Source organism: Ixodes scapularis, unplaced genomic scaffold (assembly GCF_016920785.2).
Source record: "Ixodes scapularis isolate PalLabHiFi unplaced genomic scaffold, ASM1692078v2 PGA_scaffold2__306_contigs__length_199485367, whole genome shotgun sequence".
Lineage (NCBI taxonomy): Eukaryota > Metazoa > Arthropoda > Arachnida > Ixodida > Ixodidae > Ixodes > Ixodes scapularis.
In genome coordinates this window covers 57,424,329-57,568,507 of record NW_024609857.1, presented here as the reverse complement: position 1 = coordinate 57,568,507, position 144,179 = coordinate 57,424,329, and the positions used below count along the sequence as shown (strand labels likewise).

At 44.9% G+C, this 144,179-nt stretch overlaps 3 protein-coding genes across 3 annotated transcripts; all 3 read right to left on the bottom strand.

Moving 5' to 3' along the window:
* Positions 1-644: 644 nt before the first annotated feature.
* LOC120849834 (FLYWCH-type zinc finger-containing protein 1-like) lies at positions 645-1,097 on the bottom strand. Its single transcript, XM_040222090.1, has one exon. The coding sequence runs from the start codon at positions 1,095-1,097 to the stop codon at positions 645-647; it is 453 nt and encodes a 150-aa protein (XP_040078024.1).
* An 11,520-nt stretch (positions 1,098-12,617) lies between these two features.
* On the bottom strand, positions 12,618-49,260 carry LOC8038542 (medium-chain acyl-CoA ligase ACSF2, mitochondrial). The gene is made up of 17 exons (XM_029987456.3): positions 49,099-49,260; positions 48,927-49,026; positions 40,772-40,937; positions 40,278-40,406; positions 40,134-40,187; positions 36,144-36,262; positions 36,001-36,048; positions 35,341-35,458; positions 34,661-34,756; positions 31,808-31,956; positions 30,246-30,337; positions 24,102-24,178; positions 22,992-23,099; positions 20,578-20,723; positions 18,532-18,673; positions 12,889-12,999; positions 12,618-12,791 (listed from the first exon to the last, which is right to left on the bottom strand). Exons 2-17 carry the CDS (start codon positions 49,016-49,018, stop codon positions 12,672-12,674), a joined length of 1,767 nt encoding a protein of 588 aa, XP_029843316.2. The 5' UTR covers positions 49,019-49,026; positions 49,099-49,260; the 3' UTR covers positions 12,618-12,671.
* A 26,732-nt stretch (positions 49,261-75,992) lies between these two features.
* LOC8038541 (medium-chain acyl-CoA ligase ACSF2, mitochondrial) lies at positions 75,993-129,152 on the bottom strand. Its single transcript, XM_042291400.1, has 16 exons — positions 129,067-129,152; positions 125,624-125,789; positions 120,633-120,761; positions 119,986-120,039; positions 119,099-119,217; positions 118,952-118,999; positions 117,126-117,243; positions 116,149-116,244; positions 112,035-112,183; positions 93,988-94,079; positions 92,358-92,434; positions 92,167-92,274; positions 91,031-91,176; positions 77,999-78,140; positions 76,720-76,830; positions 75,993-76,173 (listed from the first exon to the last, which is right to left on the bottom strand). Exons 1-16 carry the CDS (start codon positions 129,150-129,152, stop codon positions 76,042-76,044), a joined length of 1,773 nt encoding a protein of 590 aa, XP_042147334.1. The 3' UTR covers positions 75,993-76,041.
* Between the last annotated feature and the right edge of the window lie 15,027 nt (positions 129,153-144,179).

Sequence of the window (144,179 nt, the reverse complement as noted above, 5' to 3'; positions counted from 1 at the left end):
AAAGTAGTCTAGGAACTCTTGGTTCTGTTCCGTGCGCCCAAACAAGCCCAGCAGCTGTCTTTGCTAGCATGCGATATCTGTCGCAGACGTCGAAAACATCGCAGAAGCACAGTGTGATGAATTTCTTCAGGATGAGGTGGTAGCTGGAATCATCAATGAATCGCGTGTGCATGCCGAGCTCTTGAATTCGGCGCCAGATGCTTTGCGCGAAATGAAATAAACATCCATGCACATTGACGTCAGGAATGCATTCCCGGAAAGCATTCTCTTCAGCCTTTTCAAAGTCCATCACTATAGTGTGCACCTGTCGTGGGCTTGAAGTGGCACCGTCAATAGCCTCAAGTAACATGCGCGTTGCTCTTTTGTACGTCGCTTCGCGCTTGTTCGGCAAGAGACAGTATACAGAGGGAAGCACCCTGCCTTTGTAGAGGCCATGAACAACCCAAAGCTGGTGAAAGGGAAGCACCCTGCCTTTGTAGAGGCCATGAACAACCCAAAGCTGGTAAAACATATCTGGTGCTACTTTAAATGTGCCGTCACACAACCAGGTTTCGCAGGTGTTTCAACGGCCCAGGTCCGTGTTACAGGCGAAAATTATTATTCTTTCCGAGTCAATACAGCCTGTGTCCCCTGCGAGAAATACTTCAGGTGACGCTGTTCTTGTCATGTTCAGGTACAATTATGTCCTGGATTCGGTAGGGAACTTGAGCTGCGCCATGGGCTTCGCGTCGAGCTCTGTTCACCTTCCTTTCCAGTGATGACAGCTTGGGGGGGAGCTTCGCGATAGTCGCTGGTCTTGCCCCTTGTAGGCAGGCGGTCACGACGTTCCGAGGGGTGTCGTGGGAACGCTTGGCTACAGTTTTGATCTCCTCTTGTAAACGCGCCGCAGCGACATTTTCCGGACTCGGTAGATGGCAAGTATGGCCTTGTGTAATAGTGGTCGTCTCATCTGCAGTAACAGCTCGTCCCCGGCAACCCTCCTGGAATTTCTCGCATCTCCATACCGCCTTCTCGTCGGTGGTCCCGCGCTTGGTGTACACGTAACCTTCGAAGCAGAGCTTCGGCGATCCTCGAGGAGAAGCCACAAAGGTGGCCATGTTCTATAAACAAACTCGATGACAATTAATGAGTCGGGCCGGCTGGACTATTCGACTGATGGAAGCTCGATGCCAAGTGCAGGACGGTCTTACGTGGCACGGGTGACAATAGAAGAAAGACGAAGTGCATGTGTCGGCTCCGCGCGTGCGAAACCGATTTTATAACTTCTTCTTCTCGGCAGAACACTTTGTGGTATAAAATATCCAGGTACGAAATGTCCTTGGTATGAAGAGTCTTGGGATGAGACGTCTCGGGATAGAACGTTTCTGGTATGAAGTGTCCGGGATAAACAGTCCTGGGATGAACTCACCTGGGATGAAGTGAGTAGCCCCTGAATCGGCTGGACGGTATGGACTATTCTGGCATCAAATGTCGCGGTATGAATTGTCTATGGGATGAACTGTCTTGGGGTGAAACATCCTGGAATTAAATGACTTTGGTATGATGTGTCTGGGATGAACTGTCCTGGGATGACGTGACTTGGGATGAAGTGTGGTAGAGCCGATTCCAGAGCGTAGAAAATGGCGGCGATGCTTGTTGCGCAACGATGGCTCGATTAACGCGTAGAATGACGGGTTTTCCGCGAGCGCCCGGTAGCCTTCGCGATGCACGACGACTGTTTCTGACGACAATACCGCTTGTCGAAAAGCACCGTGTGATCGCAGTGTGACCAGCTGCGCGACGAGAGACGGCGACGATGAGAGATGATGATCGTCGAGCAGCAGCAGACTAATTGAATCGCACTGAGATTTTTCGCAGCGGGGAACTACAAGAGCGCGGTTGCCACCGATGATCACATAGCTAATGCCCAGTGGATGGTGATCAGAGCCGTGACGGCCGTCGCGAGTGTCGCTGTCAACCGGCTGGGAAGAGACGGTTAGGTTGACGAAACCCCGAACCAAGGCAGCTGAGGCATGTGCGAAAGAAGGCTTTTGTCGCCACCACGACAAGCACTCGACGTCGTGGGGTGCGTTGACGGAACCTAGAATCTAACAGAACCTTCCTCACCATCATCATCGGTCTGAAGGAGATCGTCACCGTTCTGAAGGACTCCAACACATTTCCGCAAACACCACTCTGTCATTAACAACTTGGTGGTAAGTTTACGTTAAAATTTCAGGGTTTCTACCGCTTCGAAGTTAGTGCACGCTTAGTACCTATGTCTTCAGTTGACCATTTGTTTCGGTTTGTAGCTACTGTCAATCACGCAATAAAATCTGAATTGGTTGCTGATGGCATTTTATTGTATCAACTAGATATTTTACCTTTTCACGCCAAGCTTCTGGAATTGCATGTCAGTCATCGGACAGTCCTAAGAAACACTTTTCGACGCCCTGCAATGAGCTACGAACAGTGTGTCCTAAAATGAATCGTTAGTTGTTTAGACAGCAGGAGTTTAGTCTGACGGAGCATGGTAACATTGTTACCCACTGTAGGCGAGAAATTTAGCCAGTGCAATCTTGTGGATGGTCGTCATCTCCATAACCAAGAAAAATAATAAAGATACGATTGTCCTCCATTCAACACCCGTGTGTTTAATGTAAAGGTTATCATAGAAATTAAAAAGATTGTCGTTTCAAAAGTGACAGTAACTCGTTGAAATTATAGAGTATTGCGAGCTGGATTTTGTTTTAAATTTGCCTGTAATGCAGAGCAAATACGCGCTGTTGAAGCAAAGTAGATGTGTGAAGGAAAAGTGAGCATATCTACTAAAGAAAGAACCGCTACGTAACGTGAAAAATGTCACCAACTATCTTGTGGTGGTACGAGTTGAGTGGCTCTGCACATGCTTATGGCAGCCTGTGAATGTAGGGTGCTCTCCTTATGGTATCATCCAGTGGCAAAGCCAGGGGGGGGGGGGGGGCTTATCTTCGCCCCCCCTCCCCAAATCCGGCGGGCTCTAGAATATACACACAAATTTCGACAACACCCCCCCCCCCCCCGCTCCCCCAGTCATAAGCATCCCAGCCACCTCAAACGCCCTCCACCCTCACCCCCTTAAAAGTTGCTGGCTACGCCACTACTATCAACAACTAGCACTCAATTGATAGTCAACATTATCAAGATAAGCGAAATTTTCTTTATTTTATGCACCACATAGGCAGTGTTTCTGTTTTTATATGCGTGCAGGCAAAGCACACACTGTAGAAAACACTTGTGTGAAGCCTGCGTTCACTATGCAGTCCCCGTCAAACGTTCAAGGCGTTAACGAATTCCACAAATTAAAAATTTCAACGAAACGCATTAGTTTTGCGAAACGCTGGCAAACTTACGTTGCGTTTTACATCATTCACCTTTGTCGTCCGATGAATCAGCAGTCAGCACTACACAAACCTCAATGAGCTTGTGGTTTGTTTTCTTGCCATTGGGGCGATCGCTGGCGGTCGTGGCGGCGGCACAATTCTTTCTCAGACCGTTGGCTGCTTCCTCCGTGCTCGCGGAAACGTGGTTTCCTTTGTGTAAAAGGGAGGTTTTGAATCTTGATGCATGGCAACGCTGAATGAAGGTGTTTTACTGTCTTCATAATCTCAGCAAGGCTACCGTACGAGCCACAGCACCACCACCACTTTCAGGCTTCATAACACCGGCACAAATAGAAGCCAAGTCTTGCATCTCGCCAAGTGTTATATTGGAGACGTTAAACGCCAGCTCACTGTGCTCTTCGACCCGGTCCTGCCGCCGAATGGGCTCATCCAACAGCACGAAAGCATTCGTGTGCGCGTTGACCGAGTGACCGATCGCTTGTCAAACCGCAGCCGCGGTCGATCCGACGAGCATCGCGGCCATGTTCTTTCGAGTTTAACTCGCCAAGGGTACGGTTGTCGAGTTAAAACAATGCAAATAATCCCGTGCATTCTTGTTCTTACGTCATTTTGTCGTCACAACCCGAACTCGAAAAATGACTGTTAGCGGCAAACAGAGGCTTTCTAGTTTCACGAACGTTTCCATGGCAAAGAGCGTTGAATCGTCACGCGCAATGAAGCCAATGGGATAGCGAGGTACCGATGTAGGGATGTGTAAAAACGTGGAAGCCGTTTTCCTTTCTTTTTTCTTTTTTTGCACGAGCTTTTCTGCAAATATAAAAATAAGTAAAAAAGGACTGCCCGAGATTATGCAGTCGCGTCCATTTCTTCAGCGCCGAAAGAGAAGAGCATGGCTTATGAGGACTACCGTCGTAATCACTGCGGTGAGCAAAGCGAGCAAAGCATTATTAAAACTGCACGAAGAAACTTTCCTGCATCATCCACAGCATGTTCACAACCGGTGCACTCTGCGTCGATCTCATGACTAGTCATATATTACCACAGAGTTGTCGTCAGCTCTGTACCCATTTGGAGTCTCCTTCACAGGCGAACAGGAAATTTCATTTGCAGCTTATGTTCACGGTGGCTTCACAAAGGATGGTCGGTGTCGCAGCGTACCTTCACATAATATTTTCTTCTCGTAATGCCATCCGTATCGTGCAGAAACAGGGAAAGCAACCACGCAAGCGAGACACAAACACCACAAGGTCGTTACCGCGGTTTTCGCCATGTTTGTTTTCAAAGACCGTAGCGAAAGACTTCGAGAAACAAAGCTGAAATATCTTAGTTAAATTTACTTTATGTCATAATTATTGAAATAATCTTTCGTATTTTATAAAAGAATAATATTATTTTTCTCTGTTTCCTTCCATTTTCCGGAAGGTAGCCTTTTCTCCGTTATTCGCTTGTTCTAAGTCCCGGAGGAAAGGAAGAAGATAACAAAAAGAACAGAGGGAAATGCAGGGATTTCTTCGCCCCAACTGGATGGACACGTCACCGCGACGTAGGGCATCGTCAGATTCTAGCTGACCGCGTGCGTGAACCCGAACGTTGGGGTGGAGCCTCAAACAAGAATCATTCTAGTTTGAGGCTCCGCCCCTTCTTTCTCGATACGTCACAACTCGAAAGGTACCCGTTTGCGACCAGAATAGCACCCCAGTAAATGATGCTTTTGCTATGAGTGACCATGTGTGTGGCAATGCGGCTTGGCTTGGAGCACGTGTAGCAAACGCTCGCATTGCAGAGCCCAGGGAAACTGTGCTCTGGCCCCGCTCCTACCCTTTATAATCTGGTTGAGCATTGCGGCATGCGTTTGTGTGCGAATACTGCGTGGTGCACGCTATGACTCCAGGCGCAGTCACAGTCGCAGTGTAGTGTCTAAACTTCTCATCTGCAGCGCTAACCAGTTTCTCCCCACCCAGACAGACCAACCTTACGTACAATTCCAACAATATGAGCTGGAACACCTGATCTCTTCGTTTTCTGCGCCAACAACTTCCAGAAGCACCATCATCTCCGGAATTGTCAAAGCGTTCAAAGATTAAGACCTAAGCTTCGCGTTCCAAATATAAACCAAAACATCTTAAAAAAAAGAAGAAAAAAGGTTAGACAATGTTAAGAAGCATGGAGCGTTGTTTTATATCATATTGTCAGCGGTAGCACATGTCTAAACACCCGGATTATATTTTGCTTCGATATTATTGTTCTGCGACTTGACTTTTTCTCCAAGTCTTTTCTGACCTTTTCTTCAATTTTTACTGCGACGGCTAGTGTAGGAAAGAAGTAACACGTGTTTACTAACTGCATGACGATGGAAAGTGAGAGGGATGATCTTTATAGGTTAATCAAGACAATAAGCAGTGAACATTTTTTGTTTCTTTCTTAAAATATTTCCGCCATTATTGTTATCCGTCGAAATTCAAGGAACTCCGCTGGTGTCACGACCGTATGTATCTCAGCGATCGAACACGAACTAGCTCACCGGACGGCTTGTGCCCGGTAACAATAAATCCGTCGCCGTATACTATTCGACTTCGCGTTCGTGGCCAATTAGATGGATGACAGAACACGCCGAACTCTTAACATTATGCGAAGCAAAGCAACGTCTATGAACATTTCCAACACATTAAGTACAAGTATGATGAATACTGGTGGGGCGAGCCGCCAAACGAACATTTCAGGGCTTGTTCTGGCGACGGGCTCAGACGGTCGTTCAATTTTCTGCGACGTTATCCATGACAGTTGGCGCAAGATGTTAAAGACAGGCGTAGCTTTAGCTGAATTAACCAAGGGAAGGCGAGCGCGTGCAGCGCGCGTGCACCTACGTTTTCAGCGTTCTCCTTGATGCTTGGGTAATTTAGTAAAAGGTGCATCACATCTGTGCAGTAGTGGAAACAAATTCATGATCCATTTAAGTTATGCTACTTTCAGCGTGTGAATAACATTCTGGTGTTAGGACAGCTTTTTTTTTTTTATTCCTGCATACTGCTGGCTCACATTTGAGAGCTGTAGCAGGTGTGGGTGTTACAAAGACTGGTAAGAACAAAAACACCTTTTGAAATCGATTGTACAGAATGCAAATAAAACAGCAATGTACACTTTTCGAATAAAAAGTATAAAGATGACATTTCAAGTGAAAGCGCACACGGTTGGGTAAATACTATGATAAATGAAATCTGTGACGGTCGTAACAAAACCGAAGTTTAGTACTTAAGAGTTCTAAATAGTGTTCCGTAAATCATTTAAAAAGAATCTACGCTATCAAATTACGTGACCTCAATTAAGAATTGTTCCCCTTCTCAATTAAACTCGTAAAAAAAAAAAGAATTGTTTGAAACATTCTGTAGCAGAGAAAAAGGCCTCAGTGACCTACTGTAGAAATCTCTAACTGCGCGGGTAAATCTTGGGTGTAGGTTTTTAGCTATATCAATATTAAAAATGTTGTTTCATAAAGAAAACACAAAAACCATCCGAGCGTGATAGAGCCGTTCCTTGGGTTTGTCCAACTTGGCCCGACCGGACATTGGGAGGCCCAGAGTTCAAATCCTGGCTCCGCCAATTTTTGGCTTTCGGCGGGTTCCTGAAAACTTGGATTCTTTAATTCATTGGATTAAGTACGGTTCATTCATCTGCACATATGCGTTCATATCCTCCTCGGAGACCACGTACGATGACGTGATGTGCCCGTGTTGTATATTCAATAACGTGGCTCTTGATTCTCGCAGATGATGATGATACCGTGTCTCTAAAGCTCATAAACAAAGAATACTACTACATGTACACGGGGCGAGACAAACAGTGGGAGGATTTCTGGAGCACAAACGAGCACGTACCACGTGACTCTAAGCGTCGTACCGCGTTCCACGCGGCGGCGTGTGTTTCCAGAACACCTCCGATTGGATACATTTCGTTTCTTGTGCATTAATAAGACAGGTAGGAAACGCCAGAAAGCCAAGGTGGAGTGGTGTAGTGGTTAGCACACCCGACCGGACATTGGGAGGCCCAGAGTTCAAATCCTGGCTCCGCCAATTTTTGGCTTTCGGCGGGTTCCTGAAAACTTGGATTCTTTAATTCATTGGATTAAGTACGGTTCATTCATCTGCACATATGCGTTCATATCCTCCTCGGAGACCACGTACGATGACGTGATGTGCCCGTGTTGTATAGACGCTTTCAGCGAGCGCCGGACTTAGCCTCCATAGCCGACCTTCTCTTGCCTTACCAAGATGCCGAGCCACTGAAGCGGGCGTTGACGAGTCTCCACAAAGGCCTATGCCGGGGAGAAGGACGCAGTTGCACTTAAAATGACAATAACCTGTCCTGCTGTGGTAATGATGAATTGGAGCGAACGGAATAAGAGGAAACAAAAACTGAAGGTCGGTTATGGCGGCGCCCATGCACAGCGGCCTGAAAGCGTCTATATTCAATAACGTGGCTCTTGATTCTCGCAGATGATGATGATACCGTGTCTCTAAAGCTCATAAACAAAGAATACTACTACATGTACACGGGGCGAGACAAACAGTGGGAGGATTTCTGGAGCGCAAACGAGCACGTACCACGTGACACTAAGCGTCGTACCGCGTTCCACGCGGCGGCGTGTGTTTCCAGAACACCTCCGATTGGATACATTTCGTTTCTTGTGCATTAATAAGACAGGTAGGAAACGCCAGAAAGCCAAGGTGGAGTGGTGTAGTGGTTAGCACACCCGACCGGACATTGGGAGGCCCAGAGTTCAAATCCTGGCTCCGCCAATTTTTGGCTTTCGGCGGGTTCCTGAAAACTTGGATTCTTTAATTCATTGGATTAAGTACGGTTCATTCATCTGCACATATGCAGAGCCGTAAATGTAGAGAGTTTGGCCATTCGTTGGGAAGTATAGGAGACGAATGAGGAGGCGCCATTGGCCAAAAGCGGGCTGGGCGTGTTCCAGGGCGTCTTCAGAAATTCGAATGTAACCAACCAGAAGCCGGAAATAATACCCTGGCGGTGGTCGCGAGAAACAAACCTGATAACTGCATTAGAGTAACTCTCAATGGCTGAAAATATGGTACACGTGATGTTTCAATCACGTTAATCCAAAATGATGGTGGAAGGGTGCGACTAGCGGAACGATCGACATGATCCGTACGCCAAGCTCCCAGGGCCGGGAATCTGCCGTCCGAACGGTCACACTCTGTCCGCGCAAAACAGAGTTGCGCGGCGCATTCGTTTCTTACATCTTTCTGCATGATCATGATCAAAACAACACGTGAACCCTATTTTCAACCAAAAAGAGTTACTACACTTCACTCTTACGCGTTTATTAAAACCATATACGAACATAGACTTTTGATCAGAACTGTTTGCCGCTACCACCGCTAGGGGATTATTTTCGGCTTCTGGTTGGTCAAAAGAGCATGCCAAGCCCTCTTTCCGACTCTGCCGCACGCCCTGACTCTGCCCGCACCTCCCATTGACCAAACTCTCTCAATACACGGCTCTGCACATATGCGTTCATATATATATATATATATATATATATATATATATATATATATATATATATATATATATATATAGTGGTAACTTTGGTGCGCCTTCGCAAGTTTTCCAAGAGCTTCAAGTCGTTCTAAAATTGAGTGATATAGTGGTTTTCGATTGTGCTCAGCATGTTCCTAACTGAAACCATATGATTATTTTACTAATAAAGAAGTAAATTGAGGAGGTTTAGTTAATTATCCGACTTATCGCAAAGATTAGCCACCTATATGATGTTCCCCTGACCGTATAACACACCTGCTCAAACTGTATTAGTGCATCTTTTTCGGATCTTTCGTGATAAATCTCTTCGAATTAAAATTTGAACACCCGGTATATATATGCATAATTAAATATATAAAAAATCAGAAAGGAGCAGTGCGCATGCGCGGAATTCGAAACTCTCCTGGGAATGAGAGTGCGTGCTTATAAAACATTAATAATTTTGTATACGTCGTGTGCGCGCGAGCCAAGACGACACAGTTGAAGCTACAAGCACGAAACCTATTGTTGCGAAATATGCTAGCGCCGCACGAGAGAGTAAGGTCTGTTCCGTACTTTTAAACTACACACACACACACACACGCACACGCACACCAACGAAGTTAGACATATTCAAACACTCAGTATTAGCAACTTTCAGCTATGATGGAATAGGGGTGTGAGAATCCCGCCCCTTTGCTCCTGGAAGATTGCCTTCAGAATGAAGGTGCTTCTTACACCTTCCTGACGTGAAAGTATAAGGATATGGCTCTTATATTTCTCGTATTTGGCGAAATTAAAATTACTTGAGCGTCGCAGACACAATTTCGTACTGCTGTTTCACGACGATCATCTAGATGACAGTCATTTTGATAGGCACCAGTGCGCTTCCTGTTGGTCGCGGAAGTTGTGAATCGTGCGAATGGTTGAGCACAAGCTGGGGCAGCGCACTTTCGTTTCAGTTCATTATACTTAGGTTTTATCTTGAGTTTGAGCGCAGCCAACGCTTCGAGCTGAAGGGACCAATCAAAGAGCGCCAAATGCGCGACGTCATATCCTTCGTCATCTCTCTCTACATGTTCTATTATCTGTTAAATCCTATCAAGCGCAGCGAATGTTCGGTAACCTGCGCTTTTTAGTAGGTGCGTCGGTGTTTGTATGCGTTCGAGTCTTCGACTGCCGTCTGACGTACGATGAATCGAAGAGCAGGAATATCATTCGAAGAAACGATGCTGCTCCGTGGGCACTCTTCGAAGCACACTTTACTGCGGCTGCGCTGGCCCTCGACATCAATATCGTTCGACGAAAACCCTATTTGCCAGGTCTTTCCTATAAGTTATTCAGCTGACGACAATGACTCCATGGAAATACCTTTTGATGTTTTTATTCGCCCGTGGCTTTAGCGACATACGAAGTCAAAATCACAAACCGTTACCTCCAGAGACTCCCCGCACAACTTGTTTGTCCAGCTGCCGCTGACACGCAAACCCCAACCGGCTTATAGCTCTGGCATTTCATTTGTTCGCTTTTTGCGTGACGGCCAACTATTATGATTTAATGGTTTATCTAAACTCGTCTGTTTCTATCCACTAGAATGATATTATGAAGCAAGGAAGCCACACTGGCGGGTTCAAATGAAATGCGAACACTGGAGCGCATGGCTGTCAACAAATGCTGCGCCTCCTGGAGGCCTCTGGAAACTGATAAAACTGCGGGGTGGAGAGTAGGGCGCTGCAAGGCTGTGCATTCTACTCCGATGCGTTTGAACATAGCCCAGCATAACCGAAGCTTCGATGCTGCGCCGGTAGTACACTCGAAGTTCCGTCACTGTTCGGATTTCACTCAAACCCGATGGTGCTTAAAAAAAAAAAGAAAAAAAAATAGGTGTTTAAAGGCAAGAAAAAGTGCCCTTCGAAATTCTGTACGAAAGCTGTAAGAAACAAAAGTAAGAATGTCAATCGACGGACTTGCAGCCGTCCAAGGTGAACCACTCCTTTGCGGTGTCAAGAAAATAAATGAAAGATGTTTAGCAACCAACTCCGAGCGGGATAATGCGGTGGTGGGTGACTTTAAAGATCCGGAGACGTCACGCGACACATGTACGAGACTCCGGTCTATGAACTAACGCAATAACTTTGTCACGGGAAAGCGCACGAGTCGGGTCGCTTGAAAGCACACCGTCGTTGTCGGAATCGTAAGTCAGTTGGCAATGAGCCATCCGAGGTCTCGTACACGCGCCAAGAATGAATGCCGCCCTTTCAGTTTGTTGGTGCCGTAATCGCGAAGAAGCCTTCGACCTGCTTCGTTCCATTCGACATTCCACAGAACCTGCTCACGTACAAGGGACGAGGTGTGTGCGAGGCAAAACGCATGCCTATGCTTATCCTCGTACGCCGGGGAAGCGAGCACCTGTTCCAGAGTGCGACGAAAGAAGACACCTAGTTTCTACCAACAATAATCTTAGGTCTTATACTTTGTTTCAGAGTAAGTTCAGACGAAGCATACGCTACGAGCTAATGGGACGAATGAAGCAGCGTCAAAAGCGCTAGTCATTGAGACTTTTTTTGTTGATTATTAGTTCACTGATAGAACACGTACGAAAACATGACGAACACCATCATGTTGCGATTTTAACTCAGTCTGATTGGTCTTATCTGCTCGTACCGTCGGCTGCGTCTGGACGTAAAGTGATACGAAGTATAGGTATTCTTTTTAAAGGCATTAGACCTAAGACCTTACCTTTTCTTAGGTCCGAGCGGGGTGCAAGAAATAATTGCAACACGAACACAAACGCATAGACTGAAAACGCGATGTCTGGACGCATTCTTCGCGGTTCAATGATTCAGTCCCTTACAGAAATTATCAATGAGTTTCTATTGAGTTTGTAATGTATTCTTATGGAATACGTTTGAAACTGAATAGAAACTCATTGATCATTTTTTGTAAGGGGTTGGCGGTAACCAGAAACACACATACACAAAAAAATTTGCAACGTAACGTTTTTTTAAAAGATGAATTCGGCGCCATTCGTATTGCGTTCGGACTTAAAGGGCAACTCCGGTCGAAAGCGAAATCAGAATAAACTACTGGTATAGCTTCATTGGCGCGAAATATGATCAGAGCCGAAATATTACGCCAACGTGAAGCCGCGTACTCCGCTAAAACCGAAAACCGATTTTAAACTTACTACCAGGTGCTCTTTAGAGGGACAGCTTTTAGTCAAGGAACACTGGCGCAGCACTCATGTGACTGTTGCAGGAGAAGCGCTAAAGTAGACTCACTCACCCTCACATTCACACTCACACCAGAAAAACGGTCACTCACGTCAGCGCGACGTGAGTGACCGTTGTTCTGGTGTGAGTGTGAGTGTGAATGTGAGGGTGAGTGAGTCTACTTTAGCGCTTCTCCTGCAACATGTATATCCAACTCGCCCAAGCATCCATTCTAAGAACTCTTGTGACGTCACGTCACGGCCGTACGGCTGATGATCATTGTTGCCGTCCCTCTAGCAGATAGTTTCGGTTTTGCCGTAGACGCCCGGAACCAACTTTGAGTCGGTGGAATTTATAAAACTACACACAATACAAAAAAAAAAAAAAGTATACCTTGTAATTCAGGGACACTGCTTTAGCTGAAACCAGCTGTAATCTCAAATTCAAAAATCTTGATCGGGAATATTGTTGTCTTTGTAGCACAAGAAAAAGGGAAAGATATGTTTGCACTCCTAAGCCATTGATTGATTTATTGACACTAGAATACAGCGAGTCGTCACAGGTTGAGGATCTTTTTGCTTTCGTCCCGCATCTTGTGTTTCTGTATCTTTCCGGATACCGTCTTGGGGAACGTTTCCACGAACAGCACGTATTTTGGAATCTTGAAATGACTGAGCTGCAAAGAAAAGAAACAAAAGAAATAGATTTGTGTTCGATTTTTACCGTTGAGTGTCAGGCGGTGCGTTCGTTAAAAATATATGCGTGTCATGTACCTTGCCCTTGCAGAAGTTCTTCACATCCTCTTCATTTAAGGTTCTCCCGGGCTTCAATTTTATCCACGCGCAGCTCTCTTCTCCGAGCCTCTTGTCGGGAACTCCAACCACCTGCGAGAAGTTCCGGACGCCATACGTAAACCGCTCTCTGCACACTCTCAGAAAAAAGGGTGTATTATTACACCCTTTGTCCCATATAATACACCCCAAAACTTCAATTCGACGTACTGCGCCCTATAATCGAACAAACGGCCCCAAATTTTACGAGGGGCTTGATAGCCGCGTGGTACAACTTGCTAAGATAGCTAATGTATGTATTATTGAATACAAAAAAGATTATCGGAGTTTTCTTGGCCCTACTGCAAAAACTCCATGTTTTCTTTCTTTGGTCTTTGATACATAGTTTAGCAATTTAATAAGTTATATCGCACCGTTATCAAGCCCCTCGTAAAGTTTAGGGCCGTTTGTTCGATTATAGGGCGCTGTACGTCCAATTGAAGTTTTGGGGTGTATTATATGGGACAAAAGGGTGTATGGTGATACCCTTTTTTTTTAGAGTGTGGTGTACAGTACATAATCGAACAGGTGTCTATGCTGTTGACGCTTAACTTTCGCGCGCATTAATGTAAGTGTATAATACAAGTCAAAGAAGAAAAATATAACCTAGGCGGTTAGTAGATGGGCACTCCTTTACAAGAGGTCGATTCCAGTTCCCCAGCTTTTTATAAACCGCGTACTCGCAACAGGAGTCATCTTCTACTTTGGAGTTCTAGCAACTCGTCATTGTAGGACCGATAACGCTCTGGCTAAACTAATGCCTTTTAGATAACAAGGCCTATTTACTACGTCACCTATCGAAGACCAAGGCGAGGCATGGATTGCACATGGGCTCTGCGTCAGCGTTCAACTGGAACACGTATCCACTCAGCGAGAACCCGAGTGACCATTCGCTCCGCTGTGCGAGAATCTCGTTAGGGCATCACTGGATTCATTGGTGTGGTGACATGTCGGGGGTCCAAGGTGCCAATTGGCCGTAATTTTAAAGTCGTATTTGGCGAATTTTCGAGACAATTACTTCCCTTCGTATTTAACCTCCAGCAATCCAATCTAAGCAAATTATTCGGAACAAAGAAACCGTGTCCGTTTTACGTTAATGGAGAGGCACCAGAGAATAAGAACAAAACGGATATCCTGAGAAGGAAAAAGTAATCTGACCCTCACAATGCCGCCATTGACGAAAGCCGGACAAAATGTTTTATGCCGTGGTTCGGAAATTGGGACCTGTTTATCCCGGGCTCAAGTTAATCAAAGTACGTAATTGATGAGACACTAAAATGAATTTTATTTTTGAGGGCATAGATGGCACACGTACTTATTTTTAGTACATTTTCACGACATACAAGTTGTTCTTGCAATATTTACACCGTTAGACGCAATTTAGGTGGAAATCAGCCTCGGCCAAAGATAATTGGCCTTGCCTATTACTACTGGATTGGATTGGCTTGGCTGCTCGGCCGAACATGCTAACAAGCCTAGTGTCTCCCTTTCGCTACACTCGGTGTGCCTAGTCTGGTGTGTGACACCGCCTGCTAGTTGTGCTAGCAGACAGCAGACGATAGACGGCGGCTATTTCACCGCCGTCTATCGTCGCCTGCAATGCACGTGAGACGCGGACAGGAAAGCCGCGCATCGGCGTCCATTTTCTCCTTCGTCCATCTGCTATTCAGCCCTCGCCTAAAAACTACTGGAAAGATGGCAAGGCACGACCACGAAAGCGGCGTTCTAGCGTTCCATTATGCACGAGCCACGGCCAAATACAAGCGTCTGCCAGCGCCTGTCGATTTGCGGTAAAAAGCGACCGAGAGGACTACAAAAAAGCAACAATATAAAGATGCAGTCATTCCAGCTTTTTTGTTTTTGTGATTTTTGTTTTCGCATGGCTTCCACGAGCAAGGTAATGGAGCGTCACGACGGACTATTAAAGCGCCACCTAAAATGTTCGCTTTGACAGGCCAGGTGCACCGAAAAACTTGAGTAATTGACTTTCGAAGCGAAACGATTGGAACATACCTGGACACTCTGGATGCGTGCCGATTGCCTGATTGCCTCCAGTCAAATGGCTCGCAAATTCTTACCTGTGTAGGTATCTTCTCGGGTATTGAAACCATGGTCGCAATCACGACGGTTGCACAATTCACGAAGCAGCGGGGACGCTTTTACGGAAACCAACATTTGTATTCAGCATCAACACGCGCAAACAAACAAATCAAGCCAGATCAAGCAACATCGCTGACGTGGCACGCTAGCCTTAGGCCAGCCCCGCTACGAAAACAAGCACCCCCACAGCGCTTCCGAAGGCAACAAACTACATGCGACAGTTGTTTGTTTCCAACTATGTCGGTTGAGGAGATCTTCCTGTAAACACCCCAGTCACGCTCGTCTATGAAAATAGACGAGCTTAACGAGCTGAGCTCGTTGAGCACTCCGCACATCATGGAGGGTTCCTGGAGGCGACACGACGCCAGCAGAGGGGACGCCGGGGAGACTTCCGGGTTGGAGAGACACGCCCCCAACCATGACCAAAGGCAAAAAAATAGGGTATTGGACGGACTTTGGCACCCCTGGGGTCGTTCCCACTGACCACGACTTCTACTTCCGGCTTCACTTGGGATCTCCTCGTTTGGTTGGCCTCAAGCCGGTTTGTCGCCTCCTCATAACCCTACCTCCATGCCGCAGACGCCGGGAGCAATGTTTGATGTCGTTGCCCACCGATGCGAAAGAGGCAATCTTGAGATAGTTTTGAAAACAATAATCAGTCTTTCTAGATGATTCGTTTTTCAAACATAAATATATTGTCGATAAAAATTCTATTGCGCGATATTTACGCCTAACAGCGTAAATATTGCGCAAATTTATCTTTCGTGGAAAAAAAAGTAAAACATACTTTTTTTTTTTAAAGAAAAATATTTTAAAAAGAAAATAATATTTTTCATTTCAGTGACACTTTATTTGAATTGAATTATAGTCGAGTAAAAAGTACAAGATGTCTTACGCTAAAAAAAAAAGTTTAAAAATCCCGAAGAAAAAAAAAGTTTCGAAATATTTGACGCAACCGAAACGTTTTGCAAGCAGCTGAACGAAAAACTCGTGTTAACCTCATAAATACCACTAGTGGTATTTATGAGGTTATCTCGAGCGTGCATGGATGGCCATCTGCGCACGGGGTCGCGCCCTTCTTAAAGGGGTTATGAAATGATATATCGGGTTGGAATGCTCATGACTTGGCAAAGGCGCACTGGGGGGGGGGGGGGGGGTTGAAATTGCGAGGATGAAAGGGGTCTATTTATTTCACTCTTGCCTTTGCAAGGCTTGTTGACGTAATTGTGGGATCGACACCACCCACCTGACGACAGTCGAGCGCAGCTCATGGATTGGACGCAAGAGCTGCATGAGCACTCGACTTCGGCTCGTAACAATCATTGCCTCGGCGGACACTCGGGTAGGGGCTCGTGTCCAACCACTGCGGTGATGAGAATAGCCGAACTCTAGCAATGCCTAGAGCTCAGAACATGTTTTCTGCTTTGCCAACCGCAGCCCGTGGTTATGATTAACGTTGGCGGCTTGGGATAGGCACCAGGCCACGTGGCCGCTTCTTCTGGCTCCGAGTTAAAAGAATAAACAATGCTCATATATTTTTGTTTTTGCGACTGCCATCGTTTTAAAGGTAAAACTTGGGCAAGTTTATTCAGTTATTAACGTTAGGCAGTGATTCTAAATGAATGAAAGGAAAACTCTAACCGAAAATTGATACGGAGCCCGACGTTTCAAGGCCAGTTCGGCCCCTTGATTACAGGTCACTGTTTTTGTCCTTGTCGTCTTGTCGTCTTGCAAATTGCCCGGTGTTGTTGGCTTATGGTTCCTAGCACCTCGCGTGACGCACCGCAAATCGGACACTTAGGCGCTTGGCAGTGTCCCAGCTGACCGGTTGACGTTATTTTTGGTGTTCTGGATGTACCAGGACTCTAATAAAAGGCGTCTTCGCCAGTTTCTTTCCGTGCCAAGAATAGAGCAATTATTGAATCCAATCGTGTGACCCTCTCTTTGGACGTGTTCTGCCAGCGCACTGCCCTGCACGTTATTCTTTCTAACGTCATACTGATGCTGGCGTAGACGTTCCGGGAAGTTTTTAGTTTCCCCAAAGTAGGAGGCGGCGCAGTCACCACACGGGATCCTGTAGACGAGTCCCTGAGCCTTCTCTTTAGGGGGACGATCCTTTTGAAGGGAGAAGAGGCGTCCAATGGTGGACACCGGTTTATGTGTCACACTGATGCCGTATTTTTGTTAAAGGCGCGCGAGAGTCTCGCTTGGGCCCTTGATGTACGGGACGCATACGCGGTTGAGTGGAGGAGGGGTGTCTTCTGCTTCATTCCGTCTAAGTTTTTTTTACACGTTGTTCAAAAACCTGGGAGGATAGCCATTCTGTTTTAAGTCGTGTTCGATCGTTGTAACCTCTTTCTTAAGAGCCTCTTCAGTGGAGAAGACAGTAATTGCTCGCCCGAAGAGTGCGGAAGCCACAGAAGATTTGTGCGTTGCAGGAAGAGAAGTTCAGGTATCGGCCGGTGTGTGTCGGTTTTCTGTAAACTTCGAATGTCAAACGGTTGGACTTTCTCTTAGTGAGCACGTTCAAGAATGGAAGAGAACCGTCAGACTCCAGCTCAATCGTGAATTGTATCGCCGGTTCGGGAGTGATTCTAAGCAGTTTTTAGCGAAAGTGGAAAAATCGCTTTAGAGTGCTGCTTTGACGCTGTGTTTTGTTTCCGCTACGCTGGTTTTGCACTTCTCCCTTCTGTCGTACTTATTCGTGGCCGCAAGGATTTGTCGTGTGTGATTTTCATTGGCAGTGCCCCGTCTCAATTAGCCGACTACGATGATTTTTCAACGTTTTCTCGTTGGTGTTTGTAGACGTGTGAACCGAGACGAACGACTTTTTAAATGTTATGTTGTTACAGAAATTGAATGTGCGTTGAAAATCATTACTTGACGTCTGACCACGGAATGCTTTCTTTATATCTTAAATAAAGTGACCGTGATATTGTACCGTGATGTCCAAAGGATGTGAAAAAAACAAAAGAAAAATGGTCTATAGAAATTCCTGGCTGATGTTCATTTTAGCCGTAGTCACACTGCTCAGACATCACACAAAATACATGGCGTTCAATGCAGACATGACTTGCGTTCGCAGACAATTCTGTCCGCAGACAGAATTGTCTGCGGATAAACCTCGGGCATTTTCGGAGCATGCTTGTGTCATTCATATACGTATGCTCAGAACATGTCTGCACACATGTCTTTTATGACTTCTTTGACATGACCGCCACACAAGACAGGCGCCCCAGACAGTGCTGCAGGCTGCCCTTTGTAAAATGCATTGGCAGTGCGACCACGGCTTAAAGTTTCAAGTTCCCTCACGCGCTTACGAGCAGAGATACGTATTTGGCATGTAAGATCGATTACCTTCCTGTATACCGTGGGTATTTTTTGATGACAGTTTTCCATGGCCTCGTCTTGTAAGTCAACGAGCGTGTAACGTTGCGCAATGCGTGCGTGCGTCCTATCATTTGAGCCGGCTGCCGTCATCCTTACCTGGACTTCGAGCACGTCGGGGTGCCTGTAGAGGAAGTCCTCGATCTCCACGGGGTAGACGTTCTCACCGCCCCGGATGATCATGTCCTTGATGCGACCCGAGATGGTCAGGCGACCGTCCTCGCTCATCCTCGCCTCGTCCCTACAGAGAGAGATAGACAAGATGGATTACCCGGCTGTGAAACGTGCGCGGGCTATTAAAGTTACTCCTGTTTCACAAAATACACCATAGGCCATCAGAACGAACTCCTTCAAAGAATCAACGGATCGGCTTGCGATCTCGACTGCATGTGAGCGCCAACCGGCGTGCGCTAAATTGCCGACTAAAAAAAACAAAAAAAACAAACAAACAAACAAACAAACAAAGGTTGTTTTGAAGGATTTAACACGCTCCTAAAACAGGGATATCATACTCCCGTTTTGTGGGCACTTAAATAGCCTTCAGAACGAACACCTTTAAATATTTGTCGAATCAGGCAGCCATCTTTACATTGCGCGTACCGATCGGCGCGCGCTAGTTCGACAATTTGCTTAAGAGAGAGAGAGAGAAAAAATATTTATTTTAGCACGCCTAGTCCGGCGCTCCAATATAGCTTTACCACACTTCCCCAAGTACGTTGTGGACGTGCTGGATCAGAAGTGGCAGTAGGAGGTGTTGGTGATCTTTAGGTGGAGTGATCCAGCTCTCCCAAGAGGTTAGGTGTAGGTCGGGGTGCAGTTGGTGTAGAGTGGCAGATATGAGGGGTTTCGCGTGTGGACAATCCCACATCATCTGTATGTTGGGAGGGTGGCTTCCGCAATGGGGACAGTAGGGGCGTCCAGGGAGTCATTGTATGTAGTGTTTGTAATGAGGGGTCATTAGAGTGTGAGTTTGAGCACGGCGTAAGATGGCACCCTCCTCGCGGGTGAAATGTGGAGGCGGATGGGGGAGAGGCGAAGCGGTCATGCGCAGTTCTTTGAGGATAGCCGTTCGAGCTTTGTGGAGTTGCTTGCGGTGTTCACGTGGGTCGTAGGACTCAGGCCAGAGGGTAGGAGGCCCCGGATTTCCTTCAGCGCGCGAGAGCGCGTGCGCTCTTGAATTTCCTCCCATGCCCTGATGGCCTGGTATCCATTGGATAGTGACGTTCAGATGAGGGGATAGTTTTGAAGGCCATCCAATTCCCCTAAAACAGGAAGTAACCTTGAAATCGGTGCAACCCAGTGACAGTGAGTGCGGCCATTTCCGCCTCCGTGGGTCGCCCAGTGACAGTCAAATAACACACTTATTTGCGAGTAGATATCTGTTCGTTTCTGCAGCGTTATGGCTAAGCGAGTTCGGTATTTAACATCTTGCGTTTCAGGATTATTCACTCGATTCTATAACACAACACAGCTCGCTTGGAGAAAGAAAAAAATTAATCGCCTTGATTCTGCGTATAGAGTTCGAGTAACGCAGAATTCGGACCGAGGGGCTGTTACAGGGCAATATGTAATATTTTTCCTCTAAGTTTAGCGGGTAGTGGTCAAGTGACGCCATCAGTATGAGGTAGTCATGTGACACCAATCCCGTGACCTGACGTCACGTGATGTGACCAGCTACTGACACCGCGATATAGCAGTGATATCCCACGACACCGTGACGTAACGTGATCTCACGTCACGTCACGTCACGTGGTTACGGGACCCATGCATAACCACTAGTGACACCAACCACCTGACCCATAGCTACATCAACCACGTGATCATTATACGCCCGTGCTATTGTGCTCTAGTAACAGTATTTCTTCACGCACTAGAAACTAGCCCGGGAAAGCATTCTGCTCAAAAATGGCGACCGGTGCGTTTGTTTTGCAGTACACGCGTAACGAGCTGAAAGCACCCTCTTTTAAAATACGTGCCCTCACCAAACAATACATACTACATACACACATTTTATTGACTCAGTGGGACTATAAAAGAGTGGGACTATTAAAATAAACTATATTTTAAAGATTTTTTTTTTAATTAGTGCAAGTCTCGATCAGCGATGCGTATATATCTCGAGATCACTATCAGTTTGCCACTCACCCCGTGTGATACCAGTTGTAGCGGATGACCTCCCTGGTCTTGCCTTCCTCCTTGAAGTAGCCCATGAAGACGAGGTAGCCTCGGGCGCACAGCTCTCCCCTCTGGTTCACCGGGACGATCCTGTCTTCCGCGTCCACAATCTTCACCTGGAATAACACGAGGCGCGATGCAGAGCGCTCTGTCTTCGACTCGCGGCTGCAGAAAAAGAACTTGCGAAAAATATTTAATAATAATAATAAAAGATGATTAGAAGAAGCCAGTGTGACCATCTTTTATGTGCAATAACAAACGAAGTTCTATAGTTTCAGAGCACATCAAAGTATTTATGAACCTGTCGGTAGGTCAGTATTATATTAATCTTCATGAACACGTTGTTATTACAAAGTAACACTGTCACGGGAATTCGATGAAACGAAATGAGCTACAAGTTTTTAATTGTTTCGAGATAAAAGAGCGTTTAATTTTAATAACTTTGAGCCAGAAGTAAGTTAAAAATATAGTGGCTCTATACATGAATGCCCCCTCAGGTTATAATATACAACACTATATTTATTCACCAACTACAAGCATGGTGGGGGGCTGGGGAAAAAGCTGTCCACGCAGCTTGGCAGGTGCCCAGCTGCCCCTACAGGCACACAGAAGTGGTGAACGAACAAAAACAAATAAGTAAACATACCGTTCATAGGTTATCATACATAAGGCACAATGTTTCCCTCGTTGAAAAGAAAAAAAAAAATATTGGCAATTGTCTACATCGAGCAAAAAATACATAGAATAATTTCGAGATTGAAAAAAGAAATGATACAATACAAAGCATTCCTCCCCCCCCCCCCTCCAAAAAAAAAAAAAAAAAAAATATATATATATATATAAAAAGTAAACACCTTATTGAAGCAATAAATAACTGGCAGTTGTTTAGATCGGAAAAAAGCAATCACGGAGTTCATGCATGCTGCAAGATTCGACAGGGTGTATCAAATGGATCGATGGCTGTTTGAAGGGACCACATAAATCGGTTTCTGAACGTGTCGATCAAATATTTTACATAGAGGTGGCCGAACAAGGTGCATTAAGGTTTATGAAACTTTCATTGAACAAACTTACCTGACTAAAAAGTTTGAAACGAAAAACTTGAAATCTCTCCATTCGGCTGCCGTCTGCTAACTAAAGCGTTGCCTCCGAGATTTTTCGCGCACTGGCGGCGCACCTCAGGCCACTGAATTCGCCGGAAGAGACTGTTGCTGCGGGTACAGTGTTCTAGAGGGGCTTGTAGTGGCAAGAGCGGCGGCCGCTTTGTGAAGAGTTTGCGCGTAGACGACACCATGGCGATGCTGTTCTGTGCCCTAGGAGCGCGCCCCCGTCAGCCCCATCATCAGCGCTGTTAGGCGCTTACTACTGTGGTTTGACTGGAGCTTTTCGCGGTGCGAAACGACTGCTAATGTTGTTCTGTATACTCTGTTTCACCTTATGATGTACCGCAGGAAAGGCTACAAGCGCGAGCTCTTGGCTCTGGGGCACATCTCGGCGGCACACGCTCTCGTGAATTAAGAGCAGCTGCGAACGCTATGATCTCGCGCTTCTAGCCTTCGCTGTGGTACAACATAAGGTGAAACGAAGTATAGTAAGTTGTTGTTCTGCCTTTAGACTAATGCCTCTAGAGTGTGTGCTATCCTCTACTTGAAATATTCCCGTGTTTTGAGGGAGATTATTTAAATAATCTCGACAATTATTTTTTGGTTACGTGTCATCGTCAGCTTTGCACTCGCTGGCTAACATTTCTTCTTTGCAACTTTTGTACGTGCTGTTTCGGGGTACAAGTCATCTTCATGGTGCGCTTAGCTCAAGCAACGAGCGAGTGAAGGTCGCTCTCTGCTACAGGGAGTACCACAAGACGAAAGAAATCCGCCAACGTTTTCGGATGGAGTTTCGGGGGCAACCTCTGGGCTGGGTGACGTGCCTCCAACGAGGAGCGAAACATCCAAAACAAGTCACCGACAAGAGTGGTGCCATCACTGAAGCCGACGCTGAAAAATGCGGCACTCAGGGACTTCACTGCCGACCGACACCGCACAGAAGACGAGGCCGTAGTGCTGACATTTTTGCGTCACCAAGCAAGGCCGACGCTGGACATAGATTGGAAACAAGTGCTGCATCAGCACTCGGCTTAGAGTCAAGTTTGAGCCAAACGTTGACGTAATCGTCGTGTCCAATCTGTGACCAGCGTTGGCCTTCTCTGATGACGACATCTCATTCAGCACTTCGCCCTTGTTATCTAGGTGGTGTTGGATATTCACCGGGTAAGGACTATCTAAATAATCTGTTGTTTTTCAGAAATTTGTTTTTATCAGAACGTACAACTGGTGATTATAGTCCGTAAAATACGGTAATGGCGTGTACTAAAAATTACCACCGACCTCGGTGTGCTCGAAGGGCCTCCCAACGGTTTCAATCCATTCTTCTGTTGGTTCGTCAGGGCACGTGGAGGATATAAGGGGACTGGTTTCTGTCGTGCCGTAGAAAATCTGAAACATAACCACCGTTATTACAACACAACAACAGCAACAACAACAAAGAAACGTTTTTGGAATGAACCCTTTAAAAAAAATGCGCGCCATTATGTCATTGTAGCTTATCGCTGAGTAACAATTTGCTTCATATTTATTTCCCAGCAGTTTGCCAAGCATTAAAAAAAAATTACGTCATCAAACTTTGTCGTGGTTTTCTTATTGAAGTGTGTGTTGCTTTTGTCTTTTTTTTTAAATAAAAAAATAAAGACGTTGACAAATCTTTGTAATGCGAAACTAGAGCGCAGCTCTTGAGGAGGAGCGGAGAGCATAGAAGGAGGACACAAGGAGGGGAGGGTACGGAGGAGGCGGGCCGCGGGAGGACATACCCTCCCCTCCATAGCCTCCCCCTCCCCTCCTTCTCCTCAAGAGCTACGCTCTAGTTTCAAATTACAGATTTGTAAACGTCTTTAATTTTTTTATTAAAAAAGAAAGACAAAAGCAAGGAGGAGAAGGGTATGTCCCTCCGCCTCCTCCGCACCCTCCCTTCCCTCATCCTATCCTCTCCCATTTTCCTCCCCTCCTCCTCTCCTCGTGCCGCTGAATTTGTTCATGGGCGACGTGACACGAAGTCGAGACGTCATTTTACCCACTAAATTTAGCGAGGAAAGTGGATTGGTGTGGAGGTCACGTGACGTCATTTTTCCCGCTAAATCTAGCGGGGAAACTGAATTGGTGTTTAGGTCACGTGACGTCGATTTCCCCGCTAAATTTAGCGTGGAAACTTAACACGCTGAAGTTAGCGGGGAAATGTTCCTCACTAAATTTAACGGGGAAATTCGGGCACGTGCACCCCGAGCATGTGTCGGCACCGAGGGCTGCGTGAGCGTTCGGTGAGGACTCCAAGACAACCGCACGCTCCGTGCCCAAGAAATGGCGACAGCCAATGTTGCACGATGGGGTCTTGAAAAAGGTCCATTTGCGAAGAGAAAGGATTACTTTCTGTCCGGCAGAACGTACGTAAAACTGTCGCGCATTCAGTTTGGTCCTCGCGTTCTTCACCACCTCGGGAGGGCACGGGGCTCCGGCCATCGTTCCTGTGGAGAGAGTCGCGTGTGAGTCAGTTGCGAGTAAAGTCTGCCGGTCTCGTCTCATTCAGGAAGACCTAACCAAGTAACGTGTAGCCACCGCGCGGGCGGTCCTGTGGATCGCGAGGTGTGTGAAGACCGTAGGATTCTATACGCCTTCACAGTCCTCGAACGGGGTTTGTGTGGGAACCCATGGGTTCCACAGAGTACTCTGAGGGGAGGTTCCCAGGGCTCCCGAAATTTCCTCAGCCGTCCCTGCCTAGTGTCCTTCCAGTTTAAGCACTACCTTAAAAAAATCTGAGCCCCGCATAACAATGTTCCAGACATTCTCCATACTCAGTTTCACTTTAAAGGCTGGTTCACACATAGCGCGGAGCGCTCAGTTAGCGCTTCATGAGCGCTGGAAACAGCGATCATGTGGCACCGACTTGCGCCTGACGTAGCGCACGGTTAGGGCTTCAGAAGCGCTTCAGTAGGCGCTCGGCTAGCGCTTCAGCAGAGCAGTGTAAGCGCTTTCAGGCTCCTTGTGCCGCGCTTGCTGCTGCGGAACAGCGCGTGCACGGCGATTCCGTTGTTGTTGTTTCTCCTTTGGTGGTGAAAGAAGAGGAAGTATAAGAGCCACTTTCCAAGCAAGGGGTCCGGCAGACGATCCACAGTCATGGACTCTGAGCGACTGATTGATTGTGTATGACCTCATCGCTTTCTATTCGGTATGCGTGACCCTGGTTTCAAAGACACACAGTTAAAAAATAATGGCCTTCGATAGAGCTCTGTGTCTCGGTCCCTCATCCTGGGAACAATTGGTTCGCTTCGCCGGATACCCGTCGGTATCTCGGTGGCGAAAGATTTCGCGCACTCAGAAGGCTCTTCTGGGCTTTAAGTCGTCCACATACATACGCACTAATTGTGTATGCAAGAGCATTTGTCGCGTTTCTCCTTCAGCGCCCCACATGTCCCCCATGATACCGCTGATGCAAAGCCAACCACAGGAACCGGAACCGCAGTGCCCGCGCCAATCCGCAGAATAACCGCCGTACAAAAAGCGCTAACAAGGCGCTACTGAAGCGCTAACAAGGCGCAACTATACTCCGTTTCAGCTTCGGTCCAGACGCAGCCGATGCTACAAGCGCGAGCATGTAGCCCAGAACAGTGCTTGCACTGCACGAGCGTGCTGCTTGGCAGGGATGCTGAAAGCCCGGAGCTCGCGCTTGTAGCTTTGGCTGCGTCTGGACCGAAGCTGAAACAATGTATAGAGCCACTGTATATGGCAGTGTAGCTGCCAGAGTAGCGCCACGCTTTTCCCTGTGCCACCCCTCACCGCGATTGGTCACACGCGGTGCCATAGCAATGAGCCGAGCTCGCACCGTGCCCACACAACCGAGTGACTACTCGTCACGTGACCTCGCAAGAGCCGTGATGTCAGGAGTAAGATGGCAGCGCCCAGAGCTGGTGGATGCGAGTTTGTTCTGTGTGCGGTAGTCGTAATGTGCCACTGCTTGCCGACGATTTCGGACTTCTTCGTGCTCTCTGAAGCGTGTTTCACATGCAGCGATTTTGGCCCTAGAGCGGCGCGATTTCTGCCGTCGCGGCGCTCGTGCCGCTTAACCGCTGGTGCTGGCCAGACCGCCGCAACGGCAAAAATCGCGCCGCTCTCGGGCCAAAACCGCTGCTTGTGAAACACGCTTGACACAGGTATAACGTGAAGATCCTAAAAAATTAGACTTTATACTTGTTCTGTGCAAGATCGCTCTTGATATTAGCACCTGTGCGACAGCATCAGTCACATCGCCGTAGCGATGCTCGGATTCCCGGATGTGTTCGAGGATCGATAAGACTTTTAGCGTGCAATTTTCGCATATTCTTGGCTTTGTTCCAACGTTGGAGTGTCTGAGAATCGATGCAAAATGTATGCGTCGCATGTTGGGTCTTGGGGAACTTGTTTCAGCCCTAGGTAACCCGTAACCGTATAATCACAGAAACTTTTAGCGAGGCAGCTCCTGCAATTTCACGTTTTGTACTAATCAACGATTTTACGATATAGCTTTTGGGATAAAATTTTTGCATTTTGCTAGCTTTCTTTCAAAGTTTGAATTTCTGAGAACCGAAACGAAAGGCGTACGTCGCGTGTAAGTCCCAGGGGAAGCTCTTTCAGTTCTGGGTCACCGAATGATCACAGCAACGTTTAGCGAGGAAGCGCCTGCGATCTTTAACCCTTTGTTCTAATCGACGATTTTACGAATCAGCAGTTCTGAAGATTTTGATATAACGTGCTTTCGTTGCAATGGATGGCATTTGATCGCAGTGTTTTTTTTTTTTTTTTTTTTTTTTCAAGTGACAAACTGGCGTTTGCTCAAATTGTGAATATGAAATGTCCTTCAATATGACAATGCATCAACACATACTATAAACTTAAGGCCCGTTCACACGATGCATTTTTCTCGCGCATCTAGTGTCGCGAAACGTAGTCTCGCGAAATGGTTGCGCAGTCTGAACGAGTCCGAAAAGGACGCGCGCATCTAAAAAAGTTGCGCGCACACCTCGCTTCTGGAGCGAGCTTTTGCTGAAACTTTGCCGAGTCCTGTCAATCACTCTGAGGGCGCCGCCAATGGCCGCTCAGAAACGCTCTCACGTGGCCTTTGAGGGGGGAGCGAGCTGTTTGAGAAGACCACTTCACTGCCGGTGGTGTAGCCGAGCCAAATCCGAAAAAAAAAAAACACGAAACCACGAACGATGGATACTGCCGGCGCTTCCGCAAGCACGTCAAGCACCACTGAAGGAAAAGTGAGTAGCATATCGGAAAAAAATCCAGCGATGGACGAAGACGTAATTGGTGATGATGATAATTCGCGTCTATTTTTAGCCATAATTAAGAAATAAAACCTTGAGACAAGGAAACAAAAAGGGACGTACACAGATAAAATTAGCGCAAACGCCAGTTTGCGCTAATTTTATCTGATCATGTTTTATCTTATCACGTTTTATCTGATCTAATTTTATCTGATCATGTTTTATCTGATCATGTTTTATCTGATCATGTCTAACCAACTAGCCCAACAGATGATATTGACGTACACAGTACCGTCTCAAAACCAGCACAGCGTACAGCTCTCATTTACTTCCACAACAGTCTTCTTCTTTGTCAACCTCCATCCAAATTATACCTATTCAACAGTAAATAAAGTAAATGGCAGTAAATGACAATTCAACAACTAGTAAATGACAATTTTAAAGTAAATGGAAGTAAATGACAGCTGTATGCTGTGCTGGGTTTAAGACGGTGGTGTGTATGTCCCTTTTTGTTTCCTCTTAAGGTTTTATTTCTTAATTATGATTGTTCACCAGCTCGCCTGCGTTTTGACTCTTAGAATGTGGCGGGAGATGGAGAACACGACGCTGAATGGCTAATGGTGATGATGATGATGTTGGCTTTCAACTGAAGCGCCGCTTTATGGTCAACACCCAAACTATTTTCGCGAGTCTAAACGTCATCGTTGTTGCACGTGAAGCGGTACGTGTGAACGAGCACATTTCGCGAAACTTGAGTGTCGCGAAACTGTTGCGCGCCTAAAAGATGCGTCGTGTGAACAGACCCTTAGATGCTCAGAGGTGTGTTCGTCTTTGTAATTAAAGAGTTACAGACAATTATTTCTTACGAGTGTAATATTTATTTTCTGTAGCTAGGCCCATTTTGTGCTCATTAATGTCAGTGTGCTATGATGTTAACATGTGCTTATGGTTCTAAATATCTTCTTTGCAATGCCTACAAAGGCCGAAATTACGTCAGCCGACCCCAGCTCACGTATTGGACATGAAAACTGCGTCATTAGGACGTATGCGCTCGTCAACAATCAATTCGTCGACGAATATTTGAATTTGCGTTCGTGGCCAATGAGTGCCCTGACGGAAATTATCATCACTTGTGAATGCCAAGTTCTATGGTGTAATTAAAACGCACGGTGGAAGCTTGGGGTCATCGCACCGGTGCCCTGGCATGTCACGACCGCGTGATTTCACAGTTCCCTTATGAGTTGAGAATTATAGCGAAGGAAGAAGAAGTTAAAAAACTATTTCATGGCTCCTTTATTACGGATATGCGTGCTACACCAGATAAAATATTGACTTTTTGCATGCCGGTCAACTTCCGGACGACCACTTGGCCTGTCGGCAAGAACACCTCATATCCGGCGTCCGTCTCTTTTGATGGCGTGAAAAATCCTCTGGAGACCACCATGCTGTTCTCCTTGGTTTAACCCCGTTGACTGTTCATAGCCCAAACGACGGTGAGACCGTCGTCGACGTCGCTCCTCGCCAGTCGGTGAGATAATCTCATCTTGAATGGATGATTGGTCCTTGAAGTAGCATGATGCTAAGCATTTATTCGTTTACTATGAGGCAGTCGAGCAGCAGTCATGTCCCGAGGAAATCGTCCTGTCGTGGCCGGCGTAATCGGAGTTTGTTCCATAAGAGCGAAGTCCGAAAGTAGAAGGACGGTACGTACGTCCCACGGAGCGGCCGCCATCCCGGAGGCGCGGAAAACCATTCGCCTTGTCAGTGCCCCTCTATACGATACTTAGCAGCTCTCGTCGCCCGAGGGTCCCCGGGCAGCAAATCAGTGTTGCGGAATGGGCACCCCCCTATTCCATTCCAATTCCATTCCGGGGAATTAGAGTTTGCGATAATTCAATTCCTTTCAGCTCCTAGGAATGGGGACACTGGGCCCATTCCCACTCCTGGAATGGCTGAATCGTTCCATTCCATTCCTCTAATTCCTAAACGTAGAAATTAGCTCTTGGCAGATACACTGTGTTGCCGGTATAAGCACCATAAAGCTGACATTATCAAACACATAGACAATTAAAACAAAATACAAAATGCCTAAAAAAAAAGTTCTGATTTTACTAAGCGGAGCGCTGGTGGCACAAAGTGTTTGTTAACATTGTACTGCAAACACCGAGAAAGCCCCTTGATATGTCGATGCTTGTTTAAAACATCGGTCTTTCGAACAAATCGTATCACTTCACAGAAGAAACAGGCACCGTTACTCCCGAGGCCCGTGCCGTACCACCATGCCAAGCGTCTTTTATCACTTTTCAATGAACGAATGGAGATATCAAATAGAAAAAAGCGTCGCTAGCAGCACGGTTAACATGGAAACCTACCAGGCCCAAAATGGAGATCACTATCGGTGCATCTAGATAATTTTGCGCCGTGTCGCTACTCTGGCAGCTACGCTGCCATACACAGTGGCTCTAGGCGCTACAAAAGCGCTAATTGCGCGATATATTAGAACGAAGTCACGCGCTAGGAAATGCCACATGAGCACTCTTTGAAGCGCTCACGTACAGCTAACTTAGCGCTCCGCTGTATGCGTGAACAGGCCTTCAGTCAGACCGCGGCCGACTCTACGATCTCAAGGGGCCAATCAAGTCACGTCAAAATTGCATCGTCATCGCGGCCATTTCCTTTTGCAGATTTACTATCACGCACAGAAGAAAGTGCGCGATAGCGGCGTTATCACTTCGCGTGATTGGTATTGCGAGTGATAGAAAACGCACAAAAAATATAAGCGCCATGACGATGCACTTTTGGAGCCGTTTAATTCCATCTTCCCCCTCCCCTAAAAAAAATAAATCTTGGCTACGTTGTTGCTCTGGGCCAGTCCAAAACCGGTTGTCAGGGTTCGTGCATATGACAAACGGTCCGATTGGCCGGCGCCAAGGTCAAGTGCGGCGTTGGCCAATCACGGCCGCAAGATATTTCGCCGAATTTGTCGCCAAGTGTCCAGATTAGGGCCACTGAGCTGCGATATTGTGGACATAAGGCGGCTGCATACTGCCTCTCAGGTTTAGTTTAAAACGTTGTCAAAGCTCTTGATGCAAGCAAGTGGCCGGATTACATTGGCGAGTGCTGGCCGTACCCAGCGAACTCGCGTACGTTGTATTCTCGTCAAGTTGATTGAGCGAGCGTTAAGGTAATTACTACGTAGAACTGTATCGTAGTGATCCGCATAGGCGCAGGTTGTTCACGCGGCGGAGAAGCTAAAAAGATTTCGTGCATGCAAAAGTTGGTTCCTCACCTTTTCGAACGGATGAAACATCGTATTCTCCTTGTTCCAATTGATTTATCATGTCAATATACATGGTGGGTGTCCCGTACAAAAGCGTGCACCTGCGATAAAAATTAAATAAAATTATCCACGCCTCGTTTCACTGCTGGTTCTCGCGCGCTCTAAAAATCGCCTAGTACCCGCAGATCATGTGGAAATCAAATTACTGTAAAACCCTTGATGTTTTAAGGGCACGCGAAAGTTTCTGTCCTGAACAGTGTTTTACATGCAGCGGTTTTGGCCCTAGAAAGGCGCGATTTCTGCCGTCGCGGCGCTCTGGCCAGCACCAGCGGTTAAGCGGCACGAGCGCCGCGACGGCAGAAATCGCGCCGCTCTAGGGCCAAAATCGCTGCATGTGAAACACGATTGAAGGGTTTCAATGCAGGCGTCTGGAATTCGCGAAATATAGTGGCCGCAATTATGTCCTCTGTAACCGATTCGCAAAAAATAGAGGCAGCTAAAAAAAAAAAAAAACGTTTTACAGTGTTATTATTAAAGAGAAACCCAAGAAAATGACGAAACTCAAGAAAGGCATTGGCCAGTGAAATATTCTTCTAGCTTGTGGTAGCGCACGCATACTGAAATTCATCCGGATAAAGTGCGGCATGAACAAACAATCGAGCTGCTTTTAACCGCTATGCAACGATAAAAGTTATCCTCAAAAAGTGTTAGAAAAGATCGTCCGCAAAGCGCGAAACAGAAGGTGGGAAACCACGCTGTCGTTTTCTCTATAACGTTTCTCACGTGACCTTGTAAGTAGAGTTGCCGGCATTGATCGTTCGTTCCGAAAGCCAGGAACAGAGCGACTAAATACGTTCAGAGTAACGACACTCTATTTCCGGGCTGTCTTCTGGGTGCCGCCATTCTGTGTGCAGTTTTGTGGGCAGAGCGGGTGCGATGTCGATGGGGACAATTTTACAAAGGCAATACCGCTGTCAGACGGGCACGTTATAAAGGCCTTCAGAACGAACTCCTTCAAAAGGACGGCAAATCAGTGCTCGCCGCTAAACGCAAGACCGGGAGCTAATTCGCCGATTCTGTAAAGAATTTCGTTCTGGAGGCCTTTAATGTGCCCGTCCGACAGGGGTAGAATCCCTCATCCTTATGGCGCGTTTACCCTTGCGGATTCGCGGGCGAATCCGCGCAGGCGGGAAGTGGATTTTGGAGCCGAGTGGCGAAATCGACTTGTCGCTGGAGGAAAATCTGAAGCAGTCAGAAACCCACAATCAGATTTTCCGCCAGCGACGGGTCAATTCCGCCCACCCGGCTCCAAAATCCACTCTCCACCTGCGCAGATCGTTTCGCGATTCCGCAAGTGTAAATGCGCCATTAGAGACGGTGTCAAGAAGTTCAGGCGGTTTCGGTTTACTTTGTCGCGGACTGCCAGAATATTTATGGAGGATGGAGGCAACACGTTTACATACAATAATGCTGCATGTAACTGTGACAACTATAGAATTAAGGCACATGATAGCTGAAGTCCAGTTACTCCGAAGCTTAACGCATTTAGCGGCTCAAGAGTGTGACCTCACCTGTGCTTTGTGATGGCTTCTAAAGAAGCCTTTGCGTTGAAGCTGGGCGCGGGCATCACCGTGGTGGAGCCAAATCTGACGGCGGCCAACGAGGCTCCCACGCAGCCGTAACAGTGGATCAGGGGTACGTTGAGGCAAAATGATTCATCCTGCAAACAGAGAATAAAGAAAAATCATTAATAACGTTTTTTTTTGTTTTGTTTTTCTTTGTGAGAGCGGTTTTGATCGTGGTTTCGAAGAGTTTCGCGCACCACGATGTTATTAAAGGGGTACGGAAACAAAAAGACGTGACCGCGAGCTTTCCACCTCTCGCTTCAAAATTGGCCATTGAGAAGCGCAACGCGTATCGCGATCGTGACGTCAACGGCTCCTGCGCTGCCAAGGCCTCCGAAATGTTTCGCGCGCCCTGCTCCGGTCTGTCTATACGCTCGGCTGTCCAGCAGAAAAAGCGAGCCGAGTCACTTCTCTAGATCTCCACATGCGGTGCTTAGAACTAAACCAGAAAAACCAGAATCGGAAAGAGAATGACCTCAAAACACGCTGTCTAGTGTGAGCCCGCGGCATGAAGCTTGCATTTTCATTGTTCTCGTCATTAGAATAGAGACAGACAATTCGATCTAAGTTCATTCGTAATTTTTACTAGCTGATCTTGTCTTTGCGCTGTTTTTTTGGATGATGACTCAGAATGCAACACTTAGTGCGAATGCAAATAGGTCCTCCGCGGATACTGTCTGGGCTGGCGGGACAGACATAGAAATATCTTTTTCATCATGCATGAGAGCAGCTTTCTGAACTTCATTTACGTGCACGGACCATGGCCATTGAAGCTTTGAAGAGATGAACATTCAAATTTCGATCAACATCTTCCTTGCCAAAGGTCTGTGTGATGCGCCGAGAGGCGGGGAGCACATTTCGCGCTGTTCCTAAGTTCCGTAGACCGACGAGAATGGTGATGATGATAATTCGCGGCTATTTCTTTGCATTGTTAGATTTGGTTGTGAGCGCTACCAAGCGCTCCGCAGCAAGTCTCTACAGGCGAATGCGACGGCCTGAGGAGCGCTGTCAGCGTGGCAAAGATCTCGGAGGCCATGCCAAGGGTACTGTAGTTGCGAGCGTTGCCGTTTGGTGTCGTCAACGCGTGACAATATCGCTTAGTAGTAATATCCGAGGACTGTTCGCTCTATGACCTATACTGTACATAGATGTTCCGTAACATCATTCGTAGCAATTCCGGTTCTTTACGTGTCACAAGCCTTCAATTCACCGTCTTAGTTCCACAGCGCATAAGTAATAGCTCGAGGGAACCAGTAACTACAAGGAACCATCAGTAACCAGCAATGGCGATACATGCAAGCCATGCATATAAGGTATTTACTAGGGGCCATATTTAAGCGCGCTATTCACAGCGCATTCCGGGGGGTATGGTTGGCATGGCAGAGGTAGAGCTACTAAATGAGCTGCGCTTAGAGTATCGACACTCTATTCCCCGACATTGCTGTGGGCGCCGCCATTTGGGTTCGTATGCAGAGCAGGCGCAACTGCTGACCGTCATGACTCAAAAGTTCGACTTCCTAAGCATTAGATTTGATGTTAGGAAGGTCGTGTAATATATCTTTGCTCTGTCGCGAACTGTTAGAACATTTGTGGAGGGCGGAAAAGCGTTTCCTGTGATTTCAAAAAAAAGCTTCAGATAACTGGCAACCACGATTTAAAGACAATATGGCCAAGTGTCGTTATTCTAAAGCATAGCTTATTTAGTGGCATTAGTCAGAGGTACACGCATTCTCAGATTAAGCTCCTACCTAACGTCTGCAAAGAACGGCGATCTCGATCATGTGGAATGCACGTTGCGGGAGCACTGTGGAAGCTTTAACGTGCGCAGTGTAGAGAACTCGTGAGCGTCCTCCGCCACGTCGCACTCCGGGCTAAGTAACACCAAGAGCGAGTCATTCTGCTGCGAACTATATAGCGCAGTTTCTTAGAGGCCAATGACGAGGCGGCGTTTCAACGGAGCTTCACAGACATACACCAGGCGCAATCTTGAAATCTATTAACTCGTTTTGAAATTAGTTTTTTTCATTTCTGTCGGCAACCCAGAAATACTATACTTCGTTTCAGCTTCGGTCCGAGCGCGGCCGATGTTATCAGTCAAAGGGCCAATCACACAGCGCAAAAAGCGCAGCGTCATGGTGTGATTGGACTAGCCAGCGGAGGAGCGCGCAGAGAGAGACGGCGAATACCGGCTGGTCCTATCAACTGCAGAGAGGACGCCATGACGTTTACCTTCTTCGCTGTTTGATTGGCCCTTCGGCACATAACATCGGCCGCGCTCGGTCCTAAGCTGAAACGAAGTATAGTCTAGACTTGATTCTGGGCTGCTGCCACAACATAGACCATATCCAAACAAAGAAATAGGGGCAAAATTTTAGTTCCATACCCCTTTTACGGTTTGTTTGAAAACAAGGAGCCTAAAAGCGGCCGGAAAAAGAAATTGTACAAAAAAGTGCGGGAAGAAGGAGGAGGAGGAGAAGAGGGGGGGTGGGGGGGGGGGGGGGAGCAGACCCATTGCAATTGCTGTTAATGCACGAGTTTCGATGCGAACGGCAGTTAATTTAAGGTATGTTCACACATATATAGCGCAATGCTTATTTAGGAAACAGCGCAGGCGTAACGCTAACTTGAACGTAACACGGCGCTTTATCAGTGGTGCAACGCGTGGTCAGCGTTGTATCAAAAGGTCAGCGTTATTTCCCGCGCTGAAAATAGCGCTAAGGTAGCGTTGTAGTATATACGTGCGAACAGGACTTTATAGTTATTAAATTCCTACAGAACTCAAAGTGAAAGGCGCAGTACTTGCTCACGGAGTCCAAGTGTGCGGCCGATCAAATCGGCGTTGTTGACGACGTTGAAATGGGAAAGCTGCGCTGCTTTGGGGCGTCCCGTGGTGCCCTGCGTTCAACAAGAAGAAAACCGAAATCATGAGTCTGTTTGGTCATGCATCACCTTCATTGTGGCGTTGTCATCAGCAGGTAAGAAAGAAAATTTATTTGTTCTTTAAACAGAGGCATTTCCGACCTAACCTTTACCCTAGTTACACGAGCCAAGGACAGTTGGTATTTTGGAAGTCCCACTGAGCTCAACTGAGTTGCACGGTGTTACACGGTACATAGGCCTAACAACCCCAACTTTTGATACCTCTTGACACCGAAACGCAACCAAAACTGATGTCACATTAGCTTTTTTTAAGAAGTGATGCAAATGAATTATACGCACACTTTTCATTCATTGTAAACGTTTAAAAAATTAGCTCTTCTATTTTTAGAGTAAAAAAACAACGATAATCAGAATAATTTACATAACGAGAGTTTTATCGGCACCAAAATCGCAATGGCCGCCCACCCCTGATTACGTTTGGCCAGTTAATCGCTTTGTTTCATATTTATGATGCCACATATCTACGATCCGAGCAAATAGTATCGCAAACACTGAGATCGGCATCGGGTTTTGTGTAAAAGTATTCTAGATACGCATACCGATGTAAACTGAATGTTGATCGCTTCGTCGAACTGCAGCTTGGAGGAGATGGCGTGCATGGCGGCGTGGTGCTCAGCCGTCACCGACTGCATGAGGTCGTCATAGGTCACCGTACCGCTGCGGGAGACGCGTGCGTTGGTAAACCGGCCGTTAAGACAAAGGCGAAGTAAGAGCATGACAGAAACAACGAAGTGCCTCCCGAAATGCAGACTGTCTTTCATTCGAATGTTTCACTGGTGATCATATTATACGACACTATATAATGTCTAACAGTCGTGTCTTTTATGCAATCTTTAATCTTTAGCGAATTCTGAGGCGATCTTTGCTGTGACATTAAATGAAGTTTTTCTTTGTCCCTTGGAGCGAGCTAGGGCTTTCCAGACGATATGTGAAATTTTTTAGGATTCGACAACACGGAGTCATATGGTTACGCTCCAGGTATACGTATTCGTATAAGCGGTCACTCCTTATTCGCACCTTCCTACTACTTCTAATTGGTGTCCCTTGAACTATTTATTTTTTAACACTAATTATATGTTTCTGAAGAGATTAACGGCGTTTGGACTCCGTATGATTCCCTTTTGCCCTTAGAGTGTATAGAAAGGTAGGATTGATAAGATCCAAAGAAGCAAACGTATCGCACATATCAATGCACTCACGGCTTCGAGGTTTCGCCGATTAAAATGACGTGTTTCAGAAGCGGCAGCCTAGAAAAAAAGGAAAAAGAAAGAAACATTTTTGATAACGCACGCAGGTGTCGTCGTTCTCTTCCGCTAATGGAGCTGATAACGAGCTATCTCACCTGGCGCTTTTTAGTTGTCCCAGAGCCGACCTTTCCAATTCCGGCGCTATCTGGAGCAGCATTTTGTAAAAATCCTGTCTTGCGAACTTCTCTGCCACAATGAGCGCCGCGCACTCTGTCTGAGGAAAATACATACATCCGGGGATGAAATTACATGTTCGTTCGATTCACTTTATTCACACCAACGTATTCATACGCGTCTTGGTCGCGATCGTTGGTGATTCTACATCAAATCATCGCCGTCGAAAGAAAAAATAAAAAGAAAAGGAGTTTTGGTTGTTTCCTAAATCTTTTCGATCATCAGCATCGCGGTATCAAAAACATATATTCTACGCCGATACCTTGCCGAGGTTTAAAATATTCTGACGTGGTTTTGTTCATATGAACTACATGATGTAATCGCGACATAATGATTATTTTTCTTCATACCTTTCTAAATGGCAGGGAAAATTTTTATTCGAGTTTTAAATAGTCACAGTTCAAAACTCGCAAGCTGAAACTCGCAATTTTCGGGCCAGGTGTCATTCACCCGAAAGCGACAATTTTGCTTTCTGTAAATAACCACAATCTAGATGGAAATGTCGAAATCTAATACGAAACACGGCAATATCCCCCCGTTCCCCCAAAATAAATAAATAAATAAATAAATAAATAAATAAATAAATAAATAAAATAAATAAATAAATAAATAAATAAATAAATAAATAAAGAAAGAAAGAAAGAAAGACACATATTTGTGAATTCAACGTATTCAAGGTGTTTTCTTTTTAGCTTTACACATTAGTTTTAAAAAAGCCATGAGAGCTACATTTACGCGGTTTGTGCAGGTGAGTTATACGGCAAGTGCGACATTGTATATGAGGCTAATCGTAACGATGAGTTGGTTAATTAGTTAAAATTTGTTAACTAACTTTTTATTTAGTGAAAAGAGACGTATAGTTTCAATCAAAACATTTCTAAACGCCATCAAAAACCACTAAATGAACTCTTTTTAAAAAGATATAACACTGGGACAGCATTTTACGGCGTTCCGTACAGGAACGCTCCATTTGGACGTGTTTTCAGGTTTCGGTTTCTTACCGGAGCGCATCTCTGCGCCCGATGTCCTGCTCACCAGTGGCTGAGACGCGCATCACCCGCGTCCGCCCAACTTCCCCTGGACTTGACACTCACGGAGAGGGATGCCATCGATCGCATCATCCGCTGCGTATACAAGAAAGCGCTTCACCTAACACCTTCAACAGAGACCAAGCGACTCGAGAAGCTTGGGCTTCACAACACCCTCTCGGAAATCATTGAGGCACAGAGGATAGCCCACTACGAAAGGCTATCTCTGACTACAGCGGGAAGAACCATCCTCACATCTTTGGGCATCAACTACCACCCAACAGGGCACAGTACGCGAGGCTGGCTTCCAAACGAGCTACGCGAGCAACTAAAGATTTCGCCTCTGCCTCGTCACATGCATCCAGTGCACGACGCAGACAGACGCATGGCCAGAGTGAAGGCTCTGGAGAACACTCTACAGCAAGGCTGCGACGACTCCGAGGTGACCTATGTCGACGCAGCCTCAGCTGACAGGGGTCGAATGACCCTTGCAGTTACGAATCGCTCCGGCCAAATCCTCACGGCAGGCAGCATGTACACCAGCAACAGTGCAGAGGCAGAGGAGGCAGCCATCGCCTTGGCCCTCACCCTCAGCACCACGAAAGTCATCGTCAGTGACTCCCAGATGGCCATCCGCCAGTACATGCGTGGTCACATCTCTGACAAAGCCCTCAAGATCGCCACTGGTCATCGTCTGATTGACCACCCAGTCCGCATACTGTGGTCTCCAGCCCATGCGTCACTCCCAGGCAACGAGAGTGCTCACAGTGCAGCCTGCGCTCTTACCAACCGGGCTAGCACACCAAGTGAGCACTCGACCTCCGCCACGTGGAACCACGACAACCTCTACACCTTTAAGGGGGTGCTGGACCACTACCGAGTAGAACGCCGAACCTACCCAGAGGCTCACAGCACTCTCAACAAGGCAGAATCCACCATCCTCCGTCAAGTCCAGACGGAGACCTTCCTCAACCCGGCGCAGTTGTACTCGTGGTACCCAGATACCTACGACCCGTCTTGCAGGAACTGTGGCGAGATCGCTACACTCCACCATATACTCTGGGGGTGTCCGGAGCTGCTTCTTCATTCGAAGAATAAGGAGTTCATCAAGCAAGCCAGGCAACCAGGCGCCTGGGAATCCTTCCTGCGGGATCCTGACCCCACGACTCAGAAAATTCTAGTCCAGCTGGCCTCGGACGCCGCCGGGAACATCGCGTTTCGTCTGTCGACCGAGGGGATCGCTTCGTCAAGGGTCTCTCTCTAAGAGAGACTCGGTTGACGCGGGGATCTAACAGTCTTGGACCCAATAAAGTTTACCTCACCTCACCTCACCTCACCTCCGTGCGACGAGGGAGGCGAGGGGGTGGCTTCGCGCCGCGACCATTGGGGAGCAGAACCGCGGGCGCAAAGATGCGCTCCGGTATGAAACCGAGCCCTAGAAACGCGTTAAAATTGAGCGTTTTTTAGAACGCCGTAAAATGCTGCCGCTGCGTTATGTCCCTCTAAAAAGTGCAGTACAACAGGCTAGCGGTTGTACAGCACTGTCTAAATTGCTCATCTACAGCTGGGAGACTCGTCGCCCTTGGAGGCAGACCAAGTTCCAGGCTGTATAAACATACACACAACCCATTTTGTTTTCCCTCTAAAAAGAGTTGATTTAGCGGTTTTCGATAACGCTCAGCAATTTTCTAATTAGAATCATATGTCTGCTTTCGCTAAATAAAAAGTTAATGCACAAATTTTAATTAATTAGCCGACTGATCGTTACGAGTAGCCTCATGTACCATGTCCCCCTTGCCGCATAACTCACCTGCACAAACGGCACAAGTGTAGCTCTAAAAGGCGTTGATATAATGGTTTTCGATTTATTTATTTATTTAAAATACCCTCAAGGCCATCGGAATTACAGAGGGGAGGGGGTGGGGGGGGGGGGGGGGTAGTGGCAGTAGTACACTTTGCAGCTCAATCTGAGCAGTATAGAATATTTATGGCAGTTCTAAATAAATGGTCAGGAACAATTGTTGCGATAGATGCGGGAAGGTGGTTCCAATCCACTGAAGTTTTCGGAAATATGCTTAGCAAGTTTCTAATTTGAACTATGTTTTTTTTTCTCCGGTTAAAAAGTTAATCAACAATTTATACCTCATTAGTCGGCTGATCGCTACGATATGCCAAATATACTATGACCCCCTGCAGCCGTATAACTTACTTGCACACTCTGCATAAGTGTAGCTTTCACGGCTTTCCTTAAAGAAATCTGCAAATCTTAAAAAAAAAAACGAAAAAAAAACCGTAGAGTAAAACAACAAACATATTCACCCTACAAAACGAGCTGTGGGTCTTTGTTATGTTCTAAGTAGATCGCCCTTACGAGTGAGATCTTTGTAGCACTACGATGGTCTACTTAAATGTGACAAATATTAATTGCTATCCTTTCTTGAGTCAGCTCCTATATGGAAGATGTTATGATCATTTAAAATAAATCCGTTATGAAATCTTATGACTTTGTCGTCCATCGGAAATAATTGTCGATGCCAAGAGAGCCGATATGAACGTAGTATACACAGTTACAGTTCCTCGCAAGAGCGACAGCTGCCGTAAACATCATTCTGGTGGCCGCCGATCATTGTGTTCCCACTCTCAACGGATTTGTAATAATGGGTCTATATGTGCCACAAAAACAGTGCTCCGATTTTAAATGTTTAGTTGATGAGAATAATAATAAAAAAACATTGTAATTTACAACGTCCTATTTTATTAAAAACCGCACGTATCAGTAACTGAAATCACGGCAGATCGGCGGAGGCCTCATGAATGCGCGCGTTTATATTTCAACAGCCATCGGCGTGAAAAATATGTTCGCACATGACGTGAACGACTCACATGGTTCAAGCAGAACTCAAGTTCTGAGACCTGGTAAGCGGTGTTCACGTTCACCTACAAAAAAAAAAAAAAAATAGAAAGTGGGTAAGGGCTTTTACTCTCCCCTCGGCATCCATCATGCCGAATTGATTCAGAAGCACTCACCAGGACAAGCCCCGCCTTGGCGGCCGCAAACATAGTCACCGCCCATTCATACAGGTTCGGTGCCACAATTCCGATTTTGGATCCAACGGGAAGTTGGAGAGACACCAGACCAGCCGCAAACTGGTGAATCTAAAAGATACAAAAAAAAAACAAAAAAACAAACAAACAGAGAAGCAGTTCTAGAGATGCAAGCAGAACTAAATCGTATTTGGTGCTACCACTCCCCCAAAAAAGCACACTCCTTAAATGTGGGTTGAATTAATATTGTAGTATGTAAACAGACCATACTGTGAGGCATATAGAAAAATTAAAGAGCACATGCCCGACCGGTGATGAAAGCGTAATTTTTAAACATTGTACAACTACGACTAATATTTATCCTGTTCATGTAGGAAGGCAATAAGACCTTGGCTCAAATAAAATAATAATGTGTATAAAAATCTACGGAGATATATATTTTTTTTTAAGAAACTTAGGAGGCTTATTATACTAACGTCGTTTCTGTATTCCGTGAACGTCTTGCTGATATTCTGGTGACAGGACACAACCGCTGTGTTGTCTCCCTTGACGTCTGCCGTCCTGTCCACCACTTCTCCCAAGGTCCATGACAGGAAAGGCTCCGTGCCAGGCTGGTGGTAATAGCTGAGATTCGCTAGTGATCTATATATTGACAGAAAGAACACATAGTCAGAATATTTATCAAAAAATAAACTTCTATCACCTTCACGTTGTGGGGCAGGTGCTGCATTTTGAGTTGCACGCAGATTCCCGACTATTGTACTCTCACTGGAATTCGCATTTCTTCTTGTGCGTTTCTTCCTCACGACTGCCAGGAAGCTTCCGCGTCGGTGAGCCATCCAAGGTAGTCCAATTTAATGTATAGATCACCCTTTTTAAATATTTTTGAACCTAGTGTAATGCCGTGTTCTTTATAAAACCAAGCGGCCGCTATTTCGTTTGCATGATGGGACCACAATTTGGTCTTTTTGTTTTAGGCAAGTTCACTTGGGAGGGTAGAAAAGTCCCGCCCCTTCGGTATCACCATTGTATAATATATCTTCCACTGCTGGATGAGTCAAGTAGCGCTGTCAGAGCCGTCTTTCGAGAGATATATATATATATATTTTTAAATTTATAAGAATTAGGGTTGTTGATAACGTTCCGCATTTTGGTGTACCCCTTCGCTCCACATATTTTAATACCGGAAGGTCGTTAGGGCAGTATACATAAGAGCTTATTTCACCATTGCACTAATTTATTAGACTACGCAACTAACTTTATAACTGCACTGTTCATCGAAACTTGTGATGGATGTTTGACTTAAAAATTTAGCACGCTGTCTGGTTCATGCTTCGTGAACCATTATTCCCATCTACTTCAGCGATTCTTAATGTTGTTGTAGAACACATCAAACCAATTTATGCTTAGTGAAAACAATTTTATTTATATCACTGGGGAAGGCCCGCGCATGTAACAACAAACTACGTATACCTTCTTTTTACTTTTTAGGTGCTCGCGAAATGAGAGCAACACGCGCTTTTTCACTTTCCCAATTTATTGTTCCGAACGGTTTTTGTCGGGTGTGTGAAACCTTGAAGGCCTTTTCACACATACAGCGAAAAGCTAAGTTAGCGCATCATGAGGGCTGGAATCAGCGCTCATGCGGCACCGACTTGCGCGTGACGTAGCGCTCGATTAGCGCTTCAGAAGCGCTCCAGTAGGCAGTCAGTTAGCGCTTCAGAAGCGCTTCAGTAGGCGCTTGGTTAGCGCTTCAAAAGCGCTTCAGTAGGCGCTCGGTTAGCGCTTCAGCAGCGCAGTGTAAGCGCTATCACGCTCCTTGTGACGTGCTTGTTGCTGCGGAACAGTGCGTGCACGGCGATTTCGTTGTGGTTGTTTTTCCTTTGGAATTTAAAGAAGAGGAAGTAAAAGAGCCACTCTCCAAGCAAAGGGTCGGACAGACGACCGTGAGTCATGGACCTTGAGCGACTAATTCATTGGGTACGACTTCATCGCTTTCTATTCGACGTGCGTGACTCTGATTTCAAAGACACGCAGTTAAAAAAATAATCACCTTCGAAAAAACTTTGTGTCTCGGTCCCTCATCCTGGGAACAAGGTTCGCCGGATACCCGTCGGTATCTCGGGGGCGAAAGACCTCGCGCACCCAGAAGGCTCATCTGAATGTTAAGTCGTCCATACACATATGCACTAACTGCGTATGTAAGAGCATTTGTCGCGTTTCCCTTTCAGCGTCCCACATGTGCGCCATGGTACTGCTGATGCATACCCAACCACAGAAACCGGAACCGCAGTGCACCTGCTAATCGTCAGAAGTAACCGCGGTACAAGAAGCGCTAACAGGGCACTACTGAAGTGCTAATCGCGCGCTATATTAGAAATAAGTCGCGCTCTGGGAAGCGACACATGAGCGCTCTTTGGAGCGCTCACGTAGCGCTGACTTGGCGCTCCGCTGTATGTGTGAACAGGCCTAAAGAAAGATCCCGAGAATCAATAAAGCTTTCACGGGTAGTTGGTATTATGAATCGTTGCCGTAATATTTTGCCGCCCAACATTAAGCTAAATATTTATCATACATTATTACGGTCCCGCTTAAATTACTGCCATCTTGTGTGGGCTAAAGTCACTGGATCCTGGGAAAGTAACGCCAAGCTCCCCGTGTGGTCGCCATCTTGGTCCGTGAAATGAGCAATTTCTCTTTGACCACTTCGTTCTTGGTGAGCCGATCTAAATTCGCTGGTGACGGGTAGCTTTATGGAGGCGTTTATTGTATACCGAGAGTTTGCTATCCACACACCGGTGAAACAAGCGCGCATATTTGTACCACCACCACATGCTGCGCCGGTGCTTGGAGGCACTGAAAAATAAGTTTACTGTCTTGAAATACGCAAGATAAACAATACAATAGTAAGAGATCCATGGAGATATGCATGATTAATAAGTTGATCGCATACGAAGTGCCAAAGACTCTTAAATTGGTGGGGAACGCTTCCAGTACGATGATGCTTCATGGTGATCTTGGCGCGACTGGTTTAGAACGACCCCCTGGAAGCTTCGAAGATTTAAATGGACCAAGATGGCGATTTCCATGGCAACCTAGACCAATTAGCCAATCACCTTGCGAGGTTTGGGTAGTGTGTATGTTAGTATCCGTTTGTGCCCGGCTAGCATGTAGGGAAGGCAATGGCGCTACTTTCCCAGGATCCAGTGACTTTAGTGTGGGCCAGCACGACCAAAACAAACGTTGATAACATATTATTGCTCCAAAAGAAACTTGTACATTATATTGGAGATGTTTCTTTTCATGACCCCACAGAACCATTATTTTCCAGATTTCAAATGCTTTATGCGAAATCCATGTACAAGTACCATTCGCTTTATAGAGTTCGTTTTTCCTCTCCAGCTCTTGTAGAATTTTCGGATGCTATTTCAGACCTTAGAAGGCGTGAATGCGTTGTTAGCAGGCGTCTGTTAAAAAGTACTCCATCGGTCTCGTACAAATTATGATTTGCAGTCCTTGCATTAAAAATAATATACCACTTCTGTTAAACAAGTGTATCACAAAAACATAAACACAATAAGTAAGAGAGCCCTTCGTTTGTACTTTTATAGCATTATACAATTTTAATGTGTTCTTGATTTGTTGCTGCTGCCAATTTAAAGGGATCCCATGCCTAGTCAATCTGTTTTTAACAGTTTTTTTTATGAGCTTTCTCACCAGAATTACTGAAAATAAAGTTTACTTGATTGATTGAAAGTTGGGCGGTTTAAAAAATATATTATAATAAAGTTAACGCCTCATCACAATACATATTTATTGCCTGGCACATTTTTGTTTTTGTTATCAGTTCAAATCAAAAGCACCGCGAAAGCAAAATCAATTAATACTAGAAACGTGCTCCAAAGGACATAAAAAAGTGTGGCACTGTTTTAACAAAACTTTTAATAAATTACAACAAAAAAGAAATCGCGAGTTTATCATTTAGGTTTGTGGCTGCTTCTCTAAAATAACGCGACTATACAGGTCGCGATATACTTGATAAAGACGATATAACTGAACCTGAAGGTATCATACCACAACGTAAAGCGGAAAAACAAGGGCAGGGTGATTATCATTATTACCTGGTTAAGAAAACGGTCCCAGGATAGCCAAAGAAACAAGCGTTTCGTGTAAGACTCGCTAAAATATTAGACTCTGGAGACAATCAGCTACCCGCATTACGTTTTTATTTCGGACTTCCTTCGTTCACGTTAATGCCATTTGGTTTGGCGCTATATAGCGACTGAAGCAAGAAACATTGGGCATGCCTTGGTAGTAGCGGCTGCATTGTTCAAACGTGAGCCATGCGCCGAGAAAGTGAGGGAGAAAGGGATATGAGAGCGCACGTAGACGTTAGGACGCCGAACTCTGGTTGGAGCGATTAGTGGGTACTTCATGTGTGCTTTGCTTAGGGTGGTGGCATCTCGCCATTTTATCCCACACCTTTATTTTTATTTTTTGTTCAGAAGCGCGTGAAAGAACGTGTCCCAGCACGCGTTTGTGGCGCTGACTGCGCTATGGCGACATTTTGTTTTTGTCGATTTCTTTCTAGTTTCCCCTTGAACGCGTGCTGTCGGTATCGGGTAGTACAAAGGGTGGAATCACCCTAAACAGAAGGACATTGAGGCACCCTAGGTAGACCTAAAGCTAGCAGCCTTTGTCTCCACATGCAATCGTCGAACGTGTTAAAAAGCGGAACACAGGCGTCTGGCGTTTGGCTCTCGCGTTCGGATGCGTTCGACGAGTTCTGTGGGAAGCTTTAGGTTTTCCGACGAATCCCTCCAATCAGAGCTCGGCGTTCTGACGTCACCGCGAGCTTTCGTTTCCTCCTCTCCCTCACCTTTACGGCGCATTACTTTGGTGGCGTCGCTTAGCCTAGCGTCTGAAGGAAGAAATGCTGGGTAGGCCAGGAAGCTGTGGGCGTATAGCTTGCTCCAGTACGGTGGAAGCTATACGGTCCCTGCGCACCAATCGGAACAACGGAGTGAGGCAGGTGACCACGTATTATCGGAGTGCGCCTTTACTGCCAAGAAAGCTTTTCGCGCTTCGTCAGGCTTCAATATATAGGTGTTGCGCTCGTATACGTAGAGCAGACCGAAGCCGTCGGAACGCAATGTAGGGCGTAGCGTTCACACTTCGCCAAGTTACGACGAGATAAGGTAAAACCGTGGTTGGTTATATGAAATCAGGATCCGAACACGCACCTCATTTCGCCACATCGCGTCTCCTTTTGCGGCAACAAGCAACTAAACTAGCAATGCCTCCTCCCCCTCCTTTTTTTTTTACCACCACACATACATATATAAATATAAAAAAAAAGATTGAGAAAGAATCCTGGTGAAGTGGGCGACACGTTTTGCTCCCAATTAGAAAATAATAATAAAAAAAATGGGATGCAATTATAGACCTATTGCCGAATTACTCCAGCATCAAAGACTACGCAGGGAACGTAGGTACAGTGTACTCAACTGTTAAATATAACGCGGGAGCGGTGGCCAGAGGGAGTCCATGCGTCACCTACCGGCTCACTCTGGCAGCTTATGCCGCTGTTGTTTTCTGGAGTTACACTCCCAGCTCCGAAATGATCACCCATGCATGACTCGGCGATAGAAAAAAAGAAAGAAATTTCGCCGCTCTTTGATTTCGTTTTTTGTTGTTTAAAGAAGGTAGCCTTCATCAGAGAAACTGCAAGATCACCGAGATATGGTAGCCCCGCATGGTAAATGCGTAGAAGTCAAAAACAACTAAACAAACAAGTAAAAATTTAAAGCATGGGTGATAAGGTGATAAAGAAAGAAACAAGGAGGTCATGCGAGAATTGTATCGGGAAGTGGTGACAACCGCAAGAACAGCGGCCTTATTCTCCGCCACATCATTGATTTAATCGCTAGACAGCAGCTCTGATATGAGTTTCGGTCACCGCTACCGCGTTATCTTTAACAGTAGTGCACAGTGTACACACGCTTGCGTCTGCTCCAGTAAAGCCTGAAAGATATTTGAGCCCAAATCGCGTCTCATCGCGTCGCCAAACAGCGTAACCATAGCAACCGTCACACGGGACGGCGCGGCATTGGGCACGTCATAGCGTCGGCGCGACGCGAATGTTGCTCACACGTGTTTCACGCTTAACTATTAAAAAGCAAAGCAAAAAAAGAAAAAAAAAACATAGATAGCACTTTTCGCGGGCGTCTCTCTCAATGCCTTATTTTGATAATTTACTTCGAATCTTTTATACAGGGAAGGCGACCCCAACAGTCTCTTACATTCTCTATGGTGCTTGGGTAATTTAGCAGAAGGTCTATTAGAGAAACCGTCCTTCGGGTGTTGTACCGTACGTGGTTTCGAATAACCGGCAGAACGACTTCACGTGCTGGTTGCTCGGCAGGTCAAGACGTCGAGGAAAACTAGGGCGGCCTTCTGGAAAACACGTTCGCTCTCTCCAATTTGTCATGCACGTCGCCACGATGACAATTTGCTAACACCAAGGTCACTTCTTTTTTCTCTCTTTCTTAGACGTGCGATACCTTGTCTCCAGGGCCCCAAGTTCAAATAGGCGAAGCAAGTTAAATCAGGCTTACACACATAAAGGCGTGCGGCTGTTGGTGATGACTGAGATTGACAAGGGAAATAATTGAGGAAGCCCAGCCTGTTTCCCCGCGATAAGTTCAAACAGCTCTCGATGTTGGACGATGTGGTGTAGCATGTAGACCGTAAACACTCCGCCACCATCGCTGCACAAGGACGACAGAATTCCACACATCAAACGTGAAGCTACCTGGGCTCAATCTTGCAAAGACAGTATGTCCGCCATTTTTTTCACTTACACTTGGTAGTTATTGCGCTACTGGTCAATTTTCACCAAAAACTGTGCAACATAAAAAAAAATCTATCAAGGTGAACGTTTAACACAAGCGTGGTAATTTCTAATCAGATCGTGACTTTCTGACCACCTCGTATATTGTACTGTCACCAGTTTATCCGGAGTGCCGGCGCGTCTACTTGCCATTGCAGCACGGAATGACATCTATACGATTAGAGATCCGCCGATGGAAGGAACCGACAACGTAGGGACCATGCTGCAAGCTCCGGGGGTCACTGGTGTGCCGTTCACGTGCTGAGTAGTACAGCGCAGCTCGTGTTTGGGCATCCAAATGTTAACTGGGACTACGCATTCTTAAGACTTTTCCAACAAAGTTCCAATATCGAATACCGCGCAGGCAACGCGCGGGCTTTTACAAACGGGAATAAGCAGGTGTTTGCTATATGAGCATAAAATTAGACAACACTTAACATTTTTCTTAAACGAGTGCTTACTCTAGGTAGAAAGTATTTTTTTTTAAATTAAATGGAACCCTCACGACGAAATGTAAGGGAGCAAGTGAGCTGATGTATACTGAACATTTTGAAGCGACCCGAGACAGGAACATGAAAAATGACACCAAGAGAAGAGAAGGAGAACGTCTCACACCCTCAAAGTTTTCTCGTACCTCTCACGGTCACATTGATTGTGTCAAGACGGCACTATGTCACACGGAGGCACTGAACACTACGGACAAAGAGTGATCGAGTTTAGCGGTGCCGAAATCTGGAATGATGTATACTTAGTATGTTAAGTGAAATGCAACTTTCTGGCATCTTTGAACACGATTTGCAAGATGCAAGCTAAAATGAGAGACTTAAGGCCTGTTCACACATACAACGGAGCGCTAAGATAGCGCTACGTGAGCGCTCCAAGGAGCGCTCATGTGGCGCTTTCTAGCGCGTGACTTAGTTCTAATACAGCGCGCGATTAGCGCTTCTGTAGCGCCTTGTTAGCGCTCCAGTAGCGCCGTGTTAGCGCTTCAGTAGCGCTTCTTGTACCGCGGTGCTGCGGATTAGCGCCTGCACTGCGGTTCCGGTTCCTGTGGTTGGGTGTGCATCAGCAGTACACGCATGGCGGACATGTGGGATGCTGAAATAGAAATGCGACAAATGCGCTTACATACGCGATTAGTGCATATGTGCGTGGACGGCTTAACGCCCAGAAGAGCTTTCTGGGTGCGTGAAATCTTTCGCCACCGGGATACCGACGGGTACCTGGTGAACCTTGTTCCTAGGCTGAGGGACCGAGACACAGAGCTCTTTCGAAGGCGGTTATTTTCAACTGCGTGTCTTTGAAACCAGGGTCAAGCATATCGAATAGAAAGCGATGAGGTCGTACTCAATCAATTATTCTCTCAGAGTCCATGACTCTGGTTCGCCTGCCCGACCCTTTGCTTGGAGAGCGGCTGCTTTACTTCCTCTTCTTTCAATGCCAAAGGAAAAATAACAACAAAGGAATCGCCGTGCACGCGCTGTTCCGCAGCAGCAAGCACGGCACAAGGAGCGTGAGAGCGATAACAAAGCGCTTCTGAAGCGCTACTGGAGCGCTACTGGAGCGCTAACCGAGCGCTACATCACGCGCTAGGAAGCGCCACATGAGCGCTCACGTAGCGCTGATTTATCGCTTCGCTGTATGTGTGAACCGGCCTTTATCACCCCGTGTTTGGTGTGTTGATGTTTAGAATGAAATATAATGAAGGAATGAATCAATGAATGACCGTCAAAACTCACCGGCATCGCTGGCGACCGTATCCAGTTTTCTCTTGCACGCTCTTGAGTCGACGAAGAGCGCAGGACAACGTGCGGCGGCTAAACGAGATCATCGCTGCAGCTGTTTCGGAGAAGCGGAATCCACGTTACACGCTCGCGTACGGCGGCGGCGGCGGGATTATTGACAACGTACGGAAATAGACGACCAGTCCGTTAATCAAGTCGACGAATCTGGCCGCGTGCGCGCTCTCGCGTCACGGCCTTCCTTTGGCGACCTCCGTCCGTCGTCGGCGGCTGCGGGATTGTGACGGAAGAGTTGTGCGGACTCGGCGATGGAGCGATTGGGCGGCGACTCGGCCAAGTCAGCGGAAACCTAGTGTGCCTAGATTGCGGAGTGTTTCAAACAGCTCGATCGGGGTCAAGTGGTTAATGTGCCGCGTTCGCGATACAAGTTGCGAGGAGGAGGCCGAAAGTGTCTGCTCCCCTTCGCCTGTTCGCTCGCTTTCCTCCTCGCCTCGCGAAACGCAAAGCATGCGCACTTGCGACCCATCTGCGCAGGAGGCGTCCGCCATTATTTCGCGAATGCACTCCATGGTGTCAGTTGCTCCCTCTCTTAAATCTAGGCTGTCTTCGAAAACCGGCATGTGGCTTGGGCAACGCGGTGTGTAAGCGTTGTAAAGCGCAGCGCGGGTTACCGCGTTGTCTGAGCTGCGGTGTGAGAGGAGGAATGCAGTTGGGGAGGAGGGTAACACGGCCGCCCCATTCCACGCTCTCGTCGGTCTTTACCGTAACGCAAACTGAAGGCAGCTGGGCTGCACACGTGCGACGGTCTAAGTCAAATATTGGTCTCGCTTTTTATGTTTTTTCGTGCCTTCATTTATTTTCAGCGCGTAAAAAGGTCGACCCATCATACTAAAAAAAAACAACAACAAAAAAACAAAAAAAAAAACAAAAAAAAAAAACACGTAGCGCGGAAAGTTAATTATTAGGTTAAGTCACTGAAACTTGGGAAAGTAGCGCCAAGATATGGTCGCCATTTTGGTTCATGGAGTGAGCAGTTCCTCCTTGACCTCTCGATTCTCGGGGAGCCGATTCGAATTCCCGGTCACAGGTTGCTTTATCGAGACGAATACCGAGATTCTGTTATCCGCAGACCGGCGAAATTAGCGCACAATCTCTGCACTGCCACGAGATGCGGCGTCGGTGCTTGGCCGTGGCAGCATTGAAAAATAATTTTCTTGTCTCGGAATACGCAAGAACAGCAATACCGCTGTAAGGGATCCCCGGAGATAAGCACGATTGGTAAGTTAATTGCTTGCACAATGTCAAGGAGGCTCATATTGGCGATGAACGCTTTCTTTATCTTTATTCAGGTACCCACTTCGCCATCAGGCATTACAGTGGGGGGGGGGGGGGGGGGGGGAACAAACAATATACAGACAGACAAAAAACTCACACATTCAGCGCGTGAAAAAATGCGTCATTGAAAGTTATTGAGACAGCGCGGAATGGAAGGGAGTTCTAATAGCGCGCGGTCTCTACAAAAAAGGAGTGTCGCAGTACGTCACCCTTAAAAGGAATTTCTCTCATTTTTAAAGCATGGTCGTTCCTATTGAATACGTAAAACGGCGGTTTGATATATTTATCCTTTTCTATACCGGTTTTACCATAATGAATATAGTGAAAAAAAATTTGAGACGGAGGTGGTTTTGCGATCTTTTAATAATTGCAACCTAAGTTTATGTTCCCACTCGGTCGTACTTAGTAGCCAATCGTAATTACTTAAAACAAACCTCAAAGCCAGATTTTGAATTCTTTCACGTTTATGTATAGAAAAGATGATATAAGGGTTCCAGACAAGGCAAGCATATTCCAGGATAGAACGAATGTGTGAAAAGTAAATTGTTTCTCTGAGCGACTGAGGCACAGTTTTGAAATTTCGTCGCAGAAAACCTAGCATCCGTGAGGCCTTCGAGGAAATACAGCCAACATGCGCATTCCAACGCAGATCGGATGTAAAGTATACACCGATATATTTACATTCATTTGGGGTTTCTATAGCTTTTTCATTTAGCTAATAACGAATCGCTGGAGGTAAAGCCTTTCTTATAAAAGTGACATGTACAGTTTTTCTTACGTTCAAAGACATCTGCCATGACTGACACCATGATTCAATGCTGTCCAGGTCCTTTTGCAAAATCACACTATCCTGCGCATTATTAATCTCTCTATAGACAACGCTATCATTCGCAAACATTCGAATGGTAGAACAAACATCAAGAGCAACATCATTTGTTTAAATAAGAAATAAAAACGGTCCTAGAACCGAGCCCTGCGGCACACCTGAAGAGACGTCGGCCATGTGCGATTGGAAGTCATTAAAACCACATACTGTTTTCTGAACGACAAATACCATGAATCCAGTTACACACTTTGTCATCAAGTTTATAAGCGTGTAGTTTAGAAATTAAAAGATCATGAGGAACGACATCAAAAGCCTTACTGAAATCAAGAAATATACAATCAATACTTCGTCGCTTGTCAAGTGCCAAAGAAAGGGAATGAAAAAATTCAACTAATTGCGTTCTACAAGAATATCCCTGCCGGAATCCATGTTGCGACGGATGTAAAAGGTTAGATGCGCTAAGATGAGTCATGATATTACTATATGGGATATGTTCCATTACCTTGCAGGAAACACTTGTTAACGATATCGGTCGGTAGTTTTCGACACTGGCTCTAGGACCACTTTTATGCACTGGCATTACTCGTGCAAGCTTCCAGTCTAAAGGGATCGAAGATTCACACAGCGATTTTTGGAACAGTACGACAAAATATAGGCATAATGAACTTGAACAAGATTTGAGAACACACCCAGGAATATCATCCGGACCAGTCGATTTGGTTGTATCCAAGTTACGCAATTGATTAAGAATTCCAGAAACAGCAAATTCAACTTCAGGCATAACGTTGGTTGCCGCTGGAACGTTAAAATCTACAGTCCTTGTCTGCGAAGGTGTAATAACTGACCGAATATATAAATTAAAATGCTCGACTTTTTCGTTATCACTGTCGACGAGAGCATCGTTATGTTCGAGGGTCGGGACGGAAGAATTATGTTTGCCGTTTCTCGGACATATTTCCAAAATTCTTTTGAGAAACGCCTAAAGTTATCTTCTAATTTAAGGAAAAACGCCGCTCTAGAAATGTTCCAACCTGTCGCGTACTACTCCAGCCAATTCTTTCAGTTAAGCAAGGTCAGTCGAAAGCCGGGTTTTACGGTATTTGACATAAGCTCTTCTTTTCTTGTTGAGTAAGCCACGCAATTCTCGTGTAAACCACGGCTTGTCACGTGCTCGTTTTGGCTTTAGCATGCGCGATGGGACACACTCGTCGCGCAAGTTAAAGATTTTTTGTTTTAGTTTAATCCATAGCTCATTGACATTTAAAAACTCGGACAAAGTTTCGAAAACCGGAAGATAAGATTCGAGTTCGTTTCAATCGCATTTGAAAGACACCTGATGGCATTAGGCGTTGAACATGGTGGCCGATAAAAAGAACCAACGGCTAAGCATTTTCCATTAGTCAATCCTATCTGATAAAGCACAGTTTCGACATTTTGGGTGTTTAACACTATCTCTGTAGAAGAAAAGGCCTTATCAACCAGAACAAACATCTCGCCACCGCGGGTCCCTCGATCACGTCTGTAACACTCGAAACAGTCAGGGAATACTTCTGCGCCACGTACTGAATCGTCTAACCACGACTCTGTGCCTATAACCACGTGGGGCTTAGTCATCAAGATCCAGCTGCCGGATATCATCACATTTATTTTTTAAGCTTCTACAATTGATAATAAGAAGAGAAATCGAGCAAGTTGTTCGCGGAACTTCACGTAGTATGTACCGGTCAATTTGATTCGTGGTAACGTTCCTAGAAAACTTCGCATCGCCCAAAAACAAGGTGTTATATTTTAAAACTGCCTTAGTGTCCCCCTGCCGATGCGCCTTTGCATAATCCCAGAAGAGTTTTCTATTTTCTTGAATAGGTTTCGAGAAATCTTCCCATATGTTATAGGGGGCATTCTTCAGCCTTCGGGCATTTAAGAGAACGTTCTGCTTTTCCTTAAAAGATTTGAAGGTAGCAATAATCGGACGATTCTTACCAACAGAAAACTTTCCCAGTCTATGAGCTCGCTCGATTTCAACAGTGTCGATGACCAAGTTAGTGTTAGAAAGTTGCATTATAGCATTGCATTGCATTGCAGTGGGCAGGACAGCAGCAGCTCGTTCACCATGCTTAAACGAGTCTTCTTCTTTGTCCAGATTTTGCTGCTGCCTTTCGGGAACCTTGACGTGATTTCTGCGGCCTCGGATGAACAGTTTCAAGATCGCATCGTGGTGATTCCAAGCGACGTGACGGGTACCGTGAATTGTGCTGACGCACAATCTTCCCCGATACCCGAGACTGTTCTGTGTGACAACGACAACCGCGGTCACGTGTTTACGGGCTACTCTGTGACGCCCACCGGGATGACTACGGCGCACATCGACGGCATAAAAACCTTCGGACAAGGCTTCGACGCCAGTGGGCAGGACAGCAGCAGCTCGTTCACCATGCTTAAACGAGTCTTCTTCTTTGTCCAGGTATGTGGAAGAAGGAATGATCATTGTTACCGATCCGATAATCGTTTTTTACTGCTGGTGTCTTGCCCACACCAATATGTGCATTTTTTTGAGTGTGTCAGAAACACTGTTCAGTCTTTGCTATGTTGTGGCGACGTTGAGGCCAATCCGGGTCCCATGAGCGATGTTCAGGCTAAGCAGTTTAGCCAAATGTATGATCTTTTACAGAGCTTGAATGCTCGCTCGCTTCAGTTTGAACAGGGACAGGCAAAGCTGCTTACCAGTGTAAATGAGATAAAGGAAAACCAGAAACGTATGCAAGAAGAGGTGGCTGACATTAACAAAAGGTTGCATGTCGTTGAGACTAAAACAATCCTTCTTGAAACAAAACAGCAAGAATACGGTGTCGCCGGTCAAGCAGCTGATCGCTTACGGAGCGAAAACATCGCTCTGCGGGAGCGTCTTGATGATATGGAGGACCGGTCTCGTCGAAACAACGTTATCTTTTACGGTATTCCTGATCTTGCTTCAGAAATGTGGAGTGACGCTGAACAAAAGATAACAAGCCTGCTCACCGAATGCTCCTTGCCTTCCATAAGCGGAACATTTGGTATAGAGCGCTCACATAGGCTAGGGGCATTTGCTGCGAACAAATGTCGCCCCATCATCGTACAGTTTTCTTCTTTCAAAACGAGGGATCTTATCTTATCTTGCAAAATGCAACTAAAAACGGTAGGCGTGACTGTCAGTGAAGATTTTTCTTTTGCTACTCGCCTGGCTAGGAGAAAACTAATAGAATTTGGCAAATCCCCAGGAAGTACTTTCAAACTGCGTTTCAACAAGCTTTATCAAAATAACAACTGCTATACGTACAACCCCCAAGAAGACCGAATATGTGTGTCAACCTCGTTCCAACGCTCTGAAAGAAATGTTAGCGTGCTTCCACTAATTTCAGCCCCCCTTTCTCAACCGTCTGGTTGAGAAAGGGGGGCCTAGCGGTCCGAGAGGGGCGGGGGACCAGTTAATGTGCCAGTTGTTTTTTCTAACATTCGAAGTCTGATTAAAAAACGCGATGACTTATGCTCAATGATTGACTCATGTGATGCTGGTTTGGTTGTGCTCACTGAAACTTGGCTTTCCTCTCAAGTTAAGAATTCTGAAATATTTCATTGTAGTAAAAGTTTCGATGTTTACCGGAATGACCGCAGGGAACGTTCTGGAGGCGGAGTTTTGATAGCAGCTGTGCCTGAACTTAAATCTTTTTTGATAAACATAAAATCTGATCTTGAGATAATATGGGTAGGTCTTTCCATTGGACACAAAAAGCTAGTATTAGGCTGTTGCTATCGTCCTCCAAAAGGATCAAATACTTTTGTTGAGCAACTTCATGATGCAATTAACCTTGTCCGTGTTCGCTTTCCAAACTTACCCATTTTTCTTATGGGCGACTTTAATTATCCCGGCATCATCTGGTCTGATTTAAGTTCTTCATCGAAAAACCCCTCAACTGAATGTAACCAGTTCTTAAATCTATGTTCTGACTTTAATCTTTCGCAAATTGTGAGATTTCCGACAAGGACAACAGACTCCTCGGCGAACGTGCTCGACCTGATACTGACTGATACACCTGATTTAATTTCTGATATTTTATACCTTCCTGGTCTCAGTGATCACTCGTTGCTTAATTTTTCTTTTATAACTCCCGTGTGCCGTAATACAAAACAGATCAAACAAATTCGGGATTACAAGAGGGCCAACTACGCAGCGATTAATAGAGGTCTGAGCTGTTTTTTGGAGGACTTTTTGCCAGAGTTTTGCGAGCGTTCCGTTCAAACCAATTGGGACTTATATAAAAACAAAGCCATTTCTTTATTTAATGAGCACATTCCATTACGCTCAATTATAACAAACACACAGTCTCCATGGTTCACTCCTCAACTCCGAAGGCTCTCAAATAAAAAGAAACGTTTGTTCAGAAACGCAAAGCGCATTGACTCGGAGGAATACTGGCAACGTTATAATCTCGCAGCGAATGAATACAAAAAAGCAGTCGGGGAGGCTAAATATTACTTCGTTAATGAGTGCCTACCATCTATGATAATTAATAATCCTAAACAGTTTTGGAGTGTAATGAATCCCAGTGTTGAGCGTTCCCTTTCACTTAGAAATGAGTCCGGTGAAATGTTTCCCAATTCACTGTGTTCAACTGTTCTCAATGACATGTTTTCTAGTGTATTTAATAATGTTACTGATTCATTTTGTCCATCATATCCTTCATATGACTTTTTTCCCATGAATCCAATTGTCATTGATGAGTATGGCATTTTAAAGATTGTAGACTCAACTAAACAATCATCGTCATCTGGTGTTGACAATATTAACTCAAAGTTTCTAAAGAATACAAAAGAATATACATCAATCATTTTGTCTAAACTATTTGAGCAATCTCTTTCACTAGGTCAGCTTCCAGACGACTGGAAAACTGGAAGGGTGATTCCACTGCACAAGACTGGAGACAAACATTCCCCTTCTAACTTTAGACCCATTTCACTCACAAGTATTTGTTGTAAAACGATGGAACATATAATTTATTCTAATCTGGTTAATTTTCTTGAATCTAATTCATTCTTCAACGTTAACCAACACGGTTTTAGGAAATTTTTTTCATGCGAGACACAACTTGTAAGACTAACAAATGATTTCCATCGCGTTCTAGATCGTGGTTCACGAATTGACAGTGTTTTTCTTGACTTCTCCAAGGCGTTTGACAGGGTCTCTCATAACCTTCTTCTTCTTAAGCTTCACAAACTTAACATTGAACCGCATGTACTTTCGTGGATTCGCGCATTTCTAACTAATCGTTCACAGTTTGTAAGTTGTAATAATACCGACTCGTCCAAAGTTTCAGTAACGTCCGGAGTACCTCAGGGATCTGTGCTTGGCCCTCTTCTCTTTCTCATTTACATTAATGACTTACCATTGAATGTAACATCTTCTATTTGTTTATTTGCAGATGATTGTGTTGTATACCGCGAAATTGTTAACAGTTCCGACATCTTACTTCTTCAAAATGATCTCGATTCCATCTCAAGTTGGTGTGACTCTTGGCACATGTCATTAAATGTCGACAAGTGTAAACACATGATAATTTCAAGGCGAGTTAACGATCCTCCTTCCTATATCCTTAATAATATATGACTTTAGAGCGGGTTGACACTTACAAATATCTGGGCGTTCACATCACATCTAACCTCTCATGGGAATCGCATGTTAACCACGTCATTTCCAATGCCAACCGCATGCTTGGCTATCTAAAACGTAATTTTTTCCAGACTCCTTCGACTTTGAAACTCTTTTTCTATAAAACACTAGTCCGGCCAAAACTTGAGTACGCTTCTGCTGTTTGGGATCCTAACACTGAGAGCCTCGTCGGCGCCTTGGAGGCTGTCCAGAATAGATCTGTGCGTTTCATTCTTTCTAATTACCATCGTACATCAAGCGTAACCTCTATGAAAAAATGCCTATCCTTGCCAGCTCTTTCTTTACGCCGAAAGTTTTATCGATTAAGTTTATTTCAGAAAATATTTTTTCACAACCCTATACTTAAGACTGAACTCCTACTGGAGCCATCCTACATATCATCACGCAATGATCACATACATAAAGTCGAAATTCCACAGTGCCACACTAATACCTACTACAGATCATTCATACCTCGTACGTCTGCTGACTGGAATCACCTTTCCACATCCATCGCCACAATTGTTAATCCTGTTGATTTTAAAAAAGCTGTATCAATACTACTAGAAGTTGATTGTGATTTGAGTGTTCCATTAACTTGTACGTAATAATCCCACCCCCTCTGTAATGCCTTCGGGCCCTGAGGGTACCAATAAATGAAATGAAATGAAATGAAAAAAGTGCCTCAGATGACGCGAGCGTTTTTCGGGAATTGGTGTCTTGAAATAGAAAAGAAGATTACGACGACTTCGGTTTTCTAAGTCATCAAGTTTCGCAGACAGAACGTCTAGGTAATTCTGCTGTTCTTGCCATTTGTTTTTCAAGTCGTTTAAGACTGCGCATGTCTGCTCCAGCCTTCTAAAATTAGTCTCAATTGAATCTACTCGCGTGCGCAAGTCGTGAGGACAGGCATCGGATGACTTTTGGATCTCTTCAAATGAAACAAGCTTATCCATCAAGCTCTTCTGACCTTTTAGAATTTCGTTGACTTGTTTCTCCGTGAGAGGACCAGGATTCAATTCGACATCGCCCCATAGCAGCAAGAGCAGTAAATAAAAGGCTACCTGGCGCATCAACATAAACCGTCGCCTCAAGCGTTCATGATTTTCAGAACACGCTCGTATCGCGTTGTACAATTTTCGGGGTGGAACCGGCAATAAAAAGAAACGGAAATGAGGTCGACAGAGTGTGTCACCAACCTGCGTGAACAGTAGGAAAACAGTAAGCCGTACTGCCAACATGTCGCCGGTTCCACGCCCCAAAGTCAGAATGCCGCCAAGGTATATGTACTTACATGAGTAGCGAAGCTTCCATTGAAGCCCACATGTCGAAAAAATGGCGACCCATTGGGCTGCTTTAGCACCATCTATAAGTCGTGGGGACACTTCCGGTGGAACAAAAAGTGAACAGGAAATGCCGACACTTCCGAAAAAAAAAAAAAAAAGTGACGCCATGCGTACGTGCGGTTTGGCGCGAAAATTAAACAAAAACAATTCCAGAGACTACAGGTAAAATGAACGACATATACACCAAAATGTCTCAAACATAGCTCTGTGTTTGAGCTTTGTTTGATACTTTTTAGTGTGTGTCTCCTTTTTACCTGCAGTCTCGGGTTTTTCTTGGGAGTAGTTTACTCTATACTGGATCGTTTACACCCATATTTGCCCTTGCTCTTATATTTTGTTCGAAATGTTTTTTCTGCAGCCGACTTTGTTATTGTTAGCCGACCTGCTATGAGAGTAGTTTCATTTCGTCACACCATCGTGTCTTTGCGCTGTGGTTAAACTGGAGCCTCAGTGTTTTGCTCTTTGTTCCTTTAGGATCCCTCGGAAATATGTGGAAAACCTTAAAGCGAATGATGTAGTTTCACAAAAAAAAATAAAAAAATAGAGTGAATCAAATTGCTGGAGTGTGTTGCGTATGAAATACACTACAGTAACGCTAATGCAAGTCCAACGTCACAGTAACAGTCGCGTTTTATTTGTTTTATTCACTTACAATCATTCAATCAGATTACTCACTAGTATCATACAATCGGTATTCACTATTTTGAAAGTGTAATTGTGGAATAAAACTAGTAGATCGGTACATAAGGCACATTATAACATACTAAGACAATGTACAATCGGCTGGATGTTCTGAGGACATTGACAGTTTACAGGCAGCCACTAATAACTCCGAGGTTTCACAGTGTTCCGAGGAGAACTGTGGTCACCACAGCAATACACAAAAAAAAACTACAATTGTCTACGCAGCCCTTGGGCATTGTACCATAATCCTGAATATATTTTAACTTGCATCTGCTGGTGCTGCTACACTGCAACGCAACGATTGTTTTGCGCAGGTCAAGGAAGCCAAGTGGAGTAAACCATCTTGGAGCCCTGTGGTATGCTGCACTTCATAAGCCAGTGTTGCTTCACGATATTTGTGAATCAGTTAGAAGACTACATTACTCATCAAGAAACCGAAGAAAACGAAAGGCACGAATAGAACATGCCTACACTGCTTTAAAAAGTACTCTGGGTGGTCTAACGTACGTAGCCTGTGCACTTGCTGCCTAGCTTTACACTTTGCTGCTGTATCCATCTCCGGCCAAACCGGCTCCCATTGCTCATTCTAACCTGTGCTTCAACGAGTTCAGCGACAGCAGGAGACAAAGGAACGCGGACACTCTCAACGATTTGGGCAACTGTCCTCATCTGACGTTGTCGTTGCAACCTTCTTTGCAGCCTCTTGTTACGCTCTTGAAGCTGTCGCACCTTGGTTTTCAGGGCGTTCACCTTCTTCTTGTCGATGCTGCGGCTTTGGCCGGGTGCTGCAATTTGACAAATGAACCAGATCAGGTCTCCAAGAGAAACTTGCATTGGCCATCAATTTATTAAATGTGTAATCTATTCACACTCAAAAATACTCCTCAGTGATTTGAAGTGTCTTCAAACAAGAACAGCAAGTATGACAGACTACACATATGCAATTCAAGTTAAGGAAAGCAGCAGTACACCTTTATGTCGGACTAGGCGCTTCATGTTGGCGAGAGACCTGATAGTCGAAAAAGACAAGGGCGCACACAGAAACATGCAAGTCAGATTAGAAATTCCAAACTGTGAAATGCATTTTTTAAAGCTTGGCCATACCTTACTTATGCCGATGGCACTGTAACAGTGAAGCGCTCGCACAAAAAGAGGCCACTAATGTTTGGCAAATAGGATGGGACCATGACAGGATCAGCATCACACACATATGACCAGGGCAGGTTTTCGATAACAATAAAAAACACTGTCTTACGTGAGGTTTTGTGGGAAGAGTTATGATTCAGTGAAACCGGTTGAGCTGTTTTGATTTTATGATGTTAACAACTGCGTGTGGAACAATTTATTTTGTATTTTTGTGTGCTTGACAATGACGATATACCGTGAAACACAAAAGTTTGGTGAACTCTGAACAAACTTCGATTTGTAGCTGCCAGCTACCCGGTCATGTGTTATGCGACCCCTTGCGCCATCAGCTGTCAAGATAAAGTTTAGTATCTGCGGGTGTTCTTCGAGCCTTGGCTTTCTATTTTTGCGGTCTTACCTTTTATAATTTCACAAAAAAAAAAAAAAAAACTCGCTAAAGAAAAAAGTTCGCATCATAGAAAGCACTCACATTTGTGAGAAGGCCCACCAGCACAGCCAGAGGGAGAGTCTCTCGGCGACGGTGAAGAAACCAGAATCTCCATGTCAGCCACGTCACCGCTGGACTCTTGAGCAGAAGCAGCACCTTGGCGTAAAGCGTAGCTGTGATCAAATGAAAAAAAAAATAAGAAAAGGTTTTTACAAAAACTGTAAGTAAGAAAGCAAGTTCAACAAAGCGGAAAGTTGGGCGAGTTGATTGTTCATCTTAGCTGGCAGAAACAGTGCCTCTCTGCGTACTTTTACAGCGCCTGCTTGAATACTCCTTGTTTCTTGTCCTTCGTAAAGTTGCGCTGTTTCTACCAGTTAAAAAAGCAAGCTCACAAAAAAATGAGAATAAAAGGATACCACAAACAGTATTCGGCCACCACTTATTCTGGGCCCCTAGTGGACTGTTAGCTAATAAGGTGCACGAGCATGTGTGGTCCAATGAAGCCGCAGAAATCCGCTCTGCAAATTTAATGTGAACTTAGCGAAGGACAAGAGGTTAAAGCATAAAAAGGAAATTCAACTTCGTTCCATGACAGGTCTATTTCAGAAGACTGGTGGTCAGGGTTGCCACAGGAACTCCACGAGTCTGAGCGGCCGGAGTACGTGCAGCTCGATGAGGCTGGCGAACTCCTCTCTGCAAACTTAGCGTGAAGTTAGTCATGGAACAGTAGTTGAGTTCCTTCCTGTGTGTCTATTTTAACACACGACAAGGAAAATCACCTTGTTCCCACGAAAGTTCCATTTCGGAAGACTGGTCGTCAGGGTGAGCACAGAAGTTCCGTGAGTGAACTGCCGAAGTATGTGTAGCTCGGTGAGGGTGGCGAACTCACCTCTGCAAATATATGGCGAATTCGCCTATTTTAACACAAAATGTCAATCACTTTCTTTCATAAGCAGTTTTATTTTGCAAGACTGGGTGTCGGCATGGCGAAAGATGCTCTGTGGACCGATACTGACGCTGTTTGTGTCACCTCAAATAAAACATGTCATTATAAACGAGCCTAAAATGAACTTCTATCAGTAAAATGAACTTCTATCAGGAGTCTGCCCCTTAGACTTCGGTTGTTGCAGAACCGAACCCAGCTAGGCTTCGCGCCTGCAGATAAGGCATGGTGCTATGTGGGTGCCGTGAATACCTACGAAAAGAAAATGTAGCCAAAATGTCCACAAATCAAAGCAAATCAGAGCGAGAACATTAACAAATGCATGACATTAACGCTCTGTGTACGTCATGAAGAGTAAAAACACGGGTCTTACGCACAGATGCCCTACTATATATCTGTGTTGTACCACTGATAACCACGCCGATGATCATGACACTAGGCTCCCCAGAGCCAGGCCGGTGCAGGTAAATTTGAATATCGTGGGCAATTTTATAATGACGGCGCACAACGCTGCGAAGTGAACATTCCTAGTATAACATATTACGCCTTCAGGTGTAGTTTCTTGTCGACATCCAGAGAGCCGTAATAGTTTTAGGTAAAGCTAACAAGAGTTAAGAGAAGTCCAAACAAGGGGGCATGGCATCACAAAGCAGGCATGTTACTGGGAGTAGCTAAGTCTCACCTTCGAGAGTCGAAGGGAAACCGGTGCAGCGAGATGCCAGCCGTTCGGGTGTCGCTTTCACACACTTCCACGGAGCACCGTTTCTTTGCGTATCGCGCTGTGCTCATCATCGCACGTTGAGCCTCTTGGACGCAGTAGTGTCCAAGGTCCAAGCGCACGACTCCCAAGTTCCCGCGCAAGTAACTGGGCTAATCACGCCCGAGCAAACAAAACTTCCCAAACGGTGTTAAATGCCGCTAAAACAATTAAAAGCGAAGAGCACGTGGAGGCCCAAACACAAGCAAGCAGACGGACGTCAGCAGCCTGTCCTTCCGCGCGCGCGCCACGATGTCAACAAAGAACTGCAAATATCGCTATTACTAGCCGGCCTTTTTGTTTTGCCAGTGGCGTACAGAGGACGCTAATAAAAAGTGTGCATATTAATAGCAAAAACAAAGACAGTTTTGAACTTCATAGCGCGCCAAATATGATTGATAATATCTAATAATTATATATAGCTTGTTTAAAAATACAAATTATTATTCTTCTAGTCACAAACTAATTAATTTTAATAATGTTTGTCCCCACCTCTCCTAGTCGCGCTTCAATCGCATTCTTCACGTGACCTTCCAGGCAGATGTCACTGGCGATTTGTTTTCAACCGCTTTTTGGCCGAAGCTTCGCTGCCCATGTACTATCGCGGACAATATGAGCTGAAACAGCGCTCCGGCCTGTGCACGGTACTACCTGCGCCGCCTGTCACAGCGCTCCCTAAACGCGGCGCACCCTGAGGCCGAGATAAATTATCCCTTGCGCTCACTGCGCCACTGCGCTCTTCCGGCCGTCTGCTAGCCGAATGTTCACGTTTTCAGCTAACATGCATTTTAGTGGATTTCAAGAAAGCGCCGAAGTGGAAAATGCGCTGTCACGCTCGTATCTTCTCGAGGAGCGCTGCCTGACGAAGCTGCCTTAGCCCCTAAAAGGAGCCGATCTGAATATCATCGAACACATCTGGAGACGCATCAAGGTAGCCATGTCACGGCGTCCCCTCCACCGCGCCACTGCCTACAAATTGTGGAAAGCAATGGGAGGTGAATGGGAGTGGCTTCGCGGCTGAGCCAGACTTCGCGGCCGCGCTCTATGATTCCTTACCAGACAGGATGAGAGCCATGGTCGCGGGTAAGGGGAGAAATACGCGGTATTAAAATATTTTGCAAGTTTTATTGCGCCTCAGGACCCCCTGAACTCGACTTCTGCGGATTGGAACAAAGCTTGATGCTACGTTTGTGACACACTGTTTGACCCCGTTAACCACGCATACTTCCCCCCGAGCGGTGCCTCCTTCATCCCGATCATCTCGTATAGTGCAGTTGAACTTCCACTCTGACTGTTAATCTTTTGTGTCTGACAATGTCCTCTGCAATATTATTTTGGATTAAGTTTCAATCTCTTTCTCTTGAAAAATATATCACTGTTCGTCCCACCTTATTAAGACTAGGAATTCGTAAACAAAAACTGGTGTCTTGTCAGCGACTTGTTTCGCTTGAAACAAACACATGGGCCCAGTAATAAAGAAATACAATTTTTGAACATTTTCATACTAATCAAGGTTAGAAAACCTTCTCAGTAACATGTAAGCTTACCGTTTTTGAACATCTGTGATCAGTAAAACAGAAAAAAAAATACATTGGAGCCGCACTAAATCCGGCATACAGATTTTGGCCATATTTTACGATGTCCCACTTTGTGCATGCACCTATAATCAAACAAAAACAACCTGTAACGTATTTTGATATGACTTTCAAAAACTGTAATCGCTGCAGAAATTTAAGACGCTTCAATATTTTTTCTTCACCAGCAAGCGTTTTTTCTACGGGATTTTGCGCGTTAGAGTAAAGTAAATCGTTACCAAAAGGGGAAAGACAAGTGTAGTCTTTTTTTTTTTCCGCGGCGCCCTACCACACATGCCCGCTGTCGCACCCACCGTCTCGCTTGCAGACAGCCGGAATAGCGCAGTGGCGCAGCGAGCGCAAGTGAGAAAATATCTCGGACTCAGGGTGCGGCATGTGTGCTGAGCTAGGCGACAGGCGGCGCAGGTAGTACCATGCGCCGGTCGGAGCGCTGTTTCAGCTCATATTGTCCGCGATAGTACATATATCTTGGTGCCGCTCGCCAGCTTTTGTAGGCGTTCTTGTTCCAGTGTTGCTTGATTCATGGCCATGGTTCGTTGATTCCATCGATGAGTACGCCGGACTTAGCAGCAAAACAGAGCTGATAATTTCCGTCGCAGATGACGTGGCATAAAGCAGGGACAGCACCGGTCGCGCGGCTCCGATAAAACTGGGTCAATCTGCGTGAACAGTAGGCAAACGGTAAGCCGTACTGCCAACATGTCGCCGGTTTCACGCCGGCGACATGTTGGCAGTGCGATAATGCTTTTGAGCATTATCAGTGCGATAATGCTTTTGAGCATTATCAGTGCGATAATGCTTTTGAGCATTATCAGTGCGATAATGCTCCATAGCGATCTTCGCGCGACTGGTTCAAAACGAGCCTTTCGAAGGTTTGAATGAATCCGAGTCTTTAACATATTCCAGTGAATTTGAATCCGAGACTTTGACATATTTCAGTGAAAAGATAGCCTTGGGCAAGACCAAAAGCACTACATCGGTGCTTCGGTAGTTTTGAAGCTGACCGAAAGCCTGTCTGAAGGAACGTCTTTGTTCTTCGACCGTTACTTCACGAGCATTCCACTTCTTGAATAATTAGCTGAACAGAAAGTGAGAGGCACTGGAACTATCATGAAGTCGAGGCTGCAGAAGTCTCTGAAACATAAAAGTGACCCAAACATGCGTGCCGTAGGACGCGGCGCTCTTTCGCAGTGTGTGGGGACTTCGTGAAATATTGCGATTGCGAAGTGGTATGATAACAAGCCGATAATGTTGGCATCCTCTCATGTTGGCATACAACCCACTGATGAATGAACACGCTTCTCAAACAAAGACAGGAAACAAATCAAAGTCACGAGACTAGAAATTGTTTCTCAGTACAACACTTTCATGGGGGATGTCGACTTGTGCGACAAAATGTTGAGTTTCTATCCATCGACAAGCGGACAAGGAAATGGACTGTTCGGATCATCATCTTCATGATCGATATAGGCGTTGTCCAGTCCTGGCTCCTCTACAAAGCGGACCAAGTTGAACTCCACACTCTAAGAAAGAAGGTCATGCAACTGCTGGACTTCAAGTTTCAGCTGTCTAAATACCTCCTACCTGCAGAGAAAACGAAAGCCCTCTCTGATGACGAGTGTGTCACCTTGCAAGTTCGAAAGCCTGCAGTAGGTACCCCTGCCATCACCGGCTGTACGCTGCTTAGCTGCTTCCCACATGCCTGAACTCGTTGACCAGAAATCTGCCAGCAGGTACAGGAATCCTGGTTGTTCGCAGAGAACAAAGTTTCGTTGCTGCACCTGCCAGGTATTTCTGTGCCTGACGGTCGCTCGAAACTGTTTCAAGAACTTTCATTAAAGTAAGCTATACTACTATAATCGAGGAACCAGGATTCGTGCAATTGATGAGAGAAACATGCTAATTTATGCTTCACGGGAAAAGTTTTGAGGCAGTCTTGTTTATCATGTACCCACCTTTTTTATATCAAGTTAGTCCTGGTGTGCAATCTGTTGCACATTCAGTACCATTTGATCCAGATGTGATAAAAAGTTAAAACGCGCGTCAAAAATGTGTGGGCCATGTACTCAACAAAGTTCAATAAAAACATTTTTTGATTTCAAAACATTTTTTCTGGGGTCTCAGGAGGTTAGAGCGCAGCTCTTAGGCGCCAGTTTCCGATTTGAGCGGCGTCGGCATCGGTGTGACCTCGCGTTGCATTCTGGGACGCTTCACATAATGACGTCACACGTGACGTCACGTCTGACATTTCGGGGGTAAAATTTTTCCACTGAATTTGGCAGGGAAATATCACCCTCGTCACGTCACACGTGACGTCACGCTAAATTTAGCGGAAAATTTCCCCGCTAAAGTTAGTGGAAAAATTGACGTCACGTGATCTCAACACCAATTTAATTTTCCTGCTAAATTTAGCGGGAAAAGGTTGGTAAATTTCCCGCAAAACTTAGCGGGAACATTTTCGCTAAATTTATCGGGAAAGTTATCGAAAATGTTCCGCTAAACGAGAGGGAAGCAGGAGAGGAGGAGGGGAGTGTGCGGAGGGGAGGCCATATAGGGAAAGGCGTTATAATATAGTAGAACCTGGAGTATTGACGTTTTACACTTATATGCATTTCTGAAAATATATCGTTTACTTCTCCCATCAGTGTGATGCCTCGATAGTTGAAGCGAGATACCTGAGTCGCAAATTGTATCGCAACGTTTGTGAATTATCCTAAAATTTAATTCCGACACTGAGACACAAATAGTGTTGGACTATTCTGTTGTATAGAGATACAGGGGCAAAAAGTAATTTGGGGTCGTGTCGCTATAGCATCCAGCCCTGAAGCCTTGATTAGACAAACCAGCTGAATTGGAGCGAGGTTCGAATGACCTTCTTCTCCATAATTTATTTTTTAGATAAAATTCCCGTCACAAAGCAATGTTTTTTTTTAATGTTTTTCACCTTGACACTTAACATGCACAGCTTTGTGCGTGTCATCCCATGGGAAGAGTTTGGTGATTATTAGTAAAGCCTGATCTGCCTCGTGACGGGGCTGGTGTATATGAGGGGCATTCAGAAAGTACCGTTCGCGCAGGAGTCCCGAAAGAGTATTTACTTCCGAATATCGAATGAGCGGTTGTTTTACCTCATCCATTAAGTGTCATTATCTGGTACCATTTTATGAGACTATGAATACTTTTTTTTTTCGCTTCGTGCTTAGCAATAATCCTGTTTTATTTAATAAGCGGCTTTTTGACTCCAAAGTATGTTATGCGATAAGATTCTTCAATGCGATAAGTGTCAGAAGACGCAGACCAGGAGAGATTCGTCGGCAATTTTCGAAGATTTATCGACTAAACGGGATTAGCGAAGGAATGGTGAGGAAACGGCGGCCGTTTGACTCCAAAGGGGTTTGTAACAACATTTTTCAATGCGACAAGTGCCGCAGCATCCAGACCAGGAATGATTCATAGACAGATTCACGAGATTTATAGTCTAAACGTGATTAGCCAAGGAATGGTCTGAAATGGGGCTCGATTGTTCCATGTAAACGTAAATTTATGTCTGTATGTTTATACGGCCTGAGCTTAGTCTGCCGCAAAAAGTGACTTGTCTTTCAGCTGTAAATGAGCAAATTAGCCAGTGCAGAACTACCGCTAGCCTGGGGTTTTTAACGTGCACCACGCAGTAGTGATGCACGCCCGCACACCTGAACGATTCTCATGATCGAAACGGGCAAGGGTGGGGATTGAACCCAGGCAGGATCTACGGGTTCTGCGGCGCAAGCTTTCTCTCCAGGTGGTCCGAGCTGGTGTGCGCTAGCCCGCTCGGATCAGCAGCAGAGAACGCAGGAAAGGTATCTCGGCGGTAACGAAGCCACCGTGGCCTCGACCATGCAGTGCTGTCATGTGCCTTGCTCTTACGACCTTTCTGAGTTCTTGGGGGCCGCAGTCTCCACTGTTCGCCATGTTATCGTGAAACCATGCTTAGCGAAACGGAGTATAAACCATTTTCTCGCCAAGGTTGCCATCATAAAATATGACGTACGCAACTAGGATGGGGGACAAAAACTGAAGTAGATAGTTTGAGCACAACTTGAATAAAAAGTATAGCCAAGAAAAAAAACTTCTAGAACTATTGGCACGAACCCCTCGAACTTTAGCGCCTTCCAGTCCGCGAATAGATTAATTTTCTGTTTTTCCCAACTCTGCTACGTCAAAATTCAACACAACAGCCGTCACAAAAAGCAAAAAAAAAAAAAGAAAAAAGAAAAAAAGGTCAATAGGGGTCTGCGAACACTGCTTCGACTAGAATAACGCGGCGTCATCCACAGCTTCGACACTGAAAAGAAAGTCGGGCGGGGAGGAATTCCGTAGCACTGCGAATGCTATGGATGACGCAGTGCTATGCGGTTGGAACCGCTATTCGCGCACCACCATTGAATACACTATCGAACCTCGAAAAAGAATTAACTAATTTTTATTTAAAATGATTTTTTTTTAGTTAGAGTTGCGGGAGTAGTGGTTTAAATTAAGTTGTGGTTTATCATTCACAGTCTTCACTGTTTAAATGGTAACTACGACATCCAGCCTCTATTAGTAATTTCGGCGGTTGGAGTGACGCTCGATTCGAAGTAGTGCTTAGTACCAGTGCTGGACAAAATACTCGATAAAAGTATTTAAGTTAAGTTACTATATACCTGCTTCATAAAGTATTAAAAATACTTCTCAAGTTACTTTCACTGTAAAGTATCCTGAGTAGAGTACAAATATTTTGAAATGTAATTCGATTACTTTTGAAGATACTGCCCCATTGCGTAATTTGTGTCGACGTCAGGGACAACGACAATTATACAGCTGCGCAAATCTGGGTTATCAGAATGGTTTATTAGCACGCAACAACACAAAACGGGGGAAAAAAAGTATCGTAGGGCTGTTTTATGCAGTCCAACTATAATGTGCAGAATATTGTCACGAATGGCAAATGATGTGGCGGCGAATAACTGAAGAAATTAAACGTTTAATGGGGCGAACTTGTTCCCAAAAGAGGATAGACAAAAACTAGCGTCGCAGGCGTCGATTTCGGCGAAACAGCAGGATCGAGCGCTGGGGCGTGGCTGACTCCGGACCGTCACTTGGAGCACCTTTTGTACCCACGTGGGTTTCTGGGACATTGGGCGCAGAACGCTCGGTGCGTAGAACATTCGTACTTGATCAGACGACAAGGTCCTCGAACTTACGAGAATGTCAAGTTGAAAGAATAAATAAAAGAGGAGTCCGTGCCCTGGTATCGAACCCGGAGCCTTCGCGCGAGAGCCAAGTGTGGCAACCTTTCGGCCACGCGCTCGCTGAGCAACGCGCGTGGCAATATCACCGATACATGTTACAAAACATTTCTGGGACAACAAGGAAGAGATCGCTTTAGCTATTGGGGAGGAGGTCAAACCGTGGCGCCCCAAGCGGTTAACTTTAGAACTACATGAATGGGGACAAGAAATACAATGACTCAGCGCTCGGCTGACTTAACGGAACGCGGCGTCAGCGTTCAGCTGGAGTTCGTGTTCTCCGGTGAGGTGAAGGAGGGGCTCTTTTGTTTCCACTACGGCCCGTATAAACCATGCAGCATGCACGGTGCACAGCTCAGCACAAAAGCCCAAGCAGGTCAAGCTCACATCCTCTGACTACTGCTTTCAGGAGAGATCCGGCACTTAACGTCACTTCGCTTATTGGTAGTATTTTTACATTACAGTGCCCTGCGCTCTGTTAAAAAAGATGACATGAACATGCCCACAAGGCCTCTGGGCATGTGCACAGGCCTTGTGTTGGGTAAACACCGAGGTGTGTGGTGAACACACCGGTCAGAGCGCCTCGCCAATAGTGACATCGCTGAATATCACGTCTTGCGGCGCACCTTAGACGCATCGTTTAACTACAATTTATATCTCCTATATGGGGAGTTCACTATAAACGAACTTGGGATATGGATATGAGTGACTGGATAACAAAAAGGACCCACATAATAGCCACGGCAGTGGTCGCACCTTCTTCAAGTAGGTTGCGTTCAGAAAGGCACTCAACGTTGGGGGACACTGTGTTTGCAGAGAACAGGGCAGGAAACGAACGTAGCTCGTTTCCTGTCCTGTTCTCTGCTTATGAATGTTCGCATACAGACAATCTACGCGAGAGCAATAGGTGACGGACTGTCGACAAAAATAAAAGTAGCAAAAGAGAACCTTGATGTTTTGCCGTAGCGGGGTCAAATATGCAAAAAACAAAACAATTTTTTTTGTGCGTGTCCACTTTTTATTTTTTTATATTTTTTATTTTCTTGCACTGAAGTCTGCATTGTTGTCGTAGGTCGTTTTCCGGTCTGCGTTGCGCCTCAGAGTGGCAATCTTTACTTCCGTAAAACCACCCCCTTTTTTTGGGGGGGGGGGGGGGGAGGAGGGGGGGGGGGGACTCTAGGAAAGAAAGGCGCCTTTGGCAAGGCGAGGGGAAAAACTTCATTTTACGAACTTTGGGCTGAAATATGAGTCACAATCGGCAAAAAAGCGATGTTTTCACGGGCTAAGTCAAAGTCACCGTGGCTAATCGGAGCTAGGAACATGATTTGGCTGCTCGAAAGAATGTTCACGCTTGCTCGTGCTACGCCCACGCCACTTCATACCGAAAAACTCGGAAAAATGGCGGAATGTCAAAAATGTATTTGAGATAATGAGTACAAGATACTGAGAAATGTAATTAAAATGGAGTATCAAATACTCTCGATCAAAAGTATTTGCAAGATACCCAAGATACTTCAAAAAGTATTTAAAATGCAGTATCTCGAGTAGAGTATTTCAGATAGGCACAAGACTGGTACTTATACAACGTATTAAGGTGGTGAACAGGGCCAGTTGGTTGACGTTATACATGATCGGGAAAACAGCTCACAAAACACGGACTACGAAGAGGAACACACACGACAGGACAATGCTGTACTCGCAACTGAAGAATTTTAATAAAGGAAACAAAACCATAAAAAAAAACATACACAGCATCTTAATTGATGCTTACAAAGCACCACTCTCGCCAACCATGAAGCGTAGTGAACCAAGGCGCACCAAGGCGCACCAAGGCGCGCAGAAAACCTTTTGTCACTTGTGTTTTGTGTGTGGTAAATAATATACCTTTGTCATGTAACCGGTGCTACGTGGGGCAAAAAGGAAGATGTTTGAATGATATATTATGGGAACATTCATATTTGCTCGGGGCCACGGTTGGGGGGCTTTTGCCAATTCATTGCAGAGAGTGCAAATGTCAGCCTGACTTTGGCAGGGTCACCGGGCGCACACAAGGATAGGGTGAGGCCTTCCACATTTCGTGTCGTGGTCCATTATGTGTTAGTGAACCTTCATTGGCGCTGTCAGCAGAAAAAATATCCTTTCTGCGGGAAAAAAATAAGTCACATAGCGAACGTATAGTTTATTGACCTATTGCTAAATTACCCAAGCATCAAGGGGAATGCAGGAATTAGTGTTCCACGCGCCACACGCTCACGCTTTCCCCGTATAAAAGATTCGAAGTAAATAGCCAAAATAAAGCGCTGACGAACGCGCGTGCAAGGTGCAATATGTTTTAGGCATCTGCTTTAGAAAAGTTACTACAGCTGAGGCCAGCACGTGCGGCGCGTGGAACACCAATCCCTGCATTCCACTTGATGCTGCCACCGATTCTTTTTTTTTTTTTTATTGTCAAATTTTCACATTGTTAAATAGGCAGGCATACCGCTTAAAACATAGGAAACAGAGGAAGGCTAAACTAATCCGGTCCGAGGTGACTGGTGTCGGGTGCTAAAAATGTTTCATGGACAAAAATGCCTCAGTGCGCGGAAGCCACTCAGGCTCGCACTTTTGTGCTCTTTTGACTTCAACAAAGATACACTTTCACGAAAATATTCCCGCACCTCCCGCACATCACTGGCGGCGTTGCGTACAGCCATTCGGGACTTCCAAATACTGTGCAGACCCAACAGCATAACCAGGTCAAAGGGAAAACGTTCCTCGTTTTTAACCGAAACATAACGGAGTCCATGCACGTCTATGGGGAGGTCCTTTTCAGGGTACGTTGAGGGCGTTCCAGAACAAGACCCCATCCCAGCACTCAAGAAACACGTGTTTGACCGTCTCTGGCTTCTTGAATAAAAAACAGTGATCCCCCCAAGTGACGAAAAGACCCCTCTCGTTGAGCCACGTCTTGACCGGCAGGTTACCTGAATGCAATTTTAAAAAAATAAAGTCTTGGTGCCTGCGGGTACCACCATACTCTTCACGCGCTTCAAAACATTTTGCCCTTGGCCTGCACAACATAAGGCTCTTTATAGAGGTACAGGGAACACACTATCGCACACAGCCTTATACAATCTTTTCCGAGGAACTTCACTCAAATACTCAACTGAAAAACGAGATAACAAAAATTTACATGAGGCAACCACTTCCTTTAGATATCCATGAATGCCGCCCGATATCGAAGACGTGGAGACAATCAATTCAAGCAACCTGTTTGCAATTCTCACTTGACAAACGGTGCGAAAAAAGGGGTCTCTTATGTCCCAAAAATACATGACCCGATTAACAACTTGGCGTAAAAAACAAATGCGTCAAACCAAGGCACCCATTGCGTACACGCCTGAAAAGATTCGTCCCACTTGATCGCTTCCACGTGGAGCCCCAGATAAACACTGCGAATACCCGGCGCAATTTCTTCACATTTACCCGCGAACAATGCAAGACTTGGAGAACGTACCACAGTTTGCTGACAAAAAACAAATTGCAAACTGTGACCTGTGCAAAAATAGACAGATCATACCTCCGGCTTTTTTCTACTTTTTCGCGAAGCTCCACCACCTTCCCGCGCCAATAAGGTTCGCTGTCGCGATAATTTTTTAGAGGCGCTCCCAAATAATTTACGTTGGTGGTCACCCGCTGAATATTGGCAAACGAACATAAAGTAAAACTCCACTCTTCATGCCAAAATTCTAGGCACTCGGCCCAGTTAACAGAGCTGCCACTAACTTCACAAAAACGTGTGAACGACTTGAACAATACTCTCGCGGTTGGAACAAAACACTGCAATATCATCAGCATACGCTAACACGTTAACTTCGGTCGTATGCAGCTTAAAACCTCTGATGTAACTGTTTTTAAAGATGTTAATGCAAAGGAATTCTTTGAAAATACAAAAAAGAAGTGGAGACAAAGGACACCCTTGGCAGACGGATCGATTCACTTTTATTCTTTTTCCAACCGACTTGTTCACCATAAGTCTCGTCCAGCAACCGTTGTACGCCATGCTGACACATTCGCGGATAACAGCGCCGACGTTTACATGATCGAGAATGGTTAAAAGCAGGTCGTGAGGCACGCGGTCAAGGCCTTTTCCAAATCTACCTGGAGCATCGCAACGCACGTAAGCATTGCGTCGCAACACCCCAGAGCACTGCGTGCTTTATGGATATTGGTGAAAGTAGTCCTTCACTTTATGCCGCAAGTTTGATGGGGCCCCACTATTTCTGATATTACAGTTTTCAACCTCCTTGCTAAGATCTTCACTAAAATTTTGTAGTCGATATTAGTCAGACTGATCGGCCGATACGCTGTGACTTGCTGCAACTTTACCGCGCCTTCTGGGTTTGGCGGATTAACACTGTGTGCGACGACATAAAAGATGGAGGCAACATATTCAAATCATGTGCTTTATTGAATACTTTGGCTAGGACTGCGGCAGTCTCTTATTTCTGAGTGTTATAAAAATTAGCACTTAGGCCGTCCGGGCCTGGGGACTTTCTCGGGTTCAGGGCTTCTATTGCGAAGACCACTTCATCTACGCTGATGGTCGATTCTAGTAATTATTGCGTTTTCTCATCTATGCCCGCTCCGAGTTGAGAGCGCCGGCCTACGGATCCCCATGTGGCGGGTTCGAATCCCGAACGAGGTGCCCGCAATATGACGGAGGCTTATTGCGGAAAAGGCGCCGTGTAACCGAGCTTTCGGTTGCACGTCAAAAGATCCCCAGGTGGTCCAAATTAATCCTCAGTCCTCCGCTGGGGCGTGCCAGATGCCCATCGTTGGTTTGGCACGTAAAACCCCCAAATTTGACTTTGTTATCTATGCGCGGCATGAAATTCAAAAATTCATCTTTAAAAAGCTCGGTATCTACAAGACAGGACGCAACTAATCTACTATTATATTCGAAAAATGCGAGATCGATTTCATCTTCATCGCTCGTAACTGATCCGTTCCTCTCTACCTCCGTTATCTATTTACGCCGAGCATATCTTTTCTCGAGGCTCAGCGCACGCTTAGTTGGCGCTTCGCCTCTTAATCATCTTTCGGCTACGGCTCTAACAATCGCCCCACAATATTGTACCCCATCTAGAATCTCAAGTTTATCTTTTGCAAAAGAAATATCGTCCTTGAATGCCCTAGGCATTTTAGTCTCTTCTTTTAGCAGCAGCCGCAAATTATTACGTACTAACATTTCGTTACTTCTTTCAGCGCTTTTGAGTACGCCTAAAATAACATTTCATTGCATCACCTGATGGAAGCTGGGGCAACAAAAACCTGCACTCGCTTGAGCCGGGAAAAACAGTATCATCGCGGCCGGTGAGGGCCGTTATCGGCGCTACTTCGGAGCTCATTAGTGCCACTAAATAAGCTACGCTTCAAAGCAACGACACTTGGCCATATTGTGTCGTAAAATCATGGCCGCCAGTTATCTGAAGCTTTATCTGAAATCACAGGAAAATAAGCTAAAGAGAGGGGTTTATTAGACTCTATGATTTAAGAACTGTTTGAACTATTTTTAATTTGTAAATACAGCTGAATGGCAGCACGTTCAGCAATTGGAAAAGAGGACTACTAGGGTTAGCTGTTCCTGAAAATGTTATAAATCGTATCGCCCGTTTTTGCAAGCGAGTTACCGTATCTAAGTATGTAGCGTAAGAATTGCCCCAGGATTCAATATAATAAATCAGCTGACTGCGCATGAATGCAAAATAGAGTTTGCGCAAAATGAATAAATCAAAACATTCGCGAGCCTTTAATAATGTATCACAACCCTATGCAATTTTTGGACACATCTGTTTAATTTGGCTTTTCCAGTGCATATCAGAATCAAACAGAACACCTAAATATTTATAACAAGCAACATGTTGTAATTCCGTATTATCTAATTGTATAACTCTCTCCTCGTAATTGATCACCTTTTTCTTGGAGTGAAACACTGTATACTTAGATTTCTTTAGGTGGATTGTAAGTTGATTACTTGTAATCTATGTCAGTACCCTAGTCAATGCCTCATTGATTTTATCCTGCAATTCGCCTATTGTATCGCCAAAAAAAAATCAGTCCCGTATCGTCGGCGTACGCTTCCGAGCATTTCAAGAACCACGGAAAATCATTTACATAAAGAGAAAAAAGGATGGGCCCAAGAAATGAGCTCTGTGGTACACCAGTTTAAACCGTCTTGGGGGGGGGGGGGGGGGGGGGGGTTAGAGATAAATTATTTTATTACTACGCACTGTTTCTGGTTAGAGCGATAGCTACTAAACCGCTCCTACGTTTTCCCCCGAAAGCCATACTGATAGAGTTTATGAAGTATGATACTATGATTTACTGTGTCAAATGCTTTTTTTATATCTAAGTATACAACAACGGCACTTTTACCTTCATGGAGAGCACTGTTTAGATGTTGAGTTAGGAAAAAAACCGCTGAGGACGTGGATCTATTTGGTCTAAATCCGTGCTGATTGTGGCAAAATATCGATTATTTAGTTATAAAGTCCATTATACGTTTTTTGCATTCTATTTTTTCAAAAACTTTGTTGATTGTACTTAAAACTGAAATTTGTCTATAACTGGACGGTGCCGAAGAATCTTTCTTTAAAAATAGGTACTACTTTAGCTATCTTCACCTCATTATGATATATTCCACTCTCTAACGTGTGATTAAACGGATGTATCAGATGAATACCTAGAATACCAATATTATTTTTTAAAAGTTTAATAGGAATTGTATCCAGTCTTGCGGCTTTACCTGTTCTAAGATTCCCAACTACTGATATAATTTCAATAACTTCAATTTCTTGCATTACAAAGCTATTTGTAATCGGTGTCCATTTCTCCTAAGGATCAGGAACGTCCGGAAACTGAGCTGCTAGGAGAGACCCTATATTAGTAAAATAATCACTAAATGCGTCTGAGCTTCTTTCCCCTATCGTGTACTTACACAGCCGCAACTTTCATTTCTATGGCAATGGGCCAAATTGAACCCGAGCGACAGAGAAACACAGAGAAAATGAGAGTGAGAGTGAAAAATCAGGAAGCCAGATTCAGGTCTTTATTTTTGTATTCTAAAAGCCGCTTGAAAGGTTCAGAATCTTCTTACTTTCTATGCGCATTTTATTTTTCACTATCTTCCCAGACTCTGTCTTCGGAAAAGAATCCACGAAGAGTATGTATCTTGGAATCTTGAAATAGCTGATCTGCAAGCAACAACGAAAAAAGAGTGAATTCGTTGTCAACGTTATGGGTATCAGCTAGAAAGATTTCTTAGACGGAGGAACTAACAACACGGGAAGGACTTGTAATTTCATGGTGGACGCGTTCTGCGTAACTTGGTCGCATGTGCGCATGCGCGCGTTGTCGCGTAGCGAAAAGAACAGTGGGCAAAAAGGCGGGCGGAGAGACGCTTGGAGCGGCCGTAGACGCTAGACGCTTTCGCCTCCACCTCGCGCCTTGAATTGCATGCGGCGCTCATATGTAACGTCACCCCAAGCCGAGCAGTTGGAATCAGTCGCACATTGAATCACGCGGACATTAGTATGGGCAAGTGTAAAAGCACCTCGCGGAGCATATCTTGGAAAGAGAACCGACGCCTTCATATATGCTAAACTAGTAGCACTCATTTTCACAAATCCCCCCAAAAAAGCGATATGATAGGAATAATATATTGACAAGAAAATTCAGGAGAAAGCTGTCAGTGCTATAAAGGACACGCATGGAAACAGCGCATATGATGCATTACAGACCTTTCCTTTGCAGAAGGTTCGGACGTCTTCTTGACTTAACTTCGTCCCAGGTTTCAGCTTAATCCATGCGCACACCTCCTCTCCTAGCCTGGTGTCCGGAACTCCAACAACCTACAGAGACAAGCGAATTTTGAGTCTCGAACAAACATGTAGAAAAAATATCTAGTATTTGAACCCCCTTTTTATAACTCCCAGCCTTGTAAGCATGGTTTATGGTATCTTTGAATAGTGTGTGGTACATCAAGTGGCTATATCAATTGTTACGCACCGTGCAGGAAACGTTAATTAAAATACACTCGCAGCTTTCAGAGGAAGTCGGAAGCTGTTTTCGTCGTGTAAGGTGACAGTTTCTAAGGCCAGACATCCGCGTCTGTAGTATCCAGCACTATATATTGAACTAAAGTAAACAATAATTTCTGTTCTCCGCCTGACAACCGTCTTTTGTGAGATTTGGAGAAGAGGGACGTCGTGTAGGGTTCGCTTAAAAATCCATGTTGTACATATACGGGTTGACGATTTTTAATTTGAAGAAAAGCCAACCTATGGATTGGATTAATGACGTCTTCTCAGGTGTATTTATTGGGCTCTTGGGACGCTAGATGGAAGAAAACTGATAACCGTCACAATTCGTTGGACATTAACAAAAATGAGCTGATTAACGTTTTGGAGAAATATTGCTAGCATTGCTAGACTGCGAGGCCCCAATTTGCGTCTAAAAGAATGTACAAACACTTCATACCATCGACCGTATGATCATATGAGTATTTTTAAGGATTGTTTTGGACTCAGTGTACATGAGAACCTTAACTTAGCATGTGCTGATACTGTGGTCAATACGAAAAGTTCCTTAGGAATAAGTTTTGCCAAAATATGTAAGTCTTAATTTTGCTACGTGTCTGAATCTCACCCTTTTACAATAGTAAGGAATACTACGTTTCTTCAAAATGCTTGATAGATCTTAAGATTGTTCGAGGTGGTTCATAAGACCGAATTCATGTAAACAAGCTATGTTGGACCAAGAAATGATAAAAAAATACTGTACACTGAATTTTGTTTTAGTATTTCAATACAAACCATAAATTCTGGAAAAGCTATACTTTATATTACTAGTCCAGCATATTAATTAAAATTATCATTACACTCCTGTCGTCTATAAGTCTTGGGGTGAATACTGATATTTTGGCTGATTCAGCTGAGCTCATATTCTTATATTGTTTTGCTCAAACCTCCCGAGATAGCGCGCTAGATGCGTATGTCCCAGAATGTTGGGGATGCGCACTTGGACTTCGAGCACGTCGGGGTGCTTGTAGAGGTAGTCCTCGATCTCTCGCGGGTAGATGTTCTCTCCGCCCCTGATGATCATATCCTTGATGCGGCCCCGGATCGTGATCCGACCATCCTCGCTCATGGTCGCCTCGTCCCTGGCAAGGAATAGTAAGATAATGAATGCACTGCGAGGTCCAATACCACAACGAACTACGTTTAGTTAAACCACTTCAATGCTTTTAAATATACAAGCCAAATAAAAACAAACAAACTTGCTTTTATTATTTTTGTAAACCTGAGGAGCAGAGAATGTGTTTTGAGTACATTATGGAGGCGCTACGATTCATCTTGATTTGGTTACGGAGTACTTTGGTTGGCTTCGGATGAGCTGCAGGCACGATATGCTCGTGTACTTTCTGGACTAACCCTAATAATTGAGACAAGTTTAAAGTTATTCAGGACCCGTGACGCTGTTAGGTCATGCGGGGAGTTACGCTTGGTCATTGAGATGCCAACCGCACGCGCCGACCTGCAGTCGCCTACCACCGCAAAACCCCCACAGTCATACTTAGTCTAGCTGCTTCTGTTCCCGCTTGCCTTCTTTGAATAACGAAAAAAAAAAAAAAAAAAACCAGTGGCTTTGCGCAAAGGCGTAAGGTTGCGGATAACACTGACCGCAGTTAGATTCCTGTTGCGCCGTTTTGCAAATGTCGCTGATTACGATTAAATATTGGTAATAACGACTGAGGATACTTCTATATGCTTTGGATGCTTACGCATTAGCTGCTATGGGATATGTACGCTTTATGTTCCTTTGACCTGCGCGTAACGGCCTTTCGTTATACTCGAGCACGCTTTCCGTATAAAATCATAAACCAATTTTGTGTTGAAAACAAATTGTATGCTTAATAAATAATAATAATAATAATAATTCTTTATTTCTTGAGCCCACGAACAACTTTACAGTCTTCACAGTGATGCACGCAATATACGCTAATTATTAATATACGTAATTTTGCTTGCTTCGAGGCACGAGTGCCCCGAGGTATTTTTCGACGGGCGGTTCAGCCTGAGCTGACTTGCTAGAAACAGCGCCTCAGCTGAGACTGGGTGAAAGAAAGCACTGCCAAAACCAGCGCACGAGCGGAGCGGGACTCAAACGACGCTCTGACGCCCCAGCCTTTGCGGTGCTTGATTTCACCCAGTCTCAGCTGACACGTTGTTCTAGCAAACCGGCCGGAATGTGCTGGTACCGAAATTTCTATGACCAGATCAGCCACGCGAAGAAATAATATTAAGGTGGCGATGTGGGCGAGTTGGCTCCGGACTAACGGTACCAAAACAACGTACAAAACACGAAGCCGAGTGAAGGGAGTACATACACGGTGGCTATATTCGGGTAGTGACGCGTGGGAAAGAACGTATTCACAAGTTTGTGCAAGGCCAACTTGACACTCTAAATGTCGGAATAGGCGATTTGAAAAGTGCAAGGAAAATCTAAATTGTACTCGATCAGTGATATATTATTCATTAAACACTGGAAAGTAACGACAAAAGTAACGTCGTTACTTTCGTCGTTGCCTAAAAAAAAAAGAAATAGAACTACAGTTAAATGTTACATTTTAAAAAATTAACTCGTTACAGTTACAAGTTACCAAAAAAGTAACAAAACTACAGTAACGCGTTACCAGTAACGCGTTACTGCCCAAGACATCTGAACGCTATCAAGGCCTGGATCACAATGACAATGCACGACAATGCAAAGGCTTACGCCCTCTTCGTGTGGATCGCAGAAACAATTCATGCTCACGTGTTCTTTCATTCATATACCTGTCGGTTGGACCGATAAAACACTTCACCGCAGGTCAGCGATGTGCTACTTCAGCGGCTCAGTCCACATATTTGTGACGTTGCTGCTTTTGCTACTGTTTCTTTTGTTGTTGGACGTGAAAATGAGAAATTTAGCGCGTAAATGATATTTTGTCGTAACGGGGAAACTGCTATCACAGGCAGCGAAGAAAGAAATAGAGGAAGGGAAGGGGAAAATAAATGTAAAATATTGATCGTGGCAGCAAACCAAAAGAGATCGGAATAGTTAACTGCGGGTGTTAGAGGTAGGGTGTGTTGCCTAGAACAACGCGGAGTAAAGGGTAAGCTCAAATTGTTAAAAATGTAACTACGTGCGGAAGTAAAAGTATTAAGGCACGAAGTGTCAAACCAACCGGCGCTAAGGTTGAGTGGCTTATTGTTTCACTCCTGACGTCGAATACAGACAATCAAATTGGCCGGGTATCTGTTCTCGCTTAGGCATCAATGCCCAAGGCTGAAGCGTCAAGTTGAAGCTGTCGGAGGTTAACTATACGGTATCTCAGTCGCGATGCGAGACCATTTTCGTGAAGAAACTTGAGGATCGCTCGATTGGTTTGTGAGGATGATTCATCACGCACCAGCTTTTGTTTGGGACTTTAAGCTTTAAGACTTTAAGACATGAGCTTTAAGCTATCACAATTCTTCGTGGCAAGCAATTCCAATACTCCCCTTACAATAGCGTCAGCACTCGCACCATCAATTTCTTGAAATGCATACACATACGGCTGAAATTCGCAGAGGGTCACATTTGTTACTGCAATCCGAGGGTCAAGAAGGGAGTATTGCTTTCTGATTTTGCTCATTCAATACTCGCAAAGAGAAATATTGCGTCGTCTTGCCCCCGTACGGATTTAAAAATATTCACGTTGTCATGCCACGTTTGAAAGCTTCAGTCGAGAAATAAAGAGAGTCTCGACTGCGGGGCTCTCAATGTTGTTCTTGGTAGTGGTAGGAAAGAAAATAATAATAACAAAAAAAAAAAATCGAGCTTAAAAAATTACACCATCTTCCCGAGGGGAACCATGGGGCATCGCGGATCGTTATTAACGGTGTTATTAACGGTGTTAGTAACGTTGTTGAACTTCATGGTCCCGAACCTCAGGTTCTGCTGCTCGACGTTCACGAACCAACGCGGCTTCCCGTTCTCGAAGGTCGGGTTCCGCCGCCCGCTTCGTACGTTTACGTTGAACTTCACGGTCCCGAACCTCAGGTTCTGCTGCTCGACGTTCTCGAACCGCCGCTGCTTCACGTTGTCGTAGTTCAGCATCCACCGCTTCTCGTTGCCGTAGTTCAGGGTCTGCCGCTCGCTTCAAGCGTTCGCGCTCAGCGTCGCGTGCCCTTCGCTGCGCAGCTTTGTCTTCAGTGGACGTAGCGTTGCTGTTAGTTTGTGGGGTGGTGCTGGCGCTTGCTTGCGCCAACCCACTAACTGACGGGACTGTTGCTTCCATCACACTTCATCAAAAGAACGGAGTGGAGTCAACAGCGGTGAACTGAACGCGCGCAGCGCGCTACCGCTGCTTATATTCACACTTGAAGGAGAGGAGACTAGAGGAGGAGAGTTGCGCATGCGGGCGCGGTGTGAGTAGAAGCGAACGCACGCGAAGTGCACGCAGCTGGTAGAGAGAGAGAGAGCGGAGAGAGCAACGCGCAGCTGTTGGAGAGAGGGAAGGAGGAGAGTTGCGCATGCGTAGTGTGAGTGCGGACTACGACGCCGCGGGACATAGACCCGAGCAAGAGATGCTCCGCATCTAAAAATGACATCCGGGTAATTACGCCGCAAGTTTTTACATATATCGACCGGGTTTTCTAAAACTCAAACAAGGTTGCTAAATGATTCGACATACCGATCGCGTTCACTGCCCTCCGGAAGCTGGGCCAATAGACCCTTTCCGAAAGTCCTCGACGGCGCCTGTCTGTCATTGCTTGCTGACATACCCTGAACATCTATTGCACACAAGGCCTGCGTCAGCGTTCGGCGAGGACTGGGAACCAATCACGCGCTTCGTGAGAAAGCAGTGGCGACCACCAATGTTGCCTGATGGACTTTTGAAAAGGGTCTGTTCTGTCACCGGTTTAACGGGGAAAATATCCCTAACACAGACAGCTGTGTGGTGAACAAGGAGGTTCGAAGTACTAGGAGAGGGCACGTTGCAATATTGGTGAAGCCTAGTCATAAAAAGTTTAAACGATGTTGTGGCCAACGTGACCGTAAATCTCTCTGGCAATTGGTGCGCGTGACATGCCACGTGTGAGATGGATGGTTGATTGTAGAAGGACTCCTTGCAGGCTTGCGCGCTCTACGTCCGGTAGGTTTTATCAGATCGAAAGCTAGACTGTGGTGTATTCTAGTACCCCATGGCTAGACGAAGGCTAGCTTCGGTCACGTGATCTGGTCACGTTGGCGTGGTAAGTGAGGAGAGTAAGGAGGAAAATGAGAAAGAGGAGAGGCGTCAAGGGAACATGGCTTGTGGAGGCTACGCGGCTGGCGTCATGCCCTCTCCTACCCTTCTATCCTCCTTGGTGGTGAATCACAGCCACAGATATGTGGAGAGAAGCGCCGTTAGAGTAGCGTATTCGCTCTTTCTCGAGTGAGTTGAAACGGGGAGGCGTCAGTGTGAAAATAGCCCCCGCCCCCTACTTCCGGTTCTCAACTAGACGACGGGTATCGTACTATTTGCGAAATCCAACATTCACGCTATCTTCTGGAAATGGCCACTTGTAGCACTGACAGACTCAATTCACTTTTATGATAAAAACATGATGAGAAAAAAAAGAAAGAAAGCACATATACGTGAACCGGAAGTGCGCCGGAAGTGTGACACAAGAGATGGCGCCACTGAGTTTATTGCTAAACAAAAAATAACGAATAGGGTCTTACCGACTTGCGGCAAAGTCTACACCGTTCCAAGTTGGGCTTTCTAGCCGGCGCCATTTTAACGAGTGTAGCGCCGCCTACCCTCATCCGGGCATTCGGGAGAATCTCAACCCGCCCGAATGACCGACCGCCATTACTGGATTGTTACCCTGCTCACCGAGTCACACCGATCGCAGCTGCTTCTGCCAGCACAACTGCCGTATTCGGCGTCCTCAGCTAATCGTCTTCGTACACGGAGGAAAGCACTATCCTAATTTGTATGTCAGGCATGGGGAAAAGTGCATTCTGCTTTCCTGGCATCTTTTTGGGGGTAATTTTTAGCGCGGTTCTGGGGCAGTCGTCGCTCCCAAACCAAGCTCGGCGTTTCGATCGCTAGCGAAGTTAGGGATCGCTAGTGAAATTGAGGATTGAACAAACCCAGGATGGCACGAATTACGACATGTGAATTTGCGCTAAACGCCAATTGTCGCAGCTTGGGGCGCCGGGAACATTTGAACTAACTGCGCGCTTAGCGGCTCAGACCTGCGCTGCCACGTCTGGCTTTAATTGAAATAGTAGAAACCTCAAATTTAAATATGAATCGATATATAAATACCGAGTACAGATAGCAAGTCGACGGATCCGGTTTTTTTCTGATTTGGAATCCATTGTTACAATATTGGCACATCTATGTGCCTCTCTGTAATCACCTCGCGTGAGAATTATTTGTGCGCAAACTGTGTCGCGGCATGTACTATTAAATCAGTAGACCAGGAGTCACGTAACTGTTTCCTTTTTTAATGTCTAAGCCGCCCTCCGCTTACTTTCGGTCGTAGCCCAGGCGAAGGAACGGCACGGGGTTCTCCGCAGTTCGCCGGCCGCCCAAGAAATGGTCGGAGCACACACGACTGCTCTTCGATAGCAAGAAGACTTTCCTGTTTAAATTCGCCAGCCACCGGCTTCTCCGGAGTAGTGGGGAACCGGTGCAGCATAAACATGCCGCAACCGCATTCATCCTGTTTGACAGCGTGGGTCTCGCACGCTGAACCGTCATTTTGTTTTTGGTTATTTCTACAACCGATTACAGCACAGTGCTGCCCGGTCGATTCTTTTCTTACATAGGCCATGTCACGCGCGAAAACACGCTATAATATTAAAGCGGCGCCTAACATGTTGAAACAACTTGCCTCCGTACACTGCGCACGTGCTTTCTAACAGTTCACTCCGTGAAGTAGACGAGCTTTCGAGGGAAAGGGCAAGCGGAGCGTTGGCGCAGCGCTCTGGTTCAAGAGTGTTTCTCCCTTTCTGCATCGACCTACTTGGAACGGTGTATATATCGGTCAAATCGGGAGGCCCATTAATGGAAGAATACGTTGGCGTGTATTTTATTTGCGATCCGCAACAGGCGTATGCCTTTGCATTGTCGCGATTGTCGTATCGATACCGACTTTGATAACGTTCGGGCCATTAGCAGGAGAAAATATTAAACGCCAGGAGAATAACTAAAAATCGAACACGCCTCTCAAAGTGGATATTTTGATTAGTCTAAAAAAAAATGTATATTGTAGTTTCATTTTTGCAATAAAGAAAATCGCTTTTAAATTTCTTTTAGAAAAAAAATTAGAAAATATCTGAAGGTGAGCAAGGTGAAATGCTACGTTTAGAAAGCTTGATATTTGTACACAGTTATGTCAGTTGTTATAAATCGGTAAAGACTATAAAACCCTCCCAGTAAATTATATTGTGAATGAATGACGCATGGCTCATTTGTTTTTCCTTTACACTAAACTGCTTTCACATATTTCATGTCAACAACTAAAAATGGAAAACATCACATCTTTGACGTTTTGGTATGACATATTTGTAGCCTAGTACATGCGCTATCGATTGGCATTGCTTTAGCTTAATTTATTTTCACAAAATAATTTATAGACATTTTTAAATTTTGACAAAATGCAAATTTACCCATGCTTTATAACCGCTTTATTAAAAAACATATTTTCTTTCTTATCTTTTTATTGTTTAGAATAATCTTAACTTTTTTAAAGCAAATATTCAAAGTTCCCCCTATTTTGTTTTATTTTCTGAGGAAGTGCTCAAACACAGTTACATGCACCCGAATCGGCAAAAGAATAGTGCCGAAAGTTGGCTATACTGCAAGGGGTTCTAGCCTCAAAAATACTAAGGCCAGCGGTGTCGGAAGTGCTTGAGAGGCGTAGGGGTGACGGGATGATTGATCTAAAACATGTCTTCATTCTTATATAGTCGGCAGCGTATTTGGCACCCACGTAGGTGGCCGGGGTTCGATCCCTGCCATCACCTGTTTGTTTTAGCTTTCCCTCAGCTAATAAAAGATTCTAAAATGTTTGATAACCATGTAGTTTGTTCACACAAATCTATCCGCAGCCCTCAATCCCGCTACTACGCCGCCATCGATGCCTGCGACGATGTATCTTCTTCCTTTTTGTTCTGGCACAAGTTCGTCACGTTAAACGTTTATAGTTTCTGTCTGACAGTGTGTTGCCTCATTCGTGACAATATGAGGTGATAGGCGCCAGATCTTCTTATGCAAGCCACCAGTAAATCGGGGGTGACCTTCCTATATCCTGATGAACCCTTGGGTCCGGCCCACGTACTCGTTCAGCGTTTTCGGCTTGCGATCTTTTTAAAAATGGTGGTGGAGAAGGGGGCGGGGAGAGGCTTATGTGAACGTGCCCCTATTTGGGAAGAAACGTTTGCCCCCATCCCACCGCTGTTCTGACGTTACTGGTAACGCATGCTTTTTATATTATTTATGACTAATATTTAAGATAGCACACTTGCGTTTGGGCGCATATTGTTGTGTATCTCTGTTCAGTATGTATAATATTTTTATCCCTCTTCTGCGATTTTCGGTTCGTCATGTTGTTTTCCTCCCAAAGAGTGCACTAACTCAATCCTAACGTTTGTTAAAACCAGATGATATATACAAATGGTTAACCTGGTGTTTATTTTACAATACAGTAAAATATAATACAATACAACACAATACAATACAATTTTGCCTCTTAAAATACAGTTCAAATATAAATCCCACATAACTATAAGCAAGTACTGGCTTGTACGTGCGACGCGACAGATGCCTCTGCATGTTTAATACAGAATTATGAATCTTTCCCTAAAGCGCGCCATTGCAAAATAAATGGAATTTCTATTTCCAGAAAAATATAGTAAATCTATTGTACTCATTCTTTCAACAGCAGAAATGTATATGATAGGTTGGAGCTTTGTATCCAGCTTTCTTCACTCTAACTTACTTGTATCCAATTTTAACAATGGCTGAACGTCCAAAGTTTTGGTTGAGTCTCCATACGATGGCCGACATAAAAAGATATATGAGAATGAACGTTTTACCCTTATGAAACGCCTCAATATGGATCTGTTGATGTCAAGTTTTTGTAAAAGGCTCATGAAGATGAGTCCTTGCTTTGCAATTACATCTTTGAATGAGTATTCGAACAAAGACAGAAATTAGTACAGCAAATGTAGGTACATACTGTTTGCTTTGAGTTGATATTTATTCATTTTAGACGGAGCGATAAAACGTTGTAATCTCCTTTTTTTTTTAGAAACTTCAAGTAAGTCTCCCATATAGACATTATCAAGTATATTTTGATTACGACTTTCTTCGTGCGATCCTTGATTACTTTCACGGCACGTTTCATTTCTGGAATTTGAATAAAATATCGAAGGTCGTCCTTGTGCATTACTCAGTGGCACCAACTTTCTCCGTTCGGTAAAAATGTCGCAATTCTCAAGCACCTAAATGAGTCTGCAGTTTTGTTCATTTTTACAGCAGGTATTTTGATCTCTAGGGAATCATTCGAAAATTACCGTAACACTATCAGAAGTGATAATTTGAAGCTGGCATCTCTCCAAACTGAGCAGTGACTTGGTAAAACCTTATCGCACATTCAGGCACAACTCACCACACGCGAAGCAGGAACAACAAGCTGGGATGTCTCAGCTGTTTGGTTTTGTCTAGTAGGCAGTAGCTAATTTCCTAAAAAGTTTTTAAACTAAATGCGACATTACTTTGTCTTACTTTCTTTTCAGCTCTGACTGTTAAAATGTTTGTCATACGCAGGAATCTCCATGGAGTCGTGTTTGATCCGCCGCGAGGAACACCTTCCTTAATGTCCCTGATCATTTCATGCCTGAAAACTACACTTGGGCACAAACTAGAGCTCAACTTACTGTCACAACACACAAAGTGTTTAGCCAGGCTTGCGAAACATTTCTGGGAAACGCACGTTTATATACCTTTCCACAGCAGTGCTGTGAAAACGTATATAAACGTGAACAAAGAAATCCAGATATATTAGAAAAAAAATCAATAAAATCAGATTTATTTTATTTTAATCGGGTTTATATGACTTAAATCATATTAATTTGATTAAAATCACTGTGGTTAAAAATAATGATTCTTTACCACTAGATATTTCTCAACATAGTAGGTTGATTGTTCAGTTCGTCCTGATCACTGATAACAATGCGGAATAAAATATTGCTGTAAGTGTGAAGTACGGTTTAATTAACAACTTTTTAATGTAATCCCAGCCATACTAAAACAAAAACAGCTTGACTTTTCTAGTTAATTAAAAGCTGTAAACGATATTTTTTGTTCTCAGATTTGTTGCAATAGGACATTACTTTTCTAGCTTTTGTTTCTTTTGCGTTCGGATTTTGTTGCAGTAAGATGTTACATAGCTGACGAGCAAAGCGGAAATAAAGATCAGGCTCGAATCACCGGTTTCCTTTGAAGAGCACTTCTCTTTACTTGTGTTCAGCCTTTTATAAACTTTTCTCGCCTTGATGAACTTTTTATTTAAATACAAAACAACTACGCATCGGAACGAATTCAATATTGAACGAACGGTAAAAACAAATATTTTCGTGATAATTTCTGCGATAAAGGGTTGATTCAAATCATGATACTAAAACTGGGTTGATTTAAACCATGATTTAAATCAAAATTTAAACTATACATATATTTTTTTTTTATTTTTCAGACTGCTGATTTTAGCAGATCCACGTCAACGTGCTTTTTCACGAAATAAACGAAAACGTTCATTTCGATGTCTTTTTCTTATGTCGGTCATCGTAAGGGGACTTGATCAAGTCTGTAAACGACAGTCACTGATTGAGCTAGACACATGCAACTTCGAATGCAAAATGCTCGTGAAGAGGACTGGAATGATAGCTGCAACACAAAGACTGCCGGTTGCATAACTCGTCTTTTGGTTTTAACACCGGAGAAACAGAGACGAAGTGAGAGATAAATAAATATTATATATACTAACTGAGATAAATAAAAATATCCAGCCCCGCTCAACTCTGCCCCCCCCCCTAAAAAATAAAAAAAAAACAAAAAAAAAAACACCGCAGCAAGTGGAGCGTGGAACAGCGGAGCGGTAGGGGCAAACATTTTTTTCTAATGGTGGCACTTCCACACAACTCTCTCCCCTCCCCTCTCTCCACCGCCAATTTCCGTCTCCCCTTCACCTCACAAATACTTTTGAACCCGCTGCTCTCAGCATTTTAAGGATAAAAAAAACCTTTCAGTAAAGCGAACTTTCGAAACTACCCTTTTGCTGATTCGGGTGAATGTAACTTCGTTTGAGCACTTCTACAGAAAATAAACTCAAAAAAGGGGGAACTTTGATTATGCTCAAAGAAAGTTAACATTACTAGGAGAACTAAAAAAAAAGGAAAAAAAACAACATTATATTTATTTAAGCGGTTGCAAACTACGTTTAGCTTTATTTTTTTGACAAAATTTGAAACTGCATATCAAATATTTCTAGAATATAAAGTACAATAAAGTTGTAGCAGTCGATTGAAAATCTATAGCCCTACAGGTGTGCAGTATTTAATAAGCAAAATGAATAATGAACCCTGGGATACAAGGCTCCAAATATGTCCCCAAAACGGCAAAGATGCGATGCTGGGCTTTTTTTTTATTTCTGGCATGTGCTAAGTTAGTTTAGTATAAAGGCCCGTTCACACTCTTGCGACCTCTTAAAACTGGGTTCCTTAAAACCTCTTACAACGAGAGGGTACAATGGGGCCATCTATTAGGTAGCAGTGTAAACTTGGCGGTCCGGTATAGTTTCTATTTTCTCTCGAGCATTATCCTTAATTACTTGGCTCGAAAAACTTTTGTGAACATTATAAACGGGCCTTCCTTATAGGTATTACGCACATTTGACCTCGGAAATATCGCAAAACCTTCGCTCTTGTGAAATGCAGGTCCAGGGTCACCACATAGATGGCGCCAGCGTGCCAGTGTGTTCTCTCGTCCTAAGAAATTTAAGAGGTTTTAACAATTCTCGGTCTCTCTCGGTCGTACTCGGTTGCAAGAGTGTGAACGGGCCTTAAAGTAAAACATGGCACATGCATCATATCTTTACAAGAAAGAAATACTGTGAGAGTTTTGGTCACTCTCTATTTACAACAACCGACAGAACTGGGTACAGAAATCAAGCAGCCTAAATGTTACATTTCCCCTTCCGGCACTTGATACTATTTAAAAAATAAACGTTTCTAAGAATAAATAAATAAGTAAAAAAAACATAAAAAAGGAAATGTCGCTTATTGCTGAGGTGCGGCTATAATATTTAAAGGGGCGATGCAACAATTTCTGTACTTTGCACGAATACCGCTTAGAACGGATCCCTGACATTAATGACCTATGAAACACGCGTTCGTTTTTCCTTCCACGCAATAGAAGTCCCAGAAAAAAAAAAAATTAAAGAAAAACGAGCAGCGGATCCCTGACATTAATGACCCCTCAACTCGCAGCCAGAACAAGCGGCCACGTGATCTGGAGCCGATTATATGCCGCCAATGTAGATCATAGCCACGCGCTGGGGTTGGCAAAGCACAGGGCACGGGCTGAGTTCCAGATATTGTTATGGCTCGGCTATTGTCGTCGTTGCAGCGATTGGATACGGGCCACTACCCGAATGCTTCTCGAGCTAGTAATTATCACGAGCCCAAATCGAGTGCCCACGCAATGCTCGGGTCCAATCTACGAACAGCATTCAAATATCGTCATATGGGTGTACTACGATACCCACGTTACGTCATGAAATTTTGCAAAGGAGAGATTGAATGAAAATGATCGCTTTTGTCCTTGAAATTACACCGCAACAAGGGAGTTTCTTGGCCAGCGGAGTTGCGTGCGAGTATCCTTGACTCCCACTAGTGCCAGTAAGCTCGTGTATAGTGAAAAACATTCCAACTGAATATCGTTGCACAGCTCCTTTAACTTTTTGAGGCAAATCAAGATACCTATCCCGTCACACGTGTTCGCTTTCAAATGAAACCACCCAGATGATTTTGAAATGAATGAATACGTATATAGCTGCAATATAGTCCTATATCCGTCTATCTGCGCAGGAATAAGGTAGAAACTCTTAGTGCTTGTTAAATCAGCACTCCTCTGCTCTGCGGTCTCTTCTGCTCGTGGCTTCTTTGCCTTTGTATGTGCGAGCGTGCGTGTATGTTTGTGTGTTAGTGCGTTTTTGCGGTAGTTGTTGATGCTAGGCCTCGTTTTTGAAATAAATTTCAGTTGTCAATCAGCGGTAGTCTTTCTGCATTCCTTTTCACATGTCTTGATGTTTCCGTGCGCGGTCTTGTTATCGTTAAATAAATAGCCTTTGACATATAGATATAGATAGTGAATCAGGGGCGAATCTAGAGCCTGAAGACACCTTTTCACGTGATCCAGAAAAAAACAAGACGCAGAAAAGAATAATACCGCGTAAAAATTGCCTAATGTGAAAAAAAAAGAAAGAAAGCGCTTTTACTTTGGGGAGGTTCCTTATCGACAAGGCACAGTTCAAGTATAGAGCCGAATAGAATTGGCCGACACAAAAGCGTATGATTCGAATAAATGAAAGCAGCTGAACGTGGTTTACTCTGTTCACTCTTGGTGCCTTCTAACACCTTCTTCGGCGTTCTTATTTTTCATTTTTATTGATATTGATTGACACTTTTTATTTTGACACAAGTGTCAAGGCAAATGCCGCTCACTCATTGGCTGCGGAGCTATATTACGATGCTCGGGAAACACAACTCCCCGAGCTTCGTAGGTTGTCAGTGACTAACAACAACAACAACAAATACACACAACAAACAACAGACAGCGACGGCGACCACGACGACAACGACAGCAACAACCAAAATATACCGAGCATCAAACACAGGCCTTACACATAGATACACTCAATTGCTGCAGTTTCATGACGCACGACCGTGCTCTCAGTTCTCACTCACCCCGTGTGATACCAGTTGTCTCGGATGGCCTCTCTCTTCTTGCCTTCCTCCCCGAGGTAACCCATGAAGACGTGGTAGCCTCGGGTGCACAGCTCTCCTACTTTGTTGACGGGAACGATGTCGCCCCGAGTGTCCACAATCTTCACCTGTGTCGCAGCAAGCGAGACAAGAATCTAAGACCCCCCTTCTCTCGCGGCGCTCTTCCTGTTAAAAAAGTTATTAGGGATATATGTTTTGGACAGCTCTCAGGCTCTATTTGCAGACGGTTTCTGAGTACGTCGTTAAGCTAAGCGATAATTACTGACTGGATATATATTTTATATATATCAGTCAAATCGTATTGTAATGTCTTGAGGCAGATGAAACGTTATGGTATATCAGATCAAGCAATGGCAAGTTGATCGTGTGTGTGTAAATGAGAGTTCTTGCGCATGTTACTAAGTGAAGAACGAGCTTACGGATACGATTATTTCCTTTATTTATAAGCTAGAGACAGAGCCATTTTAGGTCGTTCTTTTATATTTTGTTTAGGCCAAAAAGCTTTTTGTCAAGTGAATAGAACCGGATTCTCGCGGCTTCGGAGCTTCATCCGCCATTAATACGGTGTCATAGAGATCATAAATGATGTATTCCTTCCGATAACGAACGTTCACAAATACCAACTGTAGTCAAGTTATTTTAGAAAAAAAGACACTACGTGGCTCATCTATTGTAACAGAAGTGACAATAGCATAGGACAACTGAAAGCCTTATAACTCTATAGTGATACCTAATGTTCACGAACTCGTCGCATCACAACGTTTATCGAACACTGATAACAATAACGATAAGTAATAGTAACATTTATTATCTCTATACCACTGTTTAACCCACGCAGACAAAAATAATAACTTACATCGTGTAAATGTATTAAATTCCTTTACACGCGTTAGACCTACCCCATAATGTTTGCTGAACCTTAAATTTGGAATGACTGAACGAGCCATGGGGGGGGGGGGGGGGGGGGTACGTCTAATAAAATGGCGGAGGGTATATTCATTTCTACCTGAAGTCATATCTTCCAACGAAAAAACGGAAGTCGGAAATAGAAATAATAAATTGTGGCTCAAACGTAGAAATGGAAGAGACAGCTCAACCTCTGTGTGGTCCAAGGGCACTCCAACCGTCTCAATCCACTTTTCTATGGGTTCGTCAGGATCGATGCCGCTGATGGCGGGACTAGTCTCGGTGGCGCCGTACATCACCTGAAAAATATCGTGTCAACATCTTAAAAAAAAAAAAAAAAAGAAACGGCGCTTGATTGGTTGTTTTACGACAAAGAACATACATGGAACCGTTGGATGTTCAACCTTTTCCTTGCATTCTTCACCAGTTCAGAAGGACACGGAGACCCAGACATGATTCCTGTTGGAGAAATAGCAGACCACTGAAGACGTAGCTCATACCTGCGCTGTGGACGTTGTTGGTAAAACAGGCTCTTAGTAGACACTATTCCAGAAGTACACGCTTTGCTAGCAGGAGCTCGTGCCGTCACTCCGAGACACGAATGAACCATTCGCAAAACGTACAGCGCCACGACGGCCGGAGATTTTGGGAACCCTCGGTAAAGATCAACGCGTTTTGCCGTTGCGCCTCCGCGACCACGTGTGAGTCGCGGCAGCTACCGCCAGCAGCCATGGTTGTGATTATGAAACTAAACCAAAACGATACCTGTGGCAGCGTAAACGCATCGCCGACAGGGGAAGCTATTCACTTATTTCAATACGTTATTCGTCGTAACTTACCTTCACGTCTTGCAGTGTCACCGAATCCACTTATTTGGCGCCGCAACCGTGGCAGGGTTCGGCTAGGTTCGGCAAAGCGTTGGCGTAGCAAACGACGGAGCCGGTACAAAGGAGAGGGATGAGAAAAGGGCAGCCTCGCAAGCTAGCCAACGCGATACCCCTTTTCCCTATTTTCTGTGCGCTCGTCTATCCGACCTGGCTGCTCGAGCGTCGTTGCCTTGGTAACCTGCGCCTGCTAGCGTATATCACGTGGGAGCGGGAGGAAAGACGATGGGAGGGGCGTACAAAGGACTCCCATGATCCGTCGCGCGGCGCGCGGGCTTTCGGGGTTTTTGCGAAGGATCTATTGAGCACGCGCCCGCTAGGCCCGCTCTCCGCAGCGTTCGGTCGAAAACGGTCTGCTAAAACTCTATATGATTATCCGCATATGCACGCGAACATGATTACGATAACGCTATGGCAGTACCGTAATTTTTGAAACTATAGTCCGCGCGCGGCGGTCTGGTAAGGTAAATTTGGAGAAAAAAAAATAAGTTTTTGCTTGGATAGCTTCGCTCCAGCTGCATAGTCCGCATGCCATGCATAGTCCGCACTTAGTGCCTATTTTGAACGTAAAGCGATTATTATACGCAGCACACGTTGACAGTTGCCCACTGTACCAACTCGAAAATAATTTTTTTATCATACATTAACAAACAATAATACACTCCGTTATTCATAAAATATCACGTCTTATCGCACATAAACGACCTAGAAAAACGCACATCCTCGTATATTTTGCAGCGGGCAAAAGTAAAAATTTTGGACACGTATAGTCCGCTGACTAGAGTCCGGTAAATACAGTACGCCCTCTGCGCGCCTCCCGCACGGTGTATCATGCCGGGTGGTTCGGAAGCGTCCGCCAAACGACGAGGCGCGAAAGTTGGGCTCAAATCTCACTTGCCTTATTTATCCAAGTTCGGACGGTTCCATATCAAGAATGGGGTACCAAACATGCGAACATTATTCATATTCACTCAGAAAAAAAGAAAGTAGGGCGTAACGAGTTCTTAGCACCTTCTCATCGCTCCAGAGCCAATGGGCATTAGCCGATAAGGACGACGAGACACAAATCCTAGAAATGGAACAAAATGAGCCGCGCCCCACTCAAATGGAAAGACATAGCTCATGCACCTTTTCGGACGGACGAGAGGTCGTAGTGTCCCCGTTCCAACTGAGCCAGCATGTCAATGAACATGGTCGGTGTTCCGTAAATAAAGGTGCACCTGAAACGAAGGTCCGAGAATACGGTCATTGTCGTCGTTCTTTGTCACGCCTTAACATCCGTAAAAAAAGAAAAATGAAAGCCGTTCACAGCTGCCTCTAACACCGAATTAGAGCGCAGCTCTTGAGGAGGAGGAAGGAAGGCTACTGAGGGGAGGGTATACCCCTCGTCCCTCCTCATCCTGCCTGCTACTCCTGCCTCCGAGCGGCGTCGGCGTCGGCGTAACCCTGAGGTCACGTGACCCCCGGGACGTCGCGTGACCCTCATGACCTAAGGGGGGTCACGTGACCCTCTTGAGCTCACGTGACCCCCCTCAGGGCCACCCTCAGGGGGGGTCACGAAAACGTATTTGCACGGTGCCGAAACGTCACCATGCCGAAACGCCGGCGCGGTTACGCCGACGGTAACGGCGACGCCGCTCGAGCCGGAAAGAGGCGCCTAAGAGCTGCGCATTAAAGCATGCTCATGCATCTGCTGTGCTATTAGCCCCGAGAGCGAACACAAGCGTCGCTGCGGTCGCCGCGCCCTGATTGGGTGAGGTGTACCGTGACGTCAGGGGGAGGACTCCGCTCCGCGATCTCGCATCGGCTCGCTTCCCAGCACCGGTTTCCTGGTTTGGCGTTGTGTGCCGCAAGCTCTTCGAGGAGCTGGACTTCGTTTACCCGGTGTACAAGACGTTGAGTTAGGCCGATATTGACGTGCTTCCGTACATTTTATAAGCCTGCTCGCCCCTTTTACCTTTAAAATTGGGTTACGAATCCCGAAAGCTATCGGAGGAGGCAATTCCGCCGATGAACCTCCCCGTCCGTCCACACAACACAAGGCAATCTTGCGAGGGGTCGGTGAAGTGGTGGCGCAAGTGTTTCAGACGCTGGAATTCTGTTCCTTGACTGTTCATGATTTAGGACGATATTACATCCCGCTTTCAAGGCATTTGAAGTGGCATTTATATCATGGGCCTTTGGGTGGTCGGCAAATTAGCTCGCGACCCCGACTCTGCGCTTCCACTCTGCATGTGCTGGTTCGCAGATGTTTTAAAGGCCCTGCGTCTGATGATCTTTGAAGTGCTCGTGGAACAGGGCTGTTTTACATAAATGTAGCATCTTCGTGAATTAATTATATAGTTTATACACGTATGCAGGCATATTTCTTAGGAGATGCACAATTACTGAAAATTAGTTTGTATGGTAGCAGCAAAAACGGCCGAATTCCCCCAGTTGGCTGTATGAGATGTATTGAACTGCCCACAAGATGCACAGCAATAGTGCTGTAATTTGGAATGTTAATACTTTTTCCTGACATTCTTTATTCCAGCCTTGGGTATTAAAAAATACACGGTTTAGTCTGAATTGTCATTTCCAATTAAAACAGACTGCTACAGGTCCCCAAAAGCTTCCTCAGCCTTCAAACTCCCTACAGCTGGACACAACGGAGCAAAACAGGAGTAAAAGCAAGCATTCGAACGTCTGTCCAGCGGTAGATGCAGCACTAGTAGCAGAAAATGTGGAACCTGTGAAGGGCGACAGTCTGCGTGAGAAAAGCTTCTGGTATTTTAGCTTCAGGACACTTCGATTTAAGTAAAATCTCAATTTTAGGGCTTAAGGGACTAATAACGAGCTAGACACCTTCGCTTACGTTTGTTATACATTACTTGAGGGTTGATATAAACAAGTCCACAAATATCACCCGTGTAGTCCTTTGAAAAACTATCCGAATCCAGCAAAGGTTAAATGCGAGCAATGTATATAATAAATGTTCCTTGTTTTTTTTTTTACTTTGCTCCTGCACTTGGGCTGTCTTACTTGTGATTCTCTACCCATGGCCCAGACTGTATTTAGCATGTTGCTCGAGGAGCATGCAGCTTTTCTGCTTCGACGATCTTGTTTAAAAACAGAGATACAAAAGAAAAATAGTATACATAACCTGCCAATTCATTCAGACTATCAACAGTATTTATTGTGCGAGATGTAAATCTATAATGATGCTCGTGCAATTGGGGCCATATTTCTTTATTTTCATATACCAGCTGCGATTCATGCGTTGCCTGCCCTGTCAACATGCTTAAAATGTTGGTTGAAGTTTCGCCTGTAGCTACAGGCCATACCTAAATAAAGGCTCATATAAAAATTTACACTTCCTACGGAAAACACGCCTAAAAAAATTAAATAGAAACGAGCGCGCCGACAGCTAGCGTCTTCACAGCCTCCACAGGGTGAGCGGGGCGAGTCGGGGAAAAATTCTCTCCTCGCCGTGACGTCACCCCGGTTCGCCGTAAGGGGGTGCCACGCGAACTTCTCGGGGCTAATACCGTAAATGCAGCGGGAGTAACGCATTAGGTTTGGAGCGGGCCTTTGGGATAATATTTTAGGCTCTCGTGCGGCACAGAGCGGTGGCGGAAGCTGCGGCGCCCGACGTCGCAGCGGCGAAGTCGCAAGAAATATGGCACCGTGTGATTGAGGTTCTGGGGTAAGCACAAAATCTATGTGTTTTCGTGTTTTGCTGAGTCAGGGCAAACTCTTAACATTTTTCTGGGTAAACTTCAAGGTTTATTTGTGCGAATTCTAACATTTATGGCGGCGAAGTTCAACATTTATAAGGACAAAGTCCAGCATTTATGGGGACAAACTTCAACATCTATCGCCTCGGTCGTTGCTCCAGGGGAGCGGACTACGACACGTAGTTTGAATGACACCTTTTTATTACAGTGTACTAGAATACTTGGGTAGTGTTGGGACCAGAGGGGCTCGCCTGAAGCGCGTGGTAGAAATCCAGAAGGTGTGCGCATGCACGGCTGCACACGCGAAAATATGAATCTTTGGTGCTGCTTTGGTGGAGCGCATATAGGATTTCTGATACAGCTACGACCTGCCAGCGGTCGTACCGCGGCATCAATTACGCTACGGCACGATCGTTAGCAACACGATGCTTCAATGTATTGGACAGCACAAGCTACATTACCCTTCCTTTACACAAAAACAATTGCGACTTTAAAGAAGCGGATTGCACGTTGTTTCAGTGTAGAATTAGCTGCGGCTTTCGGTTTGTCGAATGGTGAGCATCTTAAATGGAATGCCCATTTCCTTGGTTGCAAAGGCCGAACATTAGATATTTGAAATTTGATTAGATATCTAAAACTCGGAAGCAGTTTTTTTTCCCTATCTTATTTTATAATGGAACGAAACGGCACATACTAAAGTTCGAGATTGTTTAAGTATGTTTTTAATATCCCAGGTTAACTTCTCTGTCCTCTTTTCTGCCCGTCTTCTTTTTCTTGACCTTAATAAGCGTGCTTCACTTGTCATTCATTCTTGTGTTCATTTATGTGACGAACCACCCAAGCGACGGTCGCAAAGGGGTGAAAATCTTTTAGTTCTTCGGACCACCTGACGTTCACTTGTAAGAAATGGCTTATAAGCCGTGACAATTTTTATCAGGCCTTTTAACATTGAACTTAAGTTTAAAAACTGAGACAACGTGGACTGAAGAAGTAATGCTTTATAAGATTCAAAGAAAACAAGCAACTATGTGACATCATTTCGAGCAGAAAACATGAGCACACGTAGATCAGGCAAGGAAAAAGTTGTAATAGTTTACAGCACGGCATTGAAATAATGGTTACAATGTGCATACATGGTTACAATATGCAGCGCATTATCCTCTTGAGGGTAAACCATCTGAAACCCACACGCTCATAACAATACGTTGAACCGACAGCTGCTTTCTGACAATTAGGTAAGCATCGCCTGAGCTGGGTACTCGAAGGGAAAGACCCATGGTTCCACAGGGGGAGTGTCTGGTTCACGCAGACATACAGGGTGTTTTTGTTTTATTCTTTACAGAACTTTACATATTTTACAAAATAAGGATGTGGCAGATATGTGGATGCCGTCTTTTGCTATATCTGTAGTGCTCGGTGGACAATAAATGGGTGAATAACCGTTGCAATGTTTAATAATTATCCAAAATATGTTAGTTAACTTGTTTATTAAGGCTAAATTGGCCATGGTACAATTGCAGTTTTAAAAAGAGTCATTATTAAAGGTAAACACAATTTCGACGATGCGCGAAAAGGCAACGAGGTTCGCGAAATTTATCGTAAAAGTTTGCCTTTATTCGCTTGATTCAGAAACCGCGTTATGAAAATAATACGTAGAATAGTAACTTAGTCGTCTTGATGTGTGGCGCCGGCGGCGGTATTTCGGCACTACCCTTATGCGTTCACCATCCGCAAAATCAGAACACAAGGTTCAAAGCATATTACGATCGAACACACGGAACTATGAAATCGTGGTCCCGACACGCGCACCGCTCAAAGTGAAAAAAAAAAAAAAAAGAAAAGGCGGGCTGCGCGATTTTTTTCGGATAACTCGACTACAGCGCCGCCACGAACTGTCAATACGCGCGCCCTCACGAGCTCCCGTTGCCGAGCCACTCCGGTCCCAACACTACCGAAGTATTCTAGTACACTGTAGTTTTATGCCTCCTTCACTCGGTTAGATTTTACTTACAATACGCAAATGCAACGTCGCTCGTGCTGCAAAAAAAAAAAAAGAAAAAGGCACGGTGGAGGTTACGGTGTTCGACTTTGCAGCTGCAAAATCGCCAGCAAGATCATACCACGCGAATCTAGCTTTAGTTCTAAAAGTAAGAAAAAAAGAAAAGCAAGAACCATGACGCCTATCGCATGATTAAGATGGCTTTGACGCGTCCTTAACCCATTCGGAAAACGTCCTCGGAGCCGCGTCCTTGTTGTTTCGCGACCTGCTGTCTGCCATTTGTCCGCAATGGCGCGTGTACAGTCGCAACCTATATGAAGGTGAAACACGCGATCGTCGATCGTTGTCTGCTGTGTACTGGCAGCGTCAGGCAGCAGCGGCCATGACGCGCCCTGTGTGCACGCAAGCTGCCACGGCCACCGCTTCATGACGCTGCTATCGTATGGTCTAAAAGTTTGGCCTCAAAGTATCGCAGGAAGCTACCGTCACTTTCTCAGGAGGTAATTGGAGGTGATTCAACCGCCACGCCCCTGGAGGCTAAATGGAGAACTATACAACGCGAGAAATGTGTTTGTTTCTGATACAGCGCTGATCTCACCTATCCGAAGGCCGCGTTACAATTCGACTGTGGCTCGTACGTCCAATCCATTTGAACACGAGTCCCAGCTGAACTCTGACGCAGCGATCCTGTTTAATCTGTGCCCGGCCCTCGGCAGAGAAAGACGACGCAAAGAATAGTCCTCAGGACTTGCTTTCCGTAAACACTGAGCTCCGTAGAAAACAAGCTGCACAAAGCCCCATATATAATAAACGTAAAAAAAAAAAAAAAAAAAAAAATTGGACGATCACACGCATAGTGCCCCGATTTCCTCGCCAATATATGGGTCGCGATTGTATATTACTGGTCCCAAACTGACCTGAACATTCAAATGAATTAGCTTGCTTTTCTTGCATACTGCCCTTTGCTTTTACGTTGTTTTCCGAAGATATGGGGTTGCGCGCGTGTACAGAAAGGATACAGACAAACAAACTTCGCTTGCGCCGTATCACGTTCAAAATTAATTACAGAAAATTCTAAATTCTAGATCGATCTTTGTGGCGGGGGAGTGCCAAGTGTCCTAATACAAAAGCATCATAATGATGGGCTGCTCAATAACGTCCAAATGACCTTGAGCATTTCACGGCAGGCTCCATTAGGAAGTGTATTTCGCCCTAGATATCCACTTATGTATGCTATACACCAACTAGCCCAGCTTTCAACTTTGGTACATAAACAATTTTACTGTCTGATCAACACCCCCTGGAAAATAAGAACCCCCTGTCCAGAAAAAAAAAGAGAAAATACATCAGTTGTGGATTTAATGCCTGTTCACACATGTATCGGAGAGCTAGAACCATAGCGCTGACCTCGCGCTAAGCGCGCGCTGTCGGGAGCGTTCACCAGCTTTTATCGCACCGTCAAAACTGTTGCTTATGGCAGACGATAAGTAGCTGACGGAATGCGAGCAGCGCTCCATCAGCGCTTCGTTGCATGTGAGAACCGGCCTTTATGCAGCGGCGTCTAGCTCTCTTCGACATCGCCGCCGGCGTTCACCCTTAAGCTATTCCTGTTCACACATGCAGCGGAGCGCTACAAGCATAGCGCTGACCTCGCGCTAAGCGCGTGTTCACGGTAGCGTTCACCTACTTTGTATCGCATCGTCAAAACTGTTGCTCATGGCAGACGATAAGTAGCCGACGGCACGTGAGTAGCGCTACATCAGCGCTTCGCTGCATGTGAAAACCGGCCTTGAAGCTGAGACTACAAGCTCCGCCTTCAGCATGAGCTTTCTGCCCTTGCTAACACAAGTGTGAAAGCGCAGGCACGCGCAACCAAAGCACTGCGGAAGCCAGCGAGCTCGCGCTGAAAGCGGCGCTTGCAGTCGCAGCTTAAGCGTGAATTGCTGGCGGCGATGTCGAAGAGAGCTAGACGTCGTTGCATAAAGGCCGGTTCTCACATGCAGTGAAGCGCTGATGGAGCGCTGCTCGCGTGCCGCCAGAAGGGAGAGTACGAACGGGTATATCAACAGGTGCAGATGGCATACCAGTAAAGATGATAAAACAGTTAGGACCCAAATCTAAGGAAACGTTAGGGAAAGCAGTAAGCATTATCATGAAGGGAACTGCCCCGGGACAATGGGGGCTAAGCAGAATGAGTCTAATATACAAGGAAAAAGGGGACAAAGCTGACATACGTAACTATCGACTCATAAAAATGACATCAGTAGTCTACAGGTTGGCGATTCAGATTATCAAGGAGAAATTACAGGCATGGGTAGAAAATAAGAATGTGCTAGAAAAGCTACAAAATGGGTTAAAAAAACTGGAGGAAAATGTATTTTTATTAAGACAGTGTATCAAGGAGGTAGCAGACAAGGAAGGTGACCACTCTGGTTAGCATTCCTAGACATAAAGGGTGCTTAAGACGACGTCATTCAAGGCAATTTGTGGAACATAAAGAGAAGCTCAAATAAGGACGGCAAAATATTTAAAATTTTAAGTGAAATTTACAAAGACAACATAGTAGTAATAACAGGGAAAAGAAAGAAAACAAAGCCAATAGAGATGAAATGAGGTCTTAGACAAGGATGCACATTGTCGCCGTTGTTGTTCATGTTGTGTCTCCAAGGATTAGTGAAAAAGACCGAAAAAAACAATCTTTGGTTAGACCTTTCATACGACAGGCAGGGTCAAAAGATCAAAGAGTCATTACCAGGTCCAATATATGCTGATCACATAGTGTCAATGGCCAATAGCAGCATAAAGTTTCACTCCCTAGTGAATATATATAGTGCAGAGGGCCACAGGTTAGGCTTAGAATTCAGTAGTGACAAATCAGTGGTCATTGAGTTCAATGATGACAGAATCGCAGAAATAAAGCTCCAAGTATTAGAGTTTAAGCGAGTCGATAAATGCAAGTATATAAGAGTATGGATTCACGAGGGTATAGAATACCTCAATACACGTTCAAAATGTGTGACCGGGAAGGGCAACAGAAATGCAGCTGTAATAAAAAATAGAGCACTGTGGAACTATAACAGGTACGAGGTGGCGAGGGAGATCCGAAAAGGGGTTATGGATCCGAGCCTGAATTTCGCAAATGAAGTTTTAGTGCATAAAATTGGACGTCCAGACAAGGCTCGAAATAAAGCAACGTGGAGTGGGTAGACTGGCTCTGGGAACAGATGGTAAAACACCGAACCAAGGTGTACAGGGCGATGTGGGATGGTCCTCATTTGGGGGAAGAGGAGCTAGCAGCAAGCGAGAATTTGAGGATAGGCTAAGAGAAACGAATGCAGAACGATTGGCACGAAGAGTTCTTTGGTATTTACAGATGAGAGGCGTCGACACGAAAATTGGGAAAGCGAACTAGAAAACGTATACCTAAATAATAGCAAGTAATAGCAAGGAGGCGGTTGAGAAAATAAAGGTTAAGAAAAAAGCTAAAGAAACTGAGAGGGAGGTATGGGAAGCAGAACTAAATCGGCCTTGGCAATTTACAGATCATTTAAGAAGGACATTAGTAAGGAGCCCATCTTCGACAATTCGAGGTGGAGCTCCTTCTTTTCCGAGGCGAGTACGTGAGTGTTGCGGACTAAGACTATAAAGCTAGATATCAGAAAGTAGATAAGTTGCGTGGAGCTTGTGGATAGGAGCAGGAGACGGCTGAGCACTTGATACTTTACTGTACGGGGCTTCACCTTGTAGTAGCTGAAGAGGTGGCTAATTTAACAAACGCACTGGAATTTAGGGGTGGTGAGGGACAAATAGACATGGGGAACGTGGTGATAACCAAAAAGAGACTATCTGACTGGTGGCAAAGGTCGAGGGAAGGATGAATATTTTCTTATTTCCTTCCGGGCGACCCGTAGGGCGGAAGGTGTGTGCACCCGGTTGCGTAGAGGAGCCTGCGCCGTACGGTTCGTTATAGCCTTTAAGAATAAATCTCAAGATATATTGCCACGCGCGTCTCCGAGCAAGCGCACCTGTAACCGAATGGTTATCGTTCTTGGCTCTCACGCAAAGGGCCGAGGTTCGATACCTGGGAGCGGACGTAGATTTTGTCTTTATTTATTTAAATCTCGCGTTCTGGTGAATTCGAGAACCCTGTTGCTTCTTCGAGTTCCGAATGTTCTAAGTGCCGAGCCTTCTATGCCGATTGTTCCAGAAGCCTACGCGTTCACACAAGGGACTCCGCGTGGCGAGCCAGAGTCAGTCTGGCTCGGCGCTCGATCCCGCTGTTTAGCCGTTATCGAAGCCTGCGACGCTAGCCTTATTTTTTTTTTTTTTTTGTTTTGCCACAAGTTCGCCCAATTAAACGTTTAGTTTTCTTCAGTCATCCGTCGCCTCATCAATTGTGATTCGTCACATTTTGGTGGAGGTGCGGGGTACCGCATTCTATGCCCGTGAAACGTACCCCTCAGAAGATTTCTCAGACTCGATCTTTTTCAAGTCCTGGAAAGCTGATTTCCCTCGACGAGCTCAAAACGCAAGCCAGCCGCCACACCGAAGGACAGCCCTCTGAGCTTGGCTCTTTATCCGCTAAAAGCCGAACACCAGGACGACGAAGATATCCCAGCTGAACCCGGCCGCCCCTTCCATCGCCTACCTGCCGTCGTTCCTCGCACGCCGACGCCCTTCTATGGCGAGATCCACGAGGACGTTGAGGACTGGACGTAACACTACGAGCGCGTGTTACGTCATAACGGATGGACTCCTGAGTAGCGCCTTTAGAATCTTACCTTTCCGATAGAGGGTACTCGAGGCACTGGTTCAAAAACCACGAGGCTTCGTTTGCGTCGTGGGACATCTCCGTGGCCAAGTTGAAGTGGACCTTTACGAGCCAACACCGACGGTAACGGGGGGAGGATCTACTTCAAACATGGACTCAAGCCACTAAAGAAAGCGTGATCAGCTTAGTGGATGATGTGCTACGTCTAAGTGCACGCGCCGACCCGAAAGTCACTGAAAAAAAGAAGTTGCGATTTTTAATGAGAGGCGTGAACAGTAAGATTTTCGAAGGCCTAGTCCGCAGCCCCCAACGACAGCCGACGGTTTTGTGACCAAAGCGACCAACATCGAGCGCGCACTGTCGGTAGGAGCAAGTCATCATCCACCGACTCGCTGACGCGCCTGCTGCTCCAACTTCGCATCTTCCTGACTGGACTTGAACCCCGCCGATTGCGACAGCCTTCGGGAGATTGTTCGAGATATTGTCTGGAAAGAGCTCCACAAAATATTATTCGCTGCTGAAATCGCCGAAATCGCCCGAGAAGAGGTTAACTGAGCGGGAGCCTTCCAGCCTGAGGCCCCCGTCATCGTACCAGCGCCGGAGGAGCCTGCTCTAAGCTACGCCGCAATGGTCCGACGACCACCACCACCTCGCGTCCGTGCATGGCGGCCGTCCGACGTGAACGTCCAGCGCAGCAGTATCCACGACGCCAGGAAGATCGGGTGCACGTCCACCCAGAACAAGCTGTTCTAAGAATGACCGACGTCTGGAGACATTCGCAAAACGCCCTTCGCGTTTTAACCTTTCGCGTTTCAACCCTTTCTCATTCATTCCCGTCTCATTTGAACCTATTCTCATTGGAACCCTTGTCGTTTGAACCCGTTCCCAAAATGCCCTTCGCGTTTCCACCCTTTCTCATTTGAACACGTTCTCATTTGAACACCATATTTCAACCCAATCGCCTAACAGTTTTTGCACTTTAACCTTTTCTTATTTATGCCCTTCTCGGTTGAGGCCGCTCTCAAATAAATATTTATTATTTAATTAGACTCCGTCTCAAACACGTACGTGGCGTTTCAACCTTTTTACAGTGCCCTTGGAATTTCAAACAGTCTCTCTTTTTGTGTGTTAAAAATAAATGAATAAAAATAATAGAGATATTGGCAGTGTTAATAACAGTGCCGGCTACTCCATAGCAATTGTTATTTGATAAAAAAATAACCAGATCTAAAACAAAACAATCAGACAAACAAACAAAAATCCTGCCAGAGCTGCCTTGCACATATTATTGCAATTCTAACATGTTCGTCGATCTATTTTCATGAACTACCTGAGCCAGTGTGCACCGATCCGAACACTTAATGTCATGTTCCACACCAAGGCTAACTGGCGATCGCTTACCGCCCGCACCGGCAGCATCGCAAAGCAACTGCCGCGGCAGGTCTCTCGCCCTACTCTGCACCTCGTCGCTCACAAAGCGCCGCCGCCACCACCCAAGAGCACCACCAGCAGGGAGCGGCCAACGATCCTGGCCCGCCCCAGCAAGAATCATTTTAACTCTTTTGCATAGGATACATTGCATTCGAAATATGTTAACAGAAATATTTTATTTCCCGTACCGTCACGTTAAAAACGATTCGCAAAGCATTATGCCATTCAAATCGTATGGCTAATCGTTAGGCTACTGAACGGCTTTTCTCGAGACGCATACTACAAAACGTTTTTTTTTTGCCGCAGAATCAGTCATCGCACCTCAATGCGATCCCATGCTCGGTAAAGCTTTATTGTAAAGCTTTGTTCCCACAAGATGGTAATTGGTTAAACTATCTAAGATGACCGCAGCAACAAAACACGGACCACTCGAAGGCCCAGAGAATGCCTTCGCCCTCCAAAGAAAGTCACAAAGGGAGATCCTGCCATTGGCCAGCTGGCCCTGCGGCAATTTTTTTTTTTTATTTATTTATTTTTTAATGCGCGGGTGCGATAATGCGTGGCTTAAGGGCTTTCCTACAGGGCACATATTTTTTCCTCATTTCAGTCGTGAATCGTCGGATGCAAATTGTGCTCATCTCGCATGCCCTGTGAGGATATTGAATTATTTACAACCGTGTAGGAGTGATCGTACAGATCTACTATATATATCATTGTATATTTGCCTATGTGTCGTCCGCCATGCCGTGGATTGGCATGCACTCTAGAAGCCATTCCTCAAATAGCATTTCAAGGCATAATAAAGCTTAAAGGAGCTGTGGAACGATATTCAGTTGGAATGTTTTTCACTATACACGAGCTTACTGGCACTAGTGGGACTCAAGGATACTCGCACGCAACGCCACTGGCCAAGAAACTCCTTTGTTGCGGTGAAATTTCAAGGACAAAAGCAATTATTTTTGTTCAATCTCTCCTTTGCAAAATTTGATGACGTAACGTGGGGATCGCAGTACACCCAAGTGACGATATTTGAATGCGGTTCATAGATTGGACCCGAGCCCTGCGTGGGCACTCGATTTGGACTCGTGATAATTACTAGCTCGAGAAGCATTCGGGTAGTCGCCCGCGTCCAATCGCTGGAACAACGACAATAGCCGAGCCATAACAATGTCTGGAACTCAGCGCGTGTCCTGTGCTTTGCCAACCCCAGCGCGTGGCTATGATCAACATTGGCGGCATATAATCGGCTCCAGATCGCGTGGCCGCTTGTTCTGGCTGCGAGTTGAGGGGGTGAACGCTGCTCGTTTTTCTATAATTTTTTTCTGGGACTTATATTGCGTAAAGTGAAAAACGAACGCGTGTTTCATAGGTCATTAACGTCAGGGATCCGTTCTAAGCGGTATTTGCGCAAAGTACAAAAATTGTTGCATCGCCCCTTTAAGGTGCCTGGACTTCATAATGTCATTCGTTCCTTTATCTCGGTTTCCTGTGAGTGTATGCTAAAATTATTGCGTTTCCCTAGCCTAATCATGTACAAGGTTAAAATGAGAAAAGTAGTTTTGAGAATGGTCAAAAACAAAAAGTATGTTTTAGTAAGTTTGAAATGAGAAAGTGTAAAATGAGAAGAAAAGTCTTTTTGAGATTGGTGAAAACCAGAAAGTATGTTTATAGAAAATTTGAAAGGAGAAAGGTTAAAATGAAGAAAAGTCGTTTTGAGAATGGTTAAAATGAGAAAAGTCGTTCTAAAAATGGTCAAAACGCGAAAGTTCGTTTTGAGAACGGTTAAAGTGTGAGAAAGGGAGAAAAGCGAAAGTTGTTTTGCGCAGGGTTCAAATGAGAAGGTGAAAACGAGAAGGTCGAAGTGCGAACGGGTTCAAATGAGGACGACCGATCGACGCCCATTGTGCTATCACTGCGGGGAAGCCGACCATATCTACCGCGTGGCCCCGACCGGCAAATAGGGCTACGTGGCTTTCACCCGACCGACCCACGCCCACGCTACGGTGAGCGACCGCGGGAGATTGACAAGCACCTCCGACGACTTCAGCCTCCCCCTCCTGCACCCCGCCGCGGGTCCCGGTCGCCGTCACCACGACGTCCAGACTCTCCGATGCAATTTAGATCCCGGGTTGTTGTGCCGGCTGCCTGCAGAATATGCACTAGCTTTCTTTGTAAAGCGCAGCTCTTAGGCGCCCGTTTCTGGGTTGAGCGGCGTCGGCGTAACCACGAGCGTCGCATTATTGGACGTCACAGTTTCCCCGCTAAATTTAGCGGGAAAACTGAATTGGCGTTGAGGTCACGTGAGGTCGATTTCTCCAATAAACTTAGTGAGAAACTCAACCCGCTAAATTTCTCTTTAAATTTAGCGGGAAATTTAGCGAAAATTTTTCCGCTTAATGGGGGGGGGGGGGGGGGGGGGGGAGCAGGAGAGGGTCCGGAGGGGGTAGATGGGCATACCCCGCTTCGTACCCTCCCGTCTTCCTCCTCACGAGCTGCGCTCTCATTCGGCATTACAGAGAATTGTAAACGTCTTTCATTTTTCGTACGAAGTCGTCTTTTCAGCTGGGTGTTTATTTTTTGTTTATTTGAAAGTCGTTGACTTTGTCGGAGTTCTCTGTCACAACCGATATAGAAAGGCGTTCTATGTCGTCTGATATATTTTTTTTGTTATTTTCAGCAGTTAACTGTCTGTTTATCTGCGTATACGCCTCCAGGGGGGTTATGCAAGACGGCGGGACGAAAGAACGGGGACATCGCCGCCTGCTCCGTTTGGTCAGCGCCACGCCCCTGACCAATAGCGGCAGGTGGCGATGCCCCGTCCCTCCATCTGGCAGAGCCCCCCAGAGCAGTGAAAAACATTTTTTTTTCTGGCTTCCGCCGTTTCTTGGAATGTGATAGGAAAATCGTACTTCTAGGAGATTTCAACTGTGCCTTTAAAACAATAGATAGGACGCCATGCAGACAGCGCAGCGATAGGAGCGACTCAGGGTTAGGCGAATTAATTGAAGATTTTGATCTGATAGACGTTGGAACCGGGAAGAATGAAACGTGTGAGGTTCGTTTAACGCGTTTTAAGTCGCCATCGCGCGTGCGCTTGGACAGTTCTTACGTTTCAGCCTCCGCGCAGCTATCCTAAAAAAATTATCGTGTCACCTCAGTTATTTTTTTCCTGGCCATTGCTTTATTTCAACGTTGTTGACGAAACATTTCTTCGCACGGTAGAGGAAGGTTTCAGATCGCACTTTAAAAGCGCGGTTTTGAGGCGTGTGAGACATTCAAGCAAGAAGTCAAGATGTTAGCGATCGAAAGGTCGCCTGTTCTAGCGTATCAAGCGCATTGTGAAGAACGTAACTTAAATACTGATTTACAAGCGCTGACAAGAACGGAGTGCCAGACGCCCGGGTTGGCTACTAAATATACAGAAAGAGTAAAGGAACGACTGGAAGAGGTGAATCAAGTGCGCTATCGCGGAGCCATTGTCCGCGCTCGATCGGACACGTACCAGATGGGGGAGCAGCCGACAAAACGGGCATTATCAGACGAGAAGAGATATGCTCTTCGCGACGAAATAGGCGAGATAGAGTATCAAGGAGGCGACTAGCACAAACCAAACTTTTCTGCAGAAAGCGTGCGTGACAGATTATAGGCGGCTTTTCGAGAATCAAGGTCACGGGAGGTGGGAAACCGTGTGTGGGAAACTTTTAGAGTCTTTGCCGCAACTAACGGAAGAACAGAAAAGTCTTGCTTATTCAATCACCATTCAAGAGATCGAGAAAGGCATAGATGAGTTGCGAAACCCAAAAGCTCCCGGGCCTGATGGGTTGCGTGCTGAATTTTATAAGAAGTTCAAGTGCGTTGTTTTTGAGGTTTTGTTTCAAGTCGTATGTACAGCGTACAAACGAAAATAATTGTGGCCGTCATTCGCGCGTACTTTCACTGTTCTAATCCCTAAAAGTGACGACGTTGTAAAATTACGTCAAGTCACTGGGTTCCGTCCAATAACGCTGTGCAAAGCAGATAATAAGATTTTCGCTAAAAGTTCATCACCCTACTCCATAGTGTCGCTTGTCAGCTTATTCGTGACCACCAAATTTGCGGCATACAAGGTAGATCGATTTTGACCAATGTTCATGTTGCTCGCAGCGTTCTGAAGTCAGGTGACGATGGCACGCGCCAAGTTGCTATGCTCCAAATTGACTTCGACAAGGCTATTGATTGTGTAAAGCATGATCTTATTTTTATGTTCTACAACGCACAAGTGTGGTGAAATCATTTTGGAGAGAGCCGAAATGGCCTATAAAGGCTGCACCAGGAGGCTCGCTGTCAACAAGGAACTGAGAGCCGACTCACTCACGTGCGAGCTTCCGTGGGACAGGGATGTTCCATGTCGCCTTTATTGTTTAACATACATATTGAGTTGTTTTGTTTAATCGTCATACATAGTGAGCAATGTATGAAATTGCGGCAGGAAAATGCCGAGATCAAAGTTATGAGCTATAACAGACAACGTTTCAGTGTTTTGTGGCGATAGGCGAAGTGTTAGCGCCGGAGTTTTTTTGGCGAAATATTTTTGTGAGACGGGTGCAGCCATAAGCTGGAGTAAGTGTTCAGTGTTTGTAAGGCTGTCTTGGGACTGCGTGCTCTGGGCATACCTCGGAGTGCCCCTACAATGTTACAGAGTGAACAAAACCTATTGGTCGGCAGTCGCCACCGATCTGGGCACACGCGCTTCCCGCTGGAAGCAACGCGGTCTGTCCTTATTTGCCAGAACGACTGTTTGCAATGTTTATCTAATTTCAGACCTATAATATGTTCTGCAAGTCATACACTGTGCGCGGATCAATGTGCAGAAATTTCATCGCATTTTTTGCTGTGTTCATTTGGGAATCAAATTGGGAGCGATGAGACAAGACAGCCTCTTCTATAAGGTACGTTATGGGGGTCTTGGACTCTCCCACTTGTTCGTTAAGCAACTAGTTTCCCGGTTTCTTTTTCTGTAAGAGCAAGAACACCCATTCATTCTCGCGTTCATCCAAACATATTTGGCTCCTCGCTTGACGCCATTCCTTGCTTCGTCACATGGCGGTGAGCCAAAAAGGCAAGAGGGATATCAGAAGGAGGTCGTCGACTCAGTACAATGTTTGTCTTCCCGTTTATATTTAGACTACCTGTCTGTTGTGAACAAGAAGGCGCTTACACGGTATTTGGTGATCAGTTTGTTCCCAACACCACTTTATAGAGCTGTCATCTGTCGTGGTGGCCAGGATGTGCATAAGCGAACCAAGAAAATGTTTGTCCCTCCCTCCGTTAGAACATTCTTTTTTAAGTTGAACACAAACACTTTGCCCGTCAAGGTGTCGCTCAGGGAATAGGGAATTAATGTGCCATGGTCGGTTGACCGCTTTCTATGTAAGAAACTGGAAACTATCGAATGCATTTTTATTTTTTGCTTGAAGGGAGCATTTTTTTAGACGACCTCCAGCGTACACTAAAAAAACAGTTGTGTATTAACCCCACCGGCATTCGCTTCTTGAACGTAACGAATGACGAAGGCGTTCCTTTTGATTTGAGTATGTTGCTTAATTGGGTTGTGTAGCAAATGGAGGTCACGCATGACGGTCCGCATGCCCACCGCAATGCTAAAGAGATGAGATATTACTTTTTTAACCTCATGAGGCGAGTGGAAAGTGTTATTTCAAATTATGAGTCGAAGCCCGACTGGCTAGGCCTTCGTGACCAAGTTTCTTGAGATGAGAGGCTTTTAATCTGCTCTAAAAAAGGTGCTTTAGATCATTTTTAAAGTGAATAAACTGTTTGTGTTTTGTTTTTGCAAAAAAAGAAAAAAAAAAAACGCGCGCCTGTGGTTGAATGGTTATCATTCTTGGCTTCCACGAAAATGGCCGAGGTTCGATACCTGGGAGCGGGCGCAGCTCTTTGCAATTTTTGTAAATGTCGCGTTTTGGTAAATTTGGAAACCCTGTTGCTTCTTCGAGGTCCGAATGTTCTACGCCCCGAACCTTCTTCGCCGATTGTTCCAAAAGCCCACGCGTGTCCCTAAAGGGGTATCCACACGAAGGAGAACTCCGGGGACGGATGTCGTGACGTCACGACCCGGGAAACGCCGTCCCCGGCTCCGCCGCGAGCACCTGCGGAGCTCTCATGCTAAGAGTACGAAGCCTCCGCGCCTCCGCCACGGAGGAGAACGGCGCCGTGAGGCGTCGAAAAGGGATGACGTATGTCTCACGTGATGCGCACTCCGCGGAGGAAAGGGGCGGATTTCTCCTTCGTGTGGGGATGGTGAACCGAAATTCGGATTTAAAAAAAAAACAATGCTAGAGATGTAGGCGGGACGCTAAAATCCCTACAACGCTACTAGTAAGGTGATATCTCAAATGGACGGCCGTATTTTTGGAAAAAGAAGTCGAGATTGAACCAGGCCGACGAGGCGCGTGACCGGCAAGATACCTAGTTTCCTCCTCTCTTCGCTTCGTCCACTCAAGGCCGCGAGGCGGAGAAGACGCGAGGCCGTTCCCTCTCATTCTCGGAGGAACATGACGTCAACATTCCTGCCAAATGCGCCTCTTTCTTGAAAAATACGGTCATCCGTTCGAGATATCGCTGTATGAGTGATGTTTTGGTGTTTGTAGTATCCCGTTGCACGCTTTTGCGGCGTGTTCTGGGGAATCCAGATTTCGGTTCAGCATCCCTTTAAGGGGCTCCGCGTGGCTATCCAGGGTCAGTCTCGCCCCAGCGCTCGATCCTGCTGCTTCGCCGACATCAACGGCTGCGACGCTAGCCTTCTTGTATTTTGTCTTGGGCACAAGTTCGCCCCACTAAACGTTTAGTTTCCTTCACTCATTCGTCGCTTCATCCATTGTCCTTTGTGACAATAAAACTCTATGTTAAATAAATGTTAAAAAAAGAACACTGGCTAGGTGGCGCAACCCGCCGCCCAATTTAAAGGGTTCAGCCTAATCCATCCGGTGGAATCCGTGAAATTTTGAAACGGCTATTTTTATCTGTATTGGTATGGTGCTCGTAGAATAAGCACGACTGACTGCAAGCCTGCCAAAGATACCTTCGCTTGCATGCGGCACATGTTTAAGGCTTGTCGGTGTCGGTGAATTATTTCTGTTTGTCGCTGTAGTGGGTCTCGTGCATTACGACGATCATTTCGTCCATTGTCTGCCTGTCGCCCTTGTTGTCTGTAAAATACGCAGCAGCGCCCATAAAAGACTGATACAGAAGCAGACATTACCTGTGTTTAGTGATGGCTTCCAGAGCTGCCTCTGCTTTGAAGCTGGGTGCCGGCATCACCGTGGTTGAGCCGAACATCGCAGCAGTCAAGGTGCCTACCACGATGCCGTAACAGTGAATCATCGGGGCGTTGAGACAGATCAGTTCGCTCTGAAGAAGACGGCATTCCTTTCGTATGGTGCCATGCTCCCAATTTCAAAGAGCCCCCAACACTCGCTTTCCTAATTATACACCGCCTGTTTTTTTTTTTTTGCCAAACTGAAGCACGCTATTAATACCATATAGTCACTCGGCAGCAGTCTGAACCGCAGTTAAGCGTGACTGAGGTCAGATTTGACTGCGGTTAATGGTGCCCGCGTAACTAGGTTACAATGCGATTGTTGCAGCGACTCATATATCAATTCTCCCGCACTCTGAAGCGTTAATTACTTCCAACATCTATAGGCGTGCAGTGCGCGACGCTGTGAACGCAGACAAAAAATAGCCAGATTTTGTTTATAATTTCAAGGGCCTCTTGTTAAAAATACACAATTGGGTTAAAAAGTGATGGTTCAGGTTGCTGACTTCATGGTTAAAATTGGACGCTGCCAACACCCTTTTGAAGTAAAATGCTAAAAAGCGCCGAAGTCGTGGTTCGCGCGAACAGCGTCACGCAGCCTATAGAATCGTCGAGGTTCATATAATATTCCGCGGGTGAATAGCTACAGGGCAAACTACAGTAATATAGCGAGCGAGCTAGTTATGGTTGACGGCAAATAATCAAAACTAAAGTAACCGACGGACAGACACAGAATGTTTTCGTCACCCGGGTATACCCGCCAAGAATTAAGCCGTGGTCACACCATAGCCAATACCCGAACCATACAATCGTCTGCGGATACTAGAGAGTTTTAGGGAACAGTTTTTGCACGTCCAATACGGTACGGTCTGCCTTCCGGTACGAATTCCGCATGCGCTACCACAAGAGACTCCCATATGTGCAGTTCATACCAAAGGGCCCATCGCACTGTATCTGATGTGCAAAAACGTTTCCCTAAAACTGCCTGAGGTGTGTTTCTTCGTTGCCCCTAGCTATCGCGTTGATCATACAAAAGAACTGTCTGCGGACGTGTTCGAACATGTTTGGGGCGTGTACACAGACAATGTTGTCATCGTGTCTGCCGTAAACACCATGTCTTTTCTACGAAGTATAAGCGGAGCTACAGCGGCTTGAGGCCGACATAGCTGGCGGAACGGCACGGCGTACTAACAAGCACATTCGCACAGTGGCGTTTGACTATGTTCGAGCGTATGTTCAACTGAGAGTTAGCATGTAAACTTATAGCGTTACGTTGCTCGGTGCCGTTGTAACTGGCACTGGTATCTCAATGTATGTGTACGCCACTGCAACGTGGAACAAACGTAGTAAAACGCCACTGTGTGCTACTTTCTCAACGGGTTAATGTACCCGAGAAGCAGCATAATCGGTCATGGTGGATTTCCGCGTATTTTTATTTCGTCGCCAGTACAGTATGTTGGCATTTCTCTTTAGGCAGCGGTCGTTTTCATCGATAGATGTCCGTGGTCTGCCACCTGCGGCATATCCGCGACTGAATGGCGCCCCGGCTGGTTAAAACAGATGATCGTTTCCTCGCGTGCCGGAAACTGTCATGATAGTCGTAGACCCGAGGTTTCCTGAAACCTCGATGTATATGCGAGTACACCGTGCAAGAAAAAAAACGACTTCCACCTGAAATGGAGCGTAGCCGTCAAAGCGACTGGTGGCCGCGGAAAACAATCCGCCTGGTCGGGGATCTGATTCCGGCACCTCTCCCAAACTAGCAGAACGCCGAAGCGCTCTATCAACTGAGCAAATCAGGAGCTGGCAGAGAGTAGAGCAAACGAATGTTAACAGCTGCCACCAGTCTTGATCGTGGACACCAAAAGGGTGGGATCAGACCTTAATAATTAGATTAAAATAATGGCCTCCTAGAGAAGAAGTATCCCGAGTTACCCAATTCTTAGTGGTGAGCTTTGCAACAGCTGTAGACGTGGCTCTTGTGAACCCCGTGAGCCCATTTTTTTACCATTTAATGAGTTCAAAAATTCCCTCAACCATCGATCATTGCTTTATTAAATTATTTGGCAGATTAATTAACTTTTTTCATAAAGCCAGTCATTGTGATGTTCTGACGCTCGCCGAGACTGATAATTTTATCCCGAAAGGATCGTTTCTGAATGTCACGAGCTCAATTTTTTTAGAAACTTTTCACTCTGAAACGACGCCGTTTATAGCCGTAATTTTAAGATATGCCTATGCGTTGACCAGAGACATTAGGCAGTCATGTTTATGAATGCTTGTTCTTAAGCTTGACTAAACGCAGTGGTTACATACTGTGCTCTGAGATGGGTGGCCACTGCGCTGCCTATTTCCTATAGCTATAGGATGTGTGATAAAAAAAGTTCCGGGATTGATTTTTTAGCGTAAACTGCGCTCAACGAGTTTGTTTGACCACATGCGCGAGCATAAGGGCGATCTTTCCATGGGCTGCAAACCAAAACAAGAGCGAGAATCAATTTTACGTCAAACTCGTCAAATATAAAACAGAGACCTCTGAAATTAATTAGGCGGCTTATGTCAAAAATCAGTGAGGTGTGCGAGGTGTTTTAAGTGACACTCGCGCCTCAAGAATGGCAGAATGTTTCTGAAGTCAAGGAAAGGTCGGAAATGTCGCCCTACCTCTCGTCGTCTTCCAGCGATGTTTTGCCGTTCCCGAAGCGCGAGTGCCACTTAAAACACATCGCAAAATGCACAGCTTTTGACACAAGCGTTCTAAATCCTTTTAAAGGTCTCTGTTTTATATTTGCCAAGTTTGACGCAAAATTAATGTTCGATCTCTCTCTGGTTTGCAGTCTATGGTAAAATCAACATTGTGCCCGTGCACGTGGTCACAGAAACTCGTGTAGCGCAGCTTTATATGTTCACAGAGCGACGCTCTTTGGTATAACATGACACGATGGTCCCTTTCTTGAACTACTCCGCGAGCATCATTGTGCTGCCCTCTCTTTTTACTCTACAAAATCAGTCCCGGAACTTTTTGATCTCACCTCGTATTTTATTTCACCTTAAAGGGATACTACAACGAAATTTCGGTGCTCATTTTTTGGTCTATATGTGTTCAAAAGAGCAGTATCACATGAAACATACCAATATCTTGTTAAAAAAAGCCTCGAAAAGGAATTTTAAAACGAATTAAATGATTAGCAAAGAGCACCTGGTGAATGTCGCTAACGCCTCGTTTGTAATGATCGTCTAGGAGCCTTGACAGCTAGTGACGGAGGTTGTCTCGTCTCCGGCCACGACGAGAGAAGGGAGGGAAGGAGGAACTCCCCTCTTCCCGAGAATACCTTTTGTGTGTCGCAGAAGTCGCTATTGTCCCCCTAGAAGATTATAGAAGATTAACCCGTCACTCAAAATTCGTACGAAAGCAGCCGCTTCGGTGGCTGGAACGACTAGGCCATCCTCTCGACGTCAGCCTCGCCGTAGCTTTGCTCGTCCTGAGACAACCTACGTCACGATTGCGTTGGATGTCACGTGCTCTAAGCTGGGCCTTCTCCGAGCGCTTGCCAGAGTGGGCCGTTTATAACGAAAAATACAGCCACCAGGATCAAAATACAAACGTGCGATTGTCATTTACGGATATTGTGGATCATATTCAACCTATTTTTGAACACGACGGGAATATTTCAAATTTCGTTGAAGTATCTCTTTAAGTCCGGTCGTATCCGACGCTCTACGAGTAGATTGAACCAACCAAACAGTTTCAAAAGCGCAAATCCTTAGGCCTCCCCTGTATGTACATGCTTTGTTCAGCGGTAATAAAACACGACATAAACAGTGCAGTCACCATGTTGGGGCACTTTTTGACGCTGCATAAAGTATCCCGTGGGCTCGTTGGCTACATGAGTCCGGACTTTAGGTGAAGCAAAGTGTAGGCGAACGCGCATGGGCTGAATAAGAAGTGCCATTCTTGCTTTTTAAAACTCTTTCTTGATGTTGTACTTCTCTCTGGTATAAACAAGAATAATAAAAAAAGTTATATCTTATCTGAATCTGCAAGACAAAAACGGTTCACCTGCTCGTGGAGCCCAAACCCTCGACCGATCATGTTGGCGTTGTTCACGACGTTGAAGTGAGACAGCATGGCTGCCTTCGGTCGTCCAGTTGTTCCCTGCGTTTAACGAAGGCGTCAACAATCTTTTTACGCTTTCGTACTTTTTATTTTAACGTAAGTCTGAACTTTGTTTTGAACTCGAAATGCTACAAGCTATCAGGCGACCATGCACCAACACGCTCCCAAAGGTTGTGTCAAAATAACGAAAAAGGTTTTCTGATCTAGGCCTGTTCAAACTAGAAATATGTCCTAATAAACCAAATAAAGGGTCAGATTAATAGGGGAATTCGCATTATGTCAGGGGAACCTCAGACTGCCCCTGCCTCTTCCCATTAACTCATCTGAAATGTTTTCACACTACCGAACCAGATAGCTCTCGGAGTGTTGAAACTTTAACAAGCTTGTCTCAACCGTTAGATCTGCATCCGGGGGACAACTGAGCTTTCAGCAATGTTCCGTTACTTTGTTTTTTATACATATTAAAAACACGGTTTATTTATCTACAGGTATCCCACCCTGTAACATAGTTTTGTTAACTGGTTATGCTTGGGCCCCAAAAGCAAGTTTTGATAACAAGGTGCATCTGACGTGTTTGCGAGTGTTGTTTGCTGTCTGTTTGCCTGGTGGCATAGAGCCCTTCGCGTTTCTATGAAATTGACCCAGTCACAAACAGAGTAAGAAGGGCAGAAAGTCTCCTTTAGATTCCCAGCCTCCAGCATGCTCTCGTCGCCTTTCGTCGTGCTTTGACGGCGCGTGCAGGCTCACGAGACGCCAACTTGTTATCGAAAGTAGGAAAGTCGCGTTTGAGGCGGAACAACTGAATGATATATCTTTGCCGTTCTATTTCTTTAAGAGACTTTAGGATTTTGATGCATCTTCAGAGGCGTTCCTGGAACCTGCAATGCATATTGTCTCTTTAAAGTTTGGTGACGACTTACAGACGTGAACTGTATGTTGACTGCCTCGTCGAACTGAAGCTTGGAGTAAATGGCGTTCATGGCGGCGTAGTCCTCAGCGGTGGCAGATTTCATGAGTTCGTCGAAAGTCACCGTGCCACTGCGTGAGATGCACTTGTCGATGAAGTGATAATTACGTCGATATAAGAAAGGAAAAAAAGTCACCCACGCGATAGGGCACCAACGAACTAATACGCATTCTCGAACTATTTGGTTACAAAAGAGGAAAAATATATGCGTGGTTTTATCTACAGTTTATCTCTATCTGTTGTGCGTTCAGATTTTTGTATGTGGCTTTACGTTTACATAGTCACTCATGACTATAAAAAAAAAAAAAAAAAACGCAATTGCGGCCCATGAACGGCTTTATCGAATTCCCCTAAACCTGTATTCATAGTAATGCTGACATTAAAAATGCAAAGTGATTCGCGCTTGTTATTCATGTTTCATTCATATCGCAACCGATAGCTTCGAATGACCTACGTGGTACCTAAATTGCTTGCCGGGAGTACACTGATAATTAACTTTCAGCGGCATTTAAACTATCCTTCAACCAACCATCAATATTTTTTTTTTCTCTTGTTCTCTCCCTTTCTTTTCCATCTTCTTCCCCAATGCGCATGCAACTCTCTTGTCCCAGAGTCAACAAAACGCCCAGTCGCCATATCGGACAATTCGTGGACTTTTAGCAAACCGTTACTATGTTCCGCGTACTGCACTACCGGAGCTCGTTACGAAGCCTTTGAAGCACGCTTTTAAGCGCGCTCCCGGGTGATACCGTGATTGCGGGGCACGCGCTTGAAGGCATGCTTCAAAGGCTCCGGTAGTGTTGTACGCGGAACACGATAACAGTTTGCTGAAAGCCCTAAATAACGTCTGGCATTTGAGCAGCAAGGGGGGGGGGAATTTGACCATATGCAATCTGACTGTGCTAAAGGCTGAACTCCATGCCGCAAAAAATGAGGCGAAGACTTGCAGAACATCGCTCGGCGGCACATTCGCTCTGCGCGCGGCGTAACAGCCAATGTTCCGACGCCACGCGCAGAATGACAGTCATTAAGCGAAATTCGTCGTACTCGCTTCATTGCTTTCGGCCTTAACCTGTGATATTCATCGCCCGCAACGCACCAAAGATCACAAAGTGTTACTTGTTCTATACCAGTGGCAGTGGCATGCCCACTTTATATTAAGTGGGGGAGGGGGGGGCAACCCCCCCCCCCCCCCCCTCCAAGGGCCGGGGATGGTGCCTTTGGTATCCCTTCGGCGCCGGCGGCCAGTGTTTACTCTGCCCAGTGGCGGCTGTATCAGGGGTGGGGGGCAAAACACATGCCTTGCTCTCCCCGTCTAAGAACGCACGGGCTTTTTTTAGAGTACAGATAAACATTTCTTTCCGTGAAGCTTGGATTTTGGTCCTTCAAGAACAGCTCCCATGCGGGGTTTTTTGGTTTTCCCCGAATTGGATAAAACGGGTTGGGGGGTTAATTTTCGAAGTTCATCGGTAGCTACCAAAACACAAAATTATAGTTCTAGATTATGAAAAACATTTTATTGCACTTTGGATATCTTTTTTGTATGTACCAAAGTATTATTTACGGCCTTTGAAACTGCAGTAAAATAAATACTTGCGGGCTTGCAGTTTTTTTTTTCTTTCACTAACACCAATTGGAGACCACGTATGGGTTGTGGCGAAATAATCACAAGTTAACTTGAAAAACTCTCGTAAGCATAAGTCAGTAAAAACAGACATCCTGCAGTCGGGCCTTGCGTTACCACACAATTGCACATATCCAAAATATCAGATCACTCACCGCATGGGGGAGTCGTTGATCATAATAACGTGCTTCAGCACCGGCAGCCTGAATCATTAAAAAAATAACATAAAGCATGCAACACATAAGAAAGATTTGCGTTGTGTTTAAACCCGATTACTCGATATTGTCGAATTTCCTCATCACCTGGCGCTCTTGAGTTCCCCAGGAGAAACTCGATCTAGCTCCGGCGCAATTTGAAGGAGCATTTCGTAGTAGCTTTGTCTGCAAAACTTTCCTGCCACAATGAGAGCTGCACATTTTGTCTGCGTAAGAGAAGCAAAGAGAAGCATACATAGTTGTTTTTTATACAAAAAGGAACGAACCTATACACCGAAAACACAACCCAGTGACTTGCGCTTACGACACCCCATAATTGGTCTATTATTTCGAAGTGTCGGCTGCGTCGGGACTTAACCTGAAGCAGTTTGTTTTCGCGACGGGGTCTGTTAACCCTTCCTTGCAAAAGAGGTGAACTGTGGGTTTTAAAAACAGTCGCTGGAAGAGGGGGAAAGGGGGGGGGGGGGCAAGCCGCCATTCAATTGGAAGGTTCAGGCGTATGAATTCTACCATCCACCAATCCAAATACTCATGCCGAGCCAGATAAATCACTGTGCACCACCGAAACCAGCGTATACCAGTGTACGAAGTGTCCTTATGGAGATCATTGAGAATGGTGTACGGCCGTCAGATTATATCACAAAAAGCCGACCGTGTTTTTAGTTTTACTTCTTGACAGGTTCTATTCTTGAAAGCGTGATGTTAAAACAGTAACGTAACAAAATCAACGCTTTAACCGACGGCGACGCGACCATTTCCCCCTGTCGAGTTTCGAAACACTCTCCTCGTACATCACTCCAAACAAAAGTTGATATTCGACCTACATTTCTGATGACCATCTCTAGTAAATAAATTATATACCTCTTACTAATGCACGGTGGTTCGTATTTTAGAACTATCTTCGTCTTTAAGTACTATCTCTTCTCAGTTCTCAGTAGACAAACTCTGAAAAGTAAACGATGGCCAAGACTCACATGATTCAAACAAAGTTCGAGTTCGGGTGCCTGGTACGCCGTGTTTATGTTCACCTAAAAGAAAAGAGAGTGTTGCTGTCTGATACTATATTTCGTTTCATCAAAAGTCAGAGAGCAGTGAAAGATTAGGAAACATACAAACACATACACACAGTCATACACATAATAAAAACGCAAGGTCGTAGTGCATTCGCTGTGCCCGATTGGTTCTGCCGATAATAACGCACGAACAGAAAGATTGCGAACGCCATGACTTCACATTTTTCAGGCCGCTGTGTTGACCCTGTCGGGTAGTAGGATAGTCTGCCGTGTAGCTTTAGGGGACACAAAATATAGTTAAGAACGTGCCATAAACTCATCCCCACACCCTTCGCTGTTCCCTCCGCGGCGCGTAAATATACCAAAACCGAGACTATTGCGCATCGATGAAGGAGATCTTGAAAACCTCACGCTGACGTCGCCTAACTCATCTTGGCTACTTATTACCTTTGTGGTTGGTCCGCGGAGGGATTTGATGCCGTATCAGGTATGTTATAACGTTTCTTTAACGCATTCTTAACTTCTACCTTAGTGCAGTAGCCTGCGCGCTGGGGTTGGCAAGCAGAACACCACCAACGGTTAACTAGTATATATCAAACAATGCTCACCAACACCAGTCCAGCCTTGGCGACAGCAAACTTAACCACCATCCATTCGTAAATGTTGGGCGCGAGCATGCCTATCTTGGAACCAAGCGGAAGCTTGAGCGACACCAAACTCGCCGCAAATTGATTGACCTGCAGCAAATATGAACGGTTGGAGGTCACAAAGAGAAACCGTAGAACAAGCTATAGGACACTTTCCCGCCATCTACTCGCATTATCTTTATACGGTGCAGATCTCTTTAGACATCAAAATTAAATTTGTTCTGTGGCAGAACGCAATGCAAGCATGACGCTTTGCATTGCGTAATGCCACAGAACAGAGGTCTGAACGGATTTCCGCCTCATCATTCGCTCAGCTGATTTCGTAGATTGCAGGGATTGGTTCTTCAAGTTGATTGCGGGTAAGTAGACGCGCAGGCAATCTTTGAGTGAAGACCATCGCAAGTTTAAGACCAACACCCGAGACTGGCTGAAGAAGACGTCGCATGTATTTTATGGACATGCCCCTTACTTGAAGACTATCGCAAATTTAAGACAAATTGCCGAGACTGGGGAAAAGACGAAGGACAACACACCACACACTCATCAATTATGCTAAACCTTCATCAGTTCGTTTGCGCCCTAACTTGTTTTATCGCAAGTTAGTGACCGAGACCATTATGAAAACCGCTACGTCCTGCCGCAATACTGCGTTTTGTCTGATTTCTACGTATTCACGTGTTATAAAAAAAGTTCTGCACCCTAAATGTAAATTTTTTGCCGTCCCTTATCTCCTCTTCCTGTATGGTTCTCCTGCAGAACGCTACAGCTGTCCCCTAGAAGTGGTAGGAAAACGTGTCCTTTTGTACCTTCCTTTTGCGTTTAGTGTAATATATATTAAAAGAGAAACAACATCTCCCGATGGTGAATGATGTTGATTGGGGCGAAGCTCAGGTGGTGCTGATGATACTGATTTTATTGTTCAAAGGTAGTGCTGATGGTGCTGATTTTTTTTTTTTATTGCTCATAGGTAGTGCTGAGTTCCGGGTTGCGTTTGGTAACCCCAGCTCTTGAGTTACTACCACATCTCAAGGCCCCCTTGACGAACGCTATGTCATATATCAAGCTGCGCTTGATATATGACATAGCGTTCGTCGGGAACGGCTGCTGAAATGTCGTGAACCGAAACTCGGGGATGCTCGCCGTGAGCCTCCAACACAGACCTTATCAAAAGGTTCCTAATAGCGCACTGAAAGATAGAAGCTTCGTCCCTATATCCCTATTCAATTCCCACTAAGAAATCCTGACCGGGGCCGGTTTCGGTTATTCAAATCCTCATTACGCCCACAATACAGTGAAGAGAAAATCTCGCAATACTTAACACCTGCGTCTCACACCACAACCGAACCAACTTGTCAATAAGTTTTTTTAGCTAAAGATATTTTTAGCAGAGGTTTTTAGTTGTCCCAAAAAGTACGCAAATAGTATACGTATCTTGCACATGACGTCGTATGACACCGTACCAGCCGCCATTCCTCCATACCATGGCGTTGTTCCCGTACCTTCTGCAGCATATATTTCGTGCCATCGAATGTGTTGTCCTCGGCAGTCTCTGCTGACAAGAACAAATTCGATTGTGCCAAATGTATGCTGCAGAAAGTATGGGCACAGAAGCATGGTACGGAGCAATGGTGTCTGATGTCTCGTCAATGCAAGCCAAGTATACCATATGCTGCGCATGAAACTCCTATCGAACTATAGAGCGTCGCATAATCATACTTTTAAGTCACAAATATTCGTGAAACTTGTGTTGTAGGATTTGTAGAATATACCTATAGCCATATACAGAACCTCTGCGTGTATGACAGACTGTCTTCGTAAGCTTTGAGCGTGCACATGATCGGCGGTTGCATTGGATACAATGTCTTTATGATAAAAAAATGTTACGTGATGAGCAAAGATTTTCAAACTTGACATTCACCGGAGCCCACCTAGGATCACTTCCCACCGTCTCAGATCTATTCGCGTGCCCCATTTTTCTACAGTCGCGATACATCGCTTCACAGTACAATATACCGCAACGAATGCCGAGCCATTTTGCTGAATTTGTTTCTACATGCGTGCCACGTGACTTCACGCTCTGCGGGTCGCTTCGCCCAACGGAAAGGCCCCGAGCAGGGTGTAAGATAGACAGGTGGGGAAACGAGAGCCAAACGAGCGACCGGATTGTGTCCCCCTCGGGTTTCTCTTTTTCTGTGGCGCCATCTATGTGGAGCACCGCGAACTCTCACTCCGGGTGGGCGACCGGTGGCAACCGGCTAAGCTGACGGAGATGATTTCTCGTGGATTTTCAATAAATGAATGTTGTGCTCTCGGTTTATTTTGCGCACGCTCCCATAAAGTTCCATGCAAATTCGATTCCGACTTTTTTTCCTTTCGCCGCAGCGCCATCTGTCGCAAATCGGGGGTACACGCAAGCAGACGAGTACACAATCCGGTCACGGCGCTGCGGGAGGCTTCTATGGGCCGTTTCGCCACCTGTCTATCTTACACCCTGGCCCCGAGGCACACTCGCAGTTATGGACTGCCTCCGGTGGCTCCGTTGCGGTTCGTCGTACGATGAACCGGAGTGCTGACCCGCAGGACCACCAATTCGCAGGTCCGAGATAAAGAAGCTGGTACGGACGGGACAGCCTTCAAGTAGAAGTATGCGCAAGAGTTGGGAGAGTTCTACGGGACCCTATAGCCATATCTGAGTATAAACTAATGGCGGATGTATCATCGTAGTAAGGAAACTGCTCTCACATATTTATTTCCTCCTATAATTTTGTTTAAGTTTAAGGCTGTGAAATTAATAAATTACCTTACCGGTTAATCGCAGCATGCATTAATCCTTGGTTAATGTTGGATAAAAAAGTGAACGAGTGAGGTTGTCGCGGGCAGTAGCTACATCGCTGCCATAGTCCACACCGAGAATTTGCTCACCGAGGGGACTTCTTTTACAGGATTCCATTCTCCTAAAGTACAACCGTGAATTTATTCTTGTCTTGTAATAAAAGAATATGAGGATAAGCATGTCTAAAAGTATATATATATGTTGCGTAAAAATTATTGGCCTTATGTTTTGTTTTTGATGTCCCCTTTGCATACTAGAAGGAATTTTTAATCCGTAAAAACCTCGCTCAGCGTTTGTTTTCTTGATGGCACCATTTTAAGTGTCAGCCAAATAAATATTGTTAGGTAAACAAAACATATCTCACATTTTTCAGTAAATATTGCAGTACTTCGTAATCAGAAATTTAACGTCAATAAAAAAAGGCATACATTTCTTTCCGTCCCATCATCTACTTCCGCGAGCAATGCATGGCCTACACATTTATTTGAGAACACAATTAATGAAATTAAATTTTCTCTAAGACGTACTAAATGTGCATTGCTTTGCAAATTCAGACAATACTGTTCTCATATATATAGAATTATAATTTTGCAAGCGAAGGCCAATTCTGTCAACATTTGCATTAGATCAACTAACAGATTAAAGTATAACTTATGAATTGATGTGCAGCCTTTATAGGAGATGTGCATCTCCTTTATTTTTAAAGAGGAAAATGAGGCACAGTCATGCCTGTTATCCTCGTTAAACTTGGTATATGGATATCTCAAAACAGAAGTTCTTCACCCTCGTTTGACTTATAATTCTCTTTCAGTCGAACGATCCATTACACGCAGAGTGACACAAATCAAACTGCCGTTTTCTAAAGGTAACCTCATGGCCCTCGTGTGACGCAGGTATAGGAACGTCTCCTGCTGAGTGCACAGTCCACGTTCTGCACAGGTTTCCCTCTGAATCGTGGCAACTGTTTCCTCGTGCAGTTTGGCCTGAACTGAATAAAAACCTTGGTTTCTGCATTGGCTGCAAATGCGGGGAAGGTATGGGAAGGACGATTTCTTCACTGGTTAGATATTATTTCATGACGAGACAGTTAGAGCTGGTTTTTTGTGTCTGCATGAGACTCCATGACTTAGTGGTACCCAGCATCATATATTTCACGTTGTGCCGCCACCGTCGTTATTCTTTTAATAATAAATACAATTAAAAAAAATAAACTCAAGAGTGCTTTATTGCAAGAATACGGCGCTCCACGCGAAAGAAATAATCACAAACAAAGACGAAATCGCTTTATTACGGCTGCTTCCAACATTTGCATTTGAGTTAGACCGACTGCGTTGGATCTGCTGGAGACTGCTTAAAGGCCGACTACCAGACTGGAGATTCTGCAAGGCAGAAGATCCTCCTAACCAAGGCGGAGGAGAAAACGGGCAGTGGTGGGCAGGGTAGAAAGGGGAGAGGACGAAACGGGACAAAAGTGGAAAGCGCGAAGTGTACGTCGGCCTTTAAGACGAGACAAAACTGACGCCATCTATCGGGCAGTCTTGGAGAATTATTTCCATCTGCGTATATTTCTTAATTTTTACTCTTCATTCTTTCACCGCGGACTCGAAATAATTCCGACGATGCTAGAAGCTATCATTTATCATTAATACTGCGTATATTTGACCTCGCAAATACCGCAGAGCACCTTTCTCCTGTCTCGCTGTACGCAAGTTTGGAAGAGTTCCAGGGCTGCCCGGTCCGTTTCTCCAGTGTTTCTGGTCGTTAGCATTGACAAGCGGTTTCAACGCTGTCGGTCACACTCAAGCGTAAATGTGTGAACCGGCCTTTGGGATTATGTATACCATGCCGACGTTTTCAACAAGTTAAAGTGTTGCGTACCCGTAGCAGCTATTTAATTAATAAAAAAGAAACGCACATAATGACCGGCAACTGGCTAACGGCAACCTATTCGTTATTCCAGAGGAGACGATGCCACCTAGAGCAAAGACATGACTATAAGAAATGGGTGGGTTGCAGCCATCGAAAGGAGTAGGAAAGCCTCTGCGGCCTGGCGGCTAAATTGTAAAACAGGGGAACGGGGGATTGAGTGCACATAGGTGGAGTCGAGCAAACTACTAACTTCATCTCTCAGTTCCGTGAATGTCTTTGCGATGCCCTGGTGGCACGATACGATTGCAATGTTGTCTCCCTTGGCGTCGGCCGTCCTGTCCACGACCTCTCCCATGGTCCAGGGGAGGAAAGGATTTTTTCCGGGCTTGTGAAAGTAGCTGAGACTTGTAAGGGTCCTTATTGAAGAAACATATTATGCTCTGATTAGAAAAGGGCACGAACACATTCTATCTAATTTTATTAAGACGATTTTTTTTAAAAAATAATTTTAAAAGCATAAAATGCTTTTTAAACAAAACCCTAAGATAAAAAAAAAAATAATTGCCCAGTTATCTGTGCATTTCCCCGTTACATTTAGCGGAAAAAAATATTGTCCTATGTTCTGGCTCACGAGAACTATAGACCAATTACTTCCCTCCGCTAAATTGATCGGGGCGGGAAAATTGACATTTTTTGACGTCATGTGACCTGTGAACCGTCAGCTTCCCGCTAAATTTAGCGGAAAACTTTACGCCATGTTACCTACACACAAATTCAATCTATCCGCTAAATTAAGCGAAGAAATTTTTGTCATGTGATCCATACACCGATTCGGGTTCCCCGTTATATATAGCGGGGAAATTAATAAGATGTGAACACGCGGTTATATTTAGCGAGGAGATTAATAAAATGTGAGAGTGAAGTTTGGCAAGTGCAGCCGTAGTAATATTATGAACAAAGAGGGGAGAAAGTTATTATTGAATTTATTGCATGAAAGTTAGACAAAGGAAAATAGAAAGAGAACTGTCGAATAATTGGGTCGGGAATGGTGATCGAACCCGCAACCTTCGCCTATCTGGACGACGCCTTAAAGGGATTCTGAACCGACCATTTCGAGCACATAAAAGAATGCTGGAGCGATAAGCGATACGTTGCAGAACCAAAAAACACCCCTTTTACAGCGATATCTATAAAATAGGGCCATATTTTTGGAAAAGAAATGCGCGACTGAACACGGCCGACGAGGTCGACGAGACATATGTGACGTCATGATTCTCATTCCCCATCTTCCTCGCTTCGTCCCGTCGAGCACGTCGAGCTGGTGAACCGAAGCGCGGAGGAGAGAAGCGAGGCCGGCCTCCTCTCATTCTTAACCATTCTAGGAGGATCGTGACGTCACATTCCTCGCTTGATCGCGCCCTTCTTTTCCAGAAATACGGCCATCCGTTTGAGATATCGATGAATGAGGGAGGTTTGGGAGTTCGTAGCGCCCCGTTGAACGCTTCTGCGGCCTTATTTTTTGAAATCCGAATTTCGGTTTAGTATCTCTTCAAACACAGTAACATTGTGGACGAAAAGTGGAGAAAGTAATTATTGAATTTATTGCATTAAAGTTAGAAAGAGAGAAAGGGAAATAGAGCTGGCGAAAAATTGGACCAGGTGCGGTTTTTCTAGTTTTAATGCAATAAATTCAAGAATCCCTTCCTACCCTTTCAGAGAACGCAGTCCAAATCGCTCCTGCGAAAACTACTCATCGCAACGAAAAAAGGCTTGTGGCGTTTTGGTCCTGGGTCAGGCCCCATTTAGGAAAATTATTTAAAGTCCGGGATAATTAGGTTGTTAATTATTTTTGCGTAATTAACTTTTTTTTTAATATTGTGTTTAAGGGCATGGTTTAAATTAGAAAATTGCTCAGCATCATCGAAAAACACTAAATCAACAAATTGCAGACCGATAGAAGGCACGCGAAGCATTTTACGACTTTCTTGAAAACCGCACAAAATCGACGGGTTTTTAAGTTTTGGTTTGCTATCGAAGCCTATCTCGCGACGCAGCAGAGGTTGGTTGCACAATCTCTCCACGGGGCGCGGTGCCGCCGGGGCTGACATGCGCTCCGATAGCAAACCGAAACTTAAGAACCCGTCGAATTTGTGCGGTTTTTCAGAAAGCCGTAAATTGCTTTGCGTGCCTTCTATCGTCCTGCAATTTGTTGATTTACTGTTTTTTGATGATAATGAGCAATTTTTTTAATTTAAACCATGGCCTTAAACACAATATTAAAAAGTTAATTAAGCAAAAATAATTAACAAATTAATTAACCTGGACTTCTATAATTTTCCTAAATGGGCTTCTGGCCCAGGACCAAAACGCCACAAGCCTTTTTTCGTTGCGATGAGTAGTTTTCGCAGGAGCGATTTGGAAAAGGACGGTTGCATTGTGCCGTAAGACAAAAAATTAAAGGAACCATGAAATGAAATTGAGGTTGGGATAAATAATTTTAGATTTTAATCGCACTTCGCGTATTGGGCACAAGAAAAAAAATCTAGTACGCTAGGGTGAAAAGCCAAAAACCTGCTTTTTGGTACAAAAAAAAAAAAAAAAAGATATAGCGCACTATTTCTTACTTTTTTTCCTTCGAAAGCTTTCTGCCTTTCACTGTGATGCATGGGCGGTGCCCAAGCACGTCAGCCGAACCCAGCTAACGCATTGGACACTAGCACTTCGTCACTCGGACGTATGCGCTCGTCAACAATCAGTCCATCGACGAATTCTTGAATTCGCGTTTGTGGTCAACGAGTGCCGTGACGGCACTTATCAACCCTTGAGAAAAACAATTGTTTCATGGAGTTCCTAAAGGGACCATGAAATGATTTTTCAACTTCTTTCTCCTTAGCTTTAATCCTCTACTCAAAAACGAAATTAGGAATCACGTGGCCGTGACGTGCTTGGCATACATGGGTAAATTACTTTCAAGATGTAGTTTAGTTACAATTACAATTACTTTGATCCAAAAGTAGTTTAACTACAATTGCAATTAATACTAAGGGAAGTAATTGATTATAATTAGAAACTACGTTTAATTGTTTGCTTATTTGCTTATTGCTTACTTCTGGGGGCGACCCGATTGGGTCATATAACTTAAAACGAGTTGTATAGAATGCAAAACATTGGTCCGTCCCTTGACCAATGTTTGAGGAGGCATGAGCATCGCATGATAAATGCCACTTATTGTACATTCCTTTTATGAATTTTGTTGAATTTATGATAGAGCTTCACAGTTTTGGACAATGAAGTACTATATGTTCTTATATTTTTAAGAAAAAATAATAAAATAGTTCATATGCTGGAAGACGCCAGATCGCTAAAGAAAGAATTATGTTGACAGACGTTTGTTATCCAGGCATATGAAAATGAGACAATTATTCATACATTAAAATTTTACAAGTGTTAATATAAAACTAAAAACCACGCGCGCTAATACGACCACATTCACATACAAACATCATGTTATTCTAAATAATTTATATTGAGTTGAAATTATAATGGATCAGAAATGCATAAGAACAAGGAAAAGAAGAAGAAGCCTCGGAACAGCCTGTCGCAGTTTTGTGGCTCTCAGCTTATTTTTCCCAAATTGGCCATTCTTAAATCATTTTCAATTGTTATTCAAGTCGCAAGGATTGTATATTTAACTTGGCATCCGCACCGGCAAGTCTGAACACCAAGAAACGGGCGTCGACGGCCGGCAAATTGCCATTGCCGTCGCAACCCGATGCCATTCCATTGATAAAGCCACCCGCCACCATGGAACAAATACCACCCTCCCAGGAACAAGGTAAATCACCTTCACCCAATGAAAATCCACCCTCCCAAGAGCTGCCACCGACGCCCCCAACTACCCACTCAGATGTGCAGGCGGAAGCCGTCATTCCCATCAAACGGCAGCGCGTTGAAGGTGCATGCAGACTCGACCCGCAGAGGTCAGATCCTCCATCGGAAGCGGCGACTTCGACTTACACGTTACAGGAAAGCATGGATGACAACGACGATGACGCGGGTTTTACCATCGTCTCTTACAAGAAAAACCGACCAGCAGGTATCCCAATACTCTTTCATCCGACGTCCAAGGAGACTTCCTTCTGGAAGGTGAACCCGAATGTCCTGGCACGAGAGGTATTGGGAATAGCACAGGAGAAAATACTCTCACACAGAATCGCCAAGGATGGCAGCCTATCGGTCAGTGTAGCGTCCCTCCCTGCGGCAAATAAACTGCTTGCGCAAACATCCCTCGCGGGAATCGAGGTAAGGGCAACCACTCCAAGGTCCTACTCCGAAAACATGGGCAAAATCAAAGGAGTTCCTCTCCAATACTCCGATAGTGATCTATTGGAGTACTTAAAAGACAGTGGTGTACTAACTGTCCAAAGACAGGTTGCATACCAAAGACAAGAAGATGGCTCTTCAGTGGCCCGTCCCAAAGATAGCGTCATACTTCGCTTCACGCAGGACCACCCGATGCCTCCCAGGGTATACTTGGGGTTCACCAGCCACCCAGTGGAAGAGTACTTCGGTTCTCCCCTTCAATGCTACCAATGTCAACGATTTGGACATATTGCCAAGAACTGCCGCGGTGCCCGCCGTTGCAAAATATGTGCAGGTCCACATCACCATCAAGAGTGCAGCTCACGAGCTGAACCTAAATGCGCCAACTGCGGCCAAGGCCACGCGGCAACGTTTTCCGGCTGCTCCAGTAAAAAAGCGGCAGCAGTTGTAAGAAAAACCGAAATTATAAATGGCAGAACACCTACTCGACGATCTCCACCATCAAATCCAGAGATGGTGCGAATACCTGAAGCTCCAAACGACACAAAATCGTCGACATCCAAGCCTACGTATTCAGACGTGCTACATCGACAACCAAGTAAGAAAAACACTGCTTCAAAAAATGAAAATGGTTCCATGACGTCAGCGCCGCTTACTCAAGCCGAAAAGCGCGAGTCAGGACCTCCAATGCCTACCGCGTCTGGTGCCCGAAGGGCTCCACGACCCACTGCATCACAAACGACACACTCAATGGAGACGCCGTCTGCTACATACCGTGCAGATTCCCCGGTCAACGCAGACAGCCAAGCAACTGATCAACGATTTCTCATGCGGCTACTGTTTTTGGCAGTGAAAGCGATCATTAGATCGCTACCAGACGCCGTCAACATCCCAGAGGTAAAGGCGATCCTTAATATGGAACCCCTTATTCTGGGGACAAGGGTCCCTGAGATGTAATGAATAGTGTGTACAGTGAAACCACTGTATTCCAATGGAATGCGAATTCCCTCCGAACTAAAATAGGAGACTTCAGGAAGCTCGTTGCGCAATACCAGTTCCCTGTTCTGGCAATATCTGAAGCTCATACAGATGCAAAAACTAAGATAGCTGGCTACCTCACGTATTGCTCGTCCCGTCGGGATGGTCCCAGTCGAGCAATGCTCTGTGTGAGGAAAGACATACCATCAGTTATTATGTGCACATCATCGTCTGAAGCGCCAGAATACGTCGCGTGCAAGATCACGTTTGGCACGACCGCAATGATTATAGCCTGCGTATATATAGAGCCAGTAACATCAGTGACGGAGGAAGCTCTAACATCAATATTCTCAAAATTTAGTGATCCATACATTTTATGTGGGGATTTTAACTCGCACCATACATTGTGGGGAAGCACACAAAATGATAGGAGAGGGAAGCTGATTGCCAATGTAATAGAGAAATATAATCTATGCGTGCTAAATGATGGCTCTCAGACATTTCTTCGTGGATGTACTTATTCAAGTGTTCTGGATTTGACAATATGTTCTCAAGACATTTTCCCGGATTTATCATGGCATGTTGATACAGAAACCCATGGAAGCGACCACTTGCCCATACTCGTCCAGCACAGAAAGGTAGCGAGACCGCGCAATGGACAACGGAAAGTTAAAATTACAAATTGGCGTATGTTTCGATCTTTGAATACGCTAAGCTGTAAAAACGTTGATACGTTGGACGATTTTATTTCGATTGTGAAAGAAAATTTTGACCACGCAACAAGATGGGTATCCATTCCATCCGATTATAGAGGTGTTGATGCTTCGTATGAAAAACTTAGAGCAATACGACGCAGAGCCGAACGAAGATACCGCCGCTCAGGATGGATAGAGGACTATAAGGAGGCTCAGCGTGTTCACGGCCTTATACAGCGTAAACTTAGACAACTTGCCAAACATCGATGGCGACAGCTTTGTGCTAAGCTATCGTCTGTAAGTGACCTCACGAGGATGTGGATTATTATTAGAGCTCTCCAAGCGCCGACTATTCAAAGGTTCCCGTTGCGAGCAATGGCCCTATCCAGAGGCGTATCAGAACTGACAATAGCAGACGAGTTTTGCAAATTATTGGTTCGACCAAGCGCGGCATCTCTGACACTTAAATACTTTGCCTCGTGTGTCAATGCCAAACAAACAATTGATAACGAGTTTACGTCCTGTCATTTGGAGCTAGATTGTGTTTTCACAATGAGGGAACTTCAAAACGCACTGAGAGTGATACGTCGGGGCAGGTCGCCTGGCCCAGACCTGATCACATGGGATGAATTGACCAACATCGGTCCACGTGCGCTGAACTTCATTTTGAGCACGTTCAACTCTCTCTGGGTCAAGGAAGAAATACCAGCCCAATGGAAAGTCGCTAAGGTCATACCGCTTTTGAAAGCGGGAAAAACACCCATGGACCTAGCCTACTTTCGACCAATCAGCCTTACAAGCTGCTTAGGTAAGCTTTTCGAAAAGCTAATTAATCAACGACTACAATGGTGGCTAGAAACGAGTGAAGTGTTACCGGAAGAACTAGCAGGGTTCCGTCCCAAACGCTGCACGATGGATTGCGTTTTAGATTTGGTAACGTACATAGAACATGAACGTACGCTCGGAAAAATCACAATAGCTGTATTTTTAGATATCAAGCGCGCATACGATACAGTAAGTCAAATCCACATTCTATATAGTCTTATACATCTTGGAATTCGAGGACGAGTCGTACGGTGGATAAAAAACTTCCTTTCAAAACGGACAATGTTTGTAAAGACCGCAGATGGAGATAGCACGAGTCAAACTCTCCGACACGGCGTACCTCAAGGGAGCGTACTAAGCCCTACTCTATTTAATACGGTCATGGCTTTGCTTCCAGGTCGCCTCCCTTCACCACTCCATGTGACGATATATGCAGATGACATTTGCATCTGGGCCTCAGGCACTTGTCTAAAGACTTTACAGGATCAGCTTCAAGCGGGACTGAAGCTCTTAAACGAGTTCTTAAGTGAACGGGGTATGGATATTGCGCCTTCAAAATCAGTAATGCTTCCGTTCACGAGGAAGCACCTTCGTGGATTCGAGCTAAAAATACAGGGTCAAACTTTAGAACGCGTCTCGCATCATCGCTTTCTTGGAGTGATTCTAGATCAAAACCTCACTTGGGTAAAACACATCGATATGCTGGAGGCAAAAGTAAACAAAACAATCAACATTCTACGTTATTTTACTGGAGTTCGTTGGGGAGCCTCAACGAAATCCATGATAATGCTGCATTCTGCGATTGTTCGGCAACTTATTACATATTCACTCCCAGCACTCCATGGATTATCTGCAACACAAGAAAACAGACTGCATTACATGATCGCCCGTAGTCTTCGGATCTGCTTGGGCGTCCCGCGTCCAACTCGCGGAACACTGGTTTTAGCAGAAACAAAACAGCTACCTCTTCAAACTTTACGCGAACATGAGACCTTACGTCATTTCCTACGCTTGTCCATTCAGAACTGTCACCCACTTGCGGAGAATTTGATAACTAGGACGGGCTCACATATTTCCTCGACACTTATATCGTCGAGCGTAATCGTGCCGGATTACACACCGTGGGTTCCGACTATAGATCGACCACCCTGGATGTTTCGCGTCGCAGATATTAACACGGAATTACCCAACCTTAAGAAAAGCCTGAGCACATCTCATTTTGTGATTGCTCAGTCGGCGTTGGCATACTTGCATGATCACTACAGAGACCACATTCATGTATACACAGATGGCTCTACGACAAATGATGGCTCAACCTCAGCTTTCGTAATTCCATCAATGCAAGTGAAGAAACGTATTCGTTTGTCCCACAGAACGTCCTCTACTGCTGCAGAGCTTTATGCAATTTTTGCGTCAGTGGAGTATATAAAGGACGTAGAGCCGAAAAACCAGTGGGTTATCTGCACGGACTCCAAGGCAGCCCTCGGTGCTCTTTCGTCAATAAACTCTAGAAGTCCGGCATATGCATTGGTCTACCAGGTAGCTGATATGATCGATCGGGCCATAAGTAATGGTCATTCATTAAAGCTGCAGTGGATTCCAGGCCATAGCGGAATCTCAGGAAACATGGAGGCAGACAAACTAGCAACAAGTGCACACGCTTTAGAAAGAATTCGAGGAATTCCTTTTTCGAAAACAGACATAAAGTATTTAATTGCACACCACTCCAAAGAAATGGCAGTCGACATATGGTTTAATGAGGCAGGACGGCAGTCTACTCTCTTCGTGGTGGATCCAGAATTACGGTTTTATATCCCAAGCGATATACCGAGAAAATTTGAAACCATGCTTCACCGCCTGCGACTGAACGTGGCTTTCACGAGAGAATTTCGCTACAAAATTAATGAAATTGAGGACCCGAAATGTTCTTGCGGTCAGGATGTGGAAACTATTGAACACCTATTTTTTAACTGCCCTCGCTTCGATCGCAATCGGTCACAACTAAAAGTACGGTTTGATATCCTGGATAAAAGGCCTTTCACCATAAATAAATTACTGGGGCCATGGCCCAATCAAATCATGCAGAAACAGGCTCTCCAGGCAATAAAAATGTTTCTGGAAGACAGTGATATCATCGACAAATACTAGCTTTTGAGTTGATAATATTGAACCTTGTTGTAAAATGCATGAATATAGCAATGTGTGTGTATGTGTGAACAATCTGGTGACAATTGGTAAGACTCGAGGTGACACTTCATACCAAGAACATAAGTGCGGTTCATTAACTGTTCTCATCGTATGTGTCTATGTATGCGTGTACGTGTTGGTGTGTAGAACTAGTGCGTGTTATTATTTAAGGATCATTGTCAGTGTGAAGGTGGAGTCGCACCCGCGGGCCTTGCGGGGCGCGGCCCCCGGGTGACGCTTGGGACGCTCTGACTCTCTGCACGACGGTCCAGTCGCGTCGCTCAAGCGGAGTATGCTTCCGGAGGTTATGTGACTTATATCTTGTATGGGTAGACTGGCGGGCCGTCGCGCCCGCCCCGGGCGATGCTTGGGCGGTGTCTGCGGGCTGATTGCTGTGGGGTCTGTGGGCGGTGTGGCTTCAGCTTTAGACGGTTTTTTATTATGTTCCGTTATAGGTAGGGGAAAGGTGTGTGTGTGTGTGTGGGGGGGGGGGGGGGGGGAGACATTGAGGTGTATAGCTGCATCTATATGTTTGAAGTGTTTAATTTCTATGTCGGAAATATTCTCTTCAATGGTAATGGAGTAGCCGGTCACGCTTTAGAATGACTAACGTCTCCATTTATTATTTTTAACACATATTGAAGAAGAAGAAGAAGAAGCATAAGAACAAAATCGGGGCTCCCGAATCATTAGTGACCAAATTCAAAGGTGCGAGGTCTGTCTCCGAAATGCGTAGGCAAATAATATCCGAAGTAAAACCACCAGGAAATATATTTCAAAATAATACAAAGACACGAATAGGGGGCAGTCTGGAAGAGGGATGTAAAAAACTGGCAAAAGGAAAAGACAAATAACTTCATAGACAATTAAAATTCCCAACCTCGGCTAAAAGCTAAAGCTAAATTTTTTTTTTCAAAATTTTTCGTCTTTGTTATTGTTTTCCGCTTGCACCGCCGACAGCACCAAACGGCGCCGTCAAGGTAGGCTCTAGAGAGGATTGTCTCTCAACACGCAGTGTAAGCAAAAAACAAGACAAAAAAAAAAAACCGCGAAGTTTTTTTTTTTATGTGTTGGCGTGTGCATGCGTGGCTCTGTGTGCGAGTGTGTCACAGAGCGCAAGGCCGCTTGTGCGAGCGGTGAGGCTTGGTGCCGCAAGGTCTTGCAAAAGGAAGTGTAATTGTGCCTGAAATTTTTAAATTACTGGCGCTAGAAAGTAAATAAATTACAATTACAATTCTTTTAGTGAAAAGTAAATAATTACAATTACAAATTAAAAGAAGCAATTAAATTACTGTAATAGAATTACTACCCAAGTATGGTGCTTGGGCATTGTAGGCGATGACTCTAAGCTTCCACCGTGGTTTTTAAGCACGCTATGGAACTTGTTACACTCATGTGAATAATCAATTAATTAATTAATTTATTTATTTATTTTCCGTGCTCATAAACGGCAAGTAGCCTAAGTAATGATGCACATAGTCAGAAGGAGTACACACAAGAAATATACGGCACTTGCAACAAATAATATCTATTATGGGGGAACAGCAAATGGGGAACAGGTCATTAAATATCAATCATCGAACGCCTAAACGCTTGAACACTTGAGTTGGAAATTAAGATGATGCGTGCCTTCACGGCACTCATTGCCCACGAGCGCGAGTTAAGATATTTATCGACGGATTGATTGTTGACGAACGAACACGTCTGAGTGACGCAGTGCTTGTGTCCAATGCGTGAACTATATAGGTTCCGCTGAGATGTTTGGGGCACCGTGGATGCATCACAGTTCACTCTGTCAAAGTTCACTCTATCACATTTCACTCTATTACAGTGAAAAGCCGGAGAACTTTCGAAGGAAAGGAGGTACGGAATAGACCGCTACATTTTCGAATTTTCGTACTGAAAAATGTTTATAGGATTTGTACGCTCGTGCACTAGTTTTATTTTGGCGCACTAAACGATGTGCTGTTAATAAAATTCCAATTTATCCCAGCAGAAAATGCATTTAATGTTCCTTTTCAAATTCACGGTTGGAGCTTGGAGTCATTGCATGAGGTAAATTACTACGTCACGGCTACGTGATTTCTCATTTCTCATTTCATTGGACGAGGAAAGCAAAAGAGGGAGAAGTTAAAGAAATATTTCTTAATCCTTTTAGAGGGGGAGGAGGTAGGAAGAGGTCACGATATAAGTACGCGATGACCGCAAATATTACGTGAGCAAGAATTTCGAGGGCTTTGCTCGATCTACACACGTTGGTAAAATCAAACTTTCGTGGAGGCCCGCTAAAGTGTCACACAGTACTTACGACATGCCCCAAAGAAAATTATTTATATACATATGTCTGCACCAATTTTGGCTGATGGCTATGAAGTTATAGTCGTTCTCACCGGTTTGAGGACCGCATTCTCCCCGATGTACTTGCCACGTGGCGCAGAGCGGCGTAAAACACACGGTGGCTAAACCTTGACATAGCTGTTCCTGAATTTAGAACAAACAAATGACACAAACACGAACACTACCAGAATCTGAAGTAAACTGTTGTATAGCGTCACTGTTTGCCGGTCAGCAGTGTAAATTTTCGGCAAGCACACGCTATGCACAAAGAACTTCTGTTGTTCCCCTGTTTGTAAGGGTTTCCTGTGACGTCGAGCGGAAACCCCTCGTACATGCATTAAAAAAGAATCATAAAAGGCGGCGGAACTTGCAGCTGTTGCGAACAGTGAGAGGCTCAACATTTTCTTTTTAGCAAATTGGAAATAGAAAGCAAAAAACGTTAAAAAAAACCCATTAGAGTAAGAGTACTGATTGATAGTTGAACACTCACATTCGGTTTGGCTTTTTGACACAACTGCAGTTAACAGACGCTGTATTATCTCTAGATGTTTCATCCAGATGAAAGAATGAGACCTAAACTTCGCGTTCCAGACCTAATATGAACCGAAATACTTTCAACAAAAGCAGGTATGCGAAAGGGACGTGGAAAGTTGTTGAAGGTCAGATTATCCGCGGATACTTGTACCCATATATCCGGAGCACAGGAGCGGAAGCACGATTTCTAGAACGGGCATTATGCTGGTGTGTGTGCGTGAGTTTTGCGCCATGAACGTTTAAACATCCCAGGTTAGCCGTAGTAGTACTGCAATGGCTATAAATTTGTCTTTTTCAGTGATGAACCGGTACCGCCAATCTCAAGAACAAATCAAACTCTCGTTGTAACTTGTAGGAACATTCGCAACCTCCATTTTTTGTGCCTGTGTGTGTTCGTTTTAATTTCGCGGGAGGTTCAGCTGGCGCTGGCTGTTCCGTACCACGTAACAAAATAATTGCGCGTGTTGAATAGGATGTCTATCTATATTTTTTTTCTTCGTCTACTTGGCATTTAAAAGCAAAGTAAAAAGTTATTACCACTAACCTTATTCACTTATCTAATATTGGCTTTAAGTCTGCAGAGTTAAGGCAGGAACAGAGAGGGCTAACTTAATTTTTTTTTTGTCTGTTTCCTATTCCCACCAATTCAAAGTCTGTCGAATGCGTTCATACAGCGAATAGAGACAAAGGCAGTGAGCCATTGCGTCCACCCACGAATCATTCCAACCAGAGCTCGGTGCTCCGACGTGTCGGGTGCGCTCTCATCTCATCCTCCCCCTCAGTTTCACGTGCAGCCAGACATGTGCTCGATACTTGAATAATGTAATGGATTACAATTACAAATTACCGAGACTCAAATGTAATGAATTACCGTTACAAATTACTTTCGCTGAAAAGTAAAGGATTACTTTACGCATTACGTTACAAATTACTTTCGCGTTACTTTTTCGTACACCTATCAAAAAAGAATAGAAACAATTTTTATATTGTTCAAAAATGTTCTGCAACACTACTTTTCATTTCTCATACGCCCGTATTATGGTAGTCCCTGTATAAAATAAAATATTATATTTAAGAGAAAGACTGTAGCTGCATTCCGTTCTCCTGCAAGCTGACAAGGCACCGAAAGCTGCAACCACACCCGCCATTCCGCTAGCTTACTGCCACAGCTCACTTTGGTCCGGAAATGATCCCTGGAATTGTGCAGACAAAGCTAGCGGTGCGCATGCTCAGTAGCAAGGTCTACCTTTGCTACGAGATTCGTAGCTAAAGAAGTGATCTCCAAAAGTTCCCTTATGACTTGGGTGTTTCGCTTGTTATTCACAAGAAAAGAAAAAACCTGGTTCTAACGTTACAGTGCATATAGCCAATGCAGAATACAGGTATCCCAGCTTACCTTGATGGGCTTTCGTAGATTAGAGTTTGTTCTTGCTGATGGCAATGTGTGTGTGTGTATGTGTGTGTGTGTGTGTGTGTGTGTGTGTGTGTGTGTGTGTGTGTGTGTGTGTGTGTGTGTGTGTGTGTGTGTGTGTGTGTGTGTGTGTGTGTGTGTGTGTGTGTGTGTGTGTGTGTGTGTGTGTGTGTGTGTGTGTGTGTGTGTGTGTGTGTGTGTGTGTGTGTGTGTGTGTGTGTGTGTGTGTGTGTGTGTGTGTGTGTGTGTGTGTGTGTGTGTGTGTGTGTGTGTGTGTGTGTGTGTGTGTGTGTGTGTGTGTGTGTGTGTGTGTGTGTGTGTGTGTGTGTGTGTGTGTGTGTGTGTGTGTGTGTGTGTGTGTGTGTGTGTGTGTGTGTGTGTGTGTGTGTGTGTGTGTGTGTGTGTGTGTGTGTGTGTGTGTGTGTGTGTGTGTGTGTGTGTGTGTGTGTGTGTGTGTGTGTGTGTGTGTGTGTGTGTGTGTGTGTGTGTGTGTGTGTGTGTGTGTGTGTGTGTGTGTGTGTGTGTGTGTGTGTGTGTGTGTGTGTGTGTGTGTGTGTGTGTGTGTGTGTGTGTGTGTGTGTGTGTGTGTGTGTGTGTGTGTGTGTGTGTGTGTGTGTGTGTGTGTGTGTGTGTGTGTGTGTGTGTGTGTGTGTGTGTGTGTGTGTGTGTGTGTGTGTGTGTGTGTGTGTGTGTGTGTGTGTGTGTGTGTGTGTGTGTGTGTGTGTGTGTGTGTGTGTGTGTGTGTGTGTGTGTGTGTGTGTGTGTGTGTGTGTGTGTGTGTGTGTGTGTGTGTGTGTGTGTGTGTGTGTTTTTCTGGCAAGCAAAGCATGCACTGAAACAATTTCGAACATCTCAATAAAAGATGGCCACGAAGAGGACGGACACTCCATGACCGAAAACTCGACCAGTCAGAGAAAAAGTGGTGGTTATGGGTTATCGATCGTTCATCGGTTCTCACTTCTATACAAGTATTCTTGGAGGCTAGGGGAGGGCATTCGTGGAGGGCCTAGAGAGCGAGAGAAGCGGTGGTCGTCGGTTTCACAAAACAATAGAGGAACACACCACTTTTATGCGTTCTCTAACTCAGCACTCCTTAGATAACCTACCCCCCCTCTTTATGTTGACAGTTGACTGTAAAGTGAGGAGTGGACTCGACCACCATGCCCAAACAAAAAAACCAAGAGAAGTATTGTCCGTACCCTCGAAGACGATGTTCTTAGCAAACATTCTTTAAACTAATACAGGAAACTCAACCAAAAGTGCATAGGATTGGCGGGAGACACAGAAATGGTGCCATATCTTGGCGAGGAGCGGTCAACTCGGTGCCGAAAATTAAATTGATATCAGTCATGTGCTCCAATGTGTTCCCCCCTTACACTATCGGTAGAAAATACCTAGCTACTGATTATAATAGACCGATCTCCCCAGCCAGTTCGACTACGGCCCGATCCAGTGACTTTAGACTACGCCACCGCTGCTGCAATGCATCGAGGGAGCTTTAGTCTTTCTGCACGTGTGACAACCTCGCTGGAGCTCTGCGCGTGTGGAGCATGAGGCGGCACGAGCCGTCTTGTGCACTGCTGCCTGCCTCCTGCAAACTAAAGTTATGGCGGCGTCACGCATGCGCCGAACGCTTGGTGAGATTGGTCTATTGAGAAACACTTCGTTATGGCACTTTCGTATTAATTGTGTTCCAAAAAGTTCATATGCAAATAAGTAAATTTTGTTTTCATGTGGGCCCTGTGTAGTACTTAACTGTCTATTTCAGGCTATTAGTCATGATTTCTTGTTATTTGACTATTTATTTGTTAGGGCAAATTCAAGTCGTAATTATTAGCTCAAATTTAACTATATTGGGATATTCATGTTCTTAAAGGGTGAGATTGGATTCAAGTGGCTTATATTGGTTTTTGGTAACTTAGGCACTATTATTCATACTTCTGAGGCATTGATGTTTCAGGTGTGGGATTAACTTCAAGTAAATATCATTGGCTATTAGAATGTGTTCTTAGTCGCATTGGCTTGAAATGGCTATACATGTCTATCAGCAACTATTATTGGCAATTTACGCAATTGGAGCGTGTACGGATTTGATTGAATTGAAATGGCTATTATTGGCGATGGGCATCTATTCTTGACTTAGTTGGATTGTATTTTTTTATCATTGACTCCTGACCTGGTTGGCTTTAATTAGCTACAAATGGCCATAAGTGATTAGCGTTGATAATTATTAGTTATTTCTGTGTCTACAAACAGGAATGGCTTCATGTTGCTCTTTTTGGCTATTGGCATCTATTTTTTTACCCAATTGGCTTCAAACGGCTACGAATGGCTATTCGTGAATATAGTTGACAATTATGTTCTATTTCGGTGTTTATGGATGAAAATGACTTCAAATGGCTATTATTGGCAATAAGCATCTATTTTTATTACGTTGGCTTGAAATGGCTATACATAGCTATCAGCAACAATTATTTGTATTTTATGTAGTTGGGGCATGTATAGATTTGAATGGCTTTAGCTGGATTATTTTGGCTATAGGCATCTATTCATGACTTGGTTGTCTTGGATTGGCTATTATTGGCCAAGAGCATCTGTTCCTGACCTGGTTGGCTTGAATTGGCTACAAATGGCTATAAGTGACTAGTGTCAATAATTAGCAGATATTTCTTTGTCTACTAACTTGAATGGCTTCATGTGGCTATTTTGGCTATTATCATCTACTTTTACCAGATTGGCTTCAAATGGCTACGAATGTCTTTTCTTTTCGTTTCAGTGTTTATAGATGAAAATGACTTCAGGTGGCTTTTATTGACTATATATATATATATAAGCATCCATTTTTAATTCGATTGGCTTAACCTGGCTATAAATGGCTATTAAGAGCTAGTAATGATAATTATGTTCTGTTTCTATGTTTACAAACTGGAATGATTTCCAGTGGCTAGTAGCATGTAACAGTCAATATGTCCAACGTCGCCACCAACAAAGACGTCGACGCAACTCATTGGCACAGGCGCGACGGCACATGAATTAAACAGAACGTTTTTGCATAAGCTCGGAGTCGGTCGCACCATTTTCCCATACTAGAAAAAGAATGCGCTACATAGCATATATATTTTACACCAGATTGGGTTTAATTGGTTATCAATGGCTATTTGTGAGTATAATTGACAATTTTGCACTTTTTTAGTGTTTATGAATGAGTATGGCTTTAAATGACTTTTTTTTGGCTTGAACAATTCTGGATCTTTGCATCTATTCTTAATGAATTCGGCTGAAATTGATTCTAAATGGCTATTAGTGACTAATACTGACAATGATATGCTATATGAACCTTTTTAAATACAATTGAAGTGGCTATTATTGATGTGTCACTGCTGCTCCTTGCTAGATTGGCTTGAAATGACTATATCTGCCTTTATTGTGATTAATATGGACTTTTTGCAGATGGTTTGCTTACAGATTTCATTGACTTCAACTGGCTATGATTGGTCATAAGCATATATTCCTGACCTGGCTATCTTTAATTGGCTACAAAACACTGTTGGTGCTTATTAGCCGCAACGTTCTGCTATTTTATACTTATGGCAGAGAATGGCATCTATTATGAACAAAATCAGCCTAAAATGTTTCAGAATGAATATTAGTGGCTATCGTTGACAATACTGGCTACCAGTGCCTAGCAATCGCAATTGCTAGCCATTTGAAATTAATGTCATAAAAATTAGGTGCTAATAGCCAACAATAGCCACTTGAAGTCATTCCCATTTGTAAACAGTGAAATTGCATATATTTATCAATAATATTCACTAATAGCCATATGATGTCATTTCAAACCGATTTAATTAAAAATAGATGCTCATAGCCAATATTAGCAGCTAGAGGCCACTGTCATGCATAAACATTAATATAGCACATATCTAACTATACCTACCAGTAGCGATTGGTAGCCATTTGAAGCCAATCTAAGTAAAAAACGAGATGTTAATGGCCAATAATATCCAATTGAAGCTAGTCCATTTCAGAAACAGAGAAATAGCTCATAATGATCAATACTTGCTACTAATAGCCATTTCTAGCATTTCAGTTTCCAATCTAAGAAAAAACATGATTATAGCCAATAATATCCACTTGAAGACATGCTCATACAACACTGAAATAGCACAAAATTGTCAATTGTATTCACTAATAGCCATCGCTAGCCATTTAAAGCCATTCCAGTTTTTAAACACAAAAATAGTCCATAACTATCAACACTAGTCACTAATGGCCATTTGTAGCGATTTCAAGCCAATCTAGTAAAGAATAAATGGCTATTCCCAATAATAGCCACTTGTAGGCAGTTCTATTCATAAACACTGAAATAGCACAAAATTGTCAATTACACTCGCTAATAGCCATTGCTAGCCATTTCAAGCCAATCTGGTCAGAAATAGATGCTAATAGCCAACAATAGCCACTAAAAGCCATTGCAGTTACTAAACACAGAAATCGGACATACTTTTTACACTAGTCACTAAAGGCCATTTGTAGCCATTTCAAGCCAATCTAATGAAGAATAAATGCTTATAGCATATAATAGGCCCACTCGTTGCCTGTTTTATCTATAGACACTGAAATTGCACAGAATTGTTTACACACACTAATAGCCATTTCTAGCTATGTGAAGCCAAACTGGCCAGAAACAGATGCTAATAGCCAACAATAGCCACTTAAAACCATTTCACTTAGTGAACACAAAATCACTCATAACTATCAACACCAGTCACTAATAGCCATATGTAGCCATATCAAGCCATTGCAATAAAAATAAATGCTTATAGCCAGTAATATCCACTTGTTGCCATTTTCATCCATAAATACTGAAATAGCACATAATTGTTAATTATACTCTCTATTAGCCATTGCTAGCCATTTGAAGCCAATCTGGCCAGAAATAGACGCTAATAGCCCAGAATAGCCACTTAAAGTCATTCCAGTTAGTAATACAAAAATCACCCATAACTGTCAACACCGTCACGAATAGCCATTTGTAGCCATTTCAATTAAATCTATCTAAAATTTGATGCATAAGCCAAAAATAGCCGCTTGAAGCCATACTCATTTTAAGCACCGAAATAGCACATAATTGTTTAATGGTCTCATCAATATCCATCAGTAGCCATTTCAAGCCAGTCTGGTCAAAAATAAATACTAATAGCCAACTTTATCTGCTTGAAGCCATTCCATTTCGTAAATAAAAATTAGCTCAATCAAGTTAGCTAGTAATAGCCATTTGTAGCCATTTGAAGCCGATCTAATCAAAAATAGGTGCTTATAGCCAATAATAGCTGCTTGAAGCCATTCTCATTCATAAACAATCAAACAGCAGATAATTGCTATTATACCGACTCATAGCCATTAGTAGCCATTGAGCCAATCTGGTGAGAAATTTATTCTAACAGCCAACAATAACCACCTGAAGTCATTCTAGTTTATGAACAAAATAGCTCAAAGTTTTCATTACTCATTAT

Bases quoted from the DNA above. Each gene is read 5' to 3' on its own strand.
- LOC8038542 (XM_029987456.3), bottom strand. From the start codon at position 49,018: ATGATCTCGTTTAGCCGCCGCACGTTGTCCTGCGCTCTTCGTCGACTC. The intron at 30,338-31,807 runs GTGAGGTCACAC...TTTTTATCGCAG, and splicing joins GAAGCCATCACAAAGCACAG to GTGCACGCTTTTGTACGGGA. The intron at 23,100-24,101 runs GTACGTTCTGCC...GTTATGTTTCAG, and splicing joins TGAATGCGCGACAGTTTTAC to ATTTTCTACGGCACGACAGA.
- LOC8038541 (XM_042291400.1), bottom strand. From the start codon at position 129,152: ATGGCATCGGGTTGCGACGGCAATGGCAATTTGCCGGCCGTCGACGCC. The intron at 91,177-92,166 runs GTTGAGCTGTCT...GCTGCGACACAG, and splicing joins TGCCCTTGGACCACACAGAG to GTGAAGATTGTGGACACTCG. The intron at 76,831-77,998 runs GTGCGCATCCCC...TTGTCTCTGTAG, and splicing joins CCGACGTGCTCGAAGTCCAA to GTTGTTGGAGTTCCGGACAC.
- LOC120849834 (XM_040222090.1), bottom strand. From the start codon at position 1,097: ATGGCCACCTTTGTGGCTTCTCCTCGAGGATCGCCGAAGCTCTGCTTC.